This window comes from Gorilla gorilla, chromosome X (assembly GCF_029281585.2).
Source record: "Gorilla gorilla gorilla isolate KB3781 chromosome X, NHGRI_mGorGor1-v2.1_pri, whole genome shotgun sequence".
Taxonomy (NCBI): Eukaryota; Metazoa; Chordata; class Mammalia; order Primates; family Hominidae; genus Gorilla; species Gorilla gorilla.
The window spans coordinates 14,106,251-14,250,429 of record NC_073247.2 but is presented as its reverse complement, the minus strand read 5'-3'; the positions used below and the strand labels follow the sequence as shown (position 1 = coordinate 14,250,429).

General features: G+C 44.7%; 1 non-coding gene and 1 pseudogene across 1 annotated transcript; both read left to right on the top strand.

Moving 5' to 3' along the window:
- The first annotated feature begins 26,683 nt into the window (after positions 1-26,683).
- Positions 26,684-86,724, top strand: LOC101129911 (zinc finger protein 839-like; annotated as a pseudogene).
- TRNAI-GAU (transfer RNA isoleucine (anticodon GAU)) lies at positions 65,774-65,847 on the top strand. The gene has a single exon. It is a non-coding gene; the product is annotated as a tRNA-Ile (tRNA).
- Positions 86,725-144,179: the final 57,455 nt, after the last annotated feature.

The following is a 144,179-nucleotide window of genomic DNA, read 5'->3' as shown; positions in this document are numbered from 1 at the left end:
AGGTCCGTGCCAGCAGATCCGATTGGTGGGGTCTGGGTTCCTGAAAAACAGCTCGGGGACGTATGCTAAGATGCTATCTTTCGTTCCCATAGAAAGCCAAGCATCTCATGACTCTAGCTTCCTTGGCTGTTGTTTTAAGCTACTATTACCTTTTTACTTACCGAGTTGCTCATTGACTTCTCGTGGCCATCCAGGTGCCTGGAATTTTCTTTGAAGGAACTCAAGATTTGTCTTTACTTCCATGCTTCATGGGCCCTCAGGCCCTTACAAAGGGAGAACCTGCTCCATCCCACTGTCAGAGGCATTTGAACCAGAGCAACTCCATCTTGAGTAGCCGCTGGGTAAAATAAGGCTGAGACCTACTGGGTGGCATTCCCAGGAGGCTAGGCATTCTTAGTCACAGGATGAGACAGGAGGTCGGCACAAGATACAGGTTATAAAGACCTTGCGGATAAAATGGCATGCAGTAAAGAAGCCGGCCAAATCCCACCGAAACCAAGATGGTGACAAGAGTGACCTCTGGTCATCCTCATGGCTCATTATACACTAATAATAATACATTAGCACACTAAAAGACACTCCCACCAGCAGCACGACAGTTGACAAATGCCATGGCAATGAGACAGTCAAGTATAAAGCGGTCCCCGGAGAAACTCCAACCACTGTGCGGGCACTGGGAAAATGGGCTGGAGCCACGGAGTTCACGCCCTTTGCAGCGGGGAGGAGACTGGCCTCTTCTGTTTCAGGTGGAATCCGGGATTCAATCTGTGAGGGGGAGACCAGCTAGCAGGGACTCTCGCTTTGCTGAGAGTCCCTGTTTCTCTTTTTTTCCTTTTTGCCCAATAAATTCCATTTTTCTCACTCTTCAAAATGTCTGCCAGCCTAATCATGGCCATGTGGCAAGAACCTGGCTTTTATCTGAACTAAGGAGAAAGTCCTGTAACAGCAATACCTGGAACTTACCTTATATGGTCTAAAAAGGGGAGGAACCCTCAGTTCTGGGAATTGCCCATCCCTTTCCTGGAAAACTCATGAATAATCCACCCCTTGTTTAGCATATAATCAAGAAATAACTGTAAGGACCTAGCTACTCAGGAGGCTGAGGTGGGAGAATCTCTTGAGCCTGGGAGGCAGAGGTTGTAGTGAGCCAAGATCGTGCCACTGCACCCCAGCCAGAGCAAGAAAGACCCTGTTTCAAAAAAAAAAAATCAAAAAAAACAAATACACAGGTGCTTACGCCGGGCATGGTAGCCCATGCCTGCAATCCCAGCACTTTGGGAGGCCGAGGCGGGCGGATCAGCTGAGGTCAGGAGTTCAAGACCAGCCTGGCCAATATGAAGAAATCCCGTCTCTACTAAAAATACAAAAATTAGCTGGGCATGCTGGCGAGCACCTGCAGTCCCAGCTACTAGGGAGGCTGAGGCGGGAGAATCGCTTGAATCCAGGAGGCGGAGGTTGCAGTGAGCTGAGAGCTCACCATTGCACTCCAGCCTGGGTGACAGAGTGAGACTCCGTCTCAAAATAATAATAAGAAGAAGAAGAAATAAGAAATAACTATAAGTATACTCAGTCGGGTAGCCCACACTGCTGGTCTGCCTATGGAGTAGCCATTCTTTATTCCTTTACTCTCTTTATAAACTTGCTTTCACTTTACCCTATGGACTTTCCCAGAATTCTTTCTTGTGCAAGATACAAGAACCCTCTCTTGGGTTCTGGATCAGGACCCCTTTCTGGTAACAACAGATGACAGACTCTAGGACAGAATGTATTCTATGCCTCTCTCTGAGCCTCTGATGGTTGCTGGAGATCCTTGGAGTTCCTTGTAGCTGCGCCACTGCAATTTCTGCCTCCATCTTCACATGGTATTCTGCCCATGTGTGTGTCTCTGGGTCCAATTTTCCTCTTTTTATAAAGACATCAGTCATGTTGAATTAGAGCCCACCATCATGACCTCACCTTAATGGATTACAACTTCAATGACTGCTGCCAAATAAGGTCACAATCTGAGGTCCTAGCATCAGAGGTGTTTGAACCAGAGCAACTCCATCTTGAATAGGGGCTGGGTAAAATAAGGCTGAAACCTACTGGGCTGCATTCCCAGGAGGTTAGGCATTCTGAGACACAGGATGAGATAGGAGGTCAGCACAAGACACAGGTCACAAAGACCTTGCTGATAAAACAGGTAGCAGTAAGGAAGCCAGCCAAATCCCACCAAAATCAAGATGGCAATGAGAGTGACCTCTAGTAGTCCCCCAGCTACACTCCCATCAGTGCCATGACAGTTTACAAATGCCATGGCAATGGCCCTAACCCTAACCCTAACCTAAAAAAGGGAGGAACCCTCAGTTCTCAGGATTGCCCACCCCTTTCCCAGAAAACTCATGAATAATCTCATCCCTCGTCTATCATATAAAAAAGAAAGAACCATAAAAATGCGCACCCAGCAGCCCATGCTGCTGCTCTGTCTGTGGAGTAGCCATTCTTTTATTTCTTTGTTAATAAACTTGCTTTCACTTTATTGACTCACCCTGAATTTTTTCTTGTGCAAGATCCAAGAACACTCTCTTGGCGTCTAGATCTGGACCCCTTTCTGGTAACATTAGGAATTACAACTTTAACATATGCATTTGCGGGAGCAGGACAGGATTCAGCCTGTAACACAGGCTTAATATATACAGCCTTGATACCCAAACAAAGCCGGTTTTGGGGACTCATAACAAAGCATGTTTCAGGAGCCCTTTCCATGGTAAAAGTATTCCAAACTGAAACCCAAAGCGACTGAATGGATAGCCCTAATTTGGCAGGCTTTACACTTGGTGCGCAATACAATCACCCAGGGAGCTTGTTAAACTGGTAGACCTAGGCCCCACCCCAAATGTATGGAGTTGGAATCTCCTAGGTTATGGCTATCTTTAACAAGCCCCCAGGTGATTGCCTTCAGCGGGGATGACTGGAAACACCGAGTACTCACAGTTGTGTTGAGTTCGCTGTTCTAAGCATCCATGGTCTGCCTTGATGCAAACATGTTATCAACCTGGTGAATGCTTTGGAGCTTGGATATACCTGGGCCATGGTATCCAGCACAAGACACATGGGGCACATTTACTTCTTACTTAGGCTAATTGGTTTTTTCTTTTCTTTTCTTTTCTTTTCTTTTTACTGAGACACGGGGTCACTCTGTTGCCCAGGCTGGAGTGCAGTGGCACAATCTTGGCTCACTGCAACCTCCGCCTCCTGGGTTCAAGTGATTCTCCTGCTTCAGCCTCCTGCGTAGCTGGGATTACAGGTGCACACCACAATGCCCGGCTAATTTTTGTATTTTTAGTAGAGATGAGGTTTCGCCATATTGGCCAGGCAGTTCTTGAACTCCTGACCTCAAGTTATCTGCCCGCCTCGGCCTCCCAAAAGGCTGGGATTACAGGTGTAAGCCACCATACCTGGCCACTAATTGGGTTTTAATTAGCAGCTGCTCTGTAGACCAGAAACCAATATCAGATCAGCATGAGTGCATCCAAAATAAGTAAAAAAGAGTTAAATATTTGAATTAAGCATTGCATGGGTTGCTGGGCATGATGGCTTACTCCTACAATCCCAGCACTTTGGGAGGCCGTGGTGGGAGGATCCCTTGAAACCAGGAGTTTGAGACCAGCCTGGGTAACATAATGAGACCCTGTCTTTATAAAAAAAATTAAAAATAATCCAAGTGTGGTTGCAGGCACCGGTAGTCCCAGCTGCTCAGGAGGCTGAGGTGAAAGGATCACTTGAGCCCAGGAGTTGGAGGCTGCAGTGAGCTATAATCATCCCACCGCACTCCAGCCTAGGCAACAGAGCAAAACCCTGACTGTAAAAAAAATAAGTAAATAAAGGAAAAATTGCACAGGCTTAAAACCTCCCTGTTTGCATGATGTGGTGTTATAATCTGCTTTTGAGCCCAGGCGTGGTGGCTCATACCTGTAATCGCAGCACTTTGGGAGGCCGATGTGGGAGGATGGCTTGAGGCCAAGAGTTTGAGGCTGGCCTGGGCAACATATCAAGAACTTGTCTCTATTAGAATAATAATAATGATAATAACCTGCTTCTGATTGTTTGTTGTTTTGGAGTTGAAAAGATTGATCTCTGGCTGGGCACGATGGCTCATGCCTATAATGTCAGCACTTTGAAAGGCCAAGGCAGGAGGATCGCTTGAGCCAAGGAATTCGAAACCAGCCTGGGCAACAAAGTGAAGCCCCATTTCTACAAAAAAAAAAAAAAAATTACAAAAATTAGCTGGGCATAGTGGTACTCCTATAGTCTCAGCTACTTGGGAGGCTGAGGTAGGAGGATTAGCTGAGCCCAGGAGATTAAGGCTGCATGAGCTGAGGTTGTGCCACTGCACTCTAGCCTGGGTGACAAAAGGAGACCCTGTCTCAAAAAATAAAAATAAAAAATAAAGAAAGAAAACATTGGTCTCCGTGTGACCTACACCTTTCTCTGGGTGTGAGATCGACAAGTTGTGTGAGTGTTATTTTCCCACGTTATCAATAACATGATAATAATGGTCCCTGATTTGAGGGAGGTTGAATCCACAAAAGCACAACCTTCCTTTAAAGCACTGAAGGCTTTGTGAACAGCGGATTGCTTCCTAATCTTTGGTTCTTTCCCCACGCATCCTGCAGCCCTTCTCCATCTGAGAAAATCACTGAGATTACCGCTTCTGAGGAGAGGGACAAATCTTGAGTCTCTGTAATGCAATGCAGGATGCACCCCAGGTCACGTCCCACTGCCAGCTCTTACTAAGACCCAACTCTCTCTTTCAGAGTCTGAGAAAAGGCAAACGGACAATCGTTGATGTACAGACACAGCAATGGAAACACAGACATGCTGAAGGTTTTGCCCACATGGATAGCTCTGGCTCTCCAAGTTGTATTTTGCCTTAGCATCAGCCAATGCCTCCTGCTCCAGCAGCACTGCACATGACAAAAGCCACCTTGAGGCAGAGAGCAGGTAGGAACGCCCTCCTGCCCGTCACAGAATCAAGCTCGCTGCTTGAGGCTGGTGCCCAGGTCTTTTTCGCTATTCTGTGCTTGACCCAAATTCCCTTGCATCTTTCTGCTCTATCTCTCATTACTGACTGAGTCTGACCCCTGAAATTGGTGCCTGCTGTTCATCTAATCTTTTTGTAAAAATAGGTCAGGTGCGGTGGCTCATGTCTGTAATTCCACTTTGGGAAGCCAAGGCAGGTGTGTCTCTTGAGCTTAGGAGTTCGAAACCAGCCTGAGCAACATGGCGAAACCCCATCCCTACCCAAAATACAAAAATTAGCCAGGCATGGTGGTGTGTGTCTGTGGTCCCAGCTACTCAGGAGGCTGAGGTTTGAGGATCGTTTGAGCCAGGGGGGCAGAGATTGCAATGAGCTGTACTGCACTACGGCACTCCAGCCTGGGTGACAGAGTGAGACCCTGTGTCAAAAAAAATTTATTTTTATGAATTTAGGGGGCGTAGAAGTACAGTTTCGTTATATGGATATATTGCATATATATGCAATGTGATGAAGCCTGGGCTACTAAAAACCCAGATGGATACACTAAATCATCCATCACCCAAACAGCAATCATTGTACCCATTAGGTAATTTCTCATCCCTCGCTCTTCTCCCACACTTCCAAGTCTCCAGTGTATGTTATTTGTGTGTGTGTGTGTATGTGTGTGTGTGTTTGAAGCAGGGTCTTGCTATGTTGCCCAGGCTGGAGTACAGTGCCGTGATCATAGTTCACTATAGCTTTGACCTCCTGGGCTCAAGGCATACTCCCACCTCAGCCTCCTGAGTAGCTGGGACTACAGGCACACATCGCCATGCCCAGATAATTGTTTAATTGTTATAGAGATGGGGTCTCAGTGTGTTGCCCAGGCTGTTCTCAAACTCCTGGCCTCAAGCTATCATCCACCTTAGCCTCTCAGAGTGCTGGGATTATAGGCCTGAGCCACAGTACCCAGTTCTATTTTTAGTTATTTGAGAAATCTCCATAGAGGCTGCACTCATCTACACTCCCACAAATAGTGTAGAAGCATTTCCTTTCCTCCACATCCACACCAACCAACATCTACTATTTAAAAACTCTTTAATAATAGCCATTCGGACTAGTGTGAGATGGTATCTTATTGGGGCTTTTTCATTTCTCTAATGATTAGTGATGTTGAATGATGTTGAGCATTTTTTTTTTCACATGACTGTTAGACATTTCTATGTCTCCATTTGAAAAATGTTCACCTGGGCTGGACGCCGTGGCTCATGCCTGTAATTCCAGCACTTTGGGAGGCTGAAGGGGGTGGATCACCTGAGGTTAGGAGTTTGAGACCAGCCTGACTAATATGGTGAAACCCCGCTTCTACTAAAAATACAAAAATTAGCCAGGCATGGTGGCGTGCGCCTGTACTCCCAGCTACTCGGGAGGCTGAGACAGGAGAATCGCTTGAACTTGGGAGGTGGAGGTTGCGGTGAGTCAAGATCGCACCACTGCACTCCAGCCTGGGCGACAAAGTGAGACTTCGTCTAAAAAAAAAAAATGTTCACCTAATCTTTTACAGACCATGCCCCTCTTTGTGAACTGTACCTGCCCTTGGGCCTTCTGCATCTCTTAGGCTTGTTAAACACTGGACATGCTGTTTATATCCCCCGTGACATAAGGCTTAGCACAAAATGAAAGGAACCATTTTTGTGGGCACCATTTCTTAGGTGCCTCATGTGAATAGAATCCTGCAGTATTTGTCTCTCTGTGCCTGGCTTCCTTCTCTCAGCACAGGGTTCTCATGGTTCAGTCGTGTGGTTGCATTTCTTAGGATTTCCTTTTATTTATTTATTTTTGAGCCAGAGTTTCACTTTTGCCCAGGCTGGAGTGAAGTGGCGTGATCTTGGCTCACTGCACCCTCCGCCCCCCAGGTTCAAGTAATTCTCCTGCCTCAGCCTCCTGAGTACCTGGGATTAAAGGTGCACGCCACCTCGCCCAGCTAATTTTTTTGTATTTTTAGTAGAGATGGGGTTTCACCATGTTGGCCAGGCTGGTCTCAAACTCCTGACCTCAGGTGATCCACCCACCTCGGCCTCCCAAAGTGCTGGGATTACAGGCGTGAGCCACAGTGCCTGGCCAATTTCCTTTCATTTTAAATGCTGAATAAGATTCTATTATATGTATACATCATATTTCCATTGTCTTAATCAATAGCTGTTTGTCAGAATTTACGATTTTCAGATAGATTGAACATTATTCTCATTTATTTGGATTAGAGCAATTATTCACAACTGGGGGTGATTTTGCCCCAGGGGGCCTCTGTCGGTGTCTGGAGACATTTTGATTGTCACAACTATGAAGGGGGGGGCGCGGCTACCTGAATCTGGTGGGTAGATCTCAGGGATGTTGGTCAAGAGAATAACAAGGGGGCTACTGTGCCCAGGATCGCCGCGCCACAGAGACCCCCCAACAACCCCAAATGTCCACAGTGCTGAGGTTGTGAGATCCTGGATTACGAGATAGTGATTTCACAGGCGGGGAAGTTAGTGCCACATGTAAGGAGGCGAGCTGTCCGAAATTCCTCTGTTTTCACTTCTCTTGGCTAAATGTTGTATTTTAGATCTTCTTGTCCAAAGATAAAAATGTTTGTGTAATTTTCTCTATCACTTGCCAGAGAATGTAGACAACAGTTGAATCAGAAAATGCCTTTTTAAAGACTTTATTTTCGAGAAACAAACTTGCTCTGTCACCCAGGCTGGAATGCAGTGGCGTGGTCTCGGCTCTCTGCAACCTTCGCCTCCCGGGTTCAAGTGATTCTCCTGCCTCAGCCTCCCGAGTAGCTGGGATTACAGCCTCGCCACCATGCCTGGCTAATTTTTTGTATTTTTAGTAGAGACAGGGTTTTGCCATGTTGGCCAGGCTGGTCTCCAGCTCCTGGACTCAAGTGATCCACTCACCTCGGCCTCCCAGTGCTGAGATTACAGGCATGAGCCACCGCGCCCAGCCAGAAAATGCCTTTTAAATGGAAAATACAAAACACTTAAAGCTTTAATTTGTGTGTGTGTGTGTGTGTCGGGGAGACTTAAGAATTTGAATTCTTAAGCTCATACAATTTATATATGTGTGTATGCATATATATATATACATACATATATTTTGCTTGATTTTGAAGAATTTTATGTGACTCAGCTATCCAGGATATACTTTAGGGAACACATTCGGGTTTTCAAATATGTCTTGTAATATTGATAAGTGTGTCTGGAGTAAATCTCATGAATGTATTTCCGTATGTAAAAATAAATGACCATGCTCCCTTAAAGAAATCACAGAATGACTAGGTGCGGTGGCTCATGCCTGTAATCCTAGCACTTTGGGAGGCTGAGGCAGGCGGATCCACCTGAGGTCAGGAGTTTGAGACCATCCTGGCCAACATGCTGAAACCCCGTCTCCACTAAAATACAAAACTTAGCCGGGCGTGGTGGCGGGCGCCTGTAGTCCCAGCTACTCGGGAGGCTGAGGCAGGAGAATCACTTGAACCCAGGAGGCAGAGGTTGCAGTGAGCTAAGATCACGCTGCTGCACTCCAGCCTGGGCGACAGAGTGAGACTCTGTCTCAAAAAAAAAAAAAAAAAAAAAAAAAAAAGCAATCACAGAATGTCTGGGAAATGATTGAGTGACTGCTGGAGGACCAGCCATTTCAGGAAAATGAGGAGGATAACGACGAACCCCTGGGTTAAATTGATAATAAATTTCAATTCCACCTTTCTTTTTGAGAGAGAGTCCCCCTCTGTTGCCCAGGCTGGAGTGCAGTCGCACAATCTCAGCTCACTGCAACCTCTGCCTCCCGGATTCAAGCGATTCTCCTGCCTCAGCCTCCCGGGTAGCTGGGATTACAGGCGTGCACCATTACGCCTGGCTAATTTTTGTAGTCTTAGTGGAGACAGGATTTCACCATGTTGGCCAGACTGGTCTTGAACTCCTGACCTCAAGTAATCTGCCCGCCACGGCCTCCCAAAGTGCTGGGATTACAGGCATGAGCCACCACGCCCGGCCTCAATTCCATCTTATGAAATCAAAGAGGGAGTATTCACTGTGGCTGTTAATTCCATATTTATGATACCACTTGCCTCATTTACTCCTGTCTTAGGGCCAGGTGCAGTGGCTCATGCCTGTGATCTTAACACTCTGGGAGGCCGAGGCGGGAGGGTTGCTTGAGCCCAAGAATTCAAATCCATCCAGGACAACACGGCGAGATTCCAATTCTATGAAGTTTTTGTTTGTTTGTTTTGTTGTTGTTGTTGTTGTTTTTATTAGCCAGGCATGGTGGCAAGTGCCCATAGTCCTATCTACTTGGGAGGCTGAGCCTGGGAGGTCAAGGCTTCAGTGAGCCATGATTGCACCACTGCACTCCAGCCTGGGCAACACAGTGAGACCTTATCTCTTAAAAAAAAAAAATTAAATTACTCTTGCTTTAATAAAAGTTGGCTTATGAAGTACAGATGATAATTATACATTGTTTCAACATTTGAATTACTTTATTAGCATTATCCACATAATGACCACAATTCATTTCTGAACTTGTAAGCCTTCTTTTTTTTCTTTTCAAGACTATGCTTAAATCGGGTATTAATTTAATGCAGAGAGCAATGTTGTTTTATTCACAGCATTTGTGGATGCTTCTCAATTGGCTTTACGTCAGTATGTTGAAAGAATTTTCAGGTCAATGAAAATCAGACGAGTCAGAGGAGAGATCCTAAATTGTTCCAACGGCATCTCTCCAAGATAAGAAATGGCATGAGTAATAGTAAGAGCCAGTGACGTTCACTGAACCTCAGCACCCAGCTGGGTGGAACTGGACAAATTACTCACACTCAGGTCTGGTTGTTCTGACAAGATCAGAGGTCCGTGCAACGAATATTGTTTCTCCCCTCACTGCAATCTTCATTGCTCAGTTAAAGCACATGCAAGCACACACTTATGAAAGAGAATATGGACGTGACTAAATGCTAAGGGGTGAATCAGCTCAAATATCTTTAAACATTAAGCAAAACAATTCAGCAGCATGGTCTACGTATTTTGAGAAACAATCTTATCTTGCTTTGCCTAATGTTAAACTGTTTATTTATACAAAGTAATTTTCTCATTGAGGCAAGATTACTTTGGAGAGAACTGTTATATTAGAGAGAGGATTTTGGGAGTTTAGAAGCCGCTGCTCCTGGAGAAAAGCTGTGTTTGCTGATTCCTTCCCCAAGAAACTAAGATGTTCTTAGTTATTCTGGTAACATTTTAAAGATGTATTGAAATGAGCTTAAGAAGGCTTTAGAAGAATCAAGCCTACTGTTTGTCTTCCTGGATTTGTCTAAGAACGCCTTGCAAAAGCCAGCAACCCCAACATTTGTAAAATTGTTGTAACGTTACCTAAACATGCGCAAACAAAAATAGGTGAAAACTCCTTAGATTTATACAGCCTTTACAACTTAAAAAACCCCACAAACACAGCATTCTTTTTTCTCCACTGTGGTTTCAACAATGGATTTCTTGCTATACTATTTTCCATGCAAATATCATTTCAGTTTCCCTCAGTGGAGTCTCTTTCCTGGGGTAAAAAGAAAACTTGAGACAAGTTTTATAAAACATGCTGGTTTGTGGTCTCTAGCATTATAGATTATAAATTGTTACAGAATCCACATTTTATTACAAAACTTACCGCTCTAAAAATAATATTGGGTCCTTTCTCGGGAACAAGAATTACTGTATCTCTCACCCTCATAAAAATTTATATATGGCTCTATTTGCCTTTTAATTGATCTCTTTTATTTATCTATTTATTTTTATTTTTTAGAGATGAAGTCTTGTTCTGTTGCCCAACCTGGAGTGCAGTGGTGCCATCATAGCTTACTGCAGCCTGGAACTCTTGGGCTCAAGCAATCCTCCCACCTTCGCCTCCCCAGTAGCTGTGACTACAGGTGCACCATCATGCCAGCCAATTTTTCTATTTTTTGTAGAGATGGGGTCTTGTTATGTTGCCTGGGCTGGTCTTGAACTGCTGACTTCAGGCAATTCTCCGTCTAGAAGCTCTGGGACTATAGGTTCATGCCACCATGCCTGGCTAGTTTGATCTTTTCAGACTTGTTTTTCTTCCAAAGATCTGTGCCAAGCTCATCAGTAAGGATGTAGCTCATTTATAGCAGGCGTGAGTCTCTCAGAAGGAAAAGCTTGCAATTTGTCGACTCTCTTATTTTTCTTTCAAAATAGAAGGCGATCCAGCTCTCATCACAGTTAATGAAAAATGTTGGGCCTGGCGTGGTGGCTCAAGCCTGTTATCCCAGCACTTTGGGAGGCTGAGGTGGGTGGATCACCTGAGGTCAGGAGTTCGAGACCAGCCTGGCCAACATGGTGAAACCCCGTCTCTACTAAAAATACAAAAATTAGCTGGGCATGGTGGTGCGTGCCTGTAATCCCAGCTACTCAGGAGGCTGAGGCAGGAGAATCACTTGAATCTGGGAGGTGGAAGTTGCAGTGAGACAAGATGGTGCCACTGCACTCCAGCCTAGGTGACAGAGTAAAACACTTTTTTTTTTTTTTTTTGAGACGGAGTTTCGTTCTTGTTGCCCAGGCTGGAGTGGAATGGCACGATCTTGGCTCACTGAAACCTCCACTTTCCGGGTTCAAGTGATTCTCCTGCCTCAGCCTCCCGAGTAGCTGGGATTACAGGCACCGGCCACCACGCCCAGCTAATTTTTTTTTTTTTGTATTTTTAGTAGAGACGGGGTTTCACCATGTTGGCCAGGCTAGTCTCGAACTCTGATCTCAAATGATCTGCCCACCTCGGCCTCCCAAAGTGCTGGGATTACAAGCATGAGCCACCGCGCCCGGCCTTGTGATACCCCTATCTTTACAAAAAATACAAAAATTAGCCAGGCATGGTGGTGTGCACTTGTAGTCCCAGCTATTCAAGAGGCTGAGGCAGGAGGATTGCTTGAGCCCGAGAGGTGGAGGCTGCTGTGAATCATGTTGCACCACTGCACTCCAGCCTGGGCAACAGAGTGAGAACCTGTCTCAAAACACAAATAAATAAAAGAAATAAATTAAAAGGCAAATAGAGACATATATAAATATTTATGGAGGGTGAGAAATGCAGTAATTGTTGCTGCTGAGAAAGGTCCCAACATTATTTTTACAGCTGTATATTTTGCAAGATGTGGATTCTATAACAATCTTTAATCTATAATGCTAGAGACCACTAACCAACATATTTTATAAAACTTGTCTCAAGCTTGTCTTTGTACCCCAGGAAAGAGACTCCATTGAGGGAAACAGATTATATTTGCATAGAAAATAATATAGCAAGAAATCCATTTTCTTTTTTTTTTGAGATGGAGTCTCACTCCTGTAGTGCAGGCTGGAGTGCAAGGGCACAATCTCAGCTCACTGCAGCCTCTGCCTCCTGGGTTCAAGTGATTCTCCTGCCTCAGCCTCCTGAGTAACTGTGGACCACAGGCGAACGCCACCAAGCCCGGCTAATTTTTGTATTTTTAATAGAGACAGGTTTTCGCCATGTTGGCCAGGCTGGTCTCGAACTCCTGGCATCAGGTAATCTGCCCACCTCAGCCTCCCAAAGTGCTGGGATTACAGGCATGAGCCACCGTGCCCAGCCAAAATATCCATTGTTGAAATCACTCTACAAAAAATAGTTTTAAATATAAAAACAAACAAATAAATGAATACAAATAAAATGCCTCCTATCATCTGACAGAAGGCTGGATGCATCCACAGATTAGTTCTACCCCACATTTGCGCAGCTGAGTTCATTCAGCAGCCCTTTGGGGATCTTTTGGAAATCTGAAATTCTTTCCAGTTTCCCTGGACAGCCCCACAGACACACTTCATGTTTCACAGCTAACGCACGCCTGTACAATGTTTAGTAGACTTCGGTTCTAGAGAGCTATAGACAGTAGGTTAAATTCATGTCTAGACTTGATTTTGTTCTGTATTTGTCAGGGCCTTCATATCACCAAGTGTCCCCACTCCATGAGGGTCTGTTGCTTTTCGTGTGTAATGTCAGCCTGATCTGTGAAACCGGCATCCTATTTCTTCTTGCCTAGGATGAACTCATTCCGCAAAACCCAAAACAAATGACACCAAACGCTCTATTTGTATAAAATGCTCCAGTTGATTATGTTAAAGCATTCTTCTGTTATTGCTGTAAGCACCAGAGAAATGCATGCTGAGTACTTCCTGGTCTGTGTGTTATTTTGTTTCCTTATCTGATGTTCAGTATAGTCATGGGTTATCTGTGTATCTCCCAGCATTCCTGCCTTCTGCAGCTATTTGCAATCTCTCTCTCTTCAAGTACCAGATGGAATGTTTTTTGGCACACTTTGGATGCCCACAATATTCTGTCTTTATGCAGGACTATGACCTTATTGGTTAAGACTGTTCTGAATTCTATTAATACCTCTTGTGCTTTGCAGGCAAATCATTCACTAACATTCATTTCTAATGCTCATGTACAGCTATAACTTTTGCAACTTTTATACAAAACAAAACACAAAACCCACAAACTGTCCCTTTTCCAGCACTATATCTTCTTCCTAAAGATATTCTGCACTCAGGTGAGTGTAGCAATATTTTCAGCATAGAGACAACCTCAAAGATGCAACAGGACCTCAGGATTCCACAAATGTCCTACGCCCCTCAGTGGCATTAAGTCCACCTCCTACTAATGACCACGTCAGTGCATCCAGGAATGTTCTGTTACTTCTTCCAACAGGGTCAACATTGTTGTAATAATAATACCTATATTGGAAATTGAGTTTTTCAGGCTCTTCTAGGACCCTTGGCCCAGCCCAGCAATACTGGTTGTTTTTGTTGTTGTTGTTGTTGTTGTTGTTGTTGTTGTTTTGAGACGGAGTCTCGCTCTGTTGCCAGGCTGCAGTGCAGTAGCGCAATCCTGGCTCCCTGCAACCTCCACCTCCTGAGTTCAAGCGATTCTCCTGCCTCAGCCTCCTGAGTAGCTGGGATAACAGGCACGTGCCACCACGCCCGGCTAATTTTTGTATTTTTAGTGGAGACAGGGTTTCACCATGTTGGCCAGGATGGTCTCAATCTCTCTTGACCTTGTGATCCACCAGCCTTGCCCTCCCAAAGTGCTGGGATTACAGGTGTGAGCCACCATGCCCGGCCTTAATGGTTTGTTTTTTAAAATTATTATTATTATTTTTTAACATTTTAAAAATTTTTTGTGGGTACATAGTAGGTATATATATTTACAGGGTACATGCGATGTTTTGATACAGGCATGCAGTACATAATAGGCACATCACGGATGATGCAGTCTCCAGCCCCTCAAGCCTTTATCCTTTGTGCGTGCGTATGTGTGTTTAATTTTTAGAGATAGGGTCTTGCTCTGTCATTCAGGCTGTAGTGCAGTAGTACAATCATGGTTCACTGTAGCCTCGACTTCCTGAGCACAAGTGATCATCCCATCTCAGCCTCCCAAGTAGTTGGGACTACTGGCACACGCCACCATGCCCAGGTAATTTCTAAACTTTGTGTAGACACAGAGTCTTGCTGTGTTGCTCAGATTGGTCTCAAACTCTTGGCCTCAAGCCTTCCTCTTGTCTGGGCCTCCCAAAGTGCTGGGATTACAGCACCTGGCCCCAACTTGACCTTTGTTTGTAGAACTACTCAGAAAATACGGCTGAATTGGAAATTGGGTGGTGCCAAGTGAACCCCACTCAATCCTTCTGTCGCCTTCTCTTTTGGGAAACTACTTCATTCTTTTGCCAGGGAACGGCTCTGAAAACAGAAGCTTGCATTCTAAGGTGTTATCCCTTTTTCCCAGGCCAGTTTTCTGTGGGGCCTTCACTCTACACCCAACAGAGGATTTCAGAAACACTGTATGGCAACTCTTACAAAGACACTTATCTGCCAGCGTCCAGGAAACAAATCCTGCCCAGTCACAAACTGACACAAATCCCAGTGAATCAAAAGGTTCACTTCCTTTTGGAAGGGAGGGGGCTTTAGCTTTCCTTCCCCAGCCCTACATTCAAACCAAGGTGAGATAAAGCATTAAATAGCTCAGATTACCTTCTAAGCACAGAGTTGGGCATGGTCTTCAAAGTCAGTCAAGTTTTTTGTTCATTTTTTTTTTTTTTTTTTTTTTTTGAGACAGAGTCTCACTCTGTCACCCAGGCTGGAGTGCAGGGACACGATTTCAGCTCACTGCAGCCTCTGCCTCCTGGGTTCAAGTGATTCTCCTGCCTCAGCCCCCCAGGTAGCTGGGATTACAGGCATGCGCCACCATGCCTGGCTGATTTTTGTATTTTTAGTAGAGACAGAGTTTCACCATGTTGGCCAGGCTGGCCTCGAACTCCTGACCTCAAGTGATCCACCCGCCTCGGCCTCCCAAAGTGCTGGAATTACAGGCATGAGCCACCGTGGCCAGCCTTAACTTACATTTTTAAAGTCCATATATTTATGTAGTACTTTATGATTTTATTTTTAAACATACATTTGACCTATCGGGAGTTTATTTTGGGGCTAGGTGTGATGGCTTACACTTGTAATCCCAGCACTTTGGGAGGGTAAGGCAGGAGGATTGCTTGAGGCCAGGAGTTTGAGACCAGCTTGGGCAACATAGTGAGACCCTGTCTCTATTTAAAAAAATAACTAATAAAAACCCTTTATTTTGTATAAGGGGCAAAGAAGGAACCTGGCTTATATTTTAAAAAAATGTAACTCATTAGGCTGGGTGCGGTGGCTCACGCCTGTAATCCCAGCACTTTGGGAGGCCGAGGCAGGGGGATCATGAGGTCAGGAGATCGAGATCATCCTGGCTAACACGGTGAAACCACATCTGTACTAAAAATACAAAAAATTAGCTGGGCGTGGTGGTGGGCGCCTGTAGTCCCAGCTACACGGGAGGCTGAGGCAGGAGCATGGTGTGAACCCGGGAGGCAGAGCTTGCAGTGAGCCGAGATCGTGCCACTGCACTCCAGCCTGGGCGACAGAGCGAGACTCTGTCTCAAAAAAAAAAAGTAACTCACTGTGCAGCTGTCTGAATACCATCTGTTTGGAAACATTTGTTCTTTCTAAGGCTTAAAAATGTCACGTGCTTGCTGGATGACTTCCGGACTCCAATGTAACGTATTTCTCAATCTCTTTCCAATATAAAACTATCTTCAGGGCCGGGCGCAGTGGCTCACGCCTGTAATCCCAGCACTTTGGGAGGCCAAGGTGGGTGGATCATGAGGTCAGGAGCTCGAGACCCGCTTGGCCAATATGGTGAAACCCTGCCTCTCCTAAAAAATACAAAAATTAGCTGGGCGTGGTGGCGCACGCCTGTGGTCCCAGCCACCTGGGAGGCTGAAGTAGAAGAATCGCTTGAACCCAGGAGGCGGAGGTTGCAGTGAGCCAAGATTGCGCAAGCACACTCCAGCCTGGGCGACAGAGCAAGACTCCATCTCAAATAAAATAAAATAAAATAAAACTATCTTCAAAACTCTGGCTTTGTCAGGAAAAAGGCTAGTTCCCATCTGATGACAAGTATTTTTTTTTTTCAAAATTTTATGATTCTGTGTCTCATATTGATTCTCCCAGATAAACTTTAACTTCACTTGGCCAAGTTCCCACATTCACTTTGACGGGGAGGATGCCACATGGAATCAGCCGGAAAGAATGAGCTGAAGTACATGTTTTCCTCCAAGGTCAGGGTATTTGTTTTTCCTATGCCCTTCAGCAGTTTTCAGGTTTCCTTCGTATTAGTCTCGTACCGATAAGTATTGATGACTAGCTGGACAGGACCTGTGAAACACTGTGATTCATGGATGAGACACAGTACACATCCTCTTATCGCTCCCCTAGAAAATGAGATAAATTACAGAATCACAGCAATTTAGCAAGTCCTAAGATAACTCTAATCCCATCCATCACTTTACACACACTGGTTTCCAAATCTCTCAATTGGTATCTTTTATGAAATCATCTATCTTGTGTTCTGAAGTTTGTTTCATCATTACAAGAAAATTATTCATGCTTGTAGAAGAAGGAGAATCACATTAAAAATGAAGATTCTAGTAACTCCGTCTGCCACACTTTTTACATTTTCTCATCATTTTACATTATATTTTTATATCTGTAAGATCGGAGTGTATTATAAAATTTGGATTGCTGCCTATATGTCTTAAAATGTAACCATAGTTTTCTCACTCTGTTCACTGTTTATGAAGAGTTTGAAGATTTCCTCACATAAACAAACCAGCGTAAATGCACGCCTTCTCGTATTTTAAGGTGCTGAAGGTATTGCCTTGTCCCACTGCTAAATTTGACTGGCTTTAAAAAACAAACAAACAAACAAATACACTGTGTTGAATAATGGGTAACTAGGCTGGGCACGGTGGCTCATACCTGTCATCTGAACACTTCGTGAGGTATAGGTGGGAGGATCACTTGAGTCCATGAGTTCTAGACCAGCCTGGGCAACATGGCAAGATCTCATCTCTACTAAAAATTTTTCAAAGTTAGCCAGGCATGGTGGTGCATGTTTGTAGTCCCACTTACTCAGGAGGCTGAGGTGGAAGGATTGCTTGAGCCCAGGAGTCAGAGGCTGTAGTGAGCTATAACTGCGGCACTGCACTCAAGCCTGGGCAATAGAGTGAGATCCTGTCTCTAAATAAATAAACAGGGAATTATAACCATGAAGCTTTTGCTGCACTGTGGAATTTAGTTTTGAAAAACAAATTCCTAGCTATAGAACGAGTGGAGCAACACACATAATCATTTCTAACACCCTAAGGCTTTGCCCTAATTAACATTACAACCAAAAGTATATAAGAATTCTGTCATCAGTATGGAACACTTTATCTTCCTAGTATTCGGTAGATTAAAAATAAACAAACAGCTGCCACATTTGTTCTTAGTTGCATTTCTTTGACGGTTCTCTCTCTGCCTCTTTCCCTCCCTCCCTCCCTCCCTTCCTTCCTTCCTCCCTTCCTTCCTTTTTTTCTTTCACAGGGTCTTGCTCTGTCTCCCAGGCTGGAGTGCAGTGGTGCAATCATGGCTCACCACAGTCTTGACCTCCTGGGCCCAAGTGATCCTCCTACCTCAACCTCCCGAGTAGGTGATACTATAGGCACACACCACCACACCCAGCTAATTCTTTTCATTTTTATTTTTTGTAGAAATGGGATCTTGCTATGTCACTGAGGCTGGTCTCAAATTCCAAGGCTCAGGCGATCCTCCCACTTTGACCTCCTAAAATGTTGAGATCATAAGCGTGAGCCGCTATGCCTGGCCCAGTCTGGCCTTTCATCTCATGCACTATGTAAGCTTGCTGTAAACGTATTTTCATTTTGTTTTATATTTCAACAACTGTCTTGACATTTTTAGGAAGTCATATCTATTAATCTTTACCCCTGTAGTTCGATCTCTATGAAGCTTAGAAAGTTCTTTGGAGCCCACCAGGGACTGGGCTTGTTTCAAGTTTGATTTATGTCCCCAATTTCAATTTAATACTTCTGGTATTTATTTCAGTTTCTTTTCTTGTGATGTCTTTGTGGTATTTTTAATTATGGTCCAAGGTGAGAATCAAAATCAGCTTTTTTTCCCAAAAATAGTGAGTGATTGAAACTCCTTTGTTACTTATTATGCTTAGAGACATAATGTGACTTGATGTGTTATAATTTTTCTCACGTTACTGTGTTGCACTTTGTGTTACCTGCAAGCTTCAGGGAATAGCCCAAAGCCCATCAGCAGAAAGAGAAGTAAAAGGATCTAATTCAGGCCGGGCATGGTGGCTTATGCCTATAATCCCAGCACTTTGGGAGGCCAAGGCAGGAGAATCGCTTGAGTTCACAAGTTTGAGACCAGCCTGGGAAACATAGCGAGAGCCCTTAAGACCAGCCTGGGAAACATAGCGAGAGCCCATCTCTGTAAAAAACTAGCCAGGCGTGGTGGCGTGCACCTGTAATCCCAACCTACTTGGGAGGTCGAGATGGGAGAGTCGCTTGAGCCTAGGAGTTTGAGGCTGCAGTGGGCCATGATCACACCACTGCCCTTTAGCCTGGGTGACAGAACAAGACTCCGTCTCTTCCAAATAATAAATAAATAAAAAAGGATCCGACCCAAGTGAATTCCAAATAACAAGGCCAGTGTCGTATATTATAGGATACAGGAGAGTTGGTTAAGAGTTTTCACACACGTTTTTGCTTTCCCACATTGACATTATAGGGATCTAAATATTTAAAGGAAACCTCATTAACATATTACAGAACACAGCGATGGGTGTCCATGGTTATCTTACTCTCTTTTTCTTTTTAAATGGAGATGGGTCTCACTATGTTGCCCAGGCTGGTCTCAAACTCTTGGCCTCAAGTGATCCTCCCATCTCAGTTTCCCAAATCGCTGGGATTATAGGCAAGCGCAACCACATCCAGCTAATTAAAAAAAATTTTTTTTGTAGAGATGGGGTCTTGGTATGTTGCCAAGGCTAGTCTCAAACTCCTAGGCTCAAGCAATCCTCTCGCCTCGGCCTCCCAAAGTGCTGGGATTACAGGTGTGAGCCACTGCAACAACCTCTGATGAATTCACTCTGAAGTCATCTTGCTTACTGACTTGCTTCCATACACATCATTTCTATTATTCTTCGAGTGAAATGTTACCTGTGACGTTCAAATCTGGAAATCCAGTTAAACAATAACATGAACACATACCATTAGCTTCCCTTTTGAAGGAAGGATTTTTCTTTCTGGTGCTTTTGTTTACCGCTTTGGAAACATTATTGACCTGCATTCCTTCAATACCATAGTTTGCATTTTCCATAAACTTTACCAGTATCCCAGAAATAAAAACTGTCATGTGTCTCTTGGATGAGGAGTAAACGCAGCCCATTCTAATTACAGGCTCATCTAGGCGTTTCCTAATGAATGGTTACCAGCGAAGACAACGATGACATCCTCAATGCTTTCTATTGGATTTTCTTTGGAATCGCTCAAGAAAAGCCTCCAAATAAACAGGCATGTTTAGAAACATTATTTTTAGAAGTCGGCGCTTGATACACGAACAAAATCACTTTGATTGCATTCTACGTTTGCAGATTTTTAAAACTTAGTTTGTAGAAAGAGTGGCTTAGGGTTTTATGTTATGAATTTTAACTAAATGACGTTGTGTCTAACTATAATATTTGGCCACCAGGGATGAATTAATCCCTATAAACCCATTGAGAATTCAAGACCCTCTAACTTGGGAACTGAGTATAATACACATGTGGAAAATTTCATTTCACTCAGAAGTCCTATAATTTTTCATTTTTTCAAAAGTTGGTTTTGGTTTGTTTTGTCTTGTTTTCTTTTAGCTTTTAAGTTCAGAGGTACATGTGCAGGTTTGTCACATAAGTACACTTGTGTCACGGAGGTTTGTTGTACAGATAATTTCACCATCCAGGTATTAAACCTAGCGACCCTTAGTTATCATTCCTGATCCTCTCCCTCCTCCCACCCTTCACTCTCCAAAATGCCCCAGTATGTGTTGTTCCCCTCTGTGTGTCCACGTGTTCTCATCATTTAGCTCCCACTGATAAGTGAGAACATGCTGTGTTTTTCTCTTCCTGTGTTAGTTTGCTAAGGATAATGGCCTCTAGCTCCACCCATGTCCCTGCAAAGGACATGATCTTGTTTGTTTGTTTGTTTTTGCGACAGAGTCTCACTCTGTTGCCCAGGCTAGTAGCACAATCATAGCTCACGCAACCTCTACCTCCTGGGCCCAAGTGATCCTCCCATCTCAGCCTCCCAAGTAGCTGGGACTACAGGCATGCACCACCAGGCTGGGCTAATGTTTAATTTTTTTTTGTAGAGACAGAGTCTCATCATGTCTGCCAGGCTAGTCTCAAACTCTCAGCCTCAAGAAATCCAAGAGGACATTTCTTTTTTTTTTTTTTTTGAGACGGAATCTTGCACTGTGGCCCAGGCTAGAGTGCAGTGATGCAATCTCAGCTCACTGCAACCTCCGCCTCCCGGGTTCAAGCGAATCTCCTGCCTCAGCCCCCCGAGTAGCTGGAATTATAGGCACCCGCCACCATGCCTGGCTAATTTCTTTGTATTTTTAGTACAGACGGGGTTTCACCGTGTTAGCTAGGATGGTCTCGATCTCCTGACCGTGTGATCCGCCTGCCTTGATCTCCCAAAGTGCTGGGATTACAGGCATGAGCCACCGCGCCCGGCCAAGTTTCAGCTATTTTTAAAAGGTGTCCCTTTGGACATTATTATTATTGTTATTATTATTATTGTTTTTTAGACAGAGTTTTGCTCTTGTTGCCCAGGCTGGAGTGCAATGGCGTCATCTCAGCTCACTGCAACATGATCTCATTCACTCGCCTGCCTCCCAGGTTCAAGCAATTCTCCTGCCTCAGCCTCCCAAGTACCTGGGATTGCAGGCATGCACTACCACGCCTGGCTAATTTTGTCTTTTTAATACAGATGAGGTTTCATCATGTTGATCAGGCTGGGTCTCGAACTCCTGACCTCAAGTGATCCACCCACCTCGGCCTCCCAAAGTGCTGGGATTACAGGCATAAGCCACCGTGCCCAACCCCATTGGACATTATGTCTCTAGAGAATCGGGCCCTGAAAAATGGCAAAAAGGTGACTTCTAAGACTGGGAATGATGGTGATTCAGCTGGGCTAAGACCACAGCAGATCTCTGATAACCGTGGTTATACATACATTTATAAAATCAATTTCATCATCCTCGATTAGTCACAGTGGGCCCGGCCCATCAGCAGAGGCAGAAGTACTGAGGATTGTACTGGGATGTAGCCAACTCCTAGGCTATAGTGAAGTCCTAACATGTAAAGCCAAAACTAACCCATGATGGTACCGTCCTGTGACAAGGAAAAAATGAGAAGAGAAGATTGCAAAGCTACCAACAGTCAATCAGTCCTTGTAAGGAACATGCTAGGCATTGGGGATGACTCAATAATGCATGAAAATACTCAAGCCCCAATAAATGGTTCATCTGAGAAAACGAGAATGAACTATGTTGAGCATGAGAAAAGACGGATTCTATTCCTGGGACACAGTAGGCACGCAACCAAGGGCATTACCGTAATTATGGTGATATCTGAGTACTAAAATTTGAAACTGTCTTGCTGTAACTAAACGTTTATCAGAATTCCCTTCTTGCCTTCTAAGACCAAATCATAGGTGGATATATCCTCAGGAAATGATAGAGTTTCCACTCCTGGCGCGGTCTAAATAGGAACTGATCACTGTATTGCTTGGAGGAGCCCTTTCCAGATGCCCTGGGAAGATCTCTTACAGTTGGTCAAATAACAAAGTATGGAGGCACTGTGTGTTTCTGAAGCTATGGTTTTTGTTGTTGTTGTTGTTTGTTTGTTTTTAGTTCATGTCTTTTATTAACTCACACACAGTTAGTTGTCTTCTGGTTTGTTGAAGCAGTAAGTCAGACAACATTTGCCACAATAATGCCTGTCAAAGTGGCTTGCCAGAAACACTCCAGCTCCACATTCGTCGGAAGGGCACTAATTTTGTCATTCTCATCCACCTTATAACATTTCAGGACATCCAGCTTCACCTTCTTTCTCTTGTGCTTATTCTTCTTGGGAGTGGGGTAAGACTCCTTCCTTTTCTTAGCAACACCACAAAGTCTCAACACAAGATGAAGAGTAGGCTCCTTTTGAATGTTGCAGTCAGACAAAGTACGTCCATCTTCCAGTTGCTTGCCAGCAAAGATCAGTCTTTGCTGATCAGGAGGAATTCCTTCCTTATCCTGGATCTTGGCCTTTACATTTTCTTTTCTTTTTTTTTTTTTTTTTGGAGACGGAGTCTCGCTCTGTTGCCTAGGCTGGAGTGCAGTGGCACGATCTCAGCTCACTGCAAGCTCCACCTCCCGGGTTCACGCCATTCTCCTGCCTCAGCCTCCCATGTGGCTGGGACTACAGGCGCCTGCCACAACGCCCGGCTAATTTTTTTTTTTGTATTTTTTAGTAGACACGGGGTTTCACCGTGTTAGCCAGGATGGTCTCGATCTCCTGACCTCGTGATCCACCCGCCTCGGCCTCCCAAAGTGCTGGGATTACAGGCGTGAGCCACCACGCCCGGCCGGCCTTTACATTTTCTATCGCATCTGAGGGTTCAACCTCAAGGGTGATGGTCTTCCCCCTTAGGGTTTTCACGAAAATCTGCAGTTTGGTGGCAGCTTCACTGCAGACGGCAGATCAAAAGGGAAGCTGAAGCATATGTTTAGGTCAATAAGTTGCAACATAAATATATATATACACACACACATATATACACACAAACACATATACACATACATATACACACACACATATACATACATATATTTTATATATTATATATGTTTAACTCAGAATATATATATGTGTGTGTGTATATGTCTGCGAAGGTGGCTAAACACTTCACGTATATACACACACACTAGAATATATATTATATAAAATATACTAGAATATATATTTATATAAGTTATATATATACAAATTATATATATAAATTGTAAAGTTGGCCGGGTGTGGTGGCTCAAGCCCATAATCCCAGCACTTTGGGAGGCCGAGGCGGACAGATCACGAGGTCAGGAGTTTGAGACCAGCCTGACCAACATAGTGAAACCCCGTCTCTACAAAAAATACAAAAATTAGCCAGGCGTGGTGGCGGGCACCTGTAATCCCACACACATACACAAACATATATATACACACACCATGGAATACTATGATTCCATAAAAAAGAATGAAATAATATCTTTTGCAGCAACATGGAAGGAAATGGAGGCCATTATCTTAAGCAAAATTACTGAAAAACAGAAAATCTGCATTTGTACCTACTCAATATATAAAAATGAAAAAATAAAAAATAAAATTAGAAAAAAGATTTTATATCACCATGTATAGAAATATATATTTTATATATCATTTATGCAAAATATATTATATATCATACATTATATATGCATACTTATGTACACATACATATACACAAATATATAACATATTTAATTCAGTATATATAATATATGGAATGGCTATATATACATTATATATACACACATACATACACACACACACACACATACAGTATACATGCTTAAAGAGTGTTCAGCTCCCTTCAGAGATTGTATGATTTTTTTTTTTTTAGTCAGGATCTCACTCTGTTGCCCAGGCTGGAGGGCAGTGGTGCAGTCATAGCTCACTGCAGCCTTGACCTCCTGGGCTCAAGGCATCCTCGTGCCTTTGCCTCTGTACTGGGATTATAAGTGTGCACCACCACACCTGGCTAGTTTAAAAAATTATTTTTGGTAGAGATGGGGGGGTGGGTTCCAATGTTGCCCAGGCTGGTCTGGAACCCCCGTGCCTCCCAAAGTGCTGAGATCACAGGTGTGAGCCTCTGTGCTAAGCCAGATGGTACAATTTTGATTCTGCTCATATTTAACAACACCTGCACCTATCATTGTATTGAATGTATAGCTCATTCTGGTTTAGGGTCGGGGACTTATTCCTTCGGAATGGCAGAGTTCAGCATTTCCTGACTCCACCGCAAATTAATGCCACTTCATTAAGGCGGTAATGACCCTTCCATGCCTAACTCCCAGGGATTTTCCTTTTTTGTCTCTCAAGTAATAGGCTGTGGTTTCTCAAGGATTTTTATGATCCTTCCAGATGAAAGCTGTTTTGTCAAGCAAGGTGTTGTGAAACGTGCAGGGTCTATTTATAAGAAGAGGTAGCTATGCGGTCAAGTTCAGGGTGGGTTCGGTGGAAGCAGACCAACCAGCAGCTCAAGCAGAGTTTAACGCTGCAAATCTGTGCCACGTTCTTCTTCCTGCGTGCAATTTGCAGGCAAGGACATCTGCTTAATTGGGTGTGAAACCCGGGCCTTGATTAAAAGGACTTTATGAGGCCGCAGCCTTGCATTTCCAAGGTCAGGCCCTAGTGGAGAGGGCGCGCGTTCCGCGGGGAGACACGAACTTTTCCTGAGTGCGCGTTCCTTGCTGGCCCTGAACCCCTCGGCCAGGCAGGGCTTGGCAGGGCCGTTTCCTGTCCTAACCAGGATCAAGGGATTGCGCGGCTTGCTGGTGAAGCTTGGCAGGGCCGCGACCTGTCCTAACCAGGCTCAGGGGATGGCGGGGGCCTGCTGGTGTCGCATATGTTTTGCATTCCAGCTCAGGATTTTGCAGAGCATAGGGAGCGGGTGTCACCCCCGGGGGGAAATGCCACCCACAAAATGCAGGTGGAGGCTGGGCGAGGCTGGCAGCCAGGGGCCAGAAATCCAAAGCCTGAGCCAGGTTCAGACTTCCTGACTCCTCCTCCCCGTTAGCTGTGGAAGGATGGCTCGGCCTGGTCCCCCTAAAAATGTGTCCGTTCTGACTTAGAGGCCGCTTTGGCTCTCGGAAAGCCCCCCTGACCTGCGGACTGAGGGACTGGAGACCCCCTCCAGTCGCAGAATCGCTGAGATCCCTCAAAACAAAGGCGTTTGCAGTTTGACCCCTTGCTGCTCAAACTGTGGTCGGCGAACCGGCAGCCTGGGCCGCCCTGGTCGCGGGTCAGGGGCGCAGCGTCCAGGCCGTGCCAGGCCCGCAAGTTAAGCACTGTCTGCATTTCCCTGAGGAAAGGGGTGACCAAATATCTAGCTATATTTGCATTTCAAATCCACACGGATATGGGTTTTAAATATAAGTATGTCCAACTATTGCCTGAGCCACACTTAAGCCAGGAAAAAAAAATCTTTGCGTTTCTGAAATTGAAATGCGTCTGCACAATTCTTTATCGGGTTGTAGCCGGGGTGTTTGAAACAGTGACCAATCAAGTTTCACGCACTACATTTGGTCGGGCGATCTCTCAAATCTGTCTTTCCCTAGTTTTTTAAAGAAATGTTTATTTGGAAAGAATTCTAGATCCACAGGAAGCTGCAAAGAAACGCACAGGGTCGAGCCCGCCCTTCCCCGCCCCTTCCAAGCAGAAATCTAGAATCACCAGAGTCCTACAGCAAAACCAGGACGCTGAACTCATCCCGAAGACCCGGCAGCCCCTCTTGGGGATCCGCCCTCATTCCAAATTCTCTCAGGTCCCAAACAAGCACCCGCAGGAGTACTGAACTTTTTGGGGGGTGGGCAGAGGGGATCTGTATGCAGATTGCCAGCTGAGCAATCCTATTTTCTATGACTTAAAGCCAATCACAGGCTGGGCGTGGTGGCTTATACCTGTAGTCCCAGCACTTTGGGAGAACGAGGCAGGCGGATCACTTGTGCTCAGGAGTTCCAGACCAGCCTGGCCAACATGGTGAAACCCTGTCTCTACCGAGAAAATACAAAAATTAGCCGGGCTAATCCGAGCCCCTCTCTTCCCCAAACGCCAATTTCACTTTTTAGTTTTGAACTTCACTTCTGCTGAGCTACGCGCTCCCTGTCCCCGGGCCCCCTCGCCTCCCCATCTTCCGGGCTTGGGTGCAGCGACGCGGGTGGCCCGCCAGTGCGTCCCCGAGGAGAAGTCAGCCTGGGTCCCACCCCAGGGGTGCCCCGGTCGCGGAGGGGGCGTGGGCACCTCCCCAGCGCCGCACGCCCGGGTCTCCGGCTCCTGGGCTGGGTCGGGGCGGGGGCGGAGCGCGCGCGAAGGCGACGCCCCCAGCCCCGCGGCCGGGTTAGGGCGGGGAGAGGCGCGGTCACGCCCAGGCGGCTTCCGCCCGCCCCAACAGCGCGCACGCGGCTACCGAGCTGGAGGAGGCGGCGGGCGCGAGACCGGGAATGCGCAGGGCCCCCGCCTCGCCCCCCGAGCCCGGGCCGCGGCCCCCACCTTCCCCGCAGCCGTCCCGCACTCGGTGCCCGCCCCCCGAGGCCGGCGGCCGCTCCCACTCGGGGCCGTTGCTGCTTGTGCCGTGAGCGCCGCCCAGCCATTGTCCCCGTCGCTCCGTCAGCCGCGCCGGACCGCGCACCAGGAGGCGAGAGCGCGCATGGGGAGCCTCTGTTGATGCCGCCGCCGCGCCGCCCTCCGAGGCTGCGTCCCGGGAGGCCCGGCTCCCCGAGCCCTCCGGCCTGGCCCGGTGCCCCGGACCTGAGTGCGTCCCCATGGAGGCGCCCGGGCTGGCCCAGGCGGCCGCGGCGGAGAGCGACTCCCGCAAGGTGGCGGAGGAGACCCCCGACGGGGCGCCCGCGCTCTGCCCCAGCCCTGAGGCGCTGTCGCCGGAGCCGCCTGCGTACAGCCTGCAGGACTTTGACACGCTGGCCACCGTGGGTGAGTGAGTGCGGGCGGGGACTGGGCCCACAGGGGCGCGCGGCGTGGCCGGGACGTTGTAGTAGGACAAAGGGCCCTGGGTGCCGACCTCCTGGGGAGGGCCCTGACCCGCTACTTCGGCTCGGAGTCCCCGTGCGGGGCTGCACCTGCGCCCCGGGTCTTCCCGGGTGGAGCGCACCCCCCAGCCCCCCAGCCCAGGCGAGTACCCCCGACCGGCCGGGTGCCTAACCTGAAATGCCGAGGGCTCCTCTCGGAGACCACCCTCCACCCCCAGCACAGACAGCACTCGGGGGCCTGGGCCGTCCGACGTCACAAAACCTCCTGCGGGTCACCTCGCCTGGGGGACCTCGTGCTCCCTCCCTGGCAGCGGCCCCAGGGACACTGGCGCGGGGTGCGAAGACCCCTGCAGGCCTCCCCTAGGCCAGCCTCCCCGTGTGCCCAGCGGCAGGGAATGTACAGATTTCTCCAGGGGCTGCAGGAGCAGCTGGGCTGTGGGGGACAGGTGTCCCGTGGCGCTGTGGGGACGAGGACGGCAGCGCTGGGGACGGATCCTAACATGTCCTGACCCCGCCTGTGCTCTTCGTCTTGTGCCTCTGAAATGGGTAATTCTTGTATCGGACGCTTTATCCGTTTCCTTTGTCCTCTGTCTTTGCACTTAACCCCGAATGGGCAGCTTGACAGAGAGGTTTCGAGTTCTCGGTGCGCTTGCATCCGGACACGCGCTGCTTTATGGAGCAGCCCTGAGTGGGTCAGAATATCCCAACTGAACGTGGGCGCTGGATTTAAACAGTTGTCATCGGCCCGCCTGTGCCTCTTAGGGACTCCGTATGGCTAAGTGGGGTGTTGGCTGTCAAGAAAATAAATGGGAGAGTAGAGGGGGCTGTCCTGGGTGTGTTGGTGAGGCGTCGGCTCTCAGGCCCTCTAACTCCTGTTTGTCCTCATTTTGGAAAGGAGGAAGCTGGGCTGGGAAGCCCAAGGGCTCGAGGCCATAGCTTATGGCTTAGGAAGACCAGCGGGCATAGCCAAGGGGCCTTTAGAACCGCTGAGGAAGAGGGGACTTAGCTTCCTTCAGTGACCTCTTTGCCACTTAGACCTTGAGGAAGGGCCCACGAGGAAAGCCTGAATTTGGAAGGACAGAGTGGGAGGAGCCCCTCAAAAATGCAGTAGATAATTAATGTAGTTAATTATTGATATTAATCTAACAAAATAAGAAAATTTCATTGATAATGATTTCAGATTCCATATGGCAATCTAAAATTTCTTTAAAAAACTGCCATTCGTTGGGTTTTGGTGTAGTATCAAACGCTCTTCATTTTCTTCTTTGCTGCCTACTCTTGAATTGATTGAGTTAAAATCTATTTGTATACTCCCCCTCTCCTTATATGAAAGTTACATGCTGTATTTTATTTCACTCTTTTCCCTTAAAAACGTGAGTGTGCATTATTAAAGGGCTAGAGTTAAGTGATACTTTAGTGACACATCTCTATGGCTCTCAGTTAAAGGGCTTCTGTTTGACAATCCCTACTATCTGTTCCTGGATTTAAATACTTTATATAATGAATAATGGAAGCGCACCATTAAAAAAGCTATACTGTGCTTTGTTTGTTAATTTCCAAGTTAATCCAATAGTTTAATTTTTTGGTATCATCATAATCAATATGAAAGCCTAAAAATCTAGCTATAAGGTCTTTTCTAGAGAGATTTCAACACTACTCTTAGATTGTTTATTTTTTTAGATGAAATATAATATACTTTTAGAGAGCTCAACAATAGTATGTTTTACTATTTGTGGTTCATTGCAAACAGGCCACCTGCCATAGCCCCTCCCTGTCCACACCCTATGTAAGACGACTTTGTCACTCCTCCCGTTAACAAGTGAAGTGCATTAGCCCTCCCCGTGAATCTGCATTGTCTTTTCTTTAGTCAACAGCATGCAGTGGAAGGGATAGCATGATAGTTTTAAACCTGGGCTTCACAAGGTCTTTCATGTTTCAGCTCTTTGGACCTCGGCCCAAGTCCCACATATACAAATCAGAGCCAAACTACTGGAGTTCATTCAAATCACTAGGAGATGAAATGAGTTGTCACCTTGTCTGAGTCTGTCCTAGACCCTCCAGCCCCCAGCCAACCTGTGAACTGACCACAGATACATGAGGGAGCCCAGGCAAGAAAAGAAGAGCCACCCAGCTGAGCCCAGTCCAAATTACAAAACCAGAGACACTCTTGTGCTAAACAATGAGTAGTTGTTTTTTTTAGCCACTAAGTTTCGGGGCAGTGTGTCACGTCCTCATGCTTGCTTGCTTTCATCATTGTGGCCTGAATTTTAAAAATTCATAAATGTGAAATAATCCCCATATCTCTTCCATTTAAATAACAAAAGATACACATGCAGAAAATCACACTTCTCTGTATTAGAAATTGCAATGCATTTCTCCATAATGAAGTATTATCCTAGAAAGTTGACAAAGCCCTCATCCATCCCATCTCAATTACAAATTTGTCCCCTTTCCTTCAAATAAATTGTTTTGGACCATAAAAATGGAAACTGCATTCTGCAAATGTATTTTGAATCATACTATGTTCATAGCCAGTTTTTGAGAGTCTAGCTGAGAAATTTTGTGACATTGCAAATCAATATCAAAAAAGGTCCAGAAATAACAAATTCTATGACTCTGAATTATGAAAGATGATCTGATTATTACTATAAGTTGAAAAACAGATGGAAAAGAAATGTAAAAGACCCCAAAGTGATACATCATTGGTTTCATAGGAAAAATATATATATATATTCTCAGTGTTTTGGTGTTTCAATTTTTTTGGTTGGGTTTGGGGTTTTTTTGTTTTGTTCGTTTGTTTGTTTGTTTAGATAGAGTCTTGTTCTGTTGCCCAGGCTGGAGTGCAGTAGTGTGATCTCAGTTCACTGCAATCTCTGCCTCCTGGGTTCAAATGATTCTCCTGCCTCAGCCTCCCGAGTAGCTAGGATTACAGGTGTCTGCCACCACCTCCAGCTAATTTTTGTATTTTTAGTAGAGATGGGGTTTTACCATGTTGGCCAGGCTGGTCTTGAACTTCTGACCTCAAATGATCCTTCAGCCTTGGCCTCCCAAAATGCTGGGATTACAGGCAAGAGCCACATTGTATGGATTTCAAATTTCCAGAAATTTACAATGTAGAACATTTGTTATCTATGTAACCACCTCTGATTTTTTTTTTCCCTGCTTACAGCATGTTTTTAAACAAAATGTACCTTACATCATTAATTTCAATGTATTTAAAGAGCTTAATGAAGTGGCATGTGAACACCACATTTCAAATCTGAACTTGGGCTGACAGGGTCTGGACTCACTCAATTTCATAATTTCCACTTCCTAAGAAATTGTCCTGTCCCCACTCTTTCTATAAGCACTTGCACACACAATTCCAGCAGCCGCATTAAAATATTACAACCTCATGTTTCCTTCAGAAAAGAGAATTGGCTTTAGTTTTGATGTCTTTTAAAACACCATCGTTTTGGCTGTTCTGTAAGTCTATTTATCATTTAAGCAATGAAATTTCCATCTCAGGAAAAGAAAGTGTCTATATTTTTTTCTGTCTCTCTGACTCATAGTTTCTCATGCTGAACTCTTTATGAACCAGAAAAGGGGACGCATGGCCAGTGTCTTTCCATGAAACATTCTCTGCTGATAGATGTTATTGCCAAGGCAGCTTTCAGAAGGCTAGGACTCATTGTCAATGCCAAGTGTGCAGTCATCCATCATTTGGAACCATTTCTACCTTGCTAGCGCACCCGCTTCTCTTCGGGGAAGTTCTGTTGTTGGTAGAATGAGAAAACCCTCTTTTTTCTCCTGAAAAACTGGGATGTTTTTCAGAAAGGCCCAGGCGGGTGGGGCATGGTGGCTCATGCCTGGTATCCCAGCACTTTGGGAGGCTGAGGCAGGAGGATCACTTGAGCCCAGAAGTTCAAGAGCAGCCTGGGTAACATAGCAAGACTCTATCTCTACAAAAAAAAAAAAAAAAAAATTAAATTAGCCGGGTGTGGTGGTGCATGCCTGTGGTCACAGCTACTTGAGAGGCTAAGGCAGAAGGATCAATTCAGCCCAGAAGGTTGAGGCTGCAGTGAGCCATACTCATGCCACTGCATTCAAGCCTGGGTGACAAAGAGAGGACCTGTCTCAAAAAAAAAAGAAAAATTGCTCAGGTGCATTGATGTTTAATAATGGAAGAAAAAGATTAACTCTTTTTTTTGTTTGTTTTGTTTTGAGACGGAGTCTCGCTCTGTCGCCCAGGCTGGAGTGCAGTGGGGCGATCTCGGCTCACTGCAAGCTCCGCCTCCCGGGTTCACGCCATTCTCCCGCCTCAGCCTCCGGAGTAGCTGGGACTACAGGCGCCTGCCACCATGCCCGGCTAATTTTTTGTATTTTTAGTAGAGATGGGGTTTCACCATGTTAGCCAGGATGATCTCCATCTCCTGACGTCGTGATCCACCCACCTCGGCCTCCCAAAGTGCTGGGATTACAGGCGTGAGCCACTGCGCCCGGCCATTAACTCTTAAAAGATTAAGCATATGTGGATTTTAAGTTTGCTGTGAGAAATAATTTACAACGTTAGACTTTCTCCCTTTAACAATAAATCATGTGTTAACTGCTCAAATTATGGTTTTTGACTTCTTTTCATGTCAAGATTAAACACCAGTGAATGAATACATTTGTTTCTCATAGCAAATAGTTGGAGTCTAATTATTGCCATATATTGTTATATGTCTGGTAAAGTATTCTGAGGGACAAACAGAAGAATCAGGTAATCAAAAGGCGAAATGATGTGTTAATTTTTTTAATACATGGCTCTGGAATGAGGGAAAACAGAACTTTAAAATGAAGAAGGATTCCTCCCTGACGGAACTCTGGATCTAACTTCTTCCAGGCAGGGCATGGTGACTCACGCCTGTAATCCCAGCACTGGGAGGCTGAGGTTGAAGAAGCACTTAAGCCTGGGAGTTTGAGACCAGTCTGGACAACATAGAAAGACCCCACCTCTACAAAAAATAAAATAAAATAAAATAAGATAAGATAAAATAAAATAAAATAAATTAGCCAGGCATGGTAGCACAGTCTGCAGGCCCAGCTACTCAGGAGGCTAAGGCAGGAGGATCATTTGAGCCCAGGAGGTGGAGGCTGCAGTGAGCTGTGATTGCCCTGCTGCTCTCCAGCCTGAGCAACAGAGCAAGACCCTGTCTAAAAAAACACAAAAAAACTTCTCCCTCATAAGGGGCACATCTTTAAAGGTCAATATAGTGCAAGTATTTAACAAGTTGTTCTCAAGAAGTAGGAAAATGAGAAAATATCAAGGCCTTCTATTCATGCACTCTATCTAAATTTCTTTGAATGTCTTTTAAATTCAAAGAGAAAAATTATTGATCTATGAGTATACACTCATTCTATTTGGCAAAACAACCAAAATATTGTTGGAGATAATATTGTATTGCCTAGTTATGCTTCTCACCCAGTTATTTATGTACTACAGATATACAGTTGCTCAAATTTGTGGAATGAGAAAGCAAGCCAGGTGTACAGGCTAAAAAATGAAAATTTAATCATCAATTAAACATTCATAATTGGCTTTTTTCACTTAGTGACTTTTGATACTTTATAGATACAGCTTAATTTTGTCTTGTGTTGACTTCTTGTGCTATTTTCTCTGTAGAAAGTTTATGTGATCCTTGAACCTGAGTTATTATTTATTTATAAGTATATAACTTTATCTTCCCCAGGAGATCACCAATTCCAAAGGGCATTCATGTTATTTTCATAATAAAGAAAAAATAAAAATATTCTTAAAACTTTTGAATTTTTAGGGGGCCAGAAAAAAATTATACTACGCAGCTTAGACCTATGATCAACATATTTGTACATAAAAAAAGCAAGTCATTAATTCAGAATAATTCAAGCAAATTCAATACATAAAATACTCTTGGGCAATGAAAATAAAGAATGCTTTATTTATCCCCAAATAAAAACCAACGACAAACACAAAGGCATCTGATTCTCCAGCATATTTTTATTGAAGGATTGAGTAAAGAAAATGAAGTGTCTTCATTTGCCATTTGGTAGTATGAGATGAAAAAAAGAATGCAGAAATATATTCATTTAAACTTCCTTTTTTTGAGACAGGGTCTTGCTCTATCGCTCTGTCTGGGGGGCAGTGGTACGATCATGGCTCACTTCAGCCTCAACCTCCTGGACTCAAGCAATCCTCCCATCTCAGCCTCCATGTAGTTGTAGCTGAGACTACAGGTGTGCACCACCACATGCAGCTAATTTTTTAAATGTTTTTTGTAGAGACAGGATCTCCCTATATTGCCCAGGCTGCTCTCGAGCTCCTGGGCTCAAGTCATCCTGCTGCTTCAGCCTCCCAGAGTGCTGGGATTAAGGGTGTGAGCCACCGCACCTGGCCCCAAAACTTTCATTTTAAAGACCTGTGTTTTCTGCACATAGAGCCGCAGAAACTATTAGTACTGGGGAGTACCAAGCATGATATTTAAGGGCAACACTGACTATTCTAAAATGCACGTGTTTTATTTAAGTCTGTGAAAGTACACAGATAAAGAATCTTACTCTTTCAAAGTAATCTCCTTAGAGCTATCCGTATACTCATAGGTGCTCTTCTTGATCGAACACAATTGTGACTTCTGGAAACACTTTCAGAACCTAGAGTGTGTTCTTTCATGCCTGAGCTTCTTTCCACGAGACTGTTGCTTCACTAAATGCATTACTGAACATCTCCACAGATACAAATCGTCACCCTTTCCAAACTGATTTGGATTTTGGCAACATTTTGAGTGAGTTTTGTTTGTTTGTTTGGTTTGGTTTTTTAGGTACGGGGTCTCACACTGTCACCCAGGCTGGAGTGCAGCAGTGCAATCTTAGCTCACTGCAGCCCTGGACTCCCAGGCTCAAGGGATCCTCCCACCTCAGCCTCCTGAGTAGCTGGGACTACAGGCACACACCACCATATCTGGCTAATTTTAAAAAATTTTTTTGTAGAGATAGGATCTCACTATGTGGCCCAGGCTGGTCTTGAGCTCCTGGCCTAAAGCCATCCTCCTGCCTCAGCCTCCCAAAGTGCTGGGAGTACAGGCATGAGTCACCATGCCTGGACATGAGTGGCTGTTATACAAGATACAGTAAGTAAGATTTACGATGCTGTTAGGGAATTGAAAAATGATTTTCAAAAGATAATTTTTAACCAATGGATCAGAAAGAATAAGAAAATGAAGCTTTGACATTGTCCTTTTATATTCTTCCTCATAGCAACAGAAACTTCAGTTGACTATTTTCAAACTCCATCTGCATACTCTAAAAAGATATTCTCAAAAGGCAATGGAAAGGGTCAGTTGAATGACTTATATTTACACTTCACTAATCGATTGTTTGAGAAGACACTTGGCTAGGGCCAGCCAGGAAAGAAGAAATAGAGAAGACACTTAACCAGTTAACCCAATTGACAGGTGGCTTTGGGATGGTATACGGAGAGCCTTCTGTGTTTTAGAAAATTTGAGTTGTTCCAAGAACAGAATAACAGCTGATCTCTCAAATGATAAATGCGGATCCCCTGGCTAGTGGCAGAGGAGTGATTTGCCCATTAAATTGCTGAGGGCTATTGTTTGATTTAATACTGGCCAGGCAGAAAGAGGAAGTTTTCCTTGGAGTGGAGCAGGTCACCCCGTCTAAGGCTTGAAATCATTGGCTGTTGTTGCTGGTCAAAAAGCATAGGCCAAGCTGGGCAGTGGCTCACGCCTATAATCTCAGTAGTTTGGGAGGCTGAGGCAGGTGGATCACCTGAAGTCAGGAGTTTGAGACCAGTCTGGTCAACATGGTGAAACCCCATCTCTACTAAAAATACAAAACTAGCCAGGTATGGTGGCTCATGCCTGTAGTCCCAGCTATTCTGGAGACTGAGGCAGGAGGATTGCTTGAACCCAGGAGGTAGAGGTTGCAGTGAGCCGAGATCGTGCCACTGCACTCCAGCCTGGGCAACAGAATGAGACTTCATATCCAACAAAAATAATAATAATAAAATAAAATAAATAAAATAAATCTATAAGAATAAAAAAATTGAAAAAGAAAATGTGGTATATCTACACAGTGGACTACTATTCAGCCATAAAAATAAATGAAACCATGACTTTTGCAATAACATGGATGGAACTGAAGGCTATTATCTTAAGTAAAATAACTTAGAAAGTGAAATGCCAGACGTGCTCATTTGTAAGTGGGAGCTAAAGAATGCACACTCATGGATATAGAGAGTGGAAAAACAGACATTGGAGACTCCAAAGGGTGGGAGAGTGGGAGGGGCTGAGGGATGAGAATTTCTGTCATGAGTACAATGTGCATTATTCAGGTGATGGATACATTGAAAGCCCAGAAGGCAGTAGGTAATATATCGATAACAAAATTGCACCTGTACCTCTTAAACTTATACAAATTATTAAAAAGCATAATGATATATCTCTTGACCACTTAAGGAAGCGGAAATGTTAAAAAGTATCTGTATGAGTTATAAATTGCTTTGTCATAACATCCACAAACTTGAACACACCCACTTATTGAGAGACTGAATAAACAGTGGCCAGACTATCTATAAAACAATGCTTAACCTCAATAATAATGAGAAAAATGCAAATTTTTTAAAAAATTGCTTGCCAACAGATGGCAAAAATTAATAGTCTGGCTGCACCAAGTATTGGTATGAATAGAAAGCAGTCAAGTTCTCATATACATTTTTTTGGTGAGAATAAAATAGTCCCGCAACCACCTTGGAATCAGTGAGAATTTTCTAGTAAACTCGAACATGCTCATTCTCTAGGGCCTTGCAATTAAAAAAAAAAAATGCCAAAGCCCATGAGCAAATATTCATACCCACGATGTCCATGACCAGAGAATACTGAAAACAACCTATGCACTCATCAACATTGGACTCGATGAATAAAATAGGGTAGATTCACACAATAAAACTGCAGTGAATATGAATAACCTCCGTGTACATGTATCGACATGAATGCATTTCAAAATCATAATAGTGAGAGAACCAAGTCAGACAAAACTATATGCCCTATGATACCATTTACATGAAGTTCAAAAACAGGCAAAACTAAACAATGTATTGTTGAGGGATATTTACATAGACAATAAAACAATACAAAAGATAGAATGACTGGACATCTCATTATTGGGTTGGCGTTTTTTGTTTTGTTTTTCAACCTGGGTAATGGATATTAATTTTATAAAGTATTCTTTAAACTCAATCCATTATATGTTTTATGCATGCTTCCCTATGTGTATGTACAAAGATAGACAAGGGGTGGGGGAGAGAGAGAGAGAGAAAGGCGTGGAGGGAGCAAGGAGGGGAGGGAGGGAGGAAGGAATGAAAAGGAGAGAGTGCAATAAGCAAAATCATGAAGGAGAGAGTATTGGAAATACCAAAGAAATAAATAACACGTAAAAAATAAAGAAAACGCGTGACTCCATTTCACAGGTCCTTTTATTTCTATGGGCTTTCTGGGTATTGCATGCAAATCTCCATGGTCTGCAAGCAATCACACATCACATGTGTGCTTTACACACATCACCATTCAGCCATTGCTGACTTTTCATTTGTCTGTCTGCCTGCTGTGTTCTTTAGTTTCGAAATCTCGTAATGGAAGACTCTATTCAATTTTGCATCCTCGGCACCTCGCATGGTGCCTGGCAAACAGAAGAATAAATATAATTAAATTTAAAAATGCATAAAAACTTTAAAAATGGACCAAAATAATGGGAGGAAATGTTGCCTTATTTTTAAACTCTAAATTAGTCCATGGGGAGTGTCCCACCCCACACCACCCACCGCACTCCCCACACACACTTATAATAGCCTCTCTTCAAGACACAATCTTAATTTATACATAACCAAACTAAAAGAAAACACAACTCTGAAAACGTGAAAAAACTATGCCCCCTCTTCTAGGTCTTATTATGTTCTTTTCAATGTTCAAACACAAATTGATTTGGCAACCCACGTTTTCTTAAAATTCCTAAGGGCGTTTATTTAACCGAACCACAATAGCATGCCACTTGCATATATTTGTATATTTGGATTCAGATAATGTTTTCCATTTACTTTTAAATGATCCCATATAATGTGCATTATTCAACTGTACCCCCACTGAATATAAATAATTTAATGTTCACATTTCTAATGCTTGCCAGCGGAAGCAATTTTTTCCCTCAAAATGTGTAAGACAGAGTAGGTTCTCATGCTTAATGCAAACAAAAATGGCCTGAAACTATTTATTTTTCATTTTAGAAATATTATTTCAACATAGACAGAACATAAACTCAGTACTTAACAGAAAATTAATATAATTTTAATGTCCTGTTATGATGATTTCTATTCTCCATTGCTTTTGCACTTACGAAGAGTTTGGAATAGACTTTCCATAAAATGTAAGTTCTCAATTTGATCCTAAAAACTATTCAAAGAATCGACCAGCATTATATAATAGCACAGATGTGACAGTCCAATTTTTTAAAGTTACAAAAAGAGACCAGAAATCACTGAAAAGAGGCAAAAATAATACTATTTTAGTTTTAAATTGCTGATTTTTCTTTTCCTTTTTTGATTTAGACAAAGTTTCCCATTCCATAAATAGTTGATTTTTACTACAATTCAGGAAGAAAGCTAGTTCCAAAATTCCTGATCCTTAAAATAGCTATATTTTATGCTTAAACATTAACATACATTACTAAAAGTTACAAAGAGCTGGTTAACATATGAAATTCACAAATATAACCTTTCTGATTTTCTTCTTCTTTACCAAGAAATCCTCTTATGTCACCAAGTCAGCCCCATTGCTAAATGGAAACAGTGTAAGTATTTTTACATCTTCACCCACTATTCCTAGCTGACTCAAGACCTTGTTACTAAAATGCTTATTTAAGAGAAATATTTCTGGTTAGAAATGGTGTAATAAAGTCCATCTTGAACTCTCCTCTACTTGGAAATCATTTCAAAAAACACAATAAAGGTGAAAAACAGAAACACTGCCTTCCTCTTTATGAGAATAAGAGATAGAAGATATTCAGAATCACAAGCAGTAGAAGCCACACAAGGCTGTGGAAAGAGACAGAGAAAATAACCCTGGCTGCAAATTCTAATATCCAGGAAAAATCAGTTCTCCATGGAAGGAGAAACCAGAAGTCCAAGACAAATATTTCTTGTTGGCAATAATGAGGAAAGTGTGCTATAGACTCATGGTAAGAGCTCCTCTGCAACCAGTCTAAATTCAACATTTAGAGAAAATGGTGTTGAATGAGAAATCACAGAGACAGCCATATTTGTAGGAAGCACCTCATGACTGAGGCAAACCAAGGATGAAACACGAATGCAGGGTGCAGCTGCCTAGCTTTTTGGGCAAAACAAAAAGGTTAAAGATAGTACTGGGAATCCTATTCAGTGGAAGGAAGGAAGGAAGGAAAGAAAGAAAGAAGGAAGGAAGGAAGGAAGGAAAGAAAGAAAGAAAGGAGAGAGGAAGGGACGGAGGCAGGGAGGGAGGGAAGGAAAGGCATATATTGGAATGAAGTAAAATAGTTTTTATTCATAATGACATGATCTTGCATGTAGAAAATTCTCTAGCATCTGCAGAAAAGCTACCAGAATAATAAATGGATTTAGAAGGTCACAGAATACATGGCTTATTTTAAAAATTAAATTAGGCTGGGCTCGATGGCTCAAGCCTGTAATTCCAGCACTTTGGGAGGCCAAGGTGGGCAGATAATGAGGTCAGGAGATCAAGACCATCCTGGCTAACACGGTGAAACCCCATCTCTACTGAAAATACAAAATAATTAGCCGGGCATGGTGGTGGGCACCTGCAGTCCCAGCTACTCAGGATGCTGAGGCAGGAGAATGGCGTGAACCCGGGAAGCAGAGCTTGCAGTGAGCCGAGATTGCGCCACTGCACTCCAGCCTGGGCAACAGAGCAAGACTCCATCTCAAAAAAAAAAAAAAAAAAAATTAAATTATACCAGTAACAAAAAGTTGGAAAACAAATTATTTTAAATGTCATTTACAATAGCAAGTAGTACTGAGAGACAGATTTAGCAAATTTATGCAACACCTGAACACTGAAAGTTTTTAAATATATATGTTGATGAGAGAAATTTATGAAGACCAATACACAGAGAGATATATCATTTCTATTATTTGAAAGTATTGGCATTGTTAAGCTGATAATTTCCTCTTACTTGATCTACTGATTCAATGAAATGCCAATCAATGTTTCATTAGGATTTTTTTTATATTGACAAGCTAACTCCAAAATTTACCTGCAAATGCCAAGGACCTAGAATAGCAAAGTAATTTAGATAAAGAACAACAAAATTAGAGCACATATGCTTCTTAAGTTCAAGATTTACTAGAAGGCAACAGTATCAATGTCATGTGTCACAGGCAGTAGGACAGACAGGGAAAACAATGATATAAGATAGAACCACACATCCATGGTCAATTGACTCAATGTGGAAATAATAAGCTTTTCAAGAAATGGTGTAAGAATAACTGAGTATTCTTTTAGGAATTTAAAAAAAAAACCCTTTTTTCACTATTTAGAAGGTTTTATCAAAATGTATCATAGACGTAAATGAAAAAGCTGAACTATTAAGCATCTAGGTGAAAACACATGAACAACTCTTCTTGAACTTGGTATAGAAAAGATTTTTCAGGGCTGGGCATGGTGGCTCATGCTTGTAATCCCAGCAATCTGGGAGGCCGAGGCAGGCAGATTACTTGAGGTCAGGAGTTTGAGAACAGCCTGGCCAACAATGATGAAACCCCATCTCTACAAAAAAATGCAAAAAAAAAAAAAAAATTAGCCTGGCTTGGTGGCATGCACCTGTAATCCCAGCTCCTTGGGAGGCTGAGGCAGGAGAATTGCTTGAACCCAGGAGGTGGAGGTTGCAAAAAAAAAAAAAAAAAGAAAAGAAAAGAAAAGAAAAGGTTGTTTAGATAGGACACAAAAAGCATGAATCATAATATTTTTAAAAATGGATGAAGTGGACTTTATCAAAATTCAAAATTATCTTTAAACAACATCATTAATAAAAGAAAAGATAAGCTGCATACTGGGAAAAAACATTACATAAAATATATATTCAGAATATATAAACAACTCAATTACAAAAGACAAGCAACTCAACAGACTACTGACAAAATATATGAACAAATACTTCACAGAAAAATAATACACACACACACACTCTCACACACACGGAGCCAATATGTATATAAACAAAAATACCATCATTATTAGTGATCAGAGCACTGCAAATTAAAGACACAATGAGATATCCCTACATGACCACGAGCATAAATAACATTTTCAAGCTTGACAATAACAAGCACTAAATATAAAGCAACTACAACCCTCCTACATTCTCAGGTGCAAAGTGAAACGACAACTTTTGAAAAACAGTGCAGCATATGAACCTAAACATGTAACCAAGAAAAAAAAAAATAGAAATAGCCTATAGACAAAGACGTGTCCACTGACACCATGCATTTTTATTCATAATAGCTCAGACAGGTAAATACCTCCATTGTAAAAATAAATAAATAAATAAGCTATTCCACTGGGATTATGAAATTTTTTAAAAATTTGCACAGTCTCATTATCCCTGTGCATTTGATTTTCTCCTCTGGGAGCCTGCAGCATTTACCTTGGAAGTGCCCCAAGCAGGTGACTAAGCCAGTTTCACTCACCTTTGGTTGACCTCACCTGGAAATGAAGGGGAAATTGTATTTTTCTCACATTCTAAGCACACCTGGTTGACCTATGATGCAATAATAATTACATAGTTGGGTTCTCTGCACCAGATAGCTCCTTCCATTGCAAAAACATTGCCATTCATGCATTTTCACCCCTCAGCTAGACCTCACATGAAGGTCTAAGAAAGAACAGTAGATTGTGTCAAAAATCATTGATTTCTGAGTTGTTGGTTTTTTTTTTTAAATGCTAGTGTTTGGTGCCATCTAGTGGGTTCAATTTACTATTTAAGCCACACAAAAAAATCACCATAACAGAGGGAAGAGAGAGGATCCTTTTAAAATAAATGAAATCAAGAATTGCTTTTCAAAAATAAGTGTGGGCCGGGCGTGGTGGCTCATGCCTGTAATCTTAGCACTTTGGGAGGCCGAGGCGGGTGGGTCACTTCAGGTCAGTAGTTCAGGAACAGCCTGGCCAACATGGTAAAACCCCGTATCTACTGAAAATACAAAAATTAGCCGGGATGTTGGCGGGCGCCTGTAGTCCCAGCTACTCAGGAGGCTGAGGCACGAGAATCGCTTGAACCCGGGAGGCGGAGGTTGGAGGGAGCCGAGATCATGCCACTGCACCCCAGCCTGGATGAGAGAGCGACACTCTGTCTCAAAAAATAAAAAACAAAAAACAAACAAAACAAAAAGTGTGGACTAGGGCTCAAAATTCTGATGCCTTTTTTTTTAAATAATTAAAATTAACTTTTGCTTGATGAATATGGGGGTGATATTCTTTTTTGAGGGTGATAAAAATGTTCAGGGAGATGGAGATGATGGTTGTACAATATTATGCATGCTGTGTACTAAATGCCACCGAATTCTATGCTTTGAAATAGTTAAATATATGTTAGAATAATAACATTCTAAGAAAACATGAATTTAAAGTGGGAGGCATGCTAGATAACATGACTGCCCACACATAATCTTTAAATCTGCCCAATATAGTCCAACATTGTTTCTTCAGATGGCTATACTTTATTTTACCTTGTATTTTATCTACTATGTCACTTTTTCCCCCACTTTCTCACCTCAGCTATTCAAACAGCCCCCTGCCCAGCCTTCTAGCACTCAATCCTATCTCCCGGGATAAACGGCATCCCTCCTAAGCCATCCAAGACATGGTGTCACTGCACTTCTGAATGTTCCTGGATTTTCCCCAACTTTTCCCAATGGAAAAGCCCTGTAAGGGTCTCTATGGAAGTTTAGTAGGGTTAGGGGCTAGCACCAGCTGTCCCCACTGTTGTAAACCCTCTCATCCCTCTGGGTGGCAATTGGGGGGTGGGTGATGGTCTGTGGACCAACTGTGGGGAGCTACCCCTGGAGTGCAGAACCTACGGATGCAGAGAAGAGGTACCTCCTTCTTGTACAGAACGGGTGTGCAGGGATGCCTGAAATGGGGAGAGGGCAGAGTGCCGGGAAGGAAACCCAGCACTCTTATGGGTTACACCGTAGGGATGGCAGGGAAGGAGGTGGGAAAGATGATTTCAGCAGGGGACAGGAGTTAGTGGGGGAGGCTTGCACCCTTCCACGTTTCTGAGAGTGCACTCACACAGGCACATGCACTCACTCCCATGCACACACTCCCACTCATTCATGTACACACACTTGCATTCTCATGCCCTTTACACTTGCCCTTGCACACTAGCACACTCAGGTCCACACCCAATACACATACACAGTCATATACTGAAAAACACAGCCACACTCACACTCGTGCATCACAACCCTACACTTACACCATCACACGCACACTCATACACTTACATGTATGCACCCACATACACATGCATACTTTCACATGCTGTCATTCATAAACACTGACACACAGCCACACAATGTCACAGTACACACACACTGTCACACTACACACACACTTTTACATGCTCTCACACTCATACCCACTGGCACACACTCATAAACACACCCACAAGCAGTCACACTCACACGCTCACCCTCCCACACACATGCACTGCACACTCACATACTGACATACTACATGCCTTCATAGTTTACACACACACTTCCATGCACATTCACTCCATACCTTTTTGCACACTCATACGCTCATTCATATTTCCATCATCACAACACTGACACACTTCTGCCTGTCCTCACACACCTACACACTTGCCACACACACACTGACAGTGTTCCATACACACTCATACATCCTGCGCATTCAGTCACTAACTTACCCTCATGACCCCACACACACACACACACACACACGCAGGCTTTCAAATGCACTCATCCACAGACACATATTCTCATATGCGTACGCACTTGCACACACACCCTCGCACGCTTGTTCACACTCCCTCACATGCAGTCACACTAGCCATCACACTCGTGCTCACACACATACACACTCACAGCCCCTTTGCACACACACTTCCCCCACCCGCTCACCCCAAGCCCACCTGACAGGTGACACACTTTACCTGCGGGCTGGGATGGCTGGTCCTCTGCCTGGGCTTCGAGGTTCCTTGGGGGCAGCGGCTCATGCTGGTTTTCCCACTACGGTGTCTTCTGTGGCTTCAGCGTTGCCTAGTGCAGGCTGCCATTCAACAAACGCATTGTCAACAGTCAACCAAAAGAAACCCATTGGCCACCATACCCTGAGGACTAACCCTGACGCAGATGCCCTCAATAGTCTAACTGATTCCATCGCCCCAGCCTTGGGGTAGAAGCACTGCTGCCTATACACTCCATTTACAGATGAGACTGGGAGAGGTTTAGGGAGTGGCCAAGTCCCCTGCCTACACAGCTGCCTCCCAATCTATCTTCTCACCCTCCCCCTTCTCAGGCTAAAATCACACTCGATGTTTTTATGGGATCATTTGATCTGGACATTGTCAAAGAAAAAATTGCACCAGACAAGTTAAACCTTCGAGGAAGGACTCAGTCAGGACTACTGCAATACGGAAGAGAGGAGCTTAACTTTGTTGAAACAAAAGGCTGGAGAGTTTTTAAGTGCCGGGGTGAGATGCTGAGAAGGAACTGGAGACATCAGAAAGAGGTTAGGAAATGCTGTAAAGCTATCTGCGTTGGCTCATTGGAATTTTTCAAAACTAGGAATCTGCCCTTCTACAAAAACTGAGACACAGATGTATCATCTCCTTCAATAATTGCATTTTAAAGGGATGGCTCTGAAGTCTTGAGAAAGGCATTCCTGGGTTGCAAAACTAGGAAGAGGCTAGAAGAAAATTTGGGAGAAGATTTGCATCTCAAAGAGATAGAGAAAGAACTCACAATTGCAAGTTTCCTAAAATAAATCCTCTGTGAAAAAAGGAGGCCTGATGGATGGAACTGGAGGTCATTATGTTAAGTGAAATAAGCCAGGCACAGAAGAAAAATACTGCGTGTTCTCACTCACATGTGGGAGCTTAAAACCTGGATCTCATGGAGACAGAGAGTAGATTGGTGGCTACCAGAGGCTGGGAAGGGAGCAGAGAAGGGAGATAAAACTAGTTTGATTAATGGATGCAAATATCTTAAGTTTTTTTGGTTTTTTGTTTTGTTTTTTTGGAGACAGGATTCTGCTCTGTTGCCAGACTGAAGTACAGTGGTGCGATCATAGCTCACAGTAACCTTGAACTCCTGGGCTCAAGCAATCCTCCTACCTCAGCCTCCCCAGTAGCTAGGACCACAGGTGCATGCCACCATGCCAGGCTGGCTTTTGTGTTTTTTTTGTAGAGACAGGGTCTCACTAGGTTGCCCAGGCAGGTCTCGAGCTCCTGAGCTCAAGAAATCCTCCCGCTTTGCAAATATATACTTCGATAAGAGAAAAAAGACATAGTGTTCAATAGATCAGCAAGTGACTGTAGTTTACAATAATCTATTGTACATTTCTTTTCTTCTTCTTTTTTTTTTTATTTTTATTTTTGAGGCAGAGTCTCGCTCAGTCACCCAGGCTGGAGTGCAGTGGCATGATCTCCACTCACTGCAGCCTTGACTTCCCAAGCTCCAGATATCCACCCACCTTAGCCTCTTGAGTATGGGACTACAGGTACACAACACAACACCTGGCTAATTTTTGTATTTTTGTAGAGACAGGGTTTCACCATGTTGGCCAGGCTAGTCTCAAACTCCTGGACTCAAGTGATCCACCCACCTTGTAGCAGGATGAGCCGCAGACAAAACCTCTCAGACCCCGAGTTGTAGAAGGAAGGGCTTTATTCAGCTGGGAGCATCGGCAAGCTACTGCCTTAAAATCCGAGCTCCCCGAGTGCACAATTTCTGTCCCTTTTAAGGACTCACAACATTGAAGATTTCACATGAAAGGGTCGTGATTGATTTGAGCAAGCGGGGGGTACGTGACAGGGGCTGCATGCACCGGTGGTCAGAGAGAAACAGAACAGGGCAGGGAGTTTCACAATGTTCTTCTATACAATGTCTGGAATCTATGAATAACATCGGTTTCTAAGTCATGAGTTGATTTTTAACTACTGGGTGTAGGCCAGGCAGGCCCAGGCCTGGTTTCAGGCCTGGCGCCGAGCTGCCTGTCTTTGGTTTTACTTCCTTGCTGTTTTTGCTTAAAACAGGTACTGAATATAAAACAATATAAAATAATATGAGAGGGTCTTTCTCTTCCTTCAACCTGGGCCTCCCAAAGTGCTGGGATTACAGGCCTGAGCCACCGCACCCAGCTATCTTGGTGTTTTCAACCTTAATAACGACCAAGTGCATCCTCGATATGGTCTCATCCCCCTTGCTGTAAGCACGTTAAAATGCTGTTATGACGTGCATTCAAGTGATCAAATGGTGCTAACATCAATGCCTTTGCCTGCAGAATTAATTCAGGGGTTTATTTGAAACTCAATAAAAAAGGCCTAATGTGCAACATTCGGCAGACAAGAAGCCATATGCAGACACTTTCTTTTAAAATAACAGGTCATTATTTGGTTCTTTCTCATGTGAGAGTCAGATGACTCAGAGCCAACATAAATTCCAAGTGGTATGCGGAAAACCAGTGCATAGCTGGAGAGGGGAATGAAGGTTAGTATCTGCAGTAAGGCTGAGTCGATGCGAACGGCCACACGGTCATGGATTCACAATGATCTGGGTCTCCATCATCCTGCAAACCAACACCTTGCACAGCCTTCAAACACCAGCTGGGAAACCAAAAGTAGCATGTGCAGTAGCAGGAGATCTGTTCACCCTCTTATTTCCTCTCGTCTCCATGCAGCAATCTGTGAACAGAGAGAGAAGCCTTTAAGCTCTGGGGTCTGCTGCTCTGCAGAGACAATTTGCATTTCTCTCACCACCCCTGGAATTCTTACTGGGAAACCCAGGGTACCTGGGAGCTCAGGCCATCCTGTGTCCTTTGGGATGTTAGGAGGAAGCAGAATAGCCAGCTCCCAAATGGAATACTGCAAAATGCTCACTTCTCAAGGGTCTGTTTTGGGTTTTGTTTTGTTTTTTTTTTTTTTTGAGACAGGGTATCTGTCACACAATCTGGAGTGCAGTGGCGTGATCCCGGCTCACTGTATCCTCCACCTCCCAGGTTCAAGGGATTCTCCCACCTCAACCTCCCAAGTAGCTGGGACTACAGGCACACACCACCACACTCAGTTAATTTTTGTATTTTCATTTTTGGGGGTTTTTTGGTAGAGACAGAGTTTCACCATGTTGGCCAGGCTGGTCTCAAACGCCTGACCTCAAGTGATCCGCCCACCTCAGCCTCCCAAAGTGCTGGGATTACAGGCATGAGCCACCGCGCCCGGCCTCCTTCAAGGGTCTGAATCCAGCCAGTGAGCTTGCCCTACATCATGCCTGCTTCATCCTATGCAATGGAGAGAGGCCGAGATTTTATTTTAATGAGAAAATCTATTGAATTGCATTACATTAAACTAAAATGGAGAGACACAAACATAAAAAATGAAATAAAAATCCAGAAATTGCAATAGTAGGTAACCCTCCAAAATGTGGCAAAGCTCTGTGTATATTAAAAGTGTACTGAGGTCGGGCGTGGTGGCTCACACCTGTAATCTCAGCACTTTGGGAGGCCAAGGCAGGTGGATTGCCTGAGCTCAGGGGTTCAAGACTAGCCTGGGCAAAACAGTGAAACCCCATCTTTACTGAAGTACAAAAAATTAGCCAGGCATGGCGGCATGCACCTGTAATCTCAGCTACTCGGGAGGCTGAGACAGGAGAATTGCTTGAACCCAGGAGGCGGAGGTTGCAGTGAGCTGAGACCTCGCCATTGCACTCCAGCCTGGGCAACACAGCGAGAGTCCATCTCAAAAACAAAACAAAACAAAAAATATACTGAAACATGCAACATCCACCTTTTCATAATAGTTCCCATGGCCTACACAAGTGAGTATGAAATACTTAATATTTTGCTTGCCCTACATTCTCTTTTGCTGGAAGGGTGTTTCTGAATAAAAACTTTTTATTTTCCCGTTCTTTGCTTTTTCATTAATGCTATTTTCTTTGCCCCAAAGTTATAGAGTGGAAAAACTCCCAATCTCTTTTCCTTCTCTCTTGTATTTTCAGGTAGATGCATTCTATTACTATATTCTATCTATCCGTTCATTCCATCTGTAATCTATCATCTATTCCATATATCTATCCACCATCTATCTATCTATTCCATCTATCATCTATCTACCTACCTATTATTGTCTATCTGTCTTTCTATCATCTATTCATTATCTATCTATTCTATCTACCTATCATTAATCTGTCATCTATTCCATCTAACATCTGTCTACCTATTGTCTATCTTTCTATCATCTATCGTCTATCTACATTTACCTATATTGTTCTCTCTGTCAATCATCTATCTATCCATCTATGTATATATGTATTTATGAATGTATGTGTGTAATTTTCTATCTTCTAGTTATCCATCTGTCTATCTATCCATCCGTCCATCTATTTCTCTTATGTATACAGATAAATATATAATCTATATATCTTACATCTGTAACATGTTCTTTTTACTTTTATACATCAGTGACATTAACTAAATCCCACCTAATAAAAATTGTATTCTAAAATTTGGTGTAGTAGGAGGCTAAATAACCTGACCCTAGATCAAGTTACACATTGTGTGGCTGAAAATCACCTGGCTTTGTTAGACTTCATCTTTCTCCTACATAGGACTTGGTAGCCAGCCTAGAAAATCTCAAAGGTGCCTTACAACCTTTGAATGCATTGGTTCCATGGAAGCAGGAGGCTTAAGCTCTAGACCCATGGCTGTTGTAATTACACATAACTCAGGCATTGCCATAAGGGACCCTTAGGATGGCAGTACGACACTTGTTCCTCAGAATACCCTACATGCAAATTTGCTCTCCCAAGAGCCATATTTGACAAAGTGATAATCTTGGGAACATGGTCCACCCAAATGCCTCTGCCTGCAGTGGATTTCTGCAGACTTCAGACAATCTGGGCACCATCAAAGCCAAGCACTCCCTGGTGTAGTGTCTAATAGGGACCATGTAATTAGGGCATGTTTTACGTGAGATTCTGTTCAAGAGATGTAAGTACAAGAAAAAGACAGCTTTTCACGGCAGAGATAAGATAATTGAGCTGTCTGCCACAGTGACTCAAAACCATTGAAGGTTCTAGTCAAATTATTCCTCTGGTTTTGACTTTTTAAATGGCTCTTTCACTGTTATTGCCTCTGGCAACTACCATTACAATTGGAGGAAATTTTGTTCCGCCAAGAGGCTACTCCATTTACAGACTCAAGCCAGACCAAAATAATGAAGCTCTCTTATAATCCCGGTATGTTTCCTGATCATTCCCATTTCCCTCTCTGGCTGTCCAGAAAGAGACTCTCTTCCAAGGTATCACTTTTATTTATAGCCAATATGAAGGTCTTGTAGAAAAACACTGACTTCCAAAAACAACAGACGCATGTTGGCAAGAGTACAGAGAGAAGGGAATGCTTATACACTGTTGGTGAGAAGTAAATTGTACAACCTCTATAGGAAACAGTATGTAGATTTCCCAAAGAACTAAAAATAGATCTACCCTTTGACCCAGCAACTCCACTAATGATTATCTATGCAAAGGAAAAGAAATTATCGAAAAAGATGCCTATGCTTACATTTTTATTGCACCTCAATTCACAATAGCAAAATTGTGGAATGAACCTAAGTGTTCATTGGATGAAGAAAATGTGGTATACACACACCAAGGAATACTATGCATCTATAAAAAAGAATGAAACTATATCTTTTGCAGCAACATAAATGGAGCTGCAGGTCAATATCCTAAGTGAGATAACTCACACAGAAAATCAAATACCACATGTCCTCGCTTATAAGTGGGAGCTAAAAATGGGTACACATGGACCTATAGAATGGAATAACAGGCACTGGACACCTTTAAAAGGGGGAAGGTGGGAGGGGATGAGGGTTGAAAAATTACCTATCTGGTATTATGTTCACTGTTTAGGGGACAGAAGGCCAATCCCCACCACTAGGCAACATATCCATGTAACAAACCTGCACCCTTATGCCCTGAATCTATTTGTTTTTTCGACATTGACTTCCATGGTCACTATTTGTGAAATCACTCCTCATGAACCAGGACTTGCATGTTTTTTTGTTTCTCAGGTGAACTGTCACCCCTACAACTCAGCTTGCAACCAGCCCTGGCCACCACCGGTTTCCCCACACTGAGCTGAATATTGGACATGCCCATCTTAGACATTCCAGCCCATTCTGAAATTCCACATCGATTCACCCGACAAAGTCTGAAGTTCCAGGGCAATTTATCTGGAAAAGCTCACCTGGAATCATGTGTCATTTCAACCAACAACTGTTGAAGAGGACGTGGCATCAAAACCAAGGGTATCAATTATTTATAAGGGCTGTGTGCTGGTTGGTCCAAGCATCTCTCCTTCGTGCCATCACTCCTTTCAAGAGCTGCCTCTGTTTTCTAATTTAGCACAGGAATTTAGATGCCCCTAAATAAGTAGGCATCCAGTATCCGCCCACACCAGTTTTTGTGAGAGTACATATGGAGACACTACCACCACCCCTGCTCTCCTACTGCATACCCCACCATGCCAAAGCATGGTGGCTCACACCTGTAATCCCAGTGCTTTGGGAGGCCAAAGAGGAGGAACACTTGAGGCCAGAAGTATGAGACCAGCCTGGGCAACATAGTGAGACCTCATTTCTATAAATAAGTAAAAAAAAACAAAAAAATAGGGGATAGTGGTGCACATGTGTGGTCCCAGTTACTCAGCAGGCTGAGGCTGGAAGATCACTTGAGCCCAGGAGTTTGAGGCTGCAGTGAGCTAGGATTATGCCACTGCACTCTAGCCTGGGCAACAGAGAGAGACCCCATCTCTAAAAAGAGGGAGAAGAAGGAAGGAGGAGGAAGAAGAGGAAGAGGAGGAGGAGGAGAAATACTGCTCTTTCTCAGGCCCAAGGTAAAAAGGTTTTTGGTCTCATGTTGACCAGAAAGACATTGATATTTAATTAAGCAATATAAAAAGGCTCATTGTTAGGATTAAAGAGTAAGTAAAATCAATATTGAGATAGGAGGATGGAGGACACCAACTGAGTTCCGATCCCAATGAAGAGGAGAAAAAGCTACAACTATCTAGGTGAAATATCTAATTATCCTAGAAGAAGCCTTTTGACAGCAACATAAAATTCATACCTATAGGTTTTTAATTCCTATGGATGCCGTAGCAAATAACAAAAACTCGGATGGCGTAAAGTAACAGATGTTTATTCTTTTCCAGTATTGGAGACCAGGAATCTGAGATCAAGGTGTGGGCAGGGGTGCGCTCCCCCTGGAGGTTCTAGGAGAGGATCCTTCCTGCCTCTTCCAGCTCCTGGTGGCTCCAGGTGTCCCTGGGCTTGTGGCCACATCACTACATTCTCTGCCTCCATCTCCACGTGACCTCTTCCTCTGTGTCTGTGTCTCCTCTTCTGTCTCTTAGAAGGACACTGGTCATTGGATTTAAAGGCCACCTGGGTAATTTATAGTGATCTAATCTCAAGAATCTTTCCTTAATTACATGCAAATACTCTTTATCCAAATTAGTTTGCATTCACAAATTCTGGAGCTTAGTACTTGGACATATATTTTGGGGGGTTGATGGTTGGAGGGGCTTTTATTCAACTCAGTACATCTTAATAAGGAATTAATGCCCCCCAACTTGCCTTACAAGTCATATATTAAAAACAATGTTGGCCTGGCGCAGTGGCTCATGCCTGTAATCTCAACACTTTGGGAAGCCAAGGGAGGAGGATCACTTGAGCCCAGGAGTTGGAGACCAGCCTGGATAACATAGGGAGACCCAGTTTCTACAAAATATTTAAAAATTAGCCAGGCATGATGGTGCATGCCTGTGGTCCTAGCTATTCAGGAAACTGAATGCCTCAGACATTATAACCAAATAATGCCTGGCAAATCGACAGGAATTTATGTGAAGCATAAGCCTTTAATTTTTTTAAAGAAAAGTAGATTGCTGTTTTTCCACATCATTTCAGAGTTGTTCTCTAGTTTTGCATGCCCTTTACTGCAGAACCATACAGATTTTGTTCTCCATTTCATACATCATTTGTTGAAATGCCCTTTAAAATGTAATGGAATATAGAGCTTTATGGGAAAAAATGCTGTAGAAAATAAATTATCTTCTCTCTTTGTATTGGGAACCAAAAGGTCTCACCTTATTAATGACCACAGAGACTCTCCTAAAGCAATTCTGGAAGTCAAAACAGCTGGAGTCTAGTTTAATGGGAACCCTCATTAATTAGACAAGAACACCAAGGCTATGACCACAGCAGCTGGTAGCAGCAGCCCTGCAGTGAAGTAGACTCTCAGAGGACACAAGGAAAGAGTGTATTGATAAGAAATCTACAGCAAAGGTGTAGCACATCATCATTTGATCTTGATACACTTGACTGTGGGCAAAGTACCTGTTATGTAAACCATGCTTTGTTAGTTAGGGCCATGATAAGCTGCTTAAGCTGATGAATGAACACCAAATCTCAATGGTTTTTTTTGGTTTTTTCTTTTGAGACAGAGTCTCACTCTGTCGCCCAGGCTGGAGTGCAGTGGGGTGATCTCAGCTCACTGCAAGCTCCGCCTCCCAGGTTCATGCCATTCTCCTGCCTCAGCCTCCCGAGTAGCTGGGACTACAGGCGCCCGCCACCATGCCCAGCTAATTTTTTTGTATTTTTAGTAGAGACGAGGTTTCACCATGTTAGCCAGGATGGTCTCAATCTCCTGACCTCATGATCCGCCCGCCTCAGCCTCCCAAAGTGCTGGGATTACAGGCGTGAGCCACCGCACCCAGCCCGTATTTTTTTTTCTAACAAATACCTGGTGTTAAGCCCAAAGTGTGTGTTTCTGGTTGGCTGGTGATGCTCTTTCAAGTCCTGAATCAGGGACCCAATAACTTTCAACATTGTGGCTCAGCTCTCTTCAACAGCTGCCTCCAAGTTCTCTTGAGATATTGGTATTTATCAGAGGAGAGGGGATGGAGAAGGTATATGCCTTTGCTAGAGCTGCCATAACAAAGGACTGTAGACTGAGGGGCTTAAACAACAGAAATTTATTTCCTTACAATCCTGGAGGTTGGAAGTCTGAGATCAAGGTGTGGGCAGGGCTGGTTCCTCCTGAGGCCTCTCTCCTTGGCTTGTAGACTCTGTGTTCTCCCTTTGTCCTCACACAGTCGTCTCTCTGTGTGTGTCTGTGTCCTCATCTCTTCTTATGAGGTGTCTTAGTCCATTTCAAGCTGCTATAACAGAACACCATAGACTGCAGGGCTTAAACAACAGACCTTTATTCTCCCATTGTCCTGGAGGCTATCTATCTACCTATGTAGCATCTATCTACCCATCTATCTATCATCTGTGTATAATCTACCTATTATCTGTCTATCTACTTATCATCTACCTATCATCTATCTATTTTTCTATCTATCATCTATCTACCATCTATGTATCTACCTATCATCTAGCCATCTGTCACCTATCTATCATCTATCACCTATCATCTATCTGTCTCACCTATCATTTATCTATGTATTTATGTATCATCATCACCCAGCTGTGAACTATCTATCATGTATGATCTATCTATCATCTATGTATCTACCTATCTGTTATTTTGGTGAAATATACATAATATAAAACTCACCATTTTAACCATTTTTAAGTGCACGGTTCAGTGGCATTAAGTGGATTCACACTGTTGTGCAACCATCACCACCACCTATCTCCAGAACTTTTTCAATATCCTCAGTGAGATTCTGTCCCCATTAAACACTAACTCCTCATGTTCCCTTCCCCCAGTGCCCAGTGCCCACCATTGTCTCTATGCATTGGATGACTCTAGAGACCTCATATGAATGGACTCATAGAGTATTCGTCTTTTTGAGCCTGGCTTATTTTACTTAGCATAATGTCCTCAAGGTTGATCTACATTGTAACACGTGTCAGAATTTCCTTCTTTGTTAGGGCTGAACAATGTCTCATTGTATGGATGGACCACACTTCGTTTATCCATTCCTCTGCTGATAGACACTTGGGTTGCTTCCACCTCTTGGCTACAGTGAATAACAATGTTACGGACATAGGTTTACAAGTATCTCTTTGAGACCCTGCTTTCAATTCTTTGGAGTATATACCCAGAAGTGGAATTGCTGGATCCTATGCTAACTCTGTGTTTAATTATTGGAGAAACCACCACACTGTTTTGCACAGGGGCTGCAGCATTGAGCATTTTCACCAACAATGCACAAAGATTCCCATTTCTCTACATCCTGGCTGACACCTGCTATTTTCTGGGTTTTGTGAATCGTAGCCATCCTAGTGGGTGTGAAGTGGTACAGCTTTTATTTAACACTGAAGGACACAGCACAGCAAGAGAGAGAAAAAGTGTGTGCGCAGGCCAGCATTGGGATACAGAGACACCCTTGTGCAAGATCTCAGGGTTCGTATTGATGCATGAATTGAACCACCTAAATATAGTGAAGCCATACTGACTTCACAAGTGGTTAGGCCAGTTGCAAGCCATCAGTAAAGAAATTGACCCTCAAGGGATTTCTTTCTTTTTGAGATGAAGTTTCCCAGGCTGTAGTGGCGTGGCATGATCTCGGCTCACTGCAACCTCTGCCTCCTGGGTTCAAGCAATTCTGCTGCCTCAGCCTCCTGAGTAGCTGGCACAACAAGTGCGTGCAACAACACCTGACTACTTTTTTTGTATTTTTAGTAGAGACGAGGTTTCACCATGTTGGCCAGGATGGTCTTGAACTCCTGACCTCAGGTGATCTGCTAGCCTTGGCCTCCCAAAGTGCTTGGATTACAGACGTGAGCCCCTGAGCCTGACCAAGGGATTTCTTAATTGTACATTTTAAAAGAACTTAAAGAATGTCATTGGATTGTTTGTAGCTGAAAGGATAAATGCTTCAGGGGATGGATATCCCATTCCCCATGATGTGCTTCTTTCACATTGCATGCCTGTATCGAAACATCTCATGTAAGGCTGGGCACGGTGGCTCATGCATGTAATTCTAGCACTTTGGGAGGCCAAGGCCAGCGGATCACTTGAGGCCAGGAGTTCGAGACCAGCCTGGCCAACATGGTGAAACCCCATTTCTACTAAAAATACAAGAATTAGCTTTACATGGTGGTGCACACCTGTAGTCCCAGCTACTCAGGAGGCTGAGGCAGGAGAATTGCTTGAACCCAGGAGTCAGTGGTTGTAGTGAGCTAAGACCACATTACTGCAGTCCAGCCTCGGTGACGGAGCCAGACTCTGTTTCATAAAAAACAAAAACAACTCAAGTACCCCATAAATACATACACCTACTATGTATCTACAAAGATTAAAAATTAAAATTAAAAATTTTAAAAAAGAAATCTTATCCCACCATGCAAAGCAAAGAACCACTCTATTCTACAATTACCAAGCCCAGTATGAGACTTTAAGCAACATCTCATAAAACCCACTGACCACGGGTCAAAGACCAGACCTCTAGTAGTTGCAAGAGATAGATAGAGCTTGTCCAGTTCAGCTATAAATCAATTTTATTTCCACAGAGGGTCACACAGCCCTTTCAAAAACAACCATATTGGATCAAACACAAAATTCGTAAAAAATATTCCTCCTGTTCCCCCAACCTCAAAATATATGTTGAAGGTCATATGGCCAGGGGCAATGCAGATTCAAAGCCACTATTGTGAGCTGCATTGACTATACCACCATGTAATTCATAATGTGTTGAAAATCAAATGCTCATGATAAGTGATCATTGATTAGGGTCCCTAGTTGTGAGTGTACCTATATTTTTTCATTCTATAAAAGCAAATATTAAATCAACATGAAGAGTAAATAATTACCCATGTTATATTGACAGGCTGAAATTGGTTTATATTCCATATGGAGTTCAGTTGATCCTTATTTTCATCCTTGACACTTGGGTTTATCCATTCTCCAAACCACCACTTTGGAAGAGCAAGTTAATATACAATTACTGCTAAAAAAGGTACATACCTCCAATTCTGTGTTGTGTTGACAATTCTACTTGTTTGTTCTGTCCTTCTGATTGGGAGTATTATTTTCCTAGGTCTGTTTTAACAAAGCACCGTAAACTGAGACACTGAGTGAGTCTGAATAAATGTGCATTCTCACATTTCTAGAGACCAGAAGTCTGAAATCAAGGTGCGGTCCGAGCCACACTCCCTCTGAAGGCTCAGCCTGGCCAACATGGTGAAACCCCATCTCTACTAAACATACAAAATTTATCTGGGCATGGTGGTGCGCACCTGTAGTCCAAGCTACTTGGGAGACTGAGACAGGAGAATCGCTTGAACCCAGGAGGCAGAGGTTGCAGGGAACAGATATCGTGCCACTGCACTCCAGCCTGGATGACTGAGCAAGACTCCATCTCAAAAACAAAAACAAAAACAAATACAAAAACAAAAACAAAAACAGAGACTGATGCTCACAGATTGTGTATTCCAGACCACCAAGTTAATTCAGCATTGGCAGTGACATCATGTTCTTCCAAACAGCATCCCCTTTCTGCTTCTGGGTACTGAATTTTTGTAAATGGCAAATGAATTCCTTCATTAAGCCACAAACAGTGACATGACAGCTGCAAATTCAGCCATCTATAAGGTTTCCAGATAAAAGACACAACACCAATTAAATGTGAATTTCAGATAAATACTGAATAATTTTTTAGTATCCATATGCCCCCAGTATGACATGGGGCATACTGATACTCAAAAATCTGTTACTTGGCCAAGTGCAGTGGCTCACACCTGGAATCCTAGGACATTGGGAGGCTGAGGTGGGGGGATTGTTGATCCCAGGAGTACAAGACCAGCCTAGGCAACATGGTGAAACCCTGTCTCTACAAAAATACAAAAATTAGCTGAGCGAAATGGTGCACACCTGTAGTCCAACTACTCAGGAGGCCGAGGTGTGGGGATCGCCTGAGCCCGAAGAGGTAGAGGCTGCAGTGAGCCGTAATCACACCACTGTACTCCAGCCTGGGCCACAGAGTGAGACCCTGTCTCAAAAAATAAAAATAAAAAAGTAGAATAAATATAATTAAAATTTAAAACATTTTAAAATGTGTTATCTGAAATTTAAATTTATTACGATTTTTATTTGCTAAATGTGGCCACTCCAAGTGTATGGAGTATTTATTCTACCATGCAGTTTTTAACACCTGCATCTCTGCATCTGCTTCTGTTCCAGGACAGAGAAAAACTAACACATTTCTGCTGTATCTAAGAATAGGTAGATATACCTGTGTTTTGATTCTTTCTGATTTCAGTACTAAACATCCCTCATTATCATTCTCAGGGAAAAGATGAATGTAGAATCTCTGCTGAGCTAATATTTCCTGACACCCTGTTTATGTGCCTTGTGAATTGTGGGCATTGCCATGTGGGTTGTTTCATTTCATCTTCACAATCACCCTCCAAAAGTAAAAAACAAAGACTGCCTCACTCAAATGTCCACTGCCATCAGTGCCCCATGAGTATATATATGGTGCCAAGCTCTGCCATGATCTCTCCAGAGAAGAGGAGTAAAACCAAAGAAGTGAAGACGTGTCTGCCTGGAAGGGAACATCTGTGACACCTTCTTTTCCAAATGTTCTTAAAGTTTAAGCAGATTATTGTAAAGGAAATATGAAAAAGTTAGTACTTAAAAAAAAACCTCCTTGTATCAAAATGTCCCATTCCCAGCTCTATTCAATTTCAATCCTTTAAATGTTTGTTTTCATATTTACAATCATGGTGCTATGTAATATTCTTACACTACAGTTTCAAGATTTGTCAATTTTGTGCCTTATGGTTATTGAGGATTTGGTCTTGAAACTGAGATTGCAGAATTATAAGAAATGTGAGAAATCTTGGCTGGGCGCGGTGGCTCATGCCTGTAATCCTAGCACTTTGTGAGGCTGAGGTAGGCAGATCGCTTGAGGTCAGGAGTTCAAAACCAGCCAGCCAACATGGTGCAACTCCGTCTCTATTAAAAAAAAAAAAAATTAGCCGGGCATGGTGGCGGGTGCCTGTAATCCCAGCTACTCGGGAGGCTGAGGCAGGACACTCACTTGAACCCAGGAGGCAGAGGTTGCAGTGAGCTGAGATCGCGCCATTGCACTCCAGCCTGGGCAACAACAGCAAAACTCCATCAAAAAAAAAAAAAGGAAAAGAAAAACAAATATGAGAAATCTAACGTGACTGACTCCATCTTCCATCAGACCTCACAGGCTAAATTGTTTTGTTTTGTTTTGTTTTGTTTTTGCTTATTCTAGTGTGGCAGCCAAGATAACTGCGTGAGGAAGTTAGTTTATAGTTAAAATTTGAAGCCAGGTGTGGTGCCACCCAGCACCTTGGGAGACCGAGGCAGGAGGATTGCTTGAGCCCAGGAGTTGGAGAACAGCCTCAGGAACATAGTGAAACCCCTTCTCAAAAAAAAATTTACAAAAATTAGCCAGGCATGGTGGTGTGCACCTGTAGTCCCAGCTACTCAGGAGGCTGAGGTGAGAGGATCGCTTGAGCCCAGGAAGTTGAGGCTGCAGTGAGCCAAGATCACACCACTGCACTCCAACCTGGACAACAGCAAGATTGTGTCTCAAAAAATAATAAATAAATAAATAAATAAATAAATAAATAATAAATAATTGTGTATATATATTTATACACACACACAGAGAGTGAGAGAGAGAGAGTTAAACTCTGAGGCAAGGAAACTGACCCCACTCCTTGACTGCAGATTAAAGCCACATTCAGAAAACAAGGTTAGAATTACTGTAGGGGCTTGAACTTTGCTAAAGAATAGGCATAATCAATGACCTGCCATCACTTAGTGTGTTTTCATGTAAGTTGTTCACTGCACCAGAGTCATGTAACCAGGGATCACAAGATGTATAACTTCCCAAACTACTCTTGTAGATAACATTACTATTGTAAAACCTAAACAATGGTCTTTGAAATATTTTTCAGATTTAGCATTTTGGCAGACCAAGAGATGCCACCTGGTCCTGAGATACCCTCTCCTGGGAACTAACTCACCTGCAGAAAGACAGTTTTAGACACCCCTGAGATTTCATCCATAGTCAATCAATTGTTGCAGTTCCCCAGCCTTCTGCCCACACAAGTACCATGAAAAACCATAGTTTCCAACTTTTTAGGGAGACAGATTTGAGAAACCTCTCCTATTCTCCTCAATTAGCTGTCCCTGCAATTATTAACCTCCCTCTTTGCTGCAACATCTGCTGTTCTCAGTGCATTGGGTTTTTGGGGGGCAGCAGGAAAGAAGAACCCCTCAGACTGTGACACTCTCCTGCCTGCCTTTCCATCCAATCACAAATGTCCTTTCCCTCCTACCACATTCTTGTAAACATTTAGGTCGCAATATTTGGTTTAAGAAATCATCAGTGCTTCCATTATAATGACCGTTGCAATGATATTCAAAGATGAACCAGTGACTACAATGATTATGTTTTCTTTCTTTCCTTTTTCCTGGAGTTAGTAATTGCCGTTTTATTTTTTGGAGACAGGGTCTGTCACCCAAGCTAGAAGGCTGGAGTGCAGTGGTGCAATTATAGCTCACTGCAGCCTCAAACTCCTGAGCTCAAGTGATCCTCCCAGCTCAGCCTCTGGAGTTGCTGAGATGACAGGCATGAGCCACTGCACTGGGCTGCCTTCTTTTTATATAAAATTTACTTAGTGCCTGAAACTATTTTATCCCAGTGCTCCAAAAGGCCTACCATGTGCCCCTAAATTCATCAGTTTTTCTAACTCCCATACTTTTTGTCCATTCATTCCTGCTCTTTCTTCCTGGATGGCTCCGTCTAGCATCTCTTGAACCCCATCTCCAACATGAACTGTTTGCCTATGGAACCTGGTGAATGGCTGTCACCCTGGCCACCAACTGCACTTCTCTCCTCCACCGGATCTCCTAACTTTCTGAATCCACGTCTTACTTGTTCTCAGTTTGCACCATCCTTTTTCTGAAGAACATCTTGTAGTAGCTGTCTAAGAAAAGGTGTCAACAAAAAGAGTCAAACTCTGTAAAATATTTGAAGAAATTTATTCTGAGCCAAATACGACTGATCATGGCCCATTACACAGCCCTCAGGAGGTCCTGAGAACATGTGCCCAAGGTGGTTGGGGTGCAGTTTGGTTTTATACATTTTAGGAAGGCATGAGACAGCAATCAAATACATTTGAGAAATACATTGGTTTGGTCCAGAAAAGAGACAAGTAGAAGTGGTGGGCGGGGGCGGGGGCGGGGGGGTGGAGGAAAGGGGGTTCCAGGCTGTGGGTGAATTTAAACATTTTCTGGTTGACAGCTGGTTGAGTTTATCTGAAGACCTGGGATCACAGAAAGGAATGTCTGGGTTGTGATAAGAGGTGGTGGAGACCAAAGTTTTACTATGCAGATGAAGCTTTTAGCTAGCAGGCTTCAAAGACAAGAGAGAATAGGTTGTAAAATGTTTCCTCCCTCCTGAGTAGCCGGGTCTGGACCTGTGCGCCTCTGCGCCTAAGAGGGTCGGGGCGGTAGGTCGCGGTGAGAGGTCGTCCTGGGTGCCACCCGAGGGGCGCCTCGGACGCGGAGGGGGTGTGAGCACCTCCCCAGGGCCGCGCCTGCCCACGGTGGCGGGGCACGCCCAAGTCTCTGGCTCCTGGGCTGGGTCGCGGCAGGGGCGGAGCGCGTGCGAAGGCGACGCCCCCAGCCCCTAGGCCTCGCCCAGGCGGCTTCCGCCCGCCTCTTCAACGCGCACGCTGCTACGGAGCTGCAGGAGGCAGCGGGCGCGAGACTGGGAATACGCAGGGCCCCCGCTTGGCTCTACAAGCCCGGGCCGCGGCCCCCGCCTTCCCCGCCGCCTCCCGGCGCTCCGTGCCCGACCCCCGAGGCCGGCGGCTGCTGCTACCTGGGGCCGTTGCTGCTCGTGCCGTGAGCGACGCCCAGCCATTGTCCCCGCCGCTCCGTCAGCCGCGCCGGGCCGCGCGCGCACCGGAAGGCTCATTGGCGTCTTGCGGGCTCCGGGCCGGGTGGGCAGGATGGCCTCCACAAGCCGCATGGCGCGCATGGGGAGCCTCCGTCGATGCCGCCGCGCCGCCCTCCGAGGCTGCGTCGCCGGAAGCCCGGCTCCCCGAGCGCTCCGGCCCGGCCCGGCGCCCCGGACCTGAGTGCGTCCCCATGGAGGCGCCCGGGCTGGCCCAGGCGGCCGTGGCAGAGGAGACCCCGGACTGGGCGCCCGAGCTCTGCCCCAGCTCCGAGGCGCGGTCGCCGGAGCCGCCTGCCAACCGCCTTCAGGACTTCGACACGCTGGTCACCGTGGGTGAGTGAGTGCGCGCGGGGACTCGGCCCACAGCGGCGCGCGGCGCGGCCGGGACGCTGTCGTAGGACAAAGGGCCCCGGGTGCCGGCCTCCTGGGGAGGGCCCTGCCCCGCCGCTGCGGCTCGGGATCCCAGCGCGGGGCTGCCCCTGCGCCCTGGGTCTCCCTGGGGGGCGCTCGGAGAAGTAGAGCGCACCCCCCAGCCCCGGCGAGTCCCCCGACCGACCGGGTGCCTTCCCTGGAACGCCGACAGCTCCTGTCGGGGACCACCCTCCACCCCTAGCACACACAGCACTCTGGGGCCTGGGCCATCCGACGTCACCAAACTTCCTGTGGGTCACCTCGCCTGGGGTAACTCGTGCGCTCTCCCAGGCAGCGGCCCCAGGGACACGGGCGCGGGGTCCCTCAGGCCAGCCTCCCAGTGTGCCCAGCGGCAGGGTCCTCGGCGGGGAATGTACAGATTTCTCCAGGGGCTGCAGGAGCAGCTGGGCTCCGGGGTACAGGTGTTCCGTGGCTTTGTGGGGATGAAGACGGCGGAGTTGGGGACGGATCCTAACATGTCCTGACACCGCCTGTGCGCTTCGTCTTGTGCGTCTGAAATGGGTAATTCTTGTATTGGACGCTTTATCTCGTTTCCTTTGTCCTCTTTGAACTTAACTCCCAATGGGCAGCTTGACAGAGAGGTTTCGAGTTCTCGGTGCGCTTGGATCCGGACCACGTGCTGGTTTATGGGGCAGCCCTGAGTGGGTCAGAATATCCCAGCCCAACGTGGGCGCTGGATTTAAACAGTTGTCAGTGGTCAGCCTGTGCTTTCTTAGGGGGGTGTGTTGCTGGGACAGGACTTCTCAGGCTCTCTGACTCCTGTTTGTCCTCTCATTTTGGACAGGAGGAAGCTAGGCTGGGAAGCCCAGTGGCTCAGGGTTATAGCTTCTGGCTTAGGAAGACCAGCAGCCATAGCCCAGGAGCCTTCAGGCCTGCTGAGGAAGAGGGGACTTTGCTTCCTTCAGTGACCTTTTTGGCACCTAGGCCTTGAGGAAGGGGTCATGAGGAAACCCTGATTTTGGAAGGATAGTGGGAAGAGGGCCCTCTCTTTTTCTCCTGTCCCTCCCTTTCTCCTATCCCATTCTCTCTCTCTCTCTCTCTTTCTCTTTTTGTCTCTCTCCCTCTTTCTGTGTCTTTATGCATTACTCTCTGTATTAGTCGTTTTTACGCTGCTGATAAAGACATACCCTAGACTTGGAAGAAAAGGAGGTTGAATTTCTTTTTTTTCTGAGACGGAGTCTTGCTCCTGTCGCCCAGGCTGAAGTGCAGTGGCGCGATCTAGGCTCACTGCAACCTCTGCCTCCCGGGTTGAAGCAATTCTCCTGCCTCAGCCTCCTGAGTAGCTGGGATTACAGGTGCGTGCCCCAACTCCTGGCTAATTTTTGTACTGTTAGTGGAGACGGGGCTTCACCATGTTGGCCAGGCTGGTCTGGAACTCCTGACCTCAGGTGATCCACCCACCTCAGCCTCCCAAAGTGTTGAGATTACAGGTGTAAGCCACCACGCCCGGCCAGGAGGTTTAATTTGACTTACAGTTCCACATGGCTGGGTAGGTCCCATAATCATGGCAGAGGGCAAAAGGTACTTGTTACATGGTGGCAGCAAGAGAGAATGAGGAGGAAGCAACAGCAGAAACCCCTGAAAACCCATCAGATCTCGTGAGACTTATTCACTATCATGAGAATAGCACGGGAAAGACCCGCCCCTATGATTGCAGTTACCTCGCCCTGAGTCCCTCCCGCAACACGTGGGTATTCTGGGAGATACAATTCAAGTTGACATTTCAGTGGGGACACAGTCAAACCGTATAATTCCACCCCGGCCCCTCCAAATCTCATGTCCTCACATTTCAAAACTAACTGTGCCTTCCCAACAGTTCCCCCAAAGTCTTAACTCATTTCAGCATTAACCTAAACGTCCACAGTCAGACAAGGCAAGTCCCTTCCACCTATGAGCCTGTAAAATCAAAAGCAAGCTAGTTACTTCTTAGATACAATGGGGATACAGGTATTGGGTAAATACAGCCATTCCAAATGGGAGAAATAGGCCAAAACAAAGGGGTTATAGGGCCCGTGCAAGTCCAAAATCCAGTGGGGCAGTCAGATCTTTAAGCTCCAAAATGATCTCCTTTGACTACAGGTCTCACATCAGGTGCAAGAGGTGGATTCCTATGGTCTTGGGCAGCTCTGTGCCTGTGGCTTTGCAGGGTACAACATCCCTCCCTGCTGCTTTCACAGGCTGACGTTGAGTGTCTGTTGTGTTTCCAGGCCTATGGTGCATGCTGTTGGTGGAGCTACCTTTCTGGGGTTTGGACGACAGTGGCTCTCTTCTCACAGCTCTACTAGGCAGTGCCCCAGTAGGGACTCTGTGTGGGGGCTCCAACCCCACATTTCCCTTCTGCACTGCCCTAGCAGAGGTTCTCCATGGGGGCCTCACCCCTGCCACAGACTTTTGCCTGGACATCCAGGCATTTCCATACATCTTCTGAAATCTAGGCGGAGGTGCTCAAACCTCAATTCTTGACTTCTGTGCATCTGCAGGCTCAACACCACATGGAAGCTGCCCAGGCTTGGGGCTTCCACCCTCTGAAGCCACAGCCTGAGCTCTGCGTTGGCTCCTTTCAGTCACAGATGGAGCAGCTGGAACCCAGGGTACCAAGTCCCTAGGCTGCACACAGCACAGAGACCCTGGGCCCAGCCCACAAAACCACTTTTTTCTCCTGGGCCTGTGATGGGAGGGGCTGCTGTGAAGGTCTGTGACATGGCCTGGAGACATTAGACTCCTTCCTACTTATGCAAATTTCTGCAGCTGGCTTGAATTTATCCCCCCAAAAATGGATTTTGCTTTTCTACTGGATCATCGGGCTGCAGATTTTCAAACTTTTATGCTCTGTATCCCTTTTAAAACAGAATGCTTTCAACAGCACCCAAGTCACATTTTGAATGATTTGCTGCTTAGAAATTTCTTCCGCTACATATTCTAAGTCATCTCTCTCAAGTTCAAAGTTCCACAAATCTCTCGGGCAGAGGCAAAATGCCGCCAGTCTCTTTGCTAAAACGTAATAAGAGTCACCTTTGCTCCAGTTCCCAAGAAGTTGCTCATCTCTATCTGAGACCACCTCAGCCTAGACCTTATTGTCATGTCACTATCAGCGTTTTGGCCAAAGCCGTTCAACAAGTCTCTAGGAAGTTGCAAGCATTCCCACATTTTCCTACCTTCTTCTAAGGCCTCCAAACTGTTCCAACCTCTGCCTATTACCCAATTCCAAAGTCGCTGTGACATTGTTGGGTATCTTTTCAGCAATGCCCCACTCCCGGTACCAATTTACTGTATTAGTCTGTTTTTACGCTGCTGATACAGACATACCCAAGACTGGGAAGAAAAGGAGCTTTAATTTGACTGACAGTTCCACAGGCTGAGGAAGTCTCGTAATTATGGCGGAGGGCGAAAGGCACTTCATACATGGTGGCAGCAAGAGAAAATGAGGAGGAAGCAAAAGCAGAAACCCTGATAAACCCATGAGATCTCATGAGACTTATTCACTATCACCAGAATAGCACAGGAAAGACCAGCCACCATGATTCAGGTACTTCCCCTGGGTCCCTCTCACAGCATGAGGGAATTCTGGGAGATAAAATTCAAGTTGAGATTTCAGTGGGGACATGGCCAAACAATATCATTTTCTGTTTCTCTATTTCTGTCTTTCCCCGTCTCATTTTTTTTCTTTTCTTTTTTTTTGAATGAATCATTGAAAATGACATTTGCAATTATTTTGGGATATACTTAATGACACACTATTAAATGCAAAAAGGAAGACAAAATACACTTTTTCAAGCAAGGCTTTCCATTCCATTCATTTATTTATTCATCCCGGAGTGCTGGGATTAAAGGCACGAGCCACCACTCCTGGCGCAAGGATTCCGTGTATATATATAGAAATACACGTGTACAGTGAAAGGAAAAAAAAATGGACAAGAAGGAAGTCGAGACCCCTGCAGCCGTTATTTTTTGGGCAATAGGGAATTCGGTGGTTCTTTTGGCCTTTGGTTTTCTGAGCTAGATTTAACCATGCTGAAAGGCTCTTGATACACGAAGTTGCCAGGCCGCAGGATTCTCAGAGTTAAAACCAGCATTGAATGGGAATGTTTGAAAGCCTCACTGCAGAGCCAAGCCTCCCATGTGCAATTTGCATTTTCCCTGTGGAAGCCTGCGGTTCCCTGTAGGAAGCCGCCTCCCTTCTCCTTGAAGTCTCCTAGGTCTCAGTTTCTGCATCCACCCAATGGGGATGACAGCGAGGCGGTCAGAAGTCGCAGCTGGGGCCAAGCGGGGAGGCAGCCAGTGGCGCGGGCTCTGCAAGGCATCAGTCGCGGGCCGGCGCGAACGTGGAGCCCTTTCAGACGCTCGGGCAGCACTAGACGGTCGGGCGGTGGGTTATCTCAGTTGGTGAGCGCGTGGTGCTGATACCGCCATGGTCACGGGCTTGATCCCCACACCGGCCCTAGTCCCAGTATTTGTTGGTTTGTTTCTTTGTTTTTTCCCCATGAACTGTTTCTGCAACTCTTTTTCAAAATGCGCCTTTCAGGTTCTGTAAGCCCCGTGCGGGCAGGAGCGACTTGCGGGATCTCTTGGACTCGGCCCAGAGGTTGTCGAGGACAGCCTGGCAGGGAGGAGCGGGAGAAACCCGGCCAGCGCTGGGGCGGTGGCTCCTCCCCGGAGTCCCCGCGGCTGGGGCAAAGCGGAAGGCAGCCAGAGGCGCGCGGGCTTGGCGAGGAATCGCTCGTGGACGGGCGCAAACGTGGAGCCCTTTTATACGCTCCAGGGGCACCATGGCGTCAGGCGGCCGGTTAGCTCAGTTGGTTAGAGCGTGGTGCTGATAACACTGACGTCGCGGGCTCGACTCCCGCACCAGCCACGGCGTTAGCTTTTTTTTTTTTTTTTCCCCGCCGCCACCCCGCCATGAACTCTTTCTACAACGGTTTGTGAAAAATGCGCCTTTCGGGTACTGTGAGCGGCGTGCGGGTAGGAGCGAATTGCAGGACCTCTTGGTCTCCCCACCCAGAGGTTGTCGAGGGCAGCCTGCTGGGGAGAGCGGGAGGTACCAGGCATGCGCTGGGGCGGTGTCTCCGCACCCGAGTCCCTGCACCCTCCGCCACCTGCAGGGCACTCAGGACATCCAAAGCGATCCACATCTCCGGCCCTCAGCCCCCACCCCTGCCGCCCCCGCGCTTCCTGAGGCTGTGGCTCCCCTGGAGGAATCGCCCAGTGAAGACGGGTGCTCCCAGATGTCACCGCCTCGTGTTCCCTTGGCCGCCTTGCGGGGAAGTCTTAGGGTTGAAAATCCAGGTCTGCAATGAATGCATTCCACAGATGGTATGTAGGGCTACTGCATGCCCAGCACCGTTCTAGGCGGGGAGCAAAACGGTAAGTGAGACACAAATCCCAAGCCACGTGGAGAAAGTGACCAGCCAGTAGATGCCTGCCATGTTTTTAGAGAGGCGTTCTGGTTGTGGAAGCCTCTGGAAACCTTCTCTTGCTCTTCCCCCCCACCCCCCGTTTCTTCTCAGAGACATCTTAGGCTTCACATTTCTTCCTCTTGGTTCTGCATTTTGCAGCCAGAGCAAGTGGATGAGTTTCTCGCTGGTGGTTCAAGTTTCCGGGGTGGTGAGGTGTGCTCCGTTGAACGAAGCCAGTTGTGTAGGGTCAGTGTCATCTTCTGTCACGATCCAGCAGGGGGTTCCACCTGCTTTTGAAAACTCTCCAGTGGAAACATCTACTAACTCTGACCTAAATCAGTAGCTGCTCAAAATCTACGGACTACTGGCTTAAAACCTTGGTAAGTGCCCAGGGTGTAGTAAAAGTTCTCAATAAACGCCAGCTGATGGCGCTGCTGCTACTATCAGCAACGTTAGGAGAGCCTGGGTCGGCTGACACCTGAGATAGAAACCTGTACGCAACAAGTTGGATGTCACATCTTGCAGTAGTCGTGCCGGGTTAGATGCAGGGACAGAGCACGGAGGAGTCGGTGGAGGTTGCTGCCCTCAAGTTTCCTGAACTTGAAGGGGTTTAGAATGTGCCACGGTGGCGTGAAAATTATTTTGAGCAGAAGGCATTTGAATTCCTGAAATTTCTTGTCTGCTGAAAAGCAGAGCTTCCCAAAAGATCTCAAAAGAACTCAGTTGTCATAAATCCCTTCTTGGGAAGGAACTAGGAAAGATTGACTCGGGCCAGGCGCAGTGGTTCACGCCTGTAATTCCAGCACTTTGGGAGGCCTAGGCAAGTGGATCATCTGAGCCCAGGAGTTGGAGACCAGCCCGGGCAACATGGTGAGATCCTCTCTTTATTAAAAAAAAAAACAAAAAAAAAACGAAAACTAGCTGGGCATGGTAGCGCATGCCTGTAGTCCGAGCTACTCCAGAGGCTGAGGTGGAAGGATCACCTGAGCCCGGGAAGTCGAGGTTGTAGCGAGCTGAGATGGCGCCACTGCACTCCAGCCTGGGCAACAGAGTGAGACCCTGTCTAAAAATTAAAAAAAAAAAATGTGGTAAGATACCCATCGTATGAAATTCACCATTAAAAAATAGCAGGGAGCATCGTGAATGCGACGTATTGATGAGGATGATGGTGATGTTCCAGAACCTTCTCTGACACCAGCCTGCCGCCCCCCCCCCCCCCCCCCCCCCCGCAGCCTTACCTTTCCTGGCTTCATGGTGCTCTCCATATTGTGCTGCAAATGCCGGTTTCCTCCTTCTCGCCAGCTAGACCCGTGGTACCCCACAGGGAGGGAATGGCGACTCACCCACCAGGCGCTTAATAAGTGTTTGTTGGCCAGTGGACCTCCTACGCTCCCTGGGGAGGGGGACTGGGACTGGGACGTGTGTACACACCTGCAGCTACAAGACTCGGTGGGGAGGGTGCACAGAGCCTCGACCCTGTAAGAGAGGCGATCGGGCTGAGGAAGACGGGGCACTGGGGCTGGATGGATGGGACGGACATGTGGAGAGGGTGGGTTCGTTGATTTGTTCACCCGTTCATTTATTGGTTTCTGTGCATCCATCCATCTTTCACGCCTTGAGCGTGCGTTCTGAGCAGGGCCTGTAATGGGCACCGAATGAGTAACATATCGTCTCTCCCTTCAAGGTACACGCAGCCTGGGTGGGTGAGGGGAGAGACGGTAGGGTGACACGGGAACAGTTTGGGGGTTGGGAAGCGCTCTTGTTAAAAATGCAAACTTTGGGTCCCCTCTCAGATTTATAAACCTAAACGTTTGCTGGTGGACCTAGGACTCCGCGTATCCAGGCAGGATCCTCCGCCGATTGGGGTGCACGATGACGTCAGAACACGTGGATAACGTGATAACTTGTGGGCCGGGGGCTTTGGAACCTCAAAGAATGTGATAACTTTTGGGTCAGGGGCTTTGGAACCTCAAAGACCTCCGCCTGGGAGATCGGGGACAGCTCCCGGAGGAGGTGACATGTGAGTGTTAAACACATCCGTGACAGGCAATGAGAAAATAAGGTGGGTCCGCTGTGCTGATCGGCCCTAGGGGCCGCGGCGGCTGTCCCGGCCGGGCAGCGTCGCCTTCCGAGGTGTCTTGGCCTGCGGGGCGCTCGTAGCCCGCCGCTTTCCCAGGTGAGGCACGTCGTCGCCCAGCGACCCAGGTTGGAGTCCCCGCTTCAGCCGCCGTGGCGGATGCGGCGGCCAGGCTTCTCCGGGCCAGGGCAGCGTTGCACGTGTGGCCCCGCTGGGCCCCGAGCAGCTGCGGCAGGTCCTGAAGCGGGTGACGAAGGCGCAGCTGCTGCCGCCGCGGCCCATCAGGCCGCCCTCCAGCGGGACCCTGGCGCCGAGCCCCCCGTGCCCGCCACGTCTGCTGCCGCCCTAGGTGAGGCTCCGGGAGGGACGTGGGGAAACTGAGGCCCGGAGGGGGCCGAGGCCCCGCGGCGGGGTCAGCTGCTTGGCCGGGGTGGCCAGTATCCGGCCCCAGTCAAGACTCAGGGTGTCCCGAAGCCGAGCCCCTTAGGGACGGCGTTCGGCCCCCACCTGCCACCACCCTGGCGTTTTCACCCCAGGAGCCTCACTTGAGGAGCCGATGCTCACGCTGGGCCCTCTGCCTGGGACGCCGTCGTGCCCTCTCTGCCTCCACAGCCCTGCCCGGGGCTCCCCTGTGCTGCCTAGCTCTTCTTACACGCCTTTGACCACTCGTTCAGCCTCTGTGGGGCACCCAGAGACGGGGTTGCCCGCACTCCCACCTAAGTGCAGGAGGTGCGGCCTTCAACACACTCGAAGAACGAACATCAGGCAGGTTCTGGGAGGGACAGGGGGCCGCTTTAGAGTGGGTGGTCCCGTAGGCCAGACGCTGCCCCTGAGACCTGAATGAATCAAAAGGAACCAACTGAGCTTTTCAGGTCTCAGGCACAGCAAGTGCCACGGCCCAGCATTTTCTTCTCTTCATTGCTGCTTCTCAGCATTTTCTCTCTCTCTCTCTCTCTCTCTCTCTGTCTCTGTTTTTGCATACAGATACTATGCTTTTGGGTTGGGTACTCTCATTGTCCTTCCAGGGGTCCTACACCGCGTCTGTAAAATTCCATCTCATTTCATTGCTGGCGCTGTAAATAAAATTAGTCTTTTCCCAAAATTGCCAAAAGAAGAGGGCTTTTTCCACTAGAAGAGATGCGTTAGCGAATAGAATCAGCGATCTTCACTCCTGAGTTTTTTCGACTTCACTCGTGATTTTAGCTGCCTGGGGTTGTTGTATCCAGTTGATCATCAAGAGTGGAGAGTTGTCTTGCTAAGGTTTAGGAAGGCAAGTATGATTCTGCCCAAATGCCACACTGTCTAGAGGTGTGACCTGCGGTAACTCGACCTTTTTGGACTGTGGTCTGGGTCCGAAGGCTGCAAGACGCCATCCCGGGATAGCCATCTGCAGAGCCTCTGCTCTGTGCCGGGCAGTGTTCTGGGTTGCTTACCTCGCAGTAGTGTTTTTGTACCAGCATTTTGCAGGGAAGTTGAGTGGCTTTGTCCAAGATCCCTCAGGTGTGGCTGCTCTCCAGAGCCCTCATTCTCCCCAGCACACCCTGCTGAATGTGGCCACAGCTTTTTGGGTTTGGAATGGAGTCAAAAAATGACATACTTTTCATAAAGTAAAAGCAAACTTAGTCTAGATCAGGCAGCATGATGGGACTTATTCTGTAGCTAATCTGATGGAGATGTATAAATTCTACCTCCAATAATGTACCTTTGTAGCACATTCTGCTAATACTTTTTCAGCCCCAGCTGTGTCGTGGAAGCCACGAAGTCAAACCGGATGTGTACTTTGCCCCTCAGTAGCTGATGAACTAACAGGAGATAAAACATGACCCAGATACCTTCTAATCAAGGCCTGAAAGCTAGTGATGAAGAACTAAATGTAGTTAGAGAAAGGGAGATTGTTTCTGGCCGAGGAAATCACAAGCAGCTTTGTTGAAGAAGTGGTATCTGAACTAGATTGGAAAGGGTGAGTCTGAGTTGAAAATGCAGAAGAGGAGAGGCAGGTTCTGGAGCAGGTGGTGGGGTGCATTTCAACAACCACAGCAGACTGCCCAGTGGTTCGCTGTGGGGGATGGTGTGGATCAGAAGCACAGACCAGTGGACACACTTGGGTCAGATGGAGGCCCCTGTCTCTCCCCATCTTCCCTCTTCCCACCCCCCAGAAATGTCCAGTTCCATCCAACATGCCAACCCCTTTTCATGCATCCATGCATGTACACATTTTTCTTTGTACTCAGAATGCCCTACCTGGCAAAAATTCCCAGCCTTCAAAATGCCCCTCAGAGATCACTGCTTCTGGGCTGTTCTGCCTCTTTATTGCACCTGTTGTACCATGATGACGTTTTTCCCGTCTGCCTCACCTGTCTGCATTCCTTAGGGAAACTTGTCTGCCTTCGAAATCGTCAGTGGAGCTTTTGAAAGGGCAGATGGGGTCTCCGACCCAGGAGATCGATTCAGCAGGTCTGCGGGGACTAAGGCATGGCAGGGAAACTGCCCACCATCTCAAGGGTGAGGCTAGGAGTTGGCTAGTGTGTATGTATTCCATCCAGAAATACTTAGTAAATGTTCGCCGAATGAAATAAACACACACAAGAAAGCATGAAGCGTAACACCCACGGGGTAAGCCAGTCAGGATAGAGGATGAATACATTATTAGGCCGGTTTTGCTGCTGTGGTTATCCTGAAACAATAGGGTTTAGGTTGTGTGTCTGTGTGTATATGTATTTTGTTGTTGTTTTGGGGTTTTGTTGAGACAAGGTGTTGCATTCTCACCCAGGCTGGACTGATCACGGCTCACTACAGCCTCAAACTCCCAGATTCAAACGATCCTTCCCCCTCAGCCTCCCGAGTATCTGGGGCTACAGGCATGTACCATCAAGCCTAATTTTAAACTGTTTTGTAGGCGGGGCTCGGTGGCTCACCCCTGGAATCCCAGCACTTTGGGAGGCGGAGGCGGGTGGATCACCTGAGATCAGGAGTTTGAGGCCAGTCTGGCCAATGTGATGAAACCCCGTCTCTACTAAAAATACAAAAATTAGCCAGTCACGGTGGCGCATGCCTGCAATCCTAGCTACTAGCGAGGCCAAGTCCGGAAAATCGCTTGAACTCGGGAGGCAGAGGTTTCGGGGAGCCAAGAATGCACCACTGCAGTCCAGCCTAGGCAACAGTGAGACTCTTTTTGTTTTGGGTTTTTGTTTGTTTTTTAATGTTTTGTAGGGACAGGGTCTTGCTCTGTTGCCCAGGCTGGCCCTGAACTCCTGGCCTCAAGCAATCCTCCCGCCTCAGCATCCCAAAGCACTGCTACTACAGGTGTGATTTGTGTTTGGCCCTTAGAGAGATATTCTATGTGACTGGTAGTAAAATGAAACAGACATCGTTCTTGAAGGATATGCACAGTCAATCTAGTTGTCATTTGATTTGCAAGTAGCCCAGGAATGGGGACTCCCAGGGTTGTGGTGCCACCTCGGTACACTTGACCTCTGTTATTTGTACTAGTGTATAACAAGAGACAGACGAGAGACACACTCCAGCGTGATCTCAGTGAGGGTCTTTATTCTGTCCTGTTTGACATTTTTATTGACTTTCTACTGTTTGAGGGTCACACCAGAAGGTTGAGTCCAAAGAGGGCCAGTTGGTGGTCCCAAATAAGTGGTTCTCAACCGAGGGCAGTTTTGCCCCACAAGGGGCACTTGGCAATATCTTGTCAGTACTTGGGATCACTACTGGCATCTAGTGGGTAGAGGCAGAGATGCTGCTGGGCATCCTCCAGCCACCCATGTCAAAGGATTATGTTCTGAAATGTTGGTTGTGAAATCGTGCTCTGGATGACGAGGTTTGCCTCTTTTTCTCCCTGGAGGAAAATGCTCATTATTTCTGCTCTGTGAGGGCAGGAGCCTTGTTTCTTTTGCTTCCTGACCTTCTCCCCTAAGCTGTATGAGAACTGTTTCTCTGACACCTGTAGCAGTGTCTCATGCACATGGTCAGTGCTCAATAAATATTTGTGGGATGTTGTCGAAGGTAGTTCTCCCCTTTGGTAGGTGTTTTGCTATTACAGACAGTGCTGCCTTGAACCTCATAGAACGTAACATCTTTATGGCCATCTAAGTTTTTTTAATTTTGGAATCCAGGAAGTAGAATTACTGGGTCAAAAAGCACATGTATTTGAAATTTTGTTAGATATATTTGTAAAAAGTTGTTGAGGATATTCAGTCCGGCCGGGCACGGTGGCTCACGCCTGTAATTCCAGCACTTCGGGAGGCTGAGTGGGGCAGATCACTTGAGGTCAGGAGTTTGAGACCAGCCTGGACAACATGGTGAAACCCTATCTCTACTAAAAATACAAAAATTAACCAGGCGTAGTAGCACGTGTCTGTAATCCCAGCTACCCGGGAGGCTGAGGCAGGAGAATCACTTGTACCTGGGAAGCGCAGGTTGCAGTGAGCTGAGATCATGCCATTGCACTCCAGCCTGGACAACAGAGCAAGACCTTCTCTCAAAAAAAAAAAGAAAAGAAAAAGATATTCAGCCCTACTCCTAGATACATGCCCCTGGAGAAACTCACACATGTACACACATACATCCGTGGAGATTCAGAGCAGACCTTAGAGCAGAAGGTTGGAAAGTACCCATCCATCAATAGGAGATTGGTAAACTCATACTGCAGGGAAAATCAACCCCTGAGAGCTACACATGTCAATGAGGGTAAAATTCACAAAGCAAAATGGAGTAAAGAAACCTGAAAAAAGCCCTATCAAGTTGCAGGAGATGATATCATTTCCATAAAGTTTTAAAGCATTTCAGAACTGAACTGTATATTTTTAGAAATATCTGCATATGCCATGTAAATATTTAAAAAGCATAAGAATGCTGAACAGCACATTCAGGACAGGGTGAAGAAACGGGCATGCAGGTTGGGCAGGAGGATCCTGGGTAACATTGTTCTTTATGGCTTTTTTGTGGCTTCTAGAATTTCATTAGAAACTTTTTAAAAAACATGGTCCCACATTATGAATTACATCTGATTTTAGAGTACTAAAAACTCCAAGCAAAAACACATGGGTGAAACTGTTAAGAAGGCTCTTATTATCTCTTAATTCATCATGAAATCAACTTAGTGGATTATGACTAGTATTTTTTTTAAAGTGATGTAGATTAGGGTCAGTGCGGTAGCTCACACCTGTAATCCCAGCACTTTGGGAGGTCGAGGCGGGCGGGTCACTTGAGGTCAGGAGTTTGACACCAGCCTGTCCAACATGGTGAAACCCCGTCTCTACAGAAAATACAAAAATTAGCCAGGCATGGTGGCGTGTGCCTGTAATCCCAGCTATACAGGAGGCAGAAGCAGGAAAATCACTCGAACCTGGGAGGCGGAGGTTGCCGTGAGCTGAGATCGCGCCACTGCACTCCAGCCTGGGCGACAGAGTGAGACCGTCTCCAAAAAACAAAAAAAAAAGGTGATGTAGAAATGAAGAATAGATACAATCAGCAGGCATTTACATAGGAATGCTAAGTAGTTCCATCAACTTTTCATTTATGTATGCAAATATTTATATACATGCATACTAGGTCATAATGTAAAATGTGTCACCGTGGTCTGTTTTTGTTTTTTGTTTGTTTTTGAGACTGAGTCTAGCTCTGTCACCCAGGCTGGAGTGCAGTGGCAGGATCTCGGCTCACTGCAGCCTCTCCGCCTCCCAGGCTCAAACAATTCTCCTGCCTCAGCCTCCCAAGTAGCTGGGAGTACAGGAATGTGCCACCACACCTGGCTAACTTTTGTATTTTTAGTATAGATGGGGTTTCACCATGTTGACCAAGCTGGTCTGGAACTCCTGGCCTTAAGTGATTCGGCCTCCCACAGTGCTGGGATTACAGGCGTGAGCCACCGTGCCCGGCCATTTTGTTTGTTTTTTGAGATGGAGTCTCGCTCTGTCACCCAGGCTGGAGTGCAGTGGCGCGATCTTGGCTCACTGCATCCTCGTCCTCCCAGGTTCAAGCGATTCTCATGCCTCAGCCTCCAAAGTAGCTGAGATTACAGGTGTGCACCACCACACCCTGCTAAGTTTTGTATCCTTAGTAGAGAAGGGGTTTCACCATGTTGGCCTGGCTGGTCTTGAACTCCTGACCTCAAGTGATCTGCCCACCTTGGCCTCCCGAAGTGCTGGGATTACAGGTGTGAGCCACCGCGCCCGGCCTGTATCACTGTGGTTTCTGGTCAGAAAGGTCTGAAAAACAGTTAATACAAACACGTTACATAAATTGTATATGTAAGACGTAATTTAGAAAAAATGTCAGTAGTGGATTTACTATGAGAGCAAAATTGCAGACATGTTGATAAGCACAATGCTTCTTTTCCCTTTCTTGTCTTTCTGTAGGAAAGCAGCTAGAAGCCATTTGTGTCAAGGTAACGCCTGGAGAAACAAAAGGTCAGGAACGGCCAACGTCCCTACTGGCCACAGTCCAGCCCCAATCTGCAAGACAGAGCCAGCCGCCCCGGGGGAATTCCCGCCTGGTGGGACTCCACGTCACCAGCCCCCAGCTGCTCAGGGTACAGCCCCTCGTGAGAACCGAGCCACAGTCATGTTTCCTACATCGGCCTCCTGCTCAGGGGTTTGTACAGAGACCACTGCCAGCCCTCTAGGTGGTCCCTGCAAAGAGAGTCCCAGCCCCCAAGGCTCCAAATGGACAGGGCACCATGTTGACCCCTTTGTCGGCCTCCAGTTCGCCGACTGTAACATGTTTCATCCAGTTCAGGACGTTTATTTATTTCCAACTTGCATACAAAACATACAGAGAAACTAAAACCATCGTTAAAAGTGAAGACACGTTGAGACAGGTATCTCGACCTGCCAAGTATAAAGCTAAAGCTAAGTTCATAAAAAGGGATGATTTGGCCGACGGCCATCTGCCAGATTCTGATGATTATTCAGAACTCAGTGTGGAAGAAGATCAGAGGGAGAGGCAGGTGCTCTTTGACTTATCAAGCTGCTCCCTGAGGCCCAAAAGCTTCAAGTGTCAGACTTGTAAAAAGTCATATATAGGGAAGTGGGGACTGGCCCAGCATTTTAAACTTAATCCAGGCCATGGCCAGCTGGACCCTGAGATGGTGCTGTCTGAGAAAGCCAATGGGAGCACCCTCCGGGGGTGCGCAGAGGAAAGGACGCTCAGCCTGACCTTCCCGGGGCTGTCCATGCCAGCGGCTCCGCGTGAGGGAGGGGCCCGCTCCTGCTTGGTGAGAGAGTCAGCACGCGGTGGCCTGCAGGTAATGTTTGCATCTGGGTGTCGTTTTCGGCCATTCTCACACTGTTATAAAGAAATACTTGAGACCAGGTATTTTATAAAGAAAAGAGGTTTAGTTGGCTCACAGTTCCACAGGCTGTACAGGAAGCATGGTGCTGGCATCTGCTCAGCTTCTGGGGATGCTTCAGAATCAGTCACGGTGAAGGCAGAGTGGGAGCAGGCATGTCACATGGCCACAGCAGGGACAAGGGGCCGGGGTAGGTGCTGCACACTTTTTTTTTTCTTTTTTTTTTTTTTTGAGACGGAGTCTCGCTCTGTAGCCCAGGCTGGAGTACAGTGGCGTGATCTCGGCTCACTGCAAGCTCCGCCTCCTGGTTTCACGCCATTCTCCTGCCTCAGCCTCCCGAGTAGCTGGGACTACAGGCGCCCGCCACCACGCCTGGCAATTTTTTCTATTTTTAGTAGATACGGGGTTTCATCGTGTTAGCCAGGATGGTCTCGATCTCCTGACCTCATGATCCACCCACCTCAGCCTTCCAAAGTGCTGGGATTACAGGCGTGAGCCACCGTGCCCGGCAGGTGCCACACACTTTTAAACAACCAGCTATCATGAGAACAGCACCAAGGGGATGGTGCTAAACCAGTGAGAGATTGGGTGGGGACAGATTCAAACCGTATCAGTCCTTATTCCTGCCTCTGCCTGCCCATCATCCTTCAGTTGACCTTTACAATGTCTGATGGGGACTCAGGCGAAGGCTCAGGCAGAACCAGAATCATTCTAGTGGAGGATCTGAGACCCCTCATGTTGTCTGCACTGCTGCCGAACAGGCTGGAAGATGCATGTCTGTGTGTCGGCATGATTTAGTGAGCAAATCTGATGGGAACGCAGCCGTTTCTTTAGGTTTGGTCAGTAAAACCAATGGCAGTGCACTCTTGGCTGTCGCTGCCATTACAGAGGGTGATGTTGAGAAAGGCAGTCCCTGGGGATGCTTCTGGTGCGTCAATAGCCTCTGGCTGCTTAGCGTGTCCTCTCCCTCCTGCCCCTTCTGAAACTCCCGATAAAGCAGGTGTGAGTCACTGTAAGTTTGCATTATCACATCAAAAATTTTTTTCCAACATATTTTATTGTAGTAAAATATACATAGCATAACATTTACCATCTTAGCCATATGTAAGTGTGTGGTTCAGGGGCGCTAAATACATTCACGATGTGGTACAGCCATCACCCCCACACATCTCCAGGACTCTTTTCATCTTGTACAACTAAAACTCTGAGCTTCAAGTTGGGGTAAGCGGGGTGGGGTGGGGGGGACTAAAACTGTCCCCATGAACACCAACTCTCCATTCCCTTTTTCCCCAACCCTGGCAGCCACTGTTCTACTTTCTCTCTCTATGATTTTGACTACGCTACTTTCTTCACAGAAGTGGAATCACAGAATATTTGTCTTTCTGTGACTGGCTTATTTCACCTAGCACAGCATCCTCAAGGTTCATGTTGTAGAAAGCGTCTGAATGTCCTTTAAGGCGGAGTAAAATTTCACTGTGCATACCACATTTTGCTTATTCATTCATCTCTCAGTGGACACTTGGTTTTAGCTATTATGAATAATGCTGCTGTGAACACGGGTGTTCAATTACCTCCTTGAGACCCTCCTTTCAATTTTTTGGGGTATATATCCAGAAGTAGGATTGCTAGATTTTAAGTGGAATTTTCATTTTCTTTAGTTCCTTTTCAGACTGTTCATTGTTTGTTAGTATTTAGAAATGCAGCTGATTTTTGTGTGTTGACTTTTTTTTTCAGTCTCACTCTGTCGCCCAGGCTGGAGTACAGTGGCGCAGTCTGAGTTCACTACAACCTCCACCTCCCAGGTTCAAGTGATTCTCCTGCCTCAACCTCCCGAGTAGCTGGGACTACAGTCACGTACCACCAGTAATTTTCTATATTTTTAGCGGAAACGGGGTTTCACCACGTTGGCCAGGCTGGTCTTGAACTCTTGACCTCAAGTGATCCATTCACCTTGGCCTCCCAAAGTGCTGGGATTACAGGTGTGAGCCACCACACCTGGCCTGTGTATTTACCTTGTATGCTACTACATTGCTGATTTCATTTATTAGTTTTTTTTTTTTAATTCTTTTTTAAAAAAGAAAAAAGAGAGTCTCGCTCTCTTGCTCTGTCGCCCAGGCTGGAGTGCAGTGGCACAATCTTGGCTCACTGCAACCTCTGCCTTCAGGGTTCAAGTGATTCTTGTGCCTCAGCCTCCCAAGTAGCTGGGACCACAGGTGCCCACCACCATGCCTGGTTAATTTTTGTATTTTTTTATAGAGATGGGGTTTTGCCAGGTTTTGCCATGTTGGTGAGGCTGGTCTCGAACTCCTGACCTCAAGTGATCTGCACACCTCTGCCTCCCAAAGTGCTGGGATTATAGGCACAAGCCACCATGCCTGGCCTCATTTATTAGTTCTAACGTGTGTGTGTGCACACACGCTCTTTAGGCATTTCTACTTATAAGATCCTATCTGCAAATAGAGATAATTTTACTTCTTTCTTTTCAATTTTGATGCCTTTTATTTCTTTTTCTTGCCTAAGTGTGCCGGTTAGAACTTCTAGCACTGTGTTGTATAGAAGTAATGAATGCAGACATCCTTGTCTCGTTCCTAATTTTAGAGGAAAAGCTTTCAGTTTTCACCATTGAGTGTGATGTGGCTTTTTATTATGTTGAGGTAGTTTTCTCTATTCTTAGTTTGCTGAGTGTTTTTAATCATGAAAGCGTGTTGAATTTTGTCCGTGCTTTTTCTCCATTAACTGAAAAAATCATACATTTTTGGAAATGGAAATGCAGCCACAAATAATGGCCAGCCTGGGCTCTCCTGGTGCCCACTTGCCCCAGCCGGCCTCTTACACCCCGGGCTCTGCTCCGCTCTGAGGCTGCAGCCCAGACTGCCTGTGCCCCACACTTCCCATGGATGCAGGGTCAGTGCGCCCCTCTGGAGCTGACAGCCCAGCCTGTGCCCAGGGCCTTTCTGCCTTCCCTTCCCGCCCTGTCCTGAGAGCTCACCATGCCCTCTGTGGCCCCGACCCCAAGGCTTGTTTGTTTCTTGGCCTGCTCCTCCCTGCCCTGCGCCATACGGAACACACAGTAGGTGCTCACTGGGGAGTGAAGGAAACACCCACCACTGAGTGGCTGCTCAGGGGCTGAGAACTGAAACTTTGTTTAGGTTTTCTTCTGTATTTTCCTTGCCTCAGGGTTAAACTTTTTTCTTAATCTTTATCTTCACAAAGGTTGAAAAAGATCATCTAGCAAAGCCTTTTTTCCCAGCTACATATAAGGAATTTGAAAGTCGCATAAAATGGTTAAGAAAATGTGCCAAGATTACCTCAGTAATTCTGGTCTGTGTTCTCAGGAGACCCTGGAAATAAACAATGGTAAGGTACAATCTCCCATGGCAGAAAGAGTTTCACTCAGAGTTAGCCAAAACAAGGGCCAGGCGCAGTGGCTTACACTTGTAATCCCAGCACTCTGGGAGGCTGAGGCAGGTGTATCACTTGAGGTCAGGGGTTCAAGACCAGCCTGGCCAACATGACAAAACCCTAATACAAAAATTAGCCGGGCATGGTGGTACATGCCTCTAATTCCAGTTATTCAGGAGGCTGAGGCACAAGAATTCATTTGAACCTGGGAGGCGAAGGTTGCAGTGAGCTGAGATTGTACCACTGCACTCCAGCATATGCGACAGAACGAGACTCTGTCTCAAAAAAAAAGTCCATGAATGAAGGAGAATGTTTTTAGTAATGATATTTTCCTAGTCAGCCTCATTTTAGCTTTTTCCCATCGAGTGAAATTTTTTTTTCTTAAAGCAATAAATGCGACCGGTCACGGTGGCTCATGTCTGTAATCGCAGCACTTTGGGAGGCCAAGGCGGGTGGATCACAAGGTCAGGAGATCAAGACCATCCTCCTGGCTAACGAGGTGAAACTCTGTCTCTACTAAAAAAAATACAAAAAATTAGCCGGGCATGGTGGCATGTACCTGTAGTCCCAGCTACTCAGGAGGCTGAGGCAGGAAAATCGCTTGAACCCAGGAAGTGGAGGTTGCAGTGAGCCAAGATCATACCACTGCACTCCAGCCTGGGCGACAGAGGGAGACTCCGTCTCAAAAAGAAAAAAAAGCAATAAATGCTCTTCCAGAAAACTCAAAAATGAAGATAAGCTAAAAGAAAATGGAAAGCACCAGAATACCAGAATCTTTCCACTCACTGATGATCAGAGTTAATACCTCAGGTACCCTTTTCGTCTTTCTGCTTTTGAGACAAGGTTTCACTCTGACTCTCAGGCTGAAGTACAGCGGTGCAAATACAGCTCACCGTGGCCTCAATTTCCCAGGCTCAAGCAATCCTCCCTTCTGGGCCTCCCAAAGTGCTGGAATTATCAATAGGCATGAACCACTACACCCAGCCCTGTTTTCTTCTTTACGTGGGTTTTTGGGGATGGGTTATATAGGAGCCATTTCATTATTGTTTGTGGTTTTTCTGACACAATTCTCATTTCAGTGTCACTGTTATCATCAAACTGCTTTTAGCTACATTGGATTTTTTGGGGTTTTTTGCATAGAGTCTCGCTCTGTCGCCCAGGCTGGAGTGCAGTGGTGCAATCTCGGCTCACTGCAACCTCGGCCTCCCGAGTTCAAGCGATTCTCCCACCTCAGCCTCCCCAGTAGCTGGGATTACAGGCACCCGCTACCATGCCTGGCTAATTTTTGTATTTTTAGTAGAGATGGGGTTTCACCATGTTGTCCAGGCTGGTCTTGAACTCCTGATCTCAACTGATCCACTTGCCTTGGCCTCCCAAAGTGCTGGGAAAACAGGTGTGAGCCACTGCGCCCAGCCCCTGCTGCGCTTTAAGCAGAGAGAAAAACACTGTAGTCATAAGAGCTATTAAATACAGTACATAATTTTAAAACATTTTTGAAACACAGAAAACACATACTTTTTTGATCTCAGGAAGGAGCAGGAGTTAGTAGGGGAGGCTTGCACCCATCCATGCTTCTGAGCGTGCACTCACACATGCATGCACACTGCCACTCATTCACATACACTCACACACACTTGCACTCATGCCTTTTACACTGTGCACATTCAGATCCACACCATGTACACTCATACACTGGCACACCCACACATGCATCACACGCCTACACTTGCACTGTCACATGCACATACACTTAAGCACGTTCACACCCTCATGGTTACACTCACACGCACAGCCTCACATATGCACACTCACTTATACACTCATTCAACACTCATACATACACATTTACATGCTCTCATTTATACACACTGATACATCCACACACCATCACACTACACACACTTTTACATGCTTTCACACATACCCATTGGATATGGACACACCCACAAGCACTCATTCCCACACACGCTTGCACTGCACACACTGACACACTACATGCCTTCATAGTTGACACACACTTCCATGCACATTCACTCCACACCTTTTTGCACACTCATTCACACTCCCATCACAACACTGACACACTTCTGCCTGTCCTCACACACCTACACACTTGCCACACAGTGTTCCATGCACACTCACACATCCTGCACATTCAGTCACTAACTTGCCCTCATGACCACACACACACACACACACACACACAGGCTTTCAAATGCACTCATCCACAGACACATATTCTCATATGCGTACGCACTTGCACACACACCCTCGCACGCTTGTTCACACTCCCTCACATGCAGTCACACTAGCCATCACACTCGTGCTCACACACATACACACAGCCCCTTTGCACACACACTTCCCCCACCCGCTCACCCCAAGCCCACCTGACAGGTGACACACTTTACCTGCGGGCTGGGATGGCTGGTCCTCTGCCTGGGCTTCGAGGTTCCTTGGGGGCAGCGGCTCATGCTGGTTTTCCCACTACGGTGTCTTCTGTGGCTTCAGCGTTGCCTAGTGCAGGCTGCCATTCAACAAACGCATTGTCAACAGTCAACCAAAAGAAACCCATTGGCCACCATACCCTGAGGACTAACCCTGACGCAGATGCCCTCAATAGTCTAACTGATTCCATCGTCCCAGCCTTGGGGGAGAAGCACTGCTGCCTATACACTCCATTTACAGATGAGACTGGGAGAGGTTTAGGGAGTGGCCAAGTCCCCTGCCTACACAGCTGCCTCCCAATCTGTCTTCTCACCCTCCCCCTTCTCAGGCTAAAATCACACTCGATGTTTTTATGGGATCATTTGATCTGGACATTGTCAAAGAAAAAATTGCACCAGACAAGTTAAACCTTCAAGGAAGGACTCAGTCAGGACTACTGCAATACGGAAGAGAGGAGCTTAACTTTGTTGAAACAAAAGGCTGGAGAGTTTTTAAGTGCCGGGGTGAGATGCTGAGAAGGAACTGGAGACATCAGAAAGAGGTTAGGAAATGCTGTAAAGCTATCTGCGTTGGCTCATTGGAATTTTTCAAAACTAGGAATCTGCCCTTCTACAAAAACTGAGACACAGATGTATCATCTCCTTCAATAATTGCATTTTAAAGGGATGGCTCTGAAGTCTTGAGAAAGGCATTCCTGGGTTGCAAAACTAGGAAGAGGCTAGAAGAAAATTTGGGAGAAGATTTGCCTCTCAAAGAGGTAGAGAAAGAACTCACAATTGCAAGTTTCCTAAAATAAATCCTCCGTGAAAAAAGGAGGCCTGATGGATGGAACTGGAGGTCATTATGTTAAGTGAAATAAGCCAGGCACAGAAGAAAAATACTGCGTGTTCTCACTCACATGTGGGAGCTTAAAACCTGGATCTCATGGAGATAGAGTAGATTGGTAGCTACCAGAGGCTGGGAAGGGACATAAAAATAGTTTGATTAATGGGTACAAATAAGTAGGGGTTTTTGTTTTTTTGGAGACAGAATTCTGCTCTGTTGCCCAGACTGGAGTACAGTGATACAATCGTACCTCAGAGTAACCTGGAACTCCTGAGCTCAAGTGATCCTACCACCTCAGCCTCCCCAGTAGCTGGGACTACAGGTGCGTGCCACCATGCCAGGCCGATTTTTGTATTTTTTGTAGAGACAGGGTCTCACTAGATTGCCCAGGCTGGTCTCGAACTCCTGGGCTCAAGCAATCCTCCCGCCTTGCAAATACAGAGTTTGATAAAAGAAATAAGACCCACTGTTCAGTAAATCAGCAGGGTGACTGTAGTTTACAGTTATCTATTGTACATTTCAAAATAGCTAAAGATAAGAATTTAAATGTTTCTAGCTTAACGAAAAGGCAAATATGTAGGGTGATGAATATCTTGATCACAATGATGTGATCTTTACAAATTGTGAGTGTATTGAGTAATCACATGTACCCCCAACATATGTGCATCAATTATGTATCAAAAAAATTAAAACTAAAAAATAGACAAGGAGGTCGGGAGGAAAACTGTGTAACACTCAGTCAAGCTGAGGGAAACGTGAAGGCCGTCTTAGTCAACAGATTTGCCCTTTTCCCTTTAATCTGCTAATTATCAATTGATATGGTTTGGCTCTGTGTCTCCACCCAGATCTCACCTTGAATTGTAATAATCCTCACATGTGGTGGAAGGGAACTGGTGGGAGCTAATTGAATTATGGGGGTGGGTTTTCCCCATGCTGTTCTTGTGATAAGTGAATGAGTCTCAGAAGATGGTTCTATAAAGGGCAGTTCCCCTGCACATATTCTCCTGCCTACCACCATGTAAGACGTGACTTTGCTCCCCCTTTGCCTTCTGCCGTGATTGTGAGGCCTCCCCAGCCATGTGGAACTGTGGATCCATTCAACCTCTTTCCTTTATAAATTACCCAGTATTAGGTATGTGTTTATTAGCAGCATTGAGAACAGACTAATACATCAGTAACTCCCTTTGAGGACATTTTAGCTGTTTGGAAATGTCTGCTCCTATCTTGTTTTTTTTTGTTTTTGTTTTTGTTTTTGTTTTTTTGGGACAAGGTATCGCTCTGTCACCCAGGCTGGAGTGCAGTGGCACGATCTTGAAACTCTCAATATAAATGCCTAAGGTGCAACACTTGGCAGATAAGAAGCCATATGCAGACACATTCTTTTAAAATAACACATCATTATTTGGTTCTTTCTCATGTGAGAGTCGGATGACTCAGAGCCAACATAAATTCCAAGTGGTATGCAGAAAACCAATGCACAGCTGGAGAGGGTAATGAAGGTTAGTATCTGCAGTAAGGCTGAGTCGATGCAAACGGCCACACAGTCATGGATTCACAATGATCTGGGTCTCCATCATCCTGCAATCCAACACCTTGCACAGCCTTCAAACACCAGCTGGGAATTCAAAAGTGGCATGTGCGGTAGCAGGAGATCTGTTCACCCTCTATTTCCTCTCATCCCCATGGAGCAATCTGGTGCAATCACAGCTCACAGCAACCTCAAACTCCTGGACTCAAGTGATCCTACCTCCTCAGCCTCCCTAGTAACTGGGACTACAGGTGTGTGCCACCCTGCCAGGCTGATTTTTGTAGAAACAGAGTCTCACTAGGTTGCCCAGGCTAGTCTCGAACTCCTGGGCTCAAGCAATCCTCCCGCCTTGCAAATACAGAGTTTGATAAAAGACCTCCTGAGGTCCTACAGAGAGAAGTCTTTAAGCTCCAGGGCAGAGACAATTTGCATTTTTCTCACCACCCAGGGAATGCTAAGTGGGCAGCCCAGGGTACCCAGGAGCTCAGGCCATCCAGTGTCCTTTGAGATGTTAGGAGGAAGCAGAACAGCCAGCTGCCAAATGAAACACGGCAAAATGCTCACCCTTCAAGGGTCTGCTTTTGTTTTGTTTTTGTTTTTTGAGACAGTCTCACTCTGTCGCCCAGGCTGGAGTGCGGTGGTGCGATTTTGGCTCACTGCCACCACGACCTATTGGGTTCAAGCAATTCTCCTACATCAGCCTTCCAAGTAGCTGGGACTACAGGCACGCACCACCACAGTCGGTTAATTTTTGTTTTTCGTTTTTTTGGTAGAGACGGGGTTTCACCATGTTGGCCAGGCTGGTCTCAAACTCCTGACCTCAAGTGATCTGCCTGCCTCAGCCTCCTAAAGTGCTGGGATTACAGGCATGAGCCACCGCGCCCGGCCTCCTTCAAGGGTCTGAATCCAGCCAGTGTCCTACGTCATACCTGCTTCAGCCTATGCAATGGAGAGAGCCTGAGATTTTATTTCAATAAGAAAATCTACCGAGTTGCATTACATCAAACTAAAAGGGAGAAACACAAATATAAAAAATAAAAATCCAGAAATTCCAATACTAGGCAACCCTCCAAAATGTGGCAAAGCTCTGTGTATATTAAAAATGTATTGAGTCCGGGCACGGTGGCTCACGCCTGTAATCTCTGCACTTTGGGAGGTTGAGGCAGGTGATCACTTGAGGTTAGGAGTTCAAGACCAGCCTGGACAACATGGTGAAACCCCATCTCTATTAAAAAGAAAAAAAAAATTAGCCGGGCATGGCGGCAGGAGACTATAATCCCAGCTATTTGGGAGATTGAACCCAGAAAGCGGAGGTTGCAGTGAGCCAAGATCACTTCACTGCACTCCAGCCTGGGCGACAGAGTGAGAGACTGTCTCAAAAAAAAAAAAAAGAAAAAAAAAAAAGCATTGAAACATGCGACATCCCCCTTTTTGTAATAGTTCCCATAGCCTACACAAATGCATATGAAATGCTTAATATTTTGCTTGCACTATTCTTTTCTGCTGGAAGGGTGGTTCTGACTAAAAAATTTTACTTTCCCATTCTTTGCTTTTTCATTAATGCTATTTTCTTTGCCCCAGGGTTATAGAGTGGAAAGTCCCACAATCTTTTTCTTCTCTATTTTCAGGTAGATGCATTTTATTACTATATTCTATCTATCCATTTATTCCATCTATCTATTCCATTTATCATCTACCTACCTATTATTATCTATCATCTATGTATTCCATCTACCTGTCATTGATCTATCTATCATCTACCAATCTACATTTTTGTCTTGTAGAAAAACGTTGACCTCTTGGCGAGAATGCAAAGAAGGGAACGCTTGCTTATACACTGTTGGTGAGAATGTAAAATTGTACAATCTCTATAGAAAACAGTATGTAGATTTCTCAGAGAACTAAAAATAGATCTACCCTTTGACCCAGCAACTCCAGTAATGGTTATCTACCCAAAGGAAAGAAATTATCAGAATAGACACCTACACTTATATTTTTATTACAGCACAATTCACAATAGCAAAATCATGGAATGAACCTGAGTGTTCACTGGATGAAGAAAATGTGGTATACACACACCAAGGAATACTATGCATCTATAAAAAAGAATGAAACTATATCTTTTGCAGCAACATAAATGGAGCTGCGGGTCAATATCCTAAGTGAAATAACTCACACAGAAAATCAAATACCACATGTCCTCGCTTATAAGTGGGAGTTAAAAAAATGGGTACACATGGACCTATAGAATGACATTAACAGACACAGGACACCTTAAAAAGGGGGAAGGTGGGAGGGGATGAAGGTGGAAAAATTACCTATCTGGTATTATGTTCACTGTTTGGGGGATAGAAGGCCAATCCCCACCACTAGGCAATATATCCACGTAACAAACCTGCACCCTTATGCCCTGAATCTATTTGTTTTTCAACGTTGACTTCCATGGTCACTATTTGTGAAATCACTCCTCATGAACCAGGACTTGCATGTTTTTTTGTTTCTCAGGTGAACTGTCATCCCTACAACTCAGCTTGCAACCAGCCCTGGCCACCACCGGTTTCCCCACACTGAGCTGAATATCGGACATGCCCATCTTAGACATTCCAGCCCATTCTGAAATTCCACATCGATTCACCCAACAAAGTCTGAAGTTCCAGGGCAATTTATCTGGAAAAGCTCACCTGGAATCACGTGTCATTTCAACCAACAACTGTTGAAGAGGACGTGGCATTAAAACCAAGGGTATCAATTATTTATAAGGGCTGTGTGCTGGTTGGTCCAAGCATCTCTCCTTCATGCCATCACTCCTTTCAAGAGCTGCCTCTGTTTTCTAATTTAGCACAGGAATTTAGATGCCCCTAAATAAGTAGGCATCCAGTATCCGCCCACACCAGTTTTTGTGAGAGTACATATGGAGACACTGCCACCACCCCTGCTCTCCTACTGCATACCCCACCATGCCAAAGCATGGTGGCTCACACCTGTAATCCCAGTGCTTTGGGAGGCCAAAGAGGAGGAACACTTGAGATCAGAGGTCTGAGACGAGCCTGGGCAACATAGTGAGACCTCATTTCTACAAATAAGTTAAAATATATATATGTAGGGCATAGTGGCACACACCTGTGGTTTCAGCAAGCTGAGGCCGGAAGATCACTTGAGCCCAGGAGTTTGAGGATGCAGTGAGCTAGGATTATGCCACTGCACTGTAGCCTGGGCAGCAGAGAGACCCCATCTCTAAAAAGAGGAGGAGGAGGGAAAATACTGCTCCTTCTCAGACCCAAAGTAAAAAGGTTTCTGGTCTCACACTGACCAGAAAAACATTGATATTTACTTAAGCAATATTAAAAGGGTCACTGCTTTAGAACAGGATTAAAGAGAAAGTAAAATCAACATTGAGATAGGACGACGGAGGACATCAACTGAGTTCCGATCCCAATGAAGACGAGAAAAGGCTACAACTATCTAGGTTAAATATCTACTTGTCCTAGAAAAAGCCTTTTGGCAACAACATAAAATTCATACCTCTTAGTTTTTAAATTCCTATGGATGCTGAAGCAAATAACCACAATTTGGGTTGCTGAAAGTAACAGAAGTTTATTCTTTCCCAGTATTGGAAACCAGGAATCTGAGATCAAGTTGTGGGCAGGGCTGGACTCCCCCTGGAGGCTCTAGGGGGGATTCCTTCCTGCCTCTTCCAGTTCTTGGTGGCTCCAGGTGACGCTGTCATAGGACAAAGGGCCCCGGGTGCCGACCTCCTTAGCCGCAGCGGGGCAGGGCCCTCCACAGGAGGTCGGCACCCGGGGCCCTTTGTCCTATGACAGCGTCACCTGGAGCCACCAAGAATTCCGCGCAGGGCTACCCCTGCGTCCTGGGTCTCCCCGGGGGGCGCTCGAGGAGGTGGAGCTTCCCCCGCAGCCCCGGGGAGTCTCCCCGACCGGCCAGGTGCCTTCCCTGGAAGGCTGACGGCTCCTCTAGGAGGCCGCCCTCCTCCACTAGCACACACCACCCCCAGGCCTGGGCCGCCCAATGTCACAAAACCTCCTGTGGGTCACCTCGCCTGGGGAACCTCGTGCGCCCTCCCAGGCAGCGACCGCAGGGACACGGGCCTCCATTTGCCCAGCGGCAGGGTCCTAGGCATGGAATGTACACATTGCTCCCAGTTCGCCCGCCCCCTCCGGCTCGGAGCCCGAGAGCCGCCTGCTCTCATTTCAAACCGGATAATAGGGACGCTGAGAATAACTACGACCAGCACCGCGAAGGCGCCCCTCTCGTGGGATAGAGGTCGGCGCCCCCGCTCCGCAAGCCCCCAGCACCTGCCCGGGGACCCCCGGTGGCCTCAGGCCTCCAGGCCCGCCCCGGAGCCCCCTATTGGCCCCTAGGCCCACCCCGAGGCCTGCGGCGCAGCTCTGCCGACGGGGAGGGCCTGCAGGCCGCAAGGCTGCACGAATGCCCCCGCCCGCCGCCCCGACCACCGTCCTGAGGCCAGTGGGGCCTCTCATCCGACTGCGAGGGCTGCGCGGCTCCGCGGCTGCGTTTCCCGGCCCCAGCGGGAAGGCAACGGCGGAGCGGACTCCGAGCCCAGCCGAGCTGTGAGGGCCGATGGGAGGCGAGCCCGCCCCTCGGGCGCGCCCATGGCTTAGGCGAGAGCCGCGGCACCCGATGCGGGCGCTACTGAGGGGTGTATGGCTGCGGGTTCGGCGGTGGCGCCTCTCCAGCAAGAGCTCTTGGTCCATTGTGCGCTTCTCTCTTTTTTTTGGAGACGGAATCTTGCTGTGTCGCCCAGGCTGGAGTGCAGTGGCGCGATCTCGGCTCACTGCAAGCTCTGCCTCCCGGGTTCATGCCATTCTCCTGCCTCAACCTCCCGAGTAGCTGGGACCATAGGCGCCCGCCACCATGCCCGGCTAATTTTTTGTAGTTTTAGTAGAGACGGGGTTTCACCGTGTTAGCCAGGATGGTCTCGATCTCCTGACCTTGTGATCCGCCCGCCTCGGCCTCCCAAAGTGCTGGGATTACAGGCGTGAGCCACCGCGCCCTGCCTATCGTGCGCTTCTCAGGGCGGCTTCTGCCTCCAGGACCCAGCGGCAGCTGCGGCGGACGTCAGCCGCATAACACGTTCCCGCACAATGGCCCGCCGTTTCCGCCACCGCCATTGGCCCGCCCCGGCCTGGTGCTGTGCATGTCATGGCGTCGGAAGGAAGTACGCCAATGGGGTAAAGGGGTCAGACGGCATTGACAGCCTCTGCGATGGCCCTGAGGCGGGACTAGGAGGACGTTCCCGGTAGCGATTGGACAGGATCTTGCGTAAGGGCGCCTGCGACACTGGAAGTAACGAGCAACTGGATTGGCTGCCTCCACCGCAAAGTGGGTGGGTCTTGCATCCTCGGGCCTAACGATTGGTCTTTCCAAGTGCGGGAAGCGGCAAGCATATGGTCTGGAAACATTTGGTATCGAGACGCTGCCAGCCATAACGTCCGTCTCCCGGGCCGGAGAAGCCCGTGACCGCCGCATACCCATGGTCTCTTGCTTCTCCTCGGGCATCTCTGGCCACGTCCGCCCCAGCCCCCGAAAGGCCCGGCTCTTGGCCGCGCTGCCCTGGTGCGGCGGTGAGGGGAGGGGACCGGGGCCTCGGGGCGGGTGGCGGCCGTAGCGCGAGAGCCCTGTGCCTTGCGCTCTGACAGGCTGAGCTGCGTGAGGGAGGCCAAGCCCCCGCGAGCCGCAGCCCCTGCCTTGCTAGTTCTCCAACACGCGAGAAAGGTAGATGAGAACTGGTGCGGGGATAGGTTTGGGTGGGGTTCACTTGGCACCACCCAATTTCTAAATCGTCATATTTTCTGAGTAGTTCTACCAACAAAGGTCAAGCTGGAGCCAAGTGCTGTAATCCCAGCACTTTGGGAGGCCCAGGCGAGAGGATACATTGAGGCCAAGAGTTCGAGACCAGCCTGGGCAACATAGCAAGACTGTCTCTACAAAAAGTTTTTGATTTTTTTTTTTTTTTTTTTTTTTTTGAGACGGAGTCTCCCTCTGTCACCCAGGCTGGAGTGCAGTGGCACAATCTCGGCTCACTGCAACCTCCGCCTCCCGGGTTCAAGCGATTCTCCTGCCTCAGCCTCCCGAGTACCTGGGACTACAGGCGCCCTCCACCACGCCTGGTGAATTTTTGTATATATAGCAGAGACGGGGTTTCACCATGTTGGCCAGGCTGGTCTTTAACTCCTGACCTCAAGTGATCCGCCTGCCTCGGCCTCCCAAAGTGCTGGGATTACAGGCATGAGCCACCGCACCCAGCCACAAAAAGTTTTAAAATTACCTGGGCATGGTGGTGCGTGCTGGTAGAACCGACTACTTGGGAGACTGAGACGGGAGGATTGCTTGAGGCCAGGAATGTGAGACCAGCCTGGGCAACATAAGGAGACTCTGTATCTAGAAAACATATATATATTAGCTAGGTGTAGTGGTGTACGCCTGTGGTCCCAGCCACTCAGGAGGCTGAGGTAGGAGGCTCGCTTGAGCCCAGGAGGTCAAGGCTGCAGTGAGCTATGATCGCACCACTGCACTCTTTGCTGGGCCAGAGCGAGACCCTGTCTTCAAGAAAATAAAAGGACACAGCCAGACACAGAGGGATGACCATGTGAGGACACAGGGAGGATCGCTTCAGCCTGGGAAGTGGAGGCTGCAGTGAGCTATGATCACGCCACTGCACTTCCCAGGCTCAAGCGATCCTCCCGCCTCAGCCTCCCGAGTAGGCGGGGCCACAGGTTTGTGCCACCATTCCGGGCTAATTATTTGTAGAAATGAAGACTTCCTATGGTGCTCAGGCTGGTCTTAAACTCCTGAGCTCCCATGATCCTCCTGCCTTGGCCTCCCAAAGTGCTGGTATTATAGGCATGAGCAACTATGCCTGGACCAATTCTTAACTGGTGACTTGACTTGTTTATTAGTTAATCTGTCTCACTCAGCTTCCTTCAAATGCTGAGCCTCCGTCCTCTTGCTAAGCTCTTGTAAGAAGGTTGTGTACCATGTCAACCTGTTCTAAATATTTGATGAAAGTTCTAGAATTCACATCCCCACCAACTTTCTTTTATTCTTTAAAAAAATTTTTTAAGAGACACGGTCTTGCTCTGTTGCCTGGGCTGGAGTGTGGTGATGCAGTCATAGCTCACTGTAGCCTTGACCTCCTGGGCTCAGGTGATCCTCCTACCTCAGTCTCCCAAGTAGCTGGGACCACAAGTGTGCATAACCACACCCAGCCAATTTTTGTTTGTTTACTTTTTGTAGCAGAGAGGTCTCGATCTCCTGGCTTCACATGATCCTCCCGCCTCAGCTTCCCAAAGCACTAGTATTACAGGCATGAGCCACCGTGTGTGGCCACCACTGACTTTCTGAACCCCAAGTGTATTAGCCACCATAACAGACACCTTTTGTCTGATACATCCTGTGGATCATATTCCTTTTTTATATATAATTTTACCTTTTATTTTAGATTTGAGTGGTACCGGTACAGGTTTGTTTCATGGGTATATCGTATGACACTGAGGTTTGGAATACAGATGATCCCATCACCCAGGTACTGAGCATAGCACCCCACAGGTAGTGTTTCAGCCCTGGCCCCTCCATCTCTCCACCCTCTAGTATTTCCCAGTATCTACTGTTCCCAACTTTATATCCATGTATAGATTATGTTTCTTAGAGTTCTCTAAATAATGGGGCAGGGAAGGTAGTGTGAATGACGCAAAGGTGTGGCAAATTGATTCTGCAAAATTAACCTTTTTTGAATAAAATATTCAATTTTCTGAAGCGAGCAGGCTACTTTCTCAAGCAAAATTTCATTTGAATCCTCCACCCCCAGCCTGCAGAGAGAGAGGGAGGGAGGGAGACCTCTTAAGAGTTTTATTTGTTCTCTTGCAGTCTTATGACTTACTTCTTAATGAAAACCGTTATTGTTTTCTAAGAGAAAAAAAAAAGAGAATGAATGCAATGTTCGAAATGGGATTATGTAGAATTTTCAGGAGCATAAAGAGAAATTGAAGAATTATGAAAACAAAGGCCAGAAAAGCAAACAGTGTTCTTCCTCTACGTAGCAGCCAGATGGCGTTTTAGGCAAATACACCGCAAACTGCACAGCCAGGTCCCCATCTCAAAGGGCTTTCCACGGAGCAAAAGCAGTTTCGATCGTATCGTCATCACCACCATCAACTTTTTTTTTCCACTCACGATGTATGCCAATATCATTATTCTCGTTATTTGTATAACCATCATCATCATCAATGTCTCGTGAATTTTTGCGTGTTATTTTTAACATAGCATGTAAACAGCACCTCCCCACAAAAAAACTAGCTCAGGATAAACATCTCTAAGAGTATTTCATAGGAGCTGATAGTTTGACCAACAAAAAAATGTTTTCTTTTCCCAAAATAAAGTTCTGTGGTTTGTCTCAGGGAAAGTTTTTTGTTTGTTTATTTGTTGGATTTTTGGTTTGGTTTGGTTTTGTCTCATTTGTGGGTTTGGTGGTTGGTGGTTGAGTTTGTTTCTGGCTTAAAGGGCACCCTTGATGAAGAAGTGTTTATGTTTTCAGATATGTAGGCTTTGGTAAACTAGCTCACTCTGAGAAATCTAAAGTTTCAATTGCTCTGTGAACACCACTGAAGGAATCCACCTCCCTTCTCAAACCACATTCTCAAGGGCAGACTTGGGGATGCTAGAACTCTCCTCCCCTCTCCCCTCCCCCTCTCGCCTCCCCTCCTCCCCTCCCGAGGCTCTGTTGCCCAACCTCCGCCTCCTGGGTTCAAGCCATTCTCCCTGCCTCAGCGTCCCCAGTAGCTGGGATTACAGGCGCCCACCACAATGCCCAGCTAATTTTTGTATTTTTAGTAGAAATGCAGTTTTGCCATGTTGGCCAGGCTGGTCTCGAACTCCTGACCTTAGGTGATCCACCCACCTCGGCTTCCGAAAGTGCTGGGATTATAGGCGTGAGCCACTGTGCCCAGCCTAGAACCATTTTCAACAACAAAAGAGTCAACACATTCGGCCTCCCAAAGTGCTGGGATCATAGGCGTGAGCCCCTGTGCCCAGCCTAGAACCATTTTCAACAACAGAAGACGCAACACATTCAGCCTCCCAGAGTGCTGGGATTATAGGTGTGAGCCACTGTGCCCAGCCTAGAACCATTTTCAACAACAAAAGACTCAACACATTCATGCTTCCATGCAACATGGCAAGTCCACTTCGACATGGTGCCTTTATTTACCTTTGATTATTCTTCACCATACACCCATCTTACTTTGTGGAGTCTTCACAATAATGAACCACCCAAGACTCATATGGCCAGAACTGAAACCTGAGACTGTCAACGAGAACAAAGTGTCCCGATACTTATTTCTGCTTGGACTGTTATTCAAGATATTCAATATATTCAATAAATATTCAATATTCAACAAAATATTCAATGCTGTTCAAAATACTCAATAACAGTTACAGGAACTGTCCAAGGAGAAGGACCCTGGTCTCAATGGTAAGATAATGTCCTGGGTCAGGCATTGCCAGCGTGAACCATGAGATTGGGAGTCCCAGTCTGGGGTGTGGCATCCAGAGAGCTTAGGTCTGGGACAGAGGCTGTTTGACCTACCACTGCAGAGGTGTGGCCATATTTTAAGCCCAAGAATGTCCCAAGAAATATTGTAAAGCCAAGAATTGTGTACATACCGGCTGATCAGCCTTGTTTCTGCTCAAAGCCATCTTATGAGTGTTTGGTAGTAGAATCCTCCATTCAAACAATCTAACCCAAAACAAATGGAGACATTGAATGATTCCAAGTCAACAACTGACTCTCGATTTCAGGGGAAAGAAATGGCCATATTTCAACTCATTCTGAGCATATCCTTTTAAGGTAGAGAAAGAGGCAGAAAAAAATAGTATGTACTTCCTGACACAGCAATGCTCTCTCATTCCATAGAATGTTGTAGCAGCCCCCTCAAGACTGATAATGGCCTGCAGAATGAATACCAAGGACACTCACAGGATATAGGGGGTCTTCTTGAAGCTTTACAGTTCTAACCTGCCGTTCCTCTGGCACATTGCCCCAGTGGGAACAGGCTTTTTCGTGGAATAAAAAAGTAACCAGGAATTCCCCAATTATACTAGGTTGGTGCAAAAGTGATTGCGGGTGTGTGTGTGTGTGTGTGTGTGTGTGTGTGTGTAAAATGGAGTCCCGCTCTGTTGCCCAGGCTGGAGTGCAGTGCCATAATTTCGGCTCACTGCAGCCTCTGCCTCCTCGGCTCAAGCGATTCTCATGCCTCGGCCCCCCAAGTAGCTGGCACCACAGGCATGCACCACCGTGCCCAGCTATTTTTTGTATTTTTAGTACAGATGAGGTTTCACCATGTTGACCAGGCTGGTCTCGAACTCCTGACCCCAAGTGATCCGCCCACCTTGGCTTCCCAAATCTCTGAGATTACAGGCATGAGCCACTGCGCCCAGTCTGGCCATTACTTTTAATGGCAAAAACTGCAATTATGTTTGCACCAAGCCTACATTTCGGTCTACGCAAATCCTCCAGCAACTATACTTCAGAACCACATGGAAAAAATACACAGCTTTTCAGGGAAGTAGAACCATTGGTGCTTGTAACTATCTGTAAAAGCCACTTCCTCCTCAGCCGTGGGATGCAGGAGGCATGTTCTTCCTGCTGGGTCATGGGGATGTAGCCTCTGCCACATTCTGAGATCAAATTCCAAGATTCATCTGGGGGTCCTCAGTCATCACTGCCTAGTGTAAAACTCCAGCTCCAATGAACAACTTGAAAGTGGAAGAATCAGATACATGCGCCACTACTCCCAGGGTAGAATCAAATCCAACATCTTCTGGCAAACTCAAAGCATGGATGCTAAACACAGAAATACACTCCTGATGGGAATGTTTCCACACACGTCTGTGTGAGGAGACCACCAAACAGGCTTTGTGTGAGCAGTAAAGCTTTTTAATCACCTGGGTGCAGGCAGGCTGAGTCTGAAAAGAGTCAGCGAAGGGAGACAGGGGTGGGGCTGTTTTATAGGATTTGGGTAGGTAGTGGAAAATCACAGTCAAAGGGGGTTGTTCTCTGGCTGGCAGGGGTGGGGGTCACAAGGTGCTCAGTGGGGGATCTTTTGAGCCAGGATGAGCCAGGAGAAGGAATTTCACAAGGTAATGTCATCAGTTAAGGCAGGAACATTTTCACTTCTTTTGTGATTCTTCAGTTACTTCAGGCCATCTGGATGTATAAGTGCAGGTCACAGGGGATATGATGGCTTAGCTTGGGCTCAGAGGCCTGACAGATGTAAATTAACTCGGCTGCAGTGAAAAGCAGTTTGGAGAGTTCTCAAGGAACTCAGAACTACCATTCGACCCAGCAATCCCATTACTGTTTATATACCCAAAGACAAATACATTCTTCTAACATAAAGACACCTGCACGCACATGTTCATTGCAGCTCTATTCACAATAGCAAAGACACGGAATCAACCCCGGTGCCCATCCATGTGGAGTAGATAAGGAAAATGTGGTACATATACACCATGGAATACTACACGGCCATAAGAAGAATAAAATCATGTCCTTTGTAGCAACAAAGATGCAGCTGGAGGCCATTATTCTAAGCAAATTAATTCAGGAACCAAATATGGGGCATATTCTCACTTATAAAGTGGGAAGTAAACATTGGGTACTCATGGACATAAAGATGGGAACCATAGACACTGGGGACTACTAGAGGGGAGAGGAAGGAAGGGGACAGGGCTGGAAAAGTGCCTCTTGGGTACTATGCTCACTACCTGAATGATGGGATTCATACAGGAGCTAGAAAGAAATTATTCAGGCAGATAGTGAGGGTAAAAGAGTCCTTGGCGGAATTTCTCTTTTAACAAAAAGCAGCTCCAAAATCATTTCTAACAAAGAGCAGCCTGAAAAACCATGCTGCAGACATAGATAAGCAAGCTGGAAGCTTGCGCAGGTGAATACCGGCAGCTGTGCCAATAGAAAAGGGCTACCTGGGAGCCAGGCACGTTCAACATGGGGGCTCCATCTTCCCTTTTGTCACCGCGTGTACCTTAAAGGAACAGGCAACATAGTGCCAACCAGGTAGAGAATCCATCTGCATAATAAAAGATTAGGGTGAAGGTGGCCAGGTTTTGGTGCCCTATGCAAATGGCATGCCCAGCCCTAACCAGTTTTTTTGTGCCCTATGCAAATGACACACCTGGTCCAACCAATCTCTTGCACCCTATGTAAATCAGACACCACCTCATCAAGCTCATCTATAAAACCCATTGCATTTTGTTGCAGACCAGAAAACCCACTCGGAACCTCCTCTCTGCAGGAGAGAGCTCTTCTTGTTCCTTCACCTATTAAACCTCCGCCCTTAACCTCACTTCTTGTACGTCCACATCCTTGATTTCCTCAGCCGGAGACAACAAACCTCAGGTATCACCCTAGATGAACAACCTGCTTCAGAATCGTTCATACACCAAACCTCAGCATCACGCATTATATCCATGTAACAAACCCACACATGTGCCCCCTGAATCTATAATAAAAGTTGACATTTTTTTAAGAAAAGAAATACTCTCTAAAGGACATATATTGTATGATTTCACGTATATCAGTACCTCTAGAGTAGGCAAATTCATGGAGTCAGAAAGTAGAATGGTGGTTACTAGGGGCTGGGGGAGTAGAGAATGGGGAGTTAATGTTTAATGGGGACAGAGTTTCAGGTGGGAAGATGAAGAATTTCCAGAGGTGGATGGTGGTGACAGATGCACAATATGAGTGCACTTAATGCCACTCAACTGTACACTTGCAAATAGCTAAAATGGTCAGTTTTGTCTTATGTATACTTTGCCACACAATTTTTTTTTGAGATGGTGTCTTTCTATGTGGGCCAGGCAGGTCTTGAACTCCTGGGCTCAAACAATCTTCCCACCTTAGCCTCCCAAAGTGTTGAGATTACAGGCGTGAGCCACAATTTCTAAAACGACACACAGCGTTTGCCACAATTTCTAAAACGACACACAGCGTTTGCCACAATTTCTAAAACGACACACAGTGTTTGCCACAATTTCTAAAATGACGTATAGAGACTTGTTATCTTTATAAAGGAAGAGCAGTGAAGGGCATGCAGACTAGAAAGAGAGCCATTTCAGAGGCTCATCTCTGACCCCTGGTTTCCAGGCACCTGTCCCTGTGACCCATCGCAGCCCATGTGCTGCACACCTCTCCCAGGATTGCATTATTTGTCCTTTTTCTCCAAAACTGCCAAAGTTAATATTTTGTCATAAGCAGCCCTATTTGTGAACCACGCAGCAATGCTCTGGAGGAAAAACATACAAACTTACTTTCTCTGGTGACTGGAAGAAGCCCTTTCATCAGAAACTGGGTTGAAAGTGTTGGATGAAAACGAAAACCCCGATCTCACTGGAGCTGGTGCGTGGCAGCTCGAGCCTGTGGTTAGTGAAGCCCCAGGGCTCCCTCCTCCGCAGGCTGATAGCGCATCGGCGGCTGGGGCTGATAATGAACCCTCCGGGTACTGTATCTCTCCCAGGAACTCTCTCACTGCGAGTGAGAAAGCAGAAACAGGTGTGGTTTTCCTTAATAATGCCTCAGGATGAGAAAGCAGAAACAGGTGTGGTTTTCCTTAACAATGCCTCAGGATGAGAAAGCAGAAACAGGTGTGGTTTTCCTTAATAATGCCTCAGGATGAGAAAACAGAAACAGGTGTGGTTTTCCTTAATAATTCCTCAGGAAGAGAAAGCAGAAACGTGTGGTTTTCCTTAATAATTCCTCAGGACTCGCAGGCAGACCAAACAATTAGCCTACATGTGAAATAAACATGAAGTTTCCCTATCAGGAACCAATCTAAATGCCCGGATATTTACATGATGCCAGCCCAATACAGCCCAAGGGTGATCAGAAACCCATCCCATTCCAGGGAGCTTCAGAACATGACAAACCAGTACTTCAAGGGTGAACGATTAAAAGGTTTGAGAATGTACCGAAGTTGGTGTAAGAAAAAAAAAAGGGAGAGACAGAGACAGAGACAGAGACAGGGTCTGGCTCTGTCATCCAGGTTGGGGTGCAGTGGTGCAATCGCAGCTCACTGTAGCCTCAAACTCCTGAGCTCAAGCAATTCACCTGCCTCAGCCTCTCTAATAGCTGGGGCTACAGGTGCGTGCCACCACGCTCAGCTAATTTTTAATATTTTGTAGAGATGGGGGTCTCACAATGTTGCCCAGGCTGGTCCTGAACTCCTCAGCCTCCTGAGTAGCTGAGACTACAGGCGTGTGCCACCATATGCAGCTATTTTTTTAAATTTTCTGTAGACATGGGGTTTCAATGTGTTACCCAGTCTGGTCTCAAACTCCTGGGCTCAAGCAATTGCCTCACCTCAGCCTCCCAAGTATCTGAGACTATAGGTGTGTGCAAACACACTCAGCTAATTTTTTATTTTTTGTAGACACGGAGTCTCGCTGTGTTGCCTAGGCTGGTATCAAACTCCTAGGCTCAAGCGCTCCTCCTGCATCAGCTTCTCAAAGTCCTGGGATTACAGGCATGAGCTACCGCACTCAGCCTCATTTTCTTTCTCTGCTTTTTGCAGAAAAAAGACAATTAGAATTACGTTAGGAAAAAAGCCAAGGAAACCTGATCCATGTTTAACACGGGAGACACTTTTTTTTTTCTTTTCTTTTTTTTTTTTTTTTTTTTTGAGATGGAGTCTCACTCTGTCGTCCAGGCTGGAGTGCAGTGGCGTGATCTTGGCTCACTGTAACCTCCACCTCCCAGGTCCAAGCGATTCTCCTGCCTAAGCCTCTCAAGTAGCTGGGATTAAGGCACATGCCATCGCGCCTGGCTAATTTTTGTATTTTTAGTAGAGATGGGGTTTCACCATGTTGGCTGGTCTCGAACCCCTGACCTCAGGTGATCCGCCTGCCTCAGCCTCCCAAAGTGTTGGGATTACAGGCATGAGCCACCGCACCCAACCAACACTTTTATTTCAAAGACAAATAAAATTTGAGTTAGGAGGAATAAGTTCAAGGGATCCATTGTATAACATGGGGACTATAGTTCACAACAATGTATTGCATACTTGAAAATCACTGAGAGCAGATTTTAAATATTCTCATCACACACATAAAAGATAAATATATAAGGTGATACATGTTAATTAGTTCAATTTAGCCACTCTGCAATGTGCACGTATTTCAAAACATCATATTGCACATCATAAATATATGCAATTTTTGTCAATTTTAAAAAATATAAAAAGAGGCTGGGCATGGTGGCTCACACCTGTAATCCCGGCACTTTGGGAGGCCGAGGTGGGTGGATCATCTGAGGTCAGGGGTTGGAGACCAGTCTGGCCAACATGGTGAAACCCCATCTCTACTAAAAATACAAAAATCAGCCAGGTGTGGTGGCACGTACCTGTAATCCCAGCTACTTGGGAGGCTGAGGCAGGAGAATTGCTTGAACCTGGGAGGTGGAGGTTGCAGTGAGCCGAGATGGTGCCACTGCACTCCAGCCTTGGTGACAGAGTGAGACTCCATCTCAGTAAATAAATAAATAAAAATCCATCCTGCCAAATCCTTTTTTAAGAATTTTGTTGTTTCCATTGACATACAATAACTGTCCATATTCCTGGTATACACAGTGATATTTCTATATATATAATGTATAGTGGTCACAGCAGGGTAATTGGCATATTCATCATCTCACACCTGTACCATTTCTTTGTGTTGGCAACATTTAATATCCTCTCAGCTACTTGAAACTGTATATTATTGTTGCCTAGAGTCATCCTACAGTGCTATAGAACACTAGAACTTATTCCCACTCTCTACCTGTAACTTTGTATCCTTTAACAAATCTTACTTTTAAGTAGGCAGTTGGGTTCACAGTTTCATGCAAAACTCATGCCTGCAAATGATGTACAACAGTCTCTCATGTGAAAAGGCAGCTAAAAATGATAAAGTTCAGGCTTTGCTTCTGGTACTTAGTGATTTGTATTTTGTAGCTTGCCCACACTTCCCAAAACTCATGATCCATGAGTCGACCAAGAGTATTTTCAGACCAGTAGTTACCATTTTAGGGAGACCAAAAAAAAAAAAAAATGCTTTTTTGAGAAGAAGAATATTACCTTAGTTGTACAACATTGGGGCAAAGTGATTTTGATGAAATCTGTAGTCAAACAATGACTTGCATTGATAGAGCTTGCTACAGACAGGATTTATGTTACCCCCAAATCAAAATTGAACCCCCCAGGTGATGGTGTTAGGAGGTGAGGCCTTTGGAACGTGATGAAGTCAGGAGCCTCATGAATGGCACTAGTGCCCTTATAAAAGGGACCTCAGAGAGCTCTCTCACCCTTTCCACCATGTGAGGACACGGCGAGAAGGTGCCAAGTCTATGAACCAGGAAGCCCTCACCAGACAATGAACCTGCCACACCTTGATCCTGGACTCCAGAGCTGTGAGCAGTAAATGTCTTTTGTTTAACCCCTTTCCCATTTGCCCCGAGAATACTCTTGTCTCTAATCCCAATGCAACAGAAATGTATATGATTTTACATTAGGATTAGACACAAGTTCTGTTTAGAAATAACTCCAAGAACAATTTTTGTATTTTATTTTCACATTGAAAATCAATTAGATTTCCTTCAGCCTCAAAGAGCGAGCGTGTTTATGTAAAATTAAATGAGTGCAGGCAGCAAGCTGTACCTTTTTTTTTCTAAACGGGAAATGGGTTAAAAGCCATTCACTGTATGGTATTTTGTCATAGCAGTCCAAATGAACTAAGTCAGAGCTCCAATGGGGTACCCCAGAGGACAGGAAACATTGGTGTCATCTTGCTACTGTTCTGATGTTCTTTTTGTAAAGGAGGACGGAAGGAAACACTCCATGAATTCTATCTGGGCCAGACCTTTTATCTTTTTTTTTATTTTTATTTTTTTTAAGACGGAGTTTTGCTCTTGTTGCCCAGGCTGGAGTGCAGTGGTGCAATCTTGGCTCATTGCAACCTCCGCCTCCGGGGCTCAAGAGATTCTCCTGCCTCAGTCTCCCAAGTAGCTCGCATTACAGGTGTGCACTACCACACCCAGCTAGTTTTTGTATTATTAGTAGAGACGGGGTTTCGCCATATTGGCCAGGCTGGTCTCGAACTCCAGGCCAGGCTGGCCTCAAGTGATCCATCCACCTCGGCCTCCCAAAGTGCTGGGATTACAGGTGTGAGACACTGCACCCAGCCCCAGATAATTTTTCTTATTATTTATTTATTTATTTATTTACTTGAGACAGAGTCTCCTTCTGTCGCCCAGGCTGGAATGTGGAGTGCAGTGGCGCGATCTCGACTCACTGCAACCTTCACCTCCTGGGTTGAAGCGATTCTCCCACTTCAGCCTTCTGAGTAGCTGGGATTACAGGCGTGTACCACCACACCCCGCTACTTTTAGTATTTTTAGTAGAGATGGGGTTTCACCATGTTGTCCAGGCTGGTCTCGAACTCCTGACCTCAGGTGATCTGCCCACTTCGGTCTCCCAAAGTGCTGGGATTACAGGCGTAAGCCACTGCGCCCAGCCCCAGCTAATTTTTTTATTTTTGTAGAGACGGGGTCTCGCTCTGTTGCCCAGGATGGTCTCAAACTCCTGGGCTAAAGAAATGCTCCCACTTCAGCTTCCCAAAGTGCTGGAATTATGGGTGTGAGCCACTGCGCCCAGCAGGAAGCACTTCTTGGGTGTCAAATGTGTTTACCCCAAGTGACTTTCCTGAGGCTGCCGTAATACAGTACCACAACCTGAGTAGCTTAAAACAACCGGAATTGATCGTCTCCTGGTCCTGGAGGCCAGGAGTCTGAAATCAAGGAATGTCGGGGCTGCGCTCTCTCCGAAGGCTCTAGGGGAGGCTCTGGGGGAAGCTCTAGGGGAGGGTCTGGGGGAGGCTCTAGGGGAGGCTCTAGGGGAGGCTCTAGGGGAGGCTCTGGGGGAGGCTCTGGGGGAGGCTCTAGGGGAGGCTCTAGGGGAAGCTCTAGGGGAGGCTCTGGGGGAAGCTCTAGGGGAGGCTCTGGGGGAGGCTCTAGGGGAGGCTCTGGGGGAGGTTCCTTCCTGCCTCTCCCAGCTCCTGGGGGCTCCAGGCATCCCTGGGCTTATGACCGCATCGCTCCAGTCTCTGCCTCCATCTGTACGTGGCCTTCTCCTCTGTGTCTGTGTCTCTTTCATCTGTTAGAAGGACACCTGTCATTGGATGCAGGACTCTCCCTAACCCAGGATAAGCTCCTTTTGGAATCCTTAACGAATAGTATCTGTAAAGACTCTATTTCCAAATCAGATCCCATTCACAGGTTCTGTGAATTTAAAGGGGTTAGGATCCTCAAGTGGAGGATCCTTCCTGCCTCTCCAGCTCCTGGGGGCTCCCGGTGTCCCTGGGCTTGCTGCCTCGTCACTCCAGTCCCTGCCTTCTCATGTGGCCTCCTTCTCTGTGCCTGTCTCCTCTTCTGTCTCTTAAAAGGATACTTGTCAGGGGACTCAGGGCCCACCCTAATCCAGGATGAGCTCATCTTGAGATCCTTAACCTACATCTGCATCACTTACTTCACACACATCCTTCAGTACATCTGTGAAGACCGGATTTCCAAATAAGGTCCCATTCACAGGTACTGGGGGTTCAGCTTTCAACATATGTTAGTTGGGCATATGATTCAACCCTCAACAAAGGAATGTGAATCCATGGTAAACTCTTCTGTGCTTTCAAACATTTATCTAGCCCCTTCACTATACAGGCTTTCCCTTTCTGCAAATTTATTTTTACAAATAATAGCCATAGCTGTGATTGTTGAAGCACTCATGATGTGCCATCCACTTCTTAAGTTCTTTGCAAACTACAATCATATAATTGCCACCCAAATCCTACCAGGAAAGTACTACTGTATTTTATAAATGTGGAAACAAAAGTTTGGAGACATTAAGACAAGTCTAATATTTCACAGCTAAAACATGGTGGGTTTCCACTCCGAAGTATATCTCCAAGAGAAATGAAAACATGTGCTCACGTGTGCTCACGTAAACTCTCAAACACACATTCACAGCAGCAGTATTCATGGTAGCCTAAAGGTGGTAACAACCTCAAATGGCCTGTCAGCAAATGAATGTGTAAACTAAATGTGGTCCATCCATATCATGGAATATTCTTCAGCCCTAAAAAGGACTGAAGCTCTGACACAGGCCACCACATGAGTGAACCTTGAAGGCAATTTGCTAAGTGATGGAAGCCAGTCATAAAACGCTGCGTTCTGTATGATCCCATGTAAAGGATAATTCAAAACAAGGAAGTCTATAAAGATGGAAAGTAGATTTGTGGTTGCTTAGGGATGGGGGCAGGGGGTGTTAAGGTGGTTATAGCTAAAGGGTACAAAGTGTCTTACCAAAGAAATCAAATGCTCGGCCGGGAGCGGTGGCTCACGCCTGTAATCCCAGCACTTCGGGAGGCCTAGGCAGGTGATCACCTGAGGTCAGGAGTTCGAGACCAGCCTGGGCAACATGGTGAAATCCTGTCTCTACTAAAAATACAAAAATTAGCTGGGTGTGGTGACGCGTGCCTTAATCTCAGCTACCCAGGAGACTGAGGCAGGAGAATCGCTGGAACCCTGGAGGCAGAGACTGCAGTGAGCTGATATCACGCCACTGCGGTCCAGCCTGGCAACAGAGCGAGACTCTGTCTCAAAAAAAAAAAAGAAATCAAATGCTCTAAAACTGATAGTGGTGATGGTTGCACAACTCTGAATATACTACGAAACACTGAATTGCATGCATTAAGTGGGTAAATGATATCATATGTAAGCTATATCTCAATAAAGTTGTTAAAAAAATAGTTTCTACCCAAAGGAAAATAAATCATTCTACCAAAAACACACACGGACACATATGTTCATCACAGCACTATTCACAATAGCAAAGACATGGAATCAATCCAGGTGCCCATCCACGGCAGACTGGATAAAGAAAATATGGTACCTCTACACCAAGGAATACTACACAGCCATAAAAAGAACAAAATCATGTCCTTTGCAGTAACATGGATGGAGCTGGAGGCCATCATCCTAAGGAAATTAAGGCGGGCACAGAAAGTCAAATAGCACATCTTCTCATTTACAAGTGGGAGCTAAACACTGAGTACCCATGGACATAAAGATGGGAACAATAGACTCTGGGGACTGCTAGAGGGGAGAGGAAGGAAGGGGGACAAGGGCTGGAAAGGTACTTATCAGGTACTAGGCTCACTACCTGGGTGACAGGTCCATTAGGAGCCCAAACCTCAGCATCATGCAATATACCCAGGTCAGAAACCTGCACATGTACCCCTGAGTCTAAAATAAACATGTAAAAAATTAAAAATTAAATAATTTTAATTTAACTTAAATTTTTAAAAACTTGGCCAGGCACAGTGGCTTATGCCTGTAATCCCAGCACTTTGGGAGGCCGAGGTGGGCAGATCACTTGAAGCCAGGATTTCGAGACCAACCTGGCTAACATGGTAAAACCCTGTCCCTATGAAAAATACAAAAATTAGCCTAACTTGGTGGTACACGCCTATAATCCCAGCTACTCAGGTGGCTGAAGGAGGAGAACCTCTTGACCCCAAGAAGTGGAGGTTGCAGTGAGCCAAGATTGCAGCACTGCACTCCAGCCTGGGCAACAGAGTGAGACTCTATCTCAAAAAGTAAAAATAAAAATAAAAAATTAGCTGGACATGGTGGTGTGTGCTTTTCATCCCAGCTACTTGAGACCATGCCACTGCACTCCAGCCTGGGTGACACAGAGAGACCCTGTCTCAAATCAATAAATAAAGAAATAAATAAATAAATAAAATTAGGAAGACCCATAAGAGCATTACTCCACCAAAAACCAAAAATACTTCAAATGAAAAATAGCATGTAATTTTACCTAATGTGGAAAAGACAATGATTTGAAATGCATTGAAGTTTTGTTTTAATAAAATAATGATGAAGTAGTGGGTTGAAGATTCAAGGCCAGACTCACACCTGCGTACCTTCTCATCCTCTGAACACAATAAAGACACATTCTCTCCGTTGTATAGCGCCTTTTATAATCCATTGCACACCAAAACCTTTATCATCATTTCCCTGTTGCAGTTTCAATTTCTTCCCAGGTACTTTTCACAGCCCGTCTGTATCTTCTCTTCGTTAAACTTCTTCTTCCTATCTATAGATCTGTTTCACACAGAACTAACATCTGTGACCCAAATGGCACACTGCTATTTATTTAAATCTAAGATCGCAGATGTGGAAGAAATCATGAATAATAATCTAGTCCAGGTGTCCTGAGTCGTAGGTTAAAAAACATCTCAAGTGGAATCAACCCAAATGACCATCAGTGCATGAAGAAAAACACAACGTGGTCCATCCACACAAGGGAACATGATGCAACCCTAGAGAGGAATGCGGCTTGGAAACAGGTTACAGTGTGGGTGCACCTGAATAACAGCACACTCAGCGAAACAAGTCAGACACAAAAGACCACGTGCTATATGATGCCATTTATATAAAGTGTCCAAAATAGGCAAATCCACAAAGACAGAAAATACATGGTCATTAGAAGCTGGGGAGGCGGAATGGGAAGTGACTGCTAGTGGGGACAGGGTCCCGTTTTGGAAGGATGAAAATGTTCTGGAACTAGATAGAGACGTGGTTGTGAACATACTAAATCTCACTGAGCTGTACACTTTAAAATGGTGAATTTCGCCAGGTGCAGCGGCTCTCGCCTGTCATCCCAGCACTTTGGGAGTCCAAGGTGGGTGGATCACCCGAGGTCAGGAGTTCGAGACCAGCCTGACCAACGTGGTGAAACCCCGTCTCTACTGAAAATACAAAAACTAGCCGGACATGGTGGTGGGCGCCTGTAATTCCAGGTACTCAGGAGGCTGAGGCAGGAGAATTGCTTGAACCCAGGAGGCAGAGGTTGCAGTGAGCTGAGATTGCACCACTGCACTCCAGTCTGGGCAACAGAGTGAGACTCTGTCTCAAAAATAAATATAATAAAAATAACAAAATGTTGAGTTTTATGTTCTATAAATTTCCTCTCCATAGAGAAAAAAATAGTCTTCTCCTAAGTCTCAAAACCTACGGTGGGCATCACTTCAGTTACCCCAAAAGTTAAGAGCCAGGGCCAGGTACAGTGGCTCATGCCTGTAATCCCAGCATTTTGGGAGGCCAAGGGAAAAGGATCACTAGAGCCCAGGGGCTCAAGACAAGTGGGGCAACACAGCATGACCCCAACCTTACAAAAAATAAAAAACTAAGTGGGTATGGTGGAGCACACCTGTGGTCCCAGGAACTCAGGAGGCTAAGCTGGGAGGATCGCTTCAGCCCAGGAAGCCAAGGCTGCAGTGAACCACGATTGCACAACTGCACTCCAGCCTGGGCAACAGAGCAAGACCTCATCTCCAAAAAAGTTTAATTTAAAAAGAAAGTTAAGAGCAGAGACAATCCTGTCCTCCCCATCCCCGCATTGTCCAACACTCAACAGACAAACAGATACCAGTCTTCCTTTATATTTTTTTTCTTTTTTGAGACAGAGTCTCACTCTGTTTCCCAGGCTGGAGTGCAGTGGTGCAATCTCAGCTCACTGCAACCGCCGCCTCCTGGGTTCAAGCAATTCTCCTGCTTCACCCTCCCAAGTAGATGGGATTACAGGCATGTGCCACCACACCCGGCTAATTTTTGTATTTTTAGTAGAGATGGGGTTTCACCATGTTGGCCAGGCTGGTCTCAAGCTCCTGACCTCAAGTGATGCGCCCACCTTGGCCTCTCAAAGTGCTGGGATGACAGGCCTGAGCCACCGTGCCCAGCCCTTCCTTTATATTTTCGCATGGCTTCATCTTAAAAGATTTATCTGTGCACCTCTTTGGGGAAATTTTTGCAAACAAATATTTCTGTCTGGCCACTGGGAATTTGAAAGACGTTTAAATCTTATTGACTTTACAATCTTTCGTGGGTTTCCTAGAAGACAACACAGAAACCTGATGGACGTAGAAGGGAAGGGTAATATAGAATTAGCAGAAAGTTTATCAATTAAGATCCATACTTATTTATAAGATAATAACATTGGCGTCATCACGAAAAAAGTGCAGGTAAGTGGCACACCAATTATATCCCAGCTAGAAGTAACAATCAATGGTGTGAAAAGATAATTCTACTTATCATGTGGTCAGAAACACCTGGAAGTACCTCAAGCATATAGAGCTTCCAGTGCTGGGTGACCAGGGGAGAAAACCATGAGTTTTCAAACCTGTCCCAGCACATCCCTGAAGTTTTCACTTACTTTTTTTTTTTTTTCTTTTAAGACGAAGTCTAGCTCTGTTGCCCAGGCTGGAGTGCAGAGGCGCTATCTCAGCTCACTGCAAGCTCCGCCTCCCGGGTTCAGGCCATTCTCCTGCCTCAGCTTCCGGAGTAGCTGGGACTACAGGCGCCCATCACCATGCCCGGCTAATTTTTTTGGATTTTTAGTAGAGACGGGGTTTCATCGTGTTAGCCAGGATGGTCTCGATCTCCTGACCTCGTGATCCGCCCGCCTTGGCCTCCCAAAGTGCTGGGATTACAGGCATGAGCCACCGTGCCCAGCCAGTTTTCACTTACTTTTTTTTGGCGAGGGCGGGATTGGGGGCAGGGTCTCCGTCTGTTGCCCAGGCTGGAGTGCAGTGGCATGATCATAACTCACTGCAGCCTCAAACACCCAGTCACAAGTAATCCTCCCACCTCCCAGCCTCCCAAGTAGCTGGGACCACAGGCATGCACCACCGTACCTGGCTAATTTCAAATTTTTGGTAAAGACAGGGTCTCACTATGTTGTCCAAACTGGTCTCAAACTCCTGGGCTCAAGGAATCCTCTGCCCTCAGCCTCCCAGAGAGCTAAGGTTATGGGCATGAGCCACTGTGCCCTGACTTCCACTTATTTACTTTGGAAACAAGCTGCATCCCACTAGAGAAGTCCCAGCATCTGCAGGTGCTGTATAGGATGACGATGAAGTTCTTCCTACTCCATCAAGACCATCAGCCAAAGGAAAGGGAACACATTGCTCCAGGCTGGAGTAGGTGTTACGGACTGAACCATGTCCCTTCAAAATTCATATGGGGAAACCCTAACCCTAATGTGGCTGTATTTGGAGATAGAGTCTATCAGCAGATAATAAAGACTCAATGAGCTCATAGGAGTGGGGCCCTCATCCTATAGGACTGGTGTCCTCATAAGAAGATGAAGACAGATCTCTCTCTCTCTCTCTCTCTCTCATTGTGATAAGAACCCTTCATATGAGATTTACCCTCTTAAATACTTAAGTACACAATACAGTATTGTTAACTATAGGCATGATTCTGTACAGTAGATCAGAGCTTATATGTCTTGCATAACTGAAACTCTGTACCCACTAAACAATTCCCCATTCCTTCTTCTGCCAACCCTGGACAACCACAGTTCCTTCATTCTCTCTCTCTCTCTCTCTTTCTCTCTCTTTCCATCTCCACCACCGCCTTTCTGCTTTAGGACAAAGGAAAGGCCATGTGAGGATACAGCGAGAAGGTGGCTGTCTGCCAGCCAGGAAAAGAGTCCTCACTAGACCCCAATCTTAACAGCATCCTGTTCTTGGACTTCCGGCCTGCAGAACTGTGAGAAAATAAATTTCTGAGGACTGTGGGACCTAGCAGACAAATATGGTGAGGGTTTGTCCCCAGACAGGAATGCCTGAAGTTGGGACTCTTGGACTCAATAGAGCTGTATACGTCCATTCCCACACTGCTATGAAGACATACGTGAAACTGAGTAATTTATGGAGAAAAGAGGTTTAATTGGCTCACAGCTTCACAGGCTGTACAGGAGGCATGGGTGGGGAGGCCTCAGAAAACTTACAATCATGGTGGAAGGCGAAGGGGAAGCAGGCACAATCTTCACATGCCCAGCAGGAGAGAGCGAGAGTGCACAAAGGGGGAAGTGTCACACATTTTTAAACAACCAGATCTTGTGAGAACTCACTCACTACAAGAACATCAAGGAGGAAATCCGCCCCCATGATCCAATCACCTCCCACCATTGGGAATTACAATTCAACAGGAGATTTGGGTGGGAACACAGAGCCAAACCATATCAAGAGCTAGGTCAGGATCAAGCCTCTGTCTCCTCGTTTTATAAGGATAGCAAAAGCATTAGCTGCAAGTTACTGAATTCACATGGTTTAACTGTACAGACTGCACCCAAAGGTTATTTCAGAGACAACACAGATAAGCTTTTTGAGACCAGGTGGTTTCCAAAGGTAAGGGAAGATTGAACTACACACTGTTTGCAAAGCAGCTAACTTATGTATGATACACCATGCACAACTACCGGAAAAGAACATACAGGAAGGTGTTGGAAATTAACTCTGTGGCTCCTCCCCTCTTCCAGATGTGGTTTTAAAAAATGCCCATTTCCTGTTCCTCAAAAAATTAAAAATAAATCTACTGTGACCCAGCAAGCCTACTCATATTTGTCCAAATGAAATAAAATCAAGATCTCAAATAGACATCTGCACCCCCATGTTCACTGCAGCATCATTCACTATAGCCTGGGCATGGAAACCATCTAACTGTCCGTGGATGGATGAATGCGTAAAGAAAATGTCATGCATATATACAGTGGAATCCTATTCAGCTTTAAGAAAGAAAGGCAACCAGTCATTGGCAACAACACAGATGAACCTGGAGGACATTATGCTAAGCAGAATCAGCCAGGCACAGAAAGACAAATACTGCCATGTCTCACTTATATGCAGAGTACAAACTCATGAAACTCATAGAAGCAGAGGATGAATGGTGGTTGCCAGGTGCTCCGAGGAGGGGCAGTAGGGAGTTGTTCTGTGGGTATAAAGCTTCAGTTATACAAGACGAATAAGTTCTGATCTGCTGTCTACAACACTGCGCCCGTAGTTAATAATACCGTATTCTGTACTACTCAGCCATAAAAAGGAATGAAATAATGGCAATTGCAGCAACCTGGATGGAATTGGAGACCATTATTCTAAGTTATGGAAAACCAAACATCGTATGCTCTCACTTATAAGCAGAAGCTAAGCTATGAGGATGCAAAGGCATAGGAATGGCATAATGGACTCTGGGGACTCAGGGGGAAGGGTGGGAGGGGGGTGGGGGATCAAAGGGGACACACTGGGTACAGTGTACACTGCTCGGATGACGGTGCACCAAAATCTCAGAAATCGCCACTAAAGAACTTATATGTGTAACCAAACACCACCTGTTCCCCAAAAACTATTCAAATGTTTTAAAGAGTTAACAAGTAATAATAATACTGTATTGCATACTCAAAAACTTGAGAGGATAAATCTCATGTTAGATATTCTTACTGCAATTTTTTTTAACGTGTCTGTTTCCTGGTTCTATCCAAATCTTCTGATCTGCCACTATCTGACTCTCCGTCACCTAAGAATTTCTTTCAGTGGCCCCCACTAAGACGTCCCGCATCCTACTCAGCCATGGGACACCTGCAGCTTTATTTCAGGTCACACAGGCTAATGTCAGGGAATCCACTACTCTCTGTCAAACCATAGGTACACAGCATTTCTTAAGTCCAAGATGTCTCTATACTTCCACTGGCTTCTCTTGTCATAGTCCAACTCCATGCCATACTGAAGTTTGAGGAGGTTCATTCTTTTGTTTTCCAATTCACCTTAGAAAAAAAATTAAATAAATAAAACACACACTCTAGAATCTCATCCTTTCTCTCCCCAAGAGGTAAAATCTCAGAACAGGTGCCCTGGGAACCTGCTGGGAAGATTCTAGCCTTGGATGAGGGTTGGAGCATGTGTTCCTAGTGAAAACTTTTAGAATAAAATGGGACCACAGCCACCGGGTATGGGTATAGGAACACATCCAGGTGAGGGGGATAGACAGAGCAGACCAAGATGGGAAGAAGAATTTGTAAATTCCCTCAGCTGTAGGAGTCCCGAGACAGACCCTTTGTATGGGGTGCACCTGGAAACATTCAAGACTTGGTCCAGAGTCCTCCTGACCTGAGAGCCGGGCCCCCCTACCCGAACTTGGAGACACCTCCATGGACAGCCATCAGAGTCTAAACAATGGGTAAACGATGTCCCGGAACAGTCTCCCCATGGTGCAGGTGCAGCGGCAACTTCCAGGTCATGTCAGACATCTCTCGGGCTGCAAGACTTCCCCACTCTCTTCCTCCTCCTCGTCATTCTCCTCCTCTTCCTCCTTTTTAAAAAACCATCTAACACCTTCACATGCTGCTGAGAAGACACGAACCCACACCAACCTGTGAAACTTAAGTGTGTCCAGGAGTACCTTCTATTTCGTTGATTTTTTTTTGCTACATTATATTAGAGCCTTGCATTCATCATATAACTGCACAGAGATCTGTGTGGATAATGTAAAAGAGTTCTCAGGGTGTGAATACCCTTCCTCCTCCTCCCCTCCTCCTTCATCTCCTTCTTCCTCTCTCCTCTTTCTCCTCCTCCCTCCAAGTTTTCTTTCTTTTTCTCCTCCTCTTTCTATTCCTCCTCCTCCTCCTCCTATTGTTCCTTCTCTTTCTCCTCCTCCTCCTTTTCCTCCTTTTTCTCCTCCTCCTCCTCCTTTTCCTCCTCCTCCTTCATCTCCTTCTCCCTCCTCATCTTCCTCTTCCTCTTCTCCTCCTTCTCCTTCCCCTCTTCCTTTCTCTTGCTTCCTTTTATCTTTCCTCCCTCCCGTCTTCCGTTCCTTCCTTCCTTCTTTCTTTCTTCTCACTTTGAGCACTCCACACAACCAACCTCACACAGTCAAGCATTCCCAGATATGTGTCAAGAAAATGTGACGAAAGACATATAAAAAAGAGCACCAATCAGCCAAAAAAACAAAAGTGGGTCTGATACAGGTCAGATACAATTATGAAACCACCAGTACCTCTATTCCAGGATGGGATGGAGGTTGAAAGCTGATGCACAGCCAACATGAAACAGTCTCAACCGCATGACCAGCAATTCCACTCCTGGGTAAATACAGAAAAGAATCGGAGGCCAGACACAGTGGCTCACATCTGTAATCCCAGCACTTTGGGAGGCAGAGACGTGCAGATCACCTGAGGTCAACAGTTCAAGACCAGCCTGGCCAACATGGTGAAATCCTGTCTCTACTAAATCTAAACCTGTAATCCCAGTTACTCAGGAGGCTGAGGCATGAGAATCGCTTGAATCTGGGAGGCAAAGGTTATAGTGAGCTGAGACCGTGCCACTGCACTCCAGCCTGGGCGACAGAGTGAGATTCCATCTCAAAAAAAAAAAAAAAAAAAAAAAAAAGGGGGCAGGGGGCTGGGCATAATGGCTCACGCCTGTAATCCTAACACTTTGGGAGGCCAAGATGGGAGGGTCACTTCAGACCAGGAGCTCGAGACCAGCCTGCCTGATCAACACACCGAGACCCCCATCGCTAAAAATGAAAAGAATTTAAAAAATAATTGAGACTCCAACAGATATGTACACACCATATTCATAGCAGCACCATGGGTCGGGCAGTGTGACTCACGCCTGTAATCCCAGCAATTTGGGAGGCCAAGGTGAGCGGATCACTTGAGCCTAGGAATTTGAGACTAGCCTGGTCAACATGGTGAAACCCAGTCTGTACAAAATATACAAAAATTAGCCGAGGCTGGTGCACGCCTGTAGTCACAGCTACTCGGGAGGCTGAGATGAAAGAATTGCTTGAGCCAGGGAGGCAGCGATTGCAGTGAGCCGAGATCATGCCACTACAGTCCAGCCTGGGTGACAGAGCAAGACCCTGTCTCAAAACAAATGAACAAATAAATAAATGAAGAGCAGCTTCGTGCACAAGAGCCAAAAAAGTAGAAACAACTTAAACATTCACTGGAGCATGAATGCAGTTACATAGATATAGCTCACACATACGACAGACTATGATTGCACAATAAAAAAGACTGGAGCTCTCACACATGCTGCAACATGAATGAACTTGGAAACATGATGCTAAGTTTAAAAAGACAGACACAAAGGTCTCATATTGTATGATTCTATTTATATGAAAGGCCCAGAATAGGCAGAGAGACAGATAGCAGAGTGGTATTTGCTGGAAGCTTCAGGTGGGGAGAGGATTGCAGGGTGAGGGGCTGATAACTATTGGGTGTAATTTCTTGGTAAGTAATAAAAGTGTTTGATTAGGCATGGTGACTCACGCCTGTAATCCCAGCACTTTGGGAGGCTGAGGTGGGCGGATCACTTGAGGCCAGGAGTTCAAAACCAGCCTGGTCAACATGGTGAAACCCCATCTCTACTAAAAATACAAAAATTAGCCGAATGTGGTGGCGGGCACCTGTAATCCCAGCTACTTGGGAGGCTGAGGCACGAGAATCACTTGAACCTGGGAGGCGGAGGTTGCAGTGAGCCGAGATGGTGCCACTGCACTCCAGCCTGGGTGACAGAGTGAGACCCTGTCTCAAAAAAAAAAAAAAAAAGTGATCATTGATTGGCATGATCATGGCACAACACTGTTGTGCACTAAACACGAATTCACTGTTGCGAATGCACTAAATGCCATCAAATTGCACAAAGTCGCTAAAATGGTAAATTGTAGGTTACATGCATCTTGCAACAATTGAAACAGAAAACTAAAACCACACAGTCTCAGAGATACTACACCCATCCCTCCATGGCTGGTGGCTGACATCCTGCTGGGACCTGGAGCCAGGAAGAAGGCCCAGGATGGGCAGTGGTTTCCTTGTGGCTTCATCAGCAGTTTACTATGGACACCCTTTATTCGCCGTGCCATGTTTTGGAGCGCTTTGTGGTATCCAGGTCAAACCCTGAAGGAAATGGGATCCCGTCTACTGCTCCTGTCTTTGGGATTGCGTTTCTCCCAGTTCCCAGCAGTGGGTGCATCTCATCTATCCTCTGAGCTCCTCTGAGTCTGAGGCTGAGACTCAGGCAGCAGGTGGGCGTCAGGAGCCCACCTGTGCACACCCGCCCAGCAGGGACCCTTCCTCCTCTGGGAACTGCTTGCTTTCCTGGGTGCCCCGCTTCCCAGCCATCCAGAGAGTTGCGGAGAGCAGGCACCTGGGAAGCACTGGAGTGGTGGTGGTACCACGGGTGAAGCCATACCGGGCTGCAGCAACCTCAATTCCTGCCTCCTCAGGAGAAAGAATTTGACTGAAGGGCATAAGGCAGAAGGAGAGATTGAGGCAAGTTTGAGAGCAGGAGTGAAAGTTTATCAGAAAGCTTTAGAACACGATCGAAAGAAAGGAAAGTATACTTGGAAGAGGGTCAAGTGGGCAACTTCAGAGTCAAGTGCATGGTTTGACCTTTAGACTTGGGGTTTTATGCGTTGACTTTTAGACTGCAGTCTTGCGTCCCTTCTCCGCTGAGTCTTCCCTTGGGGTGGGCTGTCCACATGCACAGTGGCCTGCCAGCACTTGGGAGGGGAGCATCCGCAGTGTGTTTACTGGAGTCGGACGCATGCTCACTTGAGGCGTTCTTCCCTTACCAGCTGAATGTTCCTAGAAGGTTATAGACCAGTTAAACTCCACCGTTTTGCTTCTCAGTGTGCATGCTTGAGCCCACTCACTCACCTCCTGAGATCGTATTGAGAAGCTGCTGACCACCAGTTTTAGGTGTTTTCTATTTACTGGGAGACGGCCTTTCCCTGGTGCTGACTGTGACCAATTATGATTTTAGAGAGACAGTTTAATAACCGCCTGATGCTCGCCTGACATTCCTGGTGGGGCTGGGGAGAGCCTTTCCTGCCCTGCTCATGCCTGACTAGCTACCTACTATAACAATAACTGAACTCTTTCTACCAATTTCCAGTGAGAAAATCTATGCATCTATCTATGACCTGCAAGCCCCCACTTTGAAGTGTGTCACCTTTCCTGGCTGAACCAATGTCCATCTTACATGTATTGAGGGGTGTCTTATGTCTCCCTAAAATGCATAAAACCAATCTGTAACTCAACAACCCTGAGCACATGTTCTCGGGATCTCCTGAGGCCTGTGCTATGGGCCAGTAGTCACTCATATTTGGCTCAGAATAAATATCTTAGAATAGTTTACAGAGTTTGATCCTTTTCATCAGCAGAGGCATACACTCTTGCTATGGGATGTTAACCGAAGCTAATGGAAATAATGGTGTCCAAAAGAGTTCCGTGATGAAACATAAATGGTTCATGTAGGACCTGCTACCCGGGGAATGCAAAGATAATATAGAAGGAGGGAGCTTCATTTTCCTCTTCAGACTGACTCTGTAACTATGTGAGAAGATTTTTGCCTTCCAAAGTTATTAGTGTGTTCATTTTTATCTCTTAGGAAAAAAGTGGCAAAGTTGGAGATGGTGTACACTTTCCTTTATTGCTTGATTGAGGTTAAAAATTTGGCCAGGCATGGTGGCTCACTCCTGTAATCATAGCATTTTGAGAGCCCAAGGCCAAGGATAGCTTGAGCCAAGAAGTTCAAGACCAGCCTGGGCAGCATAGCGAGACCTTGCCTCTACAAAAAATAAAAAAATTAGCTGGGTGTGGTGGTGAACACCTGTAATCACATCTACTTGGGGGGCTGAGGTGGGAGGATTGCTTGAGCTCAGGAGCCGGAGGTTGCAGTGAGCCAAGATTATACCACTGCACTCCAGCCTGGGCAACCAAGCGAGATGCTGTCTCAAAACAACAACAACAACAAAAAGAACAACAAAAAACAAAAAAACCTTGTATTCTATTGTCACCCATCAGATTATTTTTAACTAATTTTATTTTAATCACTTACTGTTGAGTCACCTCTGAGATTTTCTATTCCAGTGGCGTCCTTATAAAATGAAGCTTCCTTGTCAACTGCACTTGTTATAACACCGAGCTTCTGCTAAGAAAAAGCAAATGCATAAGTCTGTATAACCTATCTCCCATGACAGGGTCTATGCCTCGCTGTATTTAAGCATTCATTTTAGTTTTCAGCAATGTAGTACTTTCACCTACATTTTGTCAAATTCAAACACTTGCAATACTTCATTTATTTTTTCTGCATGTCCTTCATATTTTGGCTTTGCTAGTCCACTTTGGCCAAAAAGCTTTGATTCTTCAAGTATAGGCCTAAATATCCTATCTTAAGCATGGGTGTAATTTTCTTCTATTACCAACAGAGGTTCTTTTATAGTTTTTGAAATCACTGATTAAAAAGAAACAGCTCAAATTATATTCTACTGTAAAAATGATACATTCAGCCTGGGCACGGTCAGTCACATCTGTAATCACAACATGTTGGGAGGCTGAGGCAGGAGGATCACTTGAGTCCAGGAGTTGAGGCTGCAGTGAGCTGTGATCACACCACTGCACTCTAGTGTGGGTGACAGTGAGACCCTGTCTCAAAAAAAAAAAAAAAAGATACATTCAAAGAAGTCAAAATAAAACAGTATAAAACCTATCTCCCTGATTGCAGCTACCTTTTTCTATGCATACGACTGCAATCCTTTTACACCTATCACACACTAAAAATGTTTTACAATTATTGTTATTGCACACAGAAGGCATCTAGGAATGTTTTAAAGAACCTGTCTCTCTGAAGTTCATCCTGCTTATCTAACTTGTCTATCAAGGAAATTATTTTCTTGATTATTATTGCTGAGAAAGACTGGGTGAGGTCGCTACCCCAGAATTAGCAGATGCAAATCAGGAGGAAGTGAACAGGCTGCAAATTAGCAAGTTCTGGCATGGGGTGAGGCAATGGCAGAAAATTGGTTTCCTGGGAACTATGCCCAGGAACTAGCCTGACATCGTGAGAAAGCTCCCAACATTCATAATGAGTTGCATATTAAATTCCAGGGGAGGGCACTGTAGGTAAGATGGACCACATTTGGAAATACACTTTTTCAGACGTTTTATTTAGGGAGAATTTCTGACACGTCCTCCGATAATTTGAACTTCCTTGATTTGCAGTTGTACATTGAGAGATCATTTCTTGGTCAAAATAAATGTTCAGCAGGTGTGAATGCTGTATCCACAACTTTTTTTTTTTTTTTTTTTGAGACAGTCTCACTCTGTTGCCCGGGGTGAAGTACAGTGGTGTGATCTCAGCTCACTGCAACCTCTGCCTCCCGAATTCAAGCAATTCTAGTGCCTCAGCCTCCCGAGTAGCTGGGATTACAGGCATGTGCCACCATGCCTGGCTAATTACAACTTAATTTTTCAATTTGGGCAGATTTACAAAACTATCAAGCTATTACCCTGCAGCATCCTTAGCCCTAAGCTTGTCACTACTTGTAATGTATTTTTATTTTATTTATTTATTTTTTGAGACAGAGTTTCACTCTTGTTGCCCAGGCTGGGGTGCAGTGGCATGATCGCAGCTCACTGCAACCTCCACCTCCTGAGTTCAAGCGATTCTCTTGCCTCAGCCTTCTGGACCACAGGTGCATGCCACCACGCCTGGGTAAATTTTGTTTTTTTTTTTTTGAGATGGAGTTTCGTTCTTGTCATTCAGGCTAGAGTGCAATGGTGCGATCTTGGCTTACTGCAACCTCCACCTCCCAGGTTCAAGCGACTTTCCTGCCTCAGCCTCCCAAGTAGCTGGGATTACAGATGCCCACCACCACACCCGGCTAATTTTTGTATTTTTAGTAGAGACAGGGTTTCACCACGTTGGCCAGGCTGGTCTCGAACTCCTGACCTCAGGTGATCCACCTGCCTCGGCCTTCCAAAGTGCTGGGATTACAGGCATGAACCACTGCACCCAGCCTACCTACTGGACTTTTTTTCGGAGACACACTGTAGTTTCTCAAGAAAGAATGCCTGTTCCTGGTCCCAGCTGCACACTCACTTTACAGTGTGTGCTGTACTTGGTCAAGTGTATTGATATTGAAACACAAGCCAGAGTGGATGGACCTTGGTCATAAATCATGGGGCAGCTCTCCTTCACTGTCAGATAAAATCCAAATTCTCTATTACTACCTCCAAGGTCCCAGCATTGACAATCTGTTCTTTTCTTCCTGAAGGGACATCACCCCCGGTTCTCAGGGTGTCTCCTCTCAGGCTTCTTACAAATGCCTTTCCTCAGGAATGTGGCTCCACAATGACTTTTTTTATTAAAAAATTTGCAGCCTACAATCAGCCTCCTCTATTATTATTATTATTATTATTAATTGTTATTATCATTACTTGAAATAGAGGGAGAGTCTCACTGTGTGGTCCAGACTGGTTTCAAACTCCTTGTCTCAAACCATCCTCTTGCCTTGACCTCCCACAGTGCTGGGATGACAGGTGTGAGCCCCCGCACCTAAGTGTCCTCTTAAAACCCATGAAGTCTTTTAGGGCTGTCTACTTTTCTCTATGGAATTCAAATCGCTAAGCATTCATGAAAGTTTAGATAAGGTGGAAATAAATCCAACCTTTAGGATGGATGCATGAAACTGCTCTCTTTTTTTTTTTTTTTTTTTTTGGTAGAGTTTTGCTGTTGTTGCCCAGGCTGGAGTGCAACGGCACGATCTCGGCTCACTGCAATCTCCACCTCCCAGGTTCAAGCGATTCTCCTGCCTCAGCCTCCCGAGTAGCTAGGATTACAGGCATGTGCCACTACGCCTGGCTAATATTTTTTGTATTTAGTAGAGACAGGGTTTCACCATATTGGTCGGGCTGGTCTTGAACTCCTGACCTCAGGCGATCTACCCACTTCAGCCTCCCAAAAGTGCTGGGATTACAGGCATGAGCCACCACATCCAGCCAAAACTGCACTTAAAATCCAATCTTTGGCCGGGCACAGTGACTCATGCCTGTAATCCCAGCACTTTGGGAGGCCAAGACGGGCAGATCACCTGAGGTCAGGAGTTCGAGACCAGCCTGAACAACATGGAGAAACCCCGTCTTTACTAAAAATACATAATTAGCCGAGCATGGTGGCACATGCCTGTAATCCCAGCTACTCGGAAGGCTGAGGCAAGAGTATCACTTGAACCTGGGAGGCGGAGGTTGCAGTGAGCCCAGATCGCGCCACTGCACTCCAGCCTGGGCAACAAGAGCAAAACTCCGTTTCAAAAAAAAAAAAAAAAAATCTAATATTGTCCCCAGTTCCTACTTTTGGGAGTAAACTATGCCTATTTCAAACTATTGCTGGACAAGATTGCCTGGTTTCTGCTTCCCCTTATCCCTCTTGTTCAAGTCAACCAGTCAGGAAATATAAAGAATGATCAAGGAAACCTCCAAGTTAACACAGAAATACGTATATATGGTGAATGTTGTCTGCAGACAGCTTATGGCCCCATGGTACTAGCCGTCATAGCACATGGCAAAGTTGTCCTATTGACTCTGCTGTCAGCCCCTGCATGGAAGACCAAATAAAGGTGCTGGGACAGAAGGATGAAAAGGAATCCTAGGATAAATATCTCATCTTCATCGTTCCTGGGTTGGATAATTCTGAGGGTCTGTCGTTGAATCTCAGTGTTTCTGCACAGGACTCAGCTTCAATAGCCCAGTGGCAAGCTGCTTCATAAGTACAACCTCTACTGGCTTCCTGCCTTTCCCTGTCTCTCTCCCTCTTTCCCTGACCAATGCTCCCTCAATTACCTCCCTAATCACTTACTTGGATTTAAGGTTTGAAAAAGAAATGCGGCATCATTCTTTTTGTCTTAAATTTTTAATTAAAAAAAATTTTTTTCGAGATGGGATCTTGCTCTGTTGCCCGGGCTGTAGAACAGTGGTGGAATTACGATACGGCTCATTGCAGCCTCAAACCCTTTGGCTGAAGTAATCCTCCCACCTCAGCCTCCTGAGTAACTGGGACCACAGGTGTGTGCCACCATGCCTGGATAATTTTTTGTAGAGACAGGGTCTCACTAGTTGCCCAGGCTGGTCTCAAACTCCCAGGCTCAATCAATCTGCCTGTCTCAACCTCCCAAGGTGTTGGGATTACAGGCGTGAGCCACTGCGCCGGGTCGCACCATCATTCCTATTTTTTTTTTTTTTTTGGAAATGAAGTTCCCTCTGTCACCCAGGCTGGAGCACAGTGGCGCTATCTCGGCTCACTGCAACCTCTGCCTCCCTGGTTCAAGTGATTCTCCTGTCTCAGCCTCCTGAGTAGTTGGGATTACAGTCATGTGCCACCACACCTGGCTAATTTTTATATTTTTAGTAGAGACGGGGTTTCGCCCTGTTGGCCAGGCTGGTCTCGAACTCCTGGGCTCAAGCCGTCTGCTTGCCTCAACTCCCAAAGTGGTGAGATTCCAGGCGTGAGCCACCACTCCTGGACGAAGCATCATTCTTAATTTCAATGTCTAGTCTAGACATTTAAAAGAATTGAACATATTGGATCGTATCAAAACAACATCTTGTTGAAGAGAATGACCCTCTCCACCCAACCTGAAACAGATGGAGGCAGTGCTGACTTTATCTCAAATCTTAAACAAAATCTGCTTCACTCAATTTTCTTGTAGACAGGCCGACTGCTTTATTAGAAAACGGGAGAACATTGACCTTTTTCTATGATTCTCTTCCGATCACCCTAGGTAGAATTCCTTTCACTTTCTAACCTGTGTCTGTTTCAACCCAGGATAAATTAAGCTTGTTGTCTGTGTCACTTTATTGAACTTTTTAATAGCCACGACTGACACTGATCCTCTCTGCTGAGAGAGGAGCTATTCTGATTCCATTCATTGTGACTCCAAAGTCTACCCTGGAAGTCAGATGCTCAGGTGGGATTTTATAAATATTCCATGAACAAATGAACTTTGGCTTTGGGGTAAAAGAGTGGGTTGCCCATCATTTGATAGATCCCTGGATATTTTTTCATAAAAAACACCCTAGCAGGTTGCTTACTGCAAAATGACATGTGTCATATCTTCTCTGGAGCTGAATATTGTTAAGCAAAATTTATATTAATGAGAAGCAAAAAAAAGTTTGTTTGTTTTGCTTTGCTTCAGCAAGAATTATCTGTTGCATCAGAAATGCAGGGAGCACTTTTGTTCTTTATTAGCGTTTTTTTCCCCAGAAACTCTGACATTACTAGGACACTTTGTCATCTGTGATCTGCTTAAAAGCTCCCTTCAGCTCCTGGAAGAGTGGGTGGTTCTGATTCTCTTTCGGTGAGATGGTTTATGGAGCCCTCTTCATCCCATAATTCTGAAGAGTAACAGGCAGAACGTCTTATTAGGGGGCAGCTGAAATCGTCTTGGGAATGTGGCTAGGGAGTGTCGTCATCTTTACATCAAAGCCTATGCACAGATAACACGCCAATCCTGATTTCACCCATGAGAAAAGTGAACTCCAAGAATTTCAGGAATGTAGACGTGTCGATGATAAACATTGCATTTATTACAATTTCACTTTATTTCCTAGAAGAGGGGACATTATATTTCCTGGCCAGATGCTACCCTTTGAAAGAAATGCAAACTTTGATAAAATAGACATGCTATCAATTTCCTTAGGGGAGCTTTATCTTCACTGGGTCACTATACCCAGCATGACAATAAAGTCTGCCATGTGTTTCTTGTCCTACTGGAAAAAAATACATAGAAAAGCTATGTACAAGGACTGTATTAAGATTCATCTATGTCTTTCAGAGATGGCAGGCAAGTGCCATTTCTGAACAATTTGGGTGAAGTCAGACACATGCACCTTACCCCGACAACCACTCAATGGACAGCAGAACATTGCAAATCATGACCTGTAATAGGACTGTCTTTGACTTACACAGCTCAGGAAACAACACTTGGTTTGGTCAAAGGTTTGTTCCTTTTCATTTTGTGTTCTAGTGTTTTCTTTTCCTGCCCTTATGACAGTTGTGTGCAATGGCATTATTGCATTAAATAGACACGACTGATTAGGTAGCATGAACCATAGTTTAGAATTTGGCTAAGTGTGGCTATGTTACTGTTTGTTTTTTCTTTTTCTTTTTTTAGGAGATAGGGTCTTGCTGTGTTGCCCAGGCTGGAGTACAGTGGCTATTCAGACATGTGATTCCACCACTGATCAGCACGAGAGTTTTGACCTGCTGCATTTGTGACTTAGGGTGGTTCACCAGGCCTTAGGCAGCCTGGTGGTCTTCTGCTCCTGGGAGGTCACCATGCTGGTGCTGAATGTAGTGCAGATACTTGATCAGCCTAGCGCACCATAGCCCAGAACTTCCGGGCCCAAGCGATCCCCCACCTCAGTCTCCTGAGTAGCCGGGACCACAGGCAGGCTACCTGCTGTTTTTGTCAACATAAAAGGGAGTCAGAAAAGGCAGAACATATCAAGATCAGTAAATCTAGGCTGGGCATGATGGCTCACACCTATAATCACAGTGCTTCATGAGGCCAAGGCAGGAGGATTCTTTGAGGCCAGGAGTTCAAAACCAGCCTGGGCAATATAGGGAGACCTTGTCTCTACAAAAAAATAGAAAATAAAGAAATTACCCAGGTGCAGTGGTGCATGCCTGTAGTTCCAGCCACTCCAGAGGCTGAGACTGGAGGATCTTTCGAGCTTAGGAGGCTGAGGCTGCAGCGAGCTCTTATCACACCAGTGCACTCCAGCTTGGGTGACAGAATGAGACCCTGTCTCTAAAAGAAAAAGAAAAAAAGAGATTAGTAAATTCTTTAGAAACCAAGATTTTACCATGAGCAGTTGCATGAAGGTGGAAAACCTTTCTGTGATTATAAGTAGGGATTCTGAAAGAAGTCCTCAAAGTGAATACTTATTCCATGGAGAAACAGAATGAATTGAGAGAGTCCTGGAAGCTGGGAGGAGAGGAATCTGTAGAAAGCAGAGTCACTTAACTAATTCACCAATGAGACTGCAAACCGATGGTCATGGAGCTGCCATGGGAATCTGAATTACAGTCACTTTTATTCTTTGTATTTTATTGTTTGGGTTGAAAATGCGGCCAGGCATGGTGGCTCATGCTTGTAATCCCAGCACTTTGGGAGGCTGGGGTGGGTGGATCACCTGAGATCAGGAGTTTGAGACCAGCCTGACCAACATGGTGAAACCCCGTCTCTACTAAAAATACAAAAATTGGGATTCCATTCCAAGATGGCCAAATAGAAACAGCTCCGGTCTACAGCTCCCAGTGTGATCAACACAGAAAATGGGTGATTTCTGCATTTCCAACTGAGGTATCTTGTTCATCTAATTGGGACTGGTTGGACAGTGGGTGCAGCCCACAGAGGGCAAGCTGAAACAGGGCAGGGCATTGCCTCACCTGGGAAGTGTCAGAGGATTTCCCTTTCCTAGCCAAGGAAGCTGTGACAGACTGTACCTGGAAAATTGGGACACTCTCGCCCACATACTGCACTTTTCCAATGGTCTTAGCAAAGAGCACACCAGGAGATTATATCCTGCACCTGGCTCGGCAGGTCCCACGCCCACAGAGCCTTGCTCACTGCTAGCACAGCAGTCTAAGATCGAACTGTGAGGCAGCAGCCTGGCTGGGGGGGTGGGCATCCAACATTGCTGAGGCTTGAGTAGGTAAACAAAGCAGCCAGGGAAGCTCGAACTGGGCAGAGCCCACTGCAGCTCAGCAAGGCCTATTGCCTCTGTAGATTCCACCTCTGAGGGCAGGGTATAGCTGAACAAAAGGCAGCAGAAACTTCTGCAGACTTAAACGTCCCTGTCTGACAGCTCTGAAGAGAGCAGTGGTGCTCCCAGCATGGTGTTTGAGCTCTGAGAATGGACAGACTGCCCCCTCAAGTGGGTCCCTGACCCCCTTGTAGCCTAACTGGGAGACACCTCCCAGTAGGGGCCAACTGACAACTCATACAGGTGGTGCCCCTCTGGGACAAAGCTTCCAGAGGAAGGATCAGGCAGCAATATTTGCTGTTCTGCAATATTTGCTGTTCTGCAGCCTCCACTGGTGATATCCAGGCAAACAGGGTCTGGAGTGGACCTCCAGCAAACTCCAACAGACCTGCAGCTGAGGGACCTGACCGTTAGAAGGAAAACTAACAAACAGAAAGGAATAGCATCAACACCAACAAAAAGGACATCCACAGCAAAACTCCATCTGTAGGTCACCAGCATCAAAGACAAAAGGTAGATAAAACCACAAAGATGGAGAGAAACCAGAGCAGAAAAGCTGAAAATTCTAAAAACCAGAGTGCCTCTTCTCCAAAGGGTTGCAGCTCCTCGCCAGCAACGGAACAAAGCTGGATGGAGAGTGACTTTGACGAGCTGACAGAAGTAGGCTTCAGAAGGTCAGTAATAACAAACTTCTCCGAGCTAAAGGAAACATTCAAACCCATCACAAGGACGCTAAAAACCTTGAAAAAAGATTAGACGAACAGCTAACTAGAATAAACAGTGTAGAGAAGACCTTAAATGACCTGACGGAGCTGAAAACCATGGCATAAGAGCTACGTGATGCATGCACAAGCTTCAATAGCCGATTCGATCAAGTGCAAGAAAGGGTATCAGTGATTGAAGATCAAATGAATGAAATAAAGTGATAAGAGAAGTTTAGAGAAAAAAGAGTAAAAAGAAATGAACAAAGCCTCCAAGAAATATGGGACTATGTGAAAAGACCAAATCTACGTCTGATTGGTGTACCTGAAAGTGACAGGGAGAATGGAACCAAGTTGGAAAACACTCATCAGGATATTATCCAGGAGAACTTCCCCAACCTAGCAAGGCAGGCCAACATTCAAATTCAGGAAATACAGAGAATGCCACAAAGATACTCCTCGAGAAGACACATAATTGTCAGATTCACCAAAGTTGAAATGAAGGAAAAAATGTCTGCTCTTTCAATGTTTTTCCTACACTGTCTCGGGATTTCTGAAATGTCTGATCATCTCAGGGTGGCTTATTCACATTTAAGATTAAATCAGGCTGGGTGTGGTGGCTCATGCCTGTAATCCTAGCACTTTGGGAGGCCCAGGTGGGTGGATCATGAGGTCTGGAGTTCAAGACCAGCCTGGCCAATATGTTGAAACCCTGTCTCTACTAAAAATATGAAAATTAGCTGGTCCTGGTGGTGCAAGCCTGTAATCCCAGCTGCTCGGGAGGCTGAGGTAGGATAACTGCTTGAACCCCAGAGGCGGAGGTTGCAGTGAGCTGAGATTGAGCCACTGCACTGCAGCCTGGGTGACAGAGCGAGACTCCGTCTCAAAAAGAAAAGGAAAAAGATTACATCAAACACATACTCGTTGAGAGCTCTGTTTGACTCTTCTTATTGAGGGACCACTGAATGTCAGTATCTGGAAATAATTTTTATGAGGTCAGTCAGTTTCTCAATAGAAAAATCCACCAATGTCATCTCAGGGTGCCATAACCTAGTGTTCTGGGAAGAAGAAATTGATAGACACATAGGAATCTCAGTATGCACGTCTTCACTTCATCCTTTTTTTTAAATCCACTCTGGATCTTGCCACTGCCAGCCAACGTTAGGTGTCTCAAAGTCTAGAACTTCACAAGTTCAACTTTCAGAAAGAAAACATTTAGTCTCTTATCTGAGAGGAGCAGAAAGTGGAGGGTAGCAGAGGGAGACCTGGAACTCTATCACCTATAAACACAGACTTTCAACAACTCTCTCTGTTTTAATTCCAGCTTTCCATAGCTGTCTTCTGCAGTATCTGATGCCTCAAGACCTGACCTATCCTGGCTTCCGTGTGGCAAATTGTCTCACCTCCTTTTATGTCTGCCCCATGTTGACATTTTTAACTTCCTCTACTTTGCTAAATCAATCGCTATCCTTCCATCACTTTCAGGCTTCTTTTGAAAATGTGCTCTGGCCGCTAGAACATTGGATACATGATGGCAGGAATTTTTGTCTGTTCAGCTTACTGATTTGTTGTCAGCGTTGAGAAGAGTACCTGGCGCATAGCAAGGCATCCCGGACATAGTTGCAGAAATGAATGAATGTTGAAATCTCTTTTGGACCAGTGACTTCTCTTATTTTCTTTATCCTTGGGTTTTATACAATTTTTATTCCTTTACAACCATTTAAACAATGTTTTTGAAGAGAGATGGTAAACATGAGAAGTTAATCCACCATATGAATAAGAAATAGAACTTTTCTTTTTCACGGTCACTAAATCAGACCTTCTGAGTATCCTCTTGAAAGACATCAAAGGAGTTCATTTTCCTGACTCCTTAGGAGTTACATCCTTAGCCCAATCTGGCCCTTGCTGCTTTCCAGCCATTCTAACTTCTATTCTTAATACTGTATTCATTCATTTATTTATTAACGTATCCATTCATTTACTCATTCCTTTACAGTTACTTACTCATCTATTTTAGAAACACTTACTGAGCACCTACCTTGTCAAATATCTTTGCCCGGTGCCAGGTATATAATGATGGGTCCAGTACAGGCCACACCATTGAAGTGTTCAAACTTCCAGAAAGGAAACCAGCAAAGGGTTGAGAGGCCCTCCAACTCTGTATTTTTAGTGAGCCTGTGCTCTAAGGATAAAATTGAGATTGTGTCCAGGTCCTTGTTCGCAAGAGGACTCTCGGTGGTTAAATGGAAAGGATCTCTTCTAAATAAATGCACACACACACACACACACACACACACACACACACACAACCAAAACAACCTTCTTCCACCAGTATCGTTGACATACACTATTTTTAGACCAAGAACATACTGTTCCTCAACTTACTATACATTCTGATGGAAAAAGAGCAAACAGAGACCATGCCAAGAAAACCAATTTGGTACAAAATAATGCATTGAAATTCTGGCAATTTACTTGAGGGAAAGAAAATAATAATGAGTGGTTCTTCCTAGTCATACACCCAAATAATCTCCTGCCTGTTCCCATCAGGAGCCCATGAAGTTGAAATTTCCAGCAAAGTGCCAAAACTAACAGACTGTTTGGAAAACATCCTTGCTGCTGGAAGAGTTAGAGAATAATGTGTAGACAAATGAAAAAGGAAATGAAAGCAATGCCTCTACAACAGTAGCTTTGTTTAAGGTATCTGTCTATTTGCAAGGCTGCTCGAAAAGACTCACAACCACAACAAATCACAGATTTTCTAGACCTTGTGCTGAGTATAGAATAGGTTCAGTGGAGAGAAGATGTTTAATATGAGAACAAAACCTGCTTAGGTAGCTCCACCCTAAATCTTGCACCATACAAATAAGAAGAACATCCAACAAAGTCACTAACACTGAAGCCAAAAACTCTGAGTACTCGTATTATCAATTATTTATTAATTTATTCATTAACAAACCTTTATGTTTCATTTTAGTGAGACAGTGTGGAAAAATGAAAAAAGAAGGAATTTGGAGTCAAACAGAGTCAAATGGTCTTCCACCACTTGATGGTGTGTGATTTGTAGCTAATTATTTGAACTCTTTGAACCTTGATTCTTCCTTATGTTAAAATGGAGATTATAGTAGCTTTGCTGTTTTTCTGGTTTGTTATGAAGTTTACATGTGATAATGCATGTAAAAGTGAGCCAGTAGTAAATATATTTGTAACTGACATTTTATATACACGGCTAGTACAATCAATCTGCAATAATAGTTCCCAAATGATTAAAATCCTAATAACTTAGGCCCTGCATTTGTCAGAGTTCTCCAGAAAAACAAAACAAATAAAAAACATATATAATAATATAAGATTCTTATATATGTAATATATTTGTAATATACTTATATATCAGCCTCCAAAATCAAATGAGTCAGTTCCATATTTTATTGTGAGAAGTCTCACAATCTGCTCTCTGCAAGCTAGAAAACAAGGAGAACCAATGGTGTAAATTCGAGTCCATGTTTAAGATCTGAGAACCAGGAGTGCTGACTATGTAAGTCCCAGTACAAGGGCAGGAGAAGACCGATGCCCCAGCCCAATCAGTAAGGTGGAGAAACAATTCTCTTACTCTGTCTTTTTGTTTTATTCAGGCCCTCAATTGATTGGATGATGCCCATCCACATCAGGGAGGGCAATCTGCTTTACTCAGTCTACCCACTCAAATCCATCCCAAAACACCTTCACAGACAAACCAACATAATATTTAACTAAATATATGGACACCCAGTGGCCCAGTCAAGTTGGCAATTAAAATGGACTATCATAAACCCCATCTAAGCTTCAGGTATAAACCTCAAGAATGGAATTGCTGTCTTTATAGTGTAGGTGCTTTGCAGGATGTATTAATTTGGAAAAGATGATCATTACTTTCTTATTACATCATTTATCATATTAGTGTTATAGGTCTGCTTAGCATTCACCTTGGCTCTGAACTCTGCTCATTGCTACTCATAGGAACTCCTCAGACTTCCTGTCATTGATGTCTTATGTCCTCCAGGCTCCCAAGCTTTATCTCTTCATTAGGGCTTTATTCCATGCTTTTTTTTTTCCAACTGGTAGAATTCATGCAGTAAATTGAGCTTAGCAGTCAGTGAAAGTAGAAAGCTAAGGAAAGTAGCACTGACTAAGGAATGAGGTCAAAGATATGAAGGTAAACAGAGATGTTTGTTACTTTGTAATAAAGTGAATCAAAATAAAGAACAGAGAGTCAATAAAATAAGGTAAATGATCAGTACTAGGATGTGCAAGGAGATTATAGAATATGTGTTAGGTGTAAGGAATGTGAGAGGCATTTACAGCCACTATCTAACTTAAAACTCACAATTGACCTATGAGGGATGTACTGGCATTATGTAGCTTCAGTCTTCCTACTTAGGAAATAACCTTCCATAACACAGTGTCAGTCTCTAGATAACTCAAAGGCAGGGCACAGACAGAGGCAGTGTAATAAAATGGAACAATGAACTTGCCTTGAGACCTGAGTTTTATTCCCAGGTGCATCATATTTGCTGCTAAGGGGTTATTTTGGACAATTTCCTAACCTCTCTGAATTTTCGGTTCCTCATGTGGAGAACCTGGATGCTATGTCATGCTTACCTTACACGGCTGCTGTCGATCTCACATGAGGTGACACGCTGCTATCATGGTTAAAGCTGTGAGCTCTATGGAATAGGGCTTGGCTTCCAACCTGGAGAACTAATTGTGTGACTTTGAGCAAATGTCAGCCACCTACATCTTTCAGTCCCCTTTTCTCTAATATTACGATAATAATGGAAACTTCCACTAGATTGTGGAGAATTAAATTAGATAATTTATGTAAAAGTGCTTCTGACAGGGCCTAGTTAACACTTTTCTATGAGTTCTTTTTTTTTTTTTTTTTTTTTTTGAAACAGAGTCTTGCTCTGTCACCCAGGCTGGAGTGCAGTGGCTCGATCTCAGCTCTCTGCATCCTCCACCTCTCGGGTTCAAGTGGTTCTCATGCCTCAGCCTCCCAAGCAGCTGGGATTACAGGTGCCTGCCATGACACTTGGCTAATTTTTTTTTTTTTGTATTTTTACTAGAGACGGGGGGTTACTAGAGACAAGACCAGGCTGGTCTTGAACTCCCGACCTCAGGTGATCCACCCACCTCAGCCTCCCAAAGTGCTGGGATTACAGGCGTCAGTCACCACACCTGGCCCACTCTTCCTGTAATAACTCATTTAGCTAGTAGAGAAAGAACATTTTAAACAGGACACTATCCACTATACAAGTGTAAGAAATTATTCTTACTAAAACAATCTAACTTTTATGTATTTCGTTAATGGGTTGTATTCTTTACAGTAGTAGCTTATAAAGAAGGTTTATATACACAATGTTAATTAATTGGTTTACTAAGTGACCTAGCTTCCAAATTTCTATTGATGAGAAACCCCTCACACAAATATGAATTTATTTAAATGTGTCATTACATAGATGTAGTTGACACTATCCCAAAGTCATTTCTGCCAAGCTGAATCTTGCCCATTATTTGGGACTGAATGGTGTACTGGTTAGCAGGGCAATTGAAAAAGACTAATCAAGGCCTCAAAACCTTCTCTAGAACTTCTGAGAAAGGAAGTGGCATAACTGCACACCAACAATGCTTCCTCTCTAACAGCCACCAAAACAAACAAAATAAATATACCTCCACAAAGACCAGGAAACGTCACAAGGACATACTAGAATCTCCAGATAATATTACTGGTCAAGAACAATACAGTTAGACCGAAAGGAGAGTGGATACAACAATTCAGACTCTGCAGGTTTTGAATGCCATATATTATAACTGATTTTCTTCAGTAAGTAAGTGGAAGAAGTTATTAATATTTCCAGTGATAGGTCTCAGCTTAGAAGGCTGGGGACAGGAAGCAAAAGCAAATCATAAGAAATAGCACACCCCGCTTGCTTTGTACTCCTTGACCTCAGCTCTCTACAGGGAAGGGAGGGCTAGAGGAACAGCCACATGACTAAATGCATCACCATGTTTTTCCTGGCCCAGCTTCCTAAACAGAGTCTTGAGGCAACTCTTTTAGAGCTACGAGTCAGGGGTTACTGTGTAGAAAACAATGTACTGACCCATAAAGCAATTGATGATTATAGAATATATGTACACACACACACACACACACACACACACCCTTGAAAAATGAGCAAAATAGTTTATAAATAATTACAATGTAATATGTTATAAATAATTACAGCATAATGGGGCCAATATCCCCAAAATTTCAGATAGAAAATGAGGAGACTGGGTATGAACCCAGAGGAACAACTATGAATATCTGTGTAAGGGCAGCTATTCTTTCATCTTTTCTTCAGGTTATAATAGAAAAAACGGCCTTTCTTAAGCATGCACCGAATTCCTTTCATCTTTCATCTTCTAAGGGAATTAACTTTTTAAACATTCACCCTTTTTTATCTCCAGTTATGTCATTGATCTGTCACATCTCCATATAAATATGCTAACATATTTTTCATCTTAACCTTTGCTTCTCTCCAAATCCCACCAGCTACTGCCCTATATCTTTCCTCTGTCTTAGCTGAAAATTGCTTCACAGACAACTTCCCACTGTAATTGGAATTCTGTTCCTTCCAGTCCTCTGAAACTATTCTCATAAGTTCATTAATAATATTTCTATATTTCTCAGTCTTTTGATCTATGGCCACTTCTCATTGGGCTATGAGCAAACTCAGCCACTCCAATGGATTCAGTTACCATTGATGAAATGTTCCAATAAAAGCCCATAGAGTAATTATCAAAGTATCTAGAAGTGCATGATAGGGGAGAATACGTAGTTTGAAAAACACATATTACAAGTAGCAATCATTTTTAATATAGAATATTGAATATAAACAGTAAAAATATGAGACAGTAGATAAATAAAGTAGATTAAGGAAGAGTGCAAGAGTTACTTATTTAGAAAGGGTGAAAAACAATAATACTAGTGAAAAGAAGTTCCAAATCCAAATTACCATTTGGACCAATTTCTTAATCTCCAACTCTTATACTGAACTGCCTCGCAGACATCCACTTGAAAATCTCACTAGCACTTCCAATTCAACTGTTAAACACGAATTTATCTTCTCCCATGGATCTGGTTTCTCCTCCTGTGTTCGTCAATATAGTGAATTTCAAGACTGTAATCCCTGTTACTCAATCCAGAGCCTTGGGTATTATGGCAAAGTGTTTTCATTCCCCATTCTGTCACATGAAATCACCAAATCTATCGTTTCTTAATATTACTTGCATAAACTGTTTTCTATACTTTCTTGACTTTAACAGCTTTACTGAGGAATAATTGACATACCATAAAGGTTATGAATTATAAATTATGCAATTTAACGATATTTAGTTCATTTATGCAGTTGTGCAATCATCATAAGAATCCAGTTACAGAACATTTTCATTGCCCAAAAAGAGCCCTAAGTCAGTTGGGCTTAAGAGCCCTTAAGTCATGGCTGGGGAGACCTCACAATCACGGCAGAAGGCAAAAGACACGTCTTACATGGTGTCAGACAAGAGAGAATATGAGAACCAAGAGAAAGGGGTTTCCCCTTATAAAACCATCAGATCTCATGAGACTTATTCACTACCACAGGAACAGTATGGGGGAAACAACCCCTACGTTTCAATTGTCTCCCACCAGGACCCTCCCACAAGACACGGGAATTATGGGGGCTACAATCCAAGATGAGATTTGGGTAGAGACACAGCCAAATCGTATCAATTATTATAACCATTTTATAAATGTAAAAACAAAGAGTAGGTAGAAGAGTAGGTAAATCCAGATTTTGAATCTTCGCCCCTCTCTCTCTCTCTCTCTCTCTCTCTCTCTCCCTCCCTCTCTCCCATTCTCTGGCTAGAGAGGTCATTCCTTTAACCAGTATAATTGCTACATATTTTAAACTGTTTCAGTGTGGAAGACAACAAAACTTTTCTAATTGTTTCATTAAAGAAGGATAATACTAATACCCAAATGAACCTAACGGCAATAATGAATGCAGAGAAATCTACTGAAAAATATATCTTAACACAAAAGTCTGAAATAAAGTATTTGAAAATATTTGTAAAAATAATCCAACAGTATATCAATAAAATAATATATAATGATGAAGTGGGAGACATTCTAAGAATGAAAAGCATTCAAAATCAGGAATCCTGTAAAGAATTACATAAATATAATTTACCATATTAATAAGCCAAAGGAGGGAAGAAATATGGTCATTCTGGTAGATGTCAATGAGGGAATTTATAAAGTTAAACCTTCATTTAAATATAAGTGCTTTCTTAAAATGTGTAACATATGACTCAAATTAAAAGCCTTATGTTTAATTGTAAAAATAATTGAAAAATTTAAAATTTATATATGAACAAAATTAGGATGTGGCTTTTGACAGTTATATAAAATTGCTTTGAAATTGATAGATTTTATGCTGTATATGTGTATCTTATAACATCACATTTTATACCTTGAATATATACAAAAAATACTTTTTAACAATTGCTACATAATACATTTAGAAAAGAAAAGAAAAAGCCCAGGCACAGTGGCTCGTGCCTGTAATCCCAGCACTTTGGGGGGCCGAGGTGGGTGGATCAGCTGAGGCCAGGGGTTCAAGACCTGCCTGGCCAACATAGTGAAATCCCGTCTCTACTAAAAATTACAAAAATTAGTTGGGCATGGTGATGTGTGCCTGTAATCCCAGCTACTTGGGAGGCTGAGGCACAAGGATCACTTGAACCTGGGAGGTAGAGGTTGCAGTGAGCTGAGATTACGCCACTGCACTCCAGCCTGGGCAACAGAGTGAGAGTGTGTCTCAAAAAAGAAAAAAAAAAAAGAAAAGGGTAGAAAAATTTTACATGTTTGATATGAAAGTGACTGTAAAATTAATATATAATGTCTAATATCTTCCTTTCATACCAACAAAAAGCTAAAATGAAATGAAAAAGCCCATTCACACAAGCAGTCAAAAGTAAAATGAAAAAAAAAATAACAAGGAATAAATTAAATAAGGGATGCATGAGTACTAAATGAAGAAAACTACCATATAAAACTTTACTGGGAGAGATTAAAAGAAAAAGGCCTGAATCAAAGTAGAGAAACATAGAAAAGGCAGTGATTTAAAGATATCAGTTCTTCCTGTGCCTATAAAGAGACTAAAATGAGATATTTGACCTTTCAAATTGATAACAAAAACATTAGCAAAAAGGAAAGAACATAAGGAAATCTGCTGTCAGGGATGTCATGGAATGTGGGCATATTTATGCACACTGTTGCAAATGCAAATTTTTCTAGCTTTTTGGATGGGCAATTAGCATTGTGCTTTCTTAACAACTTAAATATGACTCAAACTAAAAACAGCATATTTAATCATAAAAAATAAAGAAAGTTCAAAATTAATTCCAGAAACAAGTGAAGGATGCTTACTGTTATTGAAAATTCTTTCGGTTGGGCGCGGTGGCTCACGTCTGTAATCCCAGCACTTTGGGAGGCCGAGGCGGGCGAATCACGAGGGCAGGAGATCGAGACCATCCTGGCTAACACGGTGAAACCCCATCTCTACAAAAAAATACAAAAAATTAGCTGTAGTCCCAGCTACCCAGGAGGCTGAGGCAGGAGAATCGCTTGAACCGGGGAGGCAGAGGTTGCAGTGAGCCAAGATTGCACCACAGCACTCCAGCCTGGGCGACAGAGCAAGACTCCAACTCAAAAAACAACAAAAAAAAATATTTTGAGAGTACTCTAATGTTTTTGGAAAAGACAACATCTTTTCTTTACACATCAGAAATGAATGCAACTGACAGCAAAATTAATATATAATTATAATATCGTTCTTTCATTTAAAAAACAAGTTAAAAATATTACTGAATGGGATTTTATGTGTGTGTGAATCTCAACCCAATAGTTCCAAAGTGTACCTGGAGGGAAATAATATGGAAGAATATCTATACAAAGACCAAGTAAAGTAGAGTAATGGCAGGGACCTTGCCCACTAGACATTAAAAACTACCCTAAATGCTATTGTAATTGAAAAGACGTTACCCAGATGCACAGGCAGAACAATATAGCAGATTAGAGGGTTTAGACATTTAGACATATATCTAATCGTATATTGTAATTAAGTGTGTATTGAAGATAACATTTTCAATCTTTAGGTAAAATGTAGACTAATCAATAAATCATTTGGGGAAAACTGTTTACTTACTTGGAATAGTAATAATAACAAGACAAAGTCCAGCTAACATTAATAATATGCTTAATATGTTCCAACATTTGCTCTAAATTCTGTGAACTATCATTTTCATCACAAACCTGTGAGTTAGGGAGTATGATTGTCCCTTTTCACAGATAAAAAAAAAAAAAACAGGCTTCAAAAGGTTAAGTGATTTTTTTCAAGGTCACTTGGCAATTAAGTGATGGAGCTCAGACCTTAATACAAGTCTTTCTTATTATATAGCCTAACCACTAGTTACTAAGCTTGATTACAGTACCTCACTCCAAAGCTCTCAAATCAATTCCAGATAGATCAAATATTTAAATGTTAAAAATTAAATTATAGTTGAAGGAGTTATGTATGAATGCTTTTTATAATCTTGATGTAGGTCATGCCTGTCTCAACCTCACTAGCATACCAAGAACTTCTAAAAAATGATAAATATGATGACATAAAAATGTAAGTTTCTTTTTAGCTAAAAAATACCATAATGAGAGTTAAAAGGCAATCTGGGAAACATATGTGTAATACATTTGACAGATTAATTTTCTTAATATTCAAAGAGCTTGTATAAATTAAAACTAAAAAGATGAGTAACATTTTTTAAAACTGAGCAACAAACATGAAAAGCCAATTAAGAATTGAAAATGCCAAAATAAGAATTGAATAAGCCAAAATAAGAATTGAAAATTGTTAGTAAAAATGAAAAGATGTTCACCTTCACTATTTATCAACAATTTAGATGAAAATGAAGGTTTTTTTTACCTTTCATAGTGATAATTAAGAAAATATTAACAAAGATGGAGGAGCCTGAGGTCTCCCGCTTTCAGGAAAGGTGTATGATGTGGGCATATCTGTGCACTGGTGGGAATGCAACTTGTCCCAGCCTTTCCAGAAGGGGAATTAGCATTGTGCTTCAAAACTGTTTAAATTAAATATTATTTGGCTTAACAGATCTTGCAGAAATATTTCTGAAGATGATAGCAAAAAATGCGTAAAGAGTTTGCACAAGCATGATCACTCCAGCATTGTTTTATCAGGGAACCTCTGCTAACAAACCCCCTAAATTCCAATCAAGAAAAGCATAGCTTAGTAAAGAACTGTAAAGCCATGAACCATTCATCAGCTATGAAAATAGTGATGTAAGTGGAAATAAAAAGGCATTTACGAGACATTCATGAGTAAAAGTAGCAAAGTAGCAGATAACATATACATTAATCTGTGTAAAGGCGTGTGTGTGCACTCCTGTGCACATACATGAATGTATGGCTAAAATAATCTTGACCCTCATGTTCTCTCATTAAAGTCTATTTCCAGTGTTTCTCATTCAAAGAAACAACAGTCGGCTGGGCACAGTGGCTCACACCTGTAATCCCAGCAGTTTGGGAGGCTGAGGAAGGCGGATCACCTGAGGTCGGGAGTTCGAGACCAGCCTGACCAACATGGTGAAACCCCGTCTTTACTAAAAAATACAAAAATAAGCCGGGCATAGGAGACTGAGGCAGGAGAATCGCTAGAACCCGGGAGGCGGAGGTTGCGGTGAGCCGAGATGGCGCCATTGCATTCCAGCCTGGGCAACAAGAGCGAAACTCCATCTCAAAAAAAAAAAAGAAAGAAAGAAAGAAAGAAAGACACAACAGTCTATCATTGCCAATATGCACAAAGCAACTTTATTTTTTATTTCCTACTTTTGAAAATGTGCCAGAGTGGAAAATACATTCATAATGCACAGAAGAGCTTATTACACAACTTCTTCCTCTTTTTGTTTATCTCTGTTTCCCTCTAGATCTTCAGTGCTTCTTCAATTCATGTAATCAAAAGTACGGCCTTAGAAATATCTGGTACATTGTGTATTATAGGTTTAGTCACCATAGGGAAAGAAAGAGAGAGTAGATTCTCACTCCCAAAGTCTTTCCCCAAATTTCCAGGGTCAAAGCTTATATTGAATTAACATGGCAGCTCCTCTATTACTCAAGTATGGGTAGCAAAGAAATGGAATAGAATGACTGACAGCAATTAATAGAAAAAAATGTTCTGTGCAGATATAACTACGAAGATAACTACAAACAAAAATATATATCTTAATCAAATCCTCCTGGTCATTTCTCAAGGAAAAATATATTAATTTGGGTGCATTGTAAGATTCCCTACTTTGCAATTTTCTTAATATAAGAATAGATTGAATACCATCAGAAACAAAGCTTCTAGCACTTTCCTGTAACACTTTCCCGTAAAACTTTCCCATATGTACTGTAAGGACTTATGGCATGTTAAAGATTTGTGCTATGATATAGAATTGCTTGAATTATCTGTGTACATTTTTACATGCTTTTAGACCAGACCTGAATTTTTTAGACCTGGACACTATTGGTAACTTGAACTGGATATTTTTTTTTTCCTCTTTGGGGATGAGGGTCTGGACTGTGCATAGCAAGACTATTGGCAAAATCCCTGACACGTACCCATTAGATGCAACTAGTATCTCTCCCTGTCTCCTCTCACCCCAGGTTGTGAGAGCCACAGATGTCTCCAAACATTTCCAAAAGTGTGACATGGGATAAAACTGCAACTCATTGAGAACCAGTGGAATTGACAGATTCTTTACACGGCACCAGGTTGTAATAACAAAATGGATCATGTCAAAAGTAAGCACAATAATGTTGAAGCTCATAAAATAAATACATATGTATTTATAAAATTCATGAAAGGTTGATCAGATAAAAAATCATGAGAAAAATGTCATTATCAGAAAAAAAACAAACACTGATAAAAATGTTATCCAGAACTGAAAAATGCAGCTATCAGGGGTAAGGAACTGACAGAATTCAATTAAATCTAATTAGAAATATTCTACAGGGCAAATAGAAGACTACTCAAATTTATGTTTTAATCATTTTTGGTGTGTTTTTTTTTTCATTCTTCAAGGCAGAATATGCTTAAGCTCATACTGGGCTTATTTCTGTATAATTCTAGAATGATGAAATGAATCAGAGAATTGCATAAACTCCCTGGTGAATTCACCATCTGCCCATGCCCTCTGAATATTTTCTATGACTGAAGTCACTGAGCAAGTGAAGTTGAAGGTATAGCAGAACAGAAAGAAACAATGAGAATAGAAAATAAAGAGAACATGCAAATATCAAAACACTTGCTGATTTAGGAGTCCATACTGCAGTCTTGCTTTGGGGATATTTGTCAATGTGCCCAAAGCTTCCTCCAGCTTCAGAAGTACTTCTTGCTGTGATGAAAACCTTTGGTGATACACATTGCCATCAGATTCATCTTTAGCACAAAGAGCTAGCTGAACTAAACAAGAGCAAAAGAAAAAGAAAGTTCTAAAGTAATGCTACCATTGTTGAACTGGCCAAGCCATACATAAAGAAAAACTTAGAGTACAGAGACCTAAAGTTATATTAATGTTCAAATGCTGGCTTTGACAGTGATTTCCAAGTCACTTTCCTGTGATGGTTGCTTAACCTAATCAAATACCTTTAACAGGCCATTTGTCCATCTACCATCTTCAGAAATACATGAAAATTCTTAATTCCCCTCTGTTCCCCATCCTTTGTGAAACATTCTCTTATAGCTAAGAAGCCTCATTAAAGATCTCTGCATTTCATAAAAGCAATATGTTTGATAACTTAAAATGCAATCCAATGTGTATTTTGATTGGTGTCAATATACTGGCTAGGATGCTGTGATAATGTAATCACACATAAAAATTGGAACAAATAGGTGAGAGTAGGATCTTAAATCTATCCAAATTCATAACTATCATATAACTTTTATTCATTAATGTTTTCTTCATTTCTGTCATGTTCATATGTAGAACATGATAGTATTCATGTATGCTTAAGATAGCCAATGCTGTTCTTAATAAGCTACAGCCAAAAACCTGTCTATTTACTTCTCAAAATTCTCAGCTTAATTCTGACTGAAACAAAAAAGATTGAAGCACATAAGTAAACTCCACTTCAACAGAGAGACACCTTTAGGCGAGGCATGAACAAAATTAGTTCTGACTATATTGATCCAAACAGAAAAAGGAAGAGTGGAATTGGTCACACACAAAATTCTTCATTGCTCCATGGACCAGGGCTCATCAAACTAAGTTCTCTGGGCTAAATTCAGGCCACAATCTGTTTTGTAAGTAGAGTTTTACTCTAATGTAATCATGCCAATTAATTTACATATTATCTACAGCTGTCTTTGTTCTGTACAGATAGAGTTGAGTAGTTTTGACAGAGACATTATGGTCTGCAAAGCCTAAAATATTTACTATCTGGCCCTTTGTAGAAGATAGTTGCCAATTCCTGGCATAGAATATCAAAGGGAAGGGTTTGTAGAAATAATCCAATCCTCTCATTTTAAGAAGGCGGCAGAAAGTGAGCCCTAATGGGAGCACATAGCTTGTCTAAAGTCACGCATCTTATCAACAACAAAGTAGTTACTAGATGCCAGGTTTCCTGATGTCCTTTGGGAGAAATGGATATTGCCTCCCAGAATTATAGCTAAGGTTCACAGTTATTCAGAGTTCATATTTCAGCCTCTTCTATTATTATAATTCACAAAAGTTTTTGGTTTTTTAGATAGAAGAGTGAAAAGACAAGTCTGTGCACTAATGGTGCTTTGCTTTTTTCTGGAGATTAGATGAGACAATGTACATACGTCTGTAGCCCAGCTCCCAACCCAAGTTAATTTCCTTTCTACATTCATTTTTCCAGATGAGGAAACAGGTTTGACAGGTGGAGTGACTTGTACTGAGGACATATATGCAATAAGAGTTAAAGGTAGAATTCACCTTCCATGTTTAAGATTCCAAGTTCAGTCTTCATTCTATAATGCTAAATAAACAATTTGAATACAGATTATTAGGATTTAGGAATAAGTTGGATTAATGGTTTTTCTTTTTGCTGCTTATGAATGGTTTCTTAACTAGGAATGTCAAAAGTCCTCTCTCTTGAACTATAATGTCCCGTGATGAGAACAGGAAGCAGAGAAGCACCCACATAACTGTAAGTTGGGGTGAGCATCTACATTCCTGTGCTTTGCACTTGTTGTAGTTTCTAAAAGTAAAGTATCCTGTCTGTAAGCAATAGAAAGAGTAAGTTAATGCATAATGAATGATCTAAATAAAACAAATCTCACATGGAAACAGGGGGTAAAAAACCAACTTCCTTCATGCTGGTGGCTCTCGCTAAAGCACCTCTCTTCTACTTCTACATACTCCCCTGTGTCATTGCATGCATTTTAGAATGATGGATCACTTTGCACAAATGTGGACGAAGGCTTAAGTGTAGAAGGCAAGAAAACTAGCAAAGATAATACCACAAATATTCAGTGGAGAGAAAATGAGGTACTGAATTAAACGAAAATAAAGCTAGAAAATATGAACTTTTTTGAAGATATTAACCCAGTAAGAACATTAAATCCTTTCTAAGACAACACGGTGGTGAGGGAGTGATAAACCAACAAAAATTAAAGATAAAACCCACACAAATTTTCATTATGACTTTGATAGAAATGGTGGAGAGGTACAAAGAAAAGTTAACGACGACTATCAGTTTCCTAGTGTTGCTGTAACAAATTACCACAAACTTAGTGGCTTAAAATAGCAACAACGTATTATCATACAATTCTGGGAGTCAGAAGTATTAATGGATCCCATTGGACAAAAATCAAAGTACACAGAGCTATATTCCTTTTGAAGACTGTAGGGGAAATTCTGGATAATTTGCCTTTTCCAACTTCCAGAGGCCACCCACATTTCCTGGCTCATGGCCCCATTTTCCATCTTCAAGCCAGCAATGTCAGACCATGGCCTCTCACAGTGCCATCTCTTTAATTATCTTTTATTCTGCATGCTTATTTCACTTTTAAGAACCCTTCTGATTACTTTGGCCATACCCAGATAATTTTCTGATCTATTGATTAGCAACATTAATTCCATCTGTAACCCTAATTCCTCTTTGCCATGTAATGTAACAGATTTATAGATTACAGGGATTAGGACATAGATATCTGCAGGCAGGGTCCACTTTTCTGCCTACCAGAGTGACTTCTCAAATTCTTACTTGGGCAATTGAGATATCATTGTAGTATAAAATATACATTTCATGCTGAATCAAATCTAGAGTTCTGATAATGCTCTATATGGCTCTCTATGTAGTTAAGGACTATGACCCTGAATATAGACTGAATTTGAGTAATGTTACTGCCACTTAATAGTTTGGTAAATACAGATATATGTGTATACATATATATATATATATACACATATATATACGTGTGTGTGTGTGTGTGTGTGTATATATATATATATATATATATATCTCACAGCTTCGATTTCCTCATCTGTAAAATGTGAAAACCAGCTATCTCTAACAAATAAGAGTTATGGTGAAGATCAAATAAGATAATGATACAGTGCTTAGCCTAGTGTCCTACTCAAAGAATTTTAGATACTAATTAGCACCGAATAGTAATGTAGGTGAAGGAAAGTTGGGATTTAATTTTTAGTATATAGATTTCAGTTATGTGAAAGACATCCAATCCCATCTCCTGTATTATTCCATTCGCACACTGCTATGAATAACTACCTGAGACAGGGTAATTTATAAAGAAAAGAGATGTAATTGACTCACAGTTCCGCATGGCTGGGGAGGCCTCAGGAAACTTATAATCATGGTGGGAGGCACCTCTTCACAGGGAGGCAGGACAGAGAATGAGTACAAATAGGGGAAATGCCAGACACTGATAAAACCATCAGATCCTGTGAGACTCACTCACTATCATGAGAACAGTACGAGGGAAACCTCCCCCATGATCCTATTACTTCCACCTGGTCCTGCCCTTGACACATGTGGATTATGGAGATTACAATTCAAGATGAGATTTTGGGTGGGGACACAGCCAAACCATATCATCTCCCTAGAACATACTTTTCCACTCACCTAGAGGGCCATATTATACTTTCTTTTCTCTTTTCCATTTTTTAAAAGCTCTTTGCCCATGCTCATCCTCTGCAAAAGATAGAAACAGCCAAAATTTTCCAAAGCTCTTACTTCTTCATCTAGACACCCACCTGTGACTATGGCCATGTATTCTACCTTCTTTCTTGTTGCTATGTGTAATTGTCCATGATCCTGACTAACTACAGAGCTCACTGCCATTTACACGCTAGATTCCGTGCCTTATTGCCTATTCAAGCAATATCCCCTTTCTCGTCTGCATCATCAAATTCTTCCCTGCTGTCATTTGAATGTGTTCCCAAAGTTCACACGTGGAAAACTTGGTTCCCAGTGCAATAGTGTTGGGCGGTGGGGTGTAATAAGAGGTGATTGAGTCAGGACGGCTCTGCTTTTATGAATAAATTAATGTCATTATTACTGGAGTCAGTTAGTTATCATGAGAGTGGCTTAATCTCACCTTATCTTGCCTTTCTGCCTTTCACCAGGAGATGACACGGCATGAAGCTCATTGCCTAGATGCCAGGGCCATGGTCTTGGTCTTCCTAGCCTGCAGAACTGTAACACAAATACATTTTTATTATACATTTTCCAATCTATGGAAATTTATTATGGCAACATAAAACAGACCAAAAACAACACCTCTCTGCTAGATCATTGCCTTTAGCATACAAACATTTCAATATTGCTCTCATTGTGTTCACAAAAAAGCTCCAACTGTACCTCATTTTAACCTGCAACAAATGCCCCATTTTCTTTTTCTCTTTACAGAAAAACTCCTTGAAACAGCTGTCTGTATTCCTTGCCAGAATTGTATCTCTTCTTGTTTTCTGTTGAACTATCCTAATAAGCTTTTTACCACACCGCTCCACTGAAACTGCTCTTATCCCAGGTTGCCAAATAGTATTTCTATCGCTAGATGCAGTGATTATTTCTGTCTGCGTCTTATTTGAGCCATCAGCAGGATATGACACAGTTGATGACTCCTGATTTCTTAAAATACTCTTCTCACCTGGCTTCTAAGACATCACACTCATTTTGTTTTCCCTGCGTTTTTGACCAGTCTTGCATGTTTCTTTTCCTAGTTCTTCTTCATACTCTGCCCCCTACACATTAGAATATTTCAGTTCCAGTACTTGAATTATTTTGCTTTTCTGTCTAGTTTTACTCACAAGCTGATTTTATTCAGTCACATGACTTTAGACATTTATCTGTTGATGACTTCCAGATTTATGTCTATAGTCTAAACTGAAACGCACATTCTTATATCCAACTGCCTAATCACCACCACCACTTAAAGGTTTAACAAGCACCTTAAAACATCCAAAAATGAGTTTTTGACAATCTCCTCTAATCTGAGGATTAATGTAATGCAAGTATCAATCAAAATTTAGTCTGTTAGTCTTCCCTATCTACTCTTAGTCTTTTCTACAGTGGATGGTAATTCCAAATTTCCTGTTGCTTAGGCCGAAAACCTTGGACTATTTTTTTTTTTGAAATGGAGTCTCGCTCTGTTGCCCAAGCTGGAGTGCAGTGGCACGATCTCGGCTCACCACAACCTCCGCCTCCCTGGTTCAAGCGATTCTCCTGCCTCAGCCTCCCAAGTAGCTGGGACTACAGGTGTGCACCACCATGCCTGGCTACTTTTTTGTATTTTTAGTAGAGACGGGGTTTCACTATGTTGATCAGGCTGGTCTTGAACTCCTGACCTCATGATCCACCAACATCAGCCTCCCAAAGTGCTGGGATTACAGACTTGAGTCACAGTGCCCAGCCTGGACTAATTTTTAATTCCACTTTTCTTTTCAAAATGTACATTTAATCCATCAACAATCCTGTGGGTTCTAACTTCAAAATATATGCAAGAGCTGACAACTTCTCGCTATCCCTACTCATACTATCCTGGTTTCAGCCACTATAGTCTATGACCTGGAATATTGCCAGTAGCCTCCTAGGTATTCCTATGCCTACAATTGTGCTCTCAGTCTGTCCTTAGCATGCAAGCTATAGTGATCCTGTTACATCCTGTTAAATCATAAGTTAAATTATGTTATTTCCTCTCCTAAAAACCCCCTCCATGCCTTCCTATCTCACAATAATTAAAATCCAGAATGTCACATAGGTTCTATGTCAATAGTGCACCAGCAATTCCTTAACAGCCAGTTTTATATTAAAACAAAAATACTGCATATGGGTGTGAGTGGTGTGACACCCACCAGTACACATATTTATATTTAAGGTTTATTGTTTTAAAGAAGTACTAGCATATAATTTACAAATATTACTCAAATATACAACACTTTTTTGAAAATATCGAAGAACCTATTGATTCTTACAAAATGCTTTTATTGAATTTTGCCAAACTCTTGTTTCCATAACCAAACTATGGCTGCAGCTGATGAATGTGTTTAGTTTCTTTTCTTTTCTTTTCTTTTTTTTTTTTTTATTTTTGGAGATGGAATCTCCTCACTCTGTCGCCCAGGCTGGAGTGTGGTGGCGGGATCTTCGCTCTCTGCAACCTGTGCCTCCCGGGTTCAAGCGATTCTTCTGCCTCAGCCTCCCGATAAGCTGGGATTGGATTACAGGCATGCACCACCAAGCCCAGCTAACTTTTGTATTTTCAGTAGAGATGCGGTTTCACCATGTTGACCAGGCTGGTCTCGAACTCCCGGCCTCAAATGATCCGCCCGCTTCGGCCTCCCAAAGTGCTGGGATTACAGACATGAGCCACCACG